The sequence below is a fragment of the Gossypium raimondii genome, chromosome 13 (assembly GCF_025698545.1).
Source record: "Gossypium raimondii isolate GPD5lz chromosome 13, ASM2569854v1, whole genome shotgun sequence".
NCBI classification, from domain to species: domain Eukaryota; kingdom Viridiplantae; phylum Streptophyta; class Magnoliopsida; order Malvales; family Malvaceae; genus Gossypium; species Gossypium raimondii.
In genome coordinates this window covers 50,715,708-50,859,886 of record NC_068577.1, presented here as the reverse complement: position 1 = coordinate 50,859,886, position 144,179 = coordinate 50,715,708, and the positions used below count along the sequence as shown (strand labels likewise).

General features: G+C 32.7%; 3 protein-coding genes, 3 long non-coding RNA genes, 1 other non-coding gene and 1 pseudogene across 9 annotated transcripts; 4 read left to right on the top strand and 4 right to left on the bottom strand.

The window, feature by feature from the left end:
• The first annotated feature begins 38,665 nt into the window (after positions 1 to 38,665).
• LOC105782513 (5-methyltetrahydropteroyltriglutamate--homocysteine methyltransferase) lies at positions 38,666 to 43,454 on the top strand. The gene is made up of 12 exons (XM_012607295.2): positions 38,666 to 38,797; positions 39,578 to 39,930; positions 40,028 to 40,115; positions 40,462 to 40,589; positions 40,676 to 41,067; positions 41,168 to 41,331; positions 41,489 to 41,569; positions 41,691 to 41,857; positions 41,943 to 42,048; positions 42,126 to 42,376; positions 42,490 to 42,691; positions 42,776 to 43,454. Exons 2-12 carry the CDS (start codon positions 39,581 to 39,583, stop codon positions 43,142 to 43,144), a joined length of 2,298 nt encoding a protein of 765 aa, XP_012462749.1. The 5' UTR covers positions 38,666 to 38,797; positions 39,578 to 39,580; the 3' UTR covers positions 43,145 to 43,454.
• A 3,599-nt stretch (positions 43,455 to 47,053) lies between these two features.
• On the top strand, positions 47,054 to 93,562 carry LOC105782479 (caffeic acid 3-O-methyltransferase). Of its 3 annotated transcripts, none has more exons than XM_052626284.1 (8): positions 47,054 to 47,523; positions 47,623 to 47,751; positions 51,375 to 51,406; positions 51,489 to 51,589; positions 74,982 to 75,409; positions 90,754 to 91,064; positions 91,555 to 91,619; positions 92,948 to 93,562. In XM_052626284.1, exons 4-8 carry the CDS (start codon positions 51,545 to 51,547, stop codon positions 93,263 to 93,265), a joined length of 1,167 nt encoding a protein of 388 aa, XP_052482244.1. In that variant the 5' UTR covers positions 47,054 to 47,523; positions 47,623 to 47,751; positions 51,375 to 51,406; positions 51,489 to 51,544; the 3' UTR covers positions 93,266 to 93,562. The 3 variants fall into 3 exon arrangements, with proteins under 3 accessions (XP_052482244.1, XP_052482245.1, XP_012462691.1); XM_052626285.1 differs by having other exon boundaries at positions 51,489 to 51,600; XM_012607237.2 differs by lacking the exons at positions 51,375 to 51,406; positions 51,489 to 51,589.
• On the top strand, positions 68,247 to 71,348 carry LOC128035986 (uncharacterized). Its single transcript, XR_008192703.1, has 3 exons — positions 68,247 to 69,704; positions 69,778 to 70,495; positions 70,593 to 71,348. It is a non-coding gene; the product is annotated as an uncharacterized LOC128035986 (long non-coding RNA).
• Positions 71,406 to 75,184, bottom strand: LOC105781198 (uncharacterized). The gene is made up of 4 exons (XR_008192702.1): positions 75,055 to 75,184; positions 72,681 to 73,393; positions 72,520 to 72,604; positions 71,406 to 72,419 (listed from the first exon to the last, which is right to left on the bottom strand). It is a non-coding gene; the product is annotated as an uncharacterized LOC105781198 (long non-coding RNA).
• Positions 78,775 to 88,923, bottom strand: LOC105782483 (uncharacterized). The gene is made up of 2 exons (XR_008192701.1): positions 84,549 to 88,923; positions 78,775 to 79,176 (listed from the first exon to the last, which is right to left on the bottom strand). It is a non-coding gene; the product is annotated as an uncharacterized LOC105782483 (long non-coding RNA).
• Positions 93,563 to 105,745: 12,183 nt separating the features above from the next.
• Positions 105,746 to 111,453, bottom strand: LOC105782478 (110 kDa U5 small nuclear ribonucleoprotein component CLO). The gene is given in 11 exon segments (XM_052626286.1): positions 105,746 to 106,138; positions 106,269 to 106,475; positions 106,695 to 106,805; positions 107,315 to 107,513; positions 107,595 to 107,680; positions 107,775 to 107,933; positions 108,035 to 108,133; positions 108,261 to 109,456; positions 109,560 to 109,626; positions 109,970 to 110,736; positions 111,327 to 111,453. Coding segments are annotated over 10 exon segments (2,973 nt in total). The 5' UTR covers positions 110,720 to 110,736; positions 111,327 to 111,453; the 3' UTR covers positions 105,746 to 106,039.
• A 1,001-nt stretch (positions 111,454 to 112,454) lies between these two features.
• LOC105782481 (uncharacterized) lies at positions 112,455 to 121,080 on the bottom strand (annotated as a pseudogene).
• A 6,797-nt stretch (positions 121,081 to 127,877) lies between these two features.
• On the top strand, positions 127,878 to 127,984 carry LOC128036278 (small nucleolar RNA R71). The gene has a single exon (XR_008193076.1). It is a non-coding gene; the product is annotated as a small nucleolar RNA R71 (small nucleolar RNA).
• The last annotated feature ends 16,195 nt before the right edge of the window (positions 127,985 to 144,179 follow it).

Here is a 144,179-nt window from a genome sequence, read left to right as displayed (position 1 = left end):
AACTCAAACCCTAAAGCCCAACACTTAACATTTCAAAAAAAGGAGGAAAACCCTAATCAGCCCCATGTGCGCCGCACCCCTCCCTCGAGCACACCGCTCGTGCCTCAGCCCGAGGTCTGCCCCTCTAGCACGTCCCTTGCACCAAAATAGCAAGGGTCATCTCTTCAACATCCGTTGACCTCGCCTGCAAAAAAGACAGAAGCAAAGAGAGCAAGAGAAATAGCAAACAGTAAACCAACAGTGTAATCGTGGCTATAAAAGCCACGAAATATAACCATGAATTTTTTACGGAGAGAATCGAATAGAAAGAGGAGAACAAAATTCAATCAAAAATCAAAGGTTGATAGTCTTTTTTATTTTCAAATTTCTGCTGTTGTTTTTTTTTTATGTTTATTTTTCTTTTTCGTATATTATTATAAATATATAAAAAGGAAAAGGGATTGAAACGTACCTGGGGTTGGGTCGTGCGCCGTCGTCGGAGGTCCTCTCCGTTCATCAAGGTCACAAAAACCCTTCAAGGGTTCGTATAGGTCGCAACCGGGGACTAAGGCCGAAAGGCCATTTTTTTTCTTTTTCCATTTTGGTTTTCAGAGTACCCAAATCGGGTCTATTACTTTTTTTCTAGAAAAGGGAGAAAATGGATCTAAAAAAGGGGAAATTTTTAGATTTTAGCCTTCCGGCACGGCGGCTCTATGCCGGAGTGTGGCGGAGCCACCGCACGAGCCCGCCGACGCCATAGGCCGGATAGAGAGAATGAGAGAATAGGGTTTTGAAATTTTTTTTTAAAAGGGTGTAAAAATGAATTTTTGGTAGAAAATTTTGGCTTAAATAAGGACACCGAACGACGCCGTTTTGCGAGTGAGGTGCAGGTGCCAAAATGACGTCGTTTTGGCCCTGACCCATGACCCGACCCGTCCTCCCTCAGGATCCGCGTGTTTCTGCAGTGAATGGTATATTTGTGCGATAGGCCCTTCTGTTTTCGCGCTGTTGAGCAATGTGGTCCCTTTTGCTTTTTTTAAATTTTACCATGTAATTTTCTCCGTATTCCATTTTGGTCCCTCGTCCTTCCAGTGCTTTATTTCAGTCCCGAAGCTTTACTTTTATTTATTTACGGGTTTAAACCTCGAATTTTGTCTTAAGGTTTAGTTTAGTCATTTTGTTATTTTGTTTGTTTTATTATTAATAAATATGGTATTATTTATTATTAGTTTTTATTTTCCCTTTTATTTATTTATTTATTCATTATTATTATTTTCTTGTGTAAATTAGTTTTGCACTACCTTTTAATTTTTATTTTATTTGTTTTTGTCATATATATGCATATTTATCATATCGTATCATTTTATTAATCGTTATTTATTTCTTGCTCTTCGTTTTTCAAATTATTATTATTATTACTATCGCTATTAGTATTTGCTCATTTTAACTCTTAGATTTAACTATACATGATTATGCACATTTTATATACGTATACTTTAGTATTTCATATACTTTATAATTTATATACATACGTTATATACATTTTTATAATATATATACATACAGATATATGTGTACATATATTTAAAATTCTACGACTTTGGAAATAATTTAATTGAGTTGATTTAATCGATTGAGAATTAAATTAGGTGGTCGTGAGAATTTGTTCAACTAGAGATTTGATTAAAGAATTTTTTGAAAAATTAATTTGGAAAATCCCAATGATAATTAGGAAAATTAATTTTATCAACTAAAAAGTAACTTAATCAAATTAATTAAAACAAATATGATATTTTTGGAAATTAATCTTTAAGTTAGACAATTAGCCTCAATAGGTAATTGAACTTGAAAATTGGACCCAAGATCAAAAATTAAACCCGAGAACCAAAACCCAAGATCAAAACTCAAAAATTGGTTGAACCAGGCCCTGTGTATGAAATTGATCGGACTGGTCGGGCTATCACTAGCCCAGACTGAACCGACAACAGTCGAGTTGAGTAGGCCCATTTGGGCAAAGTAGCGACGGTTTGGGGTGCCGGAGGAGTCGCGTCGGCGATGGCACCACCAGGTACGACAGCGGCAATCCGACGATCGATGGATGGTCGGCGGCGATTGTTATTCGGTGGTAGAGTAGTGGAAAAATTAGATTCCTAGTGGGACTCTACAGGGTAACTTGATTTCAAATTAATTTTTCAAAGATAATATTGTTTTAATGAATTTAATATTTAATTTAATTTAATATTTATCTGGATAATATTTTATTAATTTAATATAATTTCTCTAAAGAAATTATTCAAGAAAATTTCTAGAGATATTTTTTGAATTTACAACTTGATTCCAAAAGTTTAGAGAAATCGCAAAATTACCCTACTGGTAATTTTGTGAAAAAAAATTCTGATTCGAAATGAGCCCACACTCAGTAGAAGTGAGCTTGAGGATAGTAGAGAAGACCACTTGGTCGAAGCATTCATCCTAGACGAATCAAAAAATGTTAAAACTCTAGTTTTGGATAAAACAACCAAGTTCTCATTTTGGAAAAATTTTTAAAACTCTGGTTTTCCTTTAAACCTATTTTCCGCCTTACCATGTGAAAGTGCATACCAGATCTATTGGCTATCAATCTTTAAAACAATACCATAGACTTGCCAAGAACAAACCCATGAAAGCGCTTCACATACTGCAACGGCCTCAGCCATAAAAGGATCCAACGCTTCACGTAAGAAACTGGATAATTAGCAAATAAAAGCACTCGTATCATCCTTCACAATTGTTGCCTATCCGATTGTTGGAAAAAATCCAGTTTGAAAATGGTTTTCTTGCACAGCGAAAAATAAAAATTTTGAAAACCGACCCGGTTTGTGATATTTATAACAAGAAACCTTAGACCGAAATCGCACTTGTGTTTTTAGATAAGCGGATCCTTGATATTTTCCGGCTTTCAACCAAACGATCTTCTCCACTATTCTCGTACCACGAGCTACTTTGAGTGTGGGCTCGAACCAATTGAATTGAAACACATAACTAGAAAAAGGTTTCCTCTCATTTTGGGCTGAAAATGAAAATTCTCTCTTTTTAATAGAAATCGGTAAAATTGTAATTCCAGAAAAATATACGTAATAGTAGAGAATAAATTCTCTCTATTTATTGACAGAATGACAATCTTCAAAGTTGTGTTAATAGCTCTACCGGTGTCATCTATTTATAGGAATAGATGATAGAACCATTGTTGAGTTGTAGTGGTTTATTTCAAATAGAAAAATAACATCCTACTTAGGATAGGAGAGGGGTGGATGACACACCTTAGTATTCCTACTAGGGTTGTCACCCCTTTCATGTTACATGAGGGGTTTTGAGCCTCTCTCACATCGAGTCTAATTACGAGTACTTCTCGGGCTTCTTTGACCTAGTACTCTATAATGTGATCCAACTCGATTCAAATTTTCTATTTTCAAAACTAAACTTAATATTTATATATAAAACAATTGTCTTATCCCTATATTACCCCCAACAAAATTTTGACGATTTTACCCTGGTAAAATTTTGACAATTTTACCCTTGGTAAAATTTCGAGAAAATATGTTCAATATTTCACAACTCAACATGTTCACTATGACCAAATAATTTATTTTTATTTCTAGGTTTCAAAATAATTCAAGAACATAAATTCATTCTTCCGATCATTTTTTAAGTAATCCATATAGGATTGCAAATTTCCATCTCCATTTCCATTTCCATTTTTAGAAACCTATATTCATTTCCATTTTAAGTAATCATTCCTGAATGTTTCCCATTTCTCTTTTTCTATTCATTCTGTTCATTTATATTCAAACAAGCAATTCATTTCTGGTTTCAACGAGCTAGTGGAGGGACCGATTGGACATATGTAGTTGAGGCTCAAATGATTTACAATTAAGTTCCAACTTTTTGTCTATTAATTATAAACCCATTTAGTCACGAAGCCATTCCACTATAAAATTGTGACTGAGCTCTTCCCAACGACATACCATTACGAAAGCAACTACTCGGTGCTCGTCCAATGACCTTGTCATTAGTGTGTTACCCTAATACGATATGCTTTGTCTTTTTGGGATAATTTTCGTTCTCCCAATATGATTTTATTTTATCTCATGGTAACTATTACATCTTCCTTCATGGAAAGTCAATCATTATCAAATAGTGATCAAGTCATTCATCACAAAAACTGACGATTCGTGACCATATTTACTTTCCATCAACCATATAATGCCAATGAGATGATATCATTTACTCATATTTTGGGCTATGAATTCCACTGTTGTGAATGATGCTGCATACTACAGAATTCGTACATCCAATGCATTAGCTTTCGGTTTCTTATCTATTTAAACTCATGATTTTACTTACATCAAAGTGTACGAGTCACGCATACATAGTCCACCATCCACTCAGGATTTAGGTATATCACACTATGAACATCACAAGTGACTAAATCCATAAACAGATTCAAGATCTATTCTACTTGGGTCCAATCCGATTTACTATCAGTCCAATCAATCACATCCATGTCTTTATTTTGTAGGAGTCATTTGCTCCAATGCTCAAGATAAAGCATCTCCAATTGGACTTGATAGAATACCATAAAAACAAATAAATCTCCATTTAAAATCATCATCCCATTCAACAAGTGATTATGTGAAAACCCAGAAATAGATATATCATCAAAAGAGTTCCAAAACATAGCTAACCCACCACTAGGACTTAAGCGATCCACACAAAAACAAAAACAAAATTGCAAATGTCGAAACCATTTTTTTGATAAAAGGGGATTGACTTTTTAAAAATGAAAATAGGAGTCGTGTAACAGCCCGATTTTGGGGCTAGATGGAACAGTGGTTTCGGGACCACAAATCCGACAAGGAAAAATTTATTTTAAAATTATGACATGGGTTGCATTATGATAGGAAGGTTGCATGAAAATACTAATATGGTAAAATAAGGAAATAAAGTGATAAAAAGGGTAATTGAGTTATGTCAACATTGGAAAGTATATTATGACATATTAATCCAAGAAAGGATTAAATTGCAAAAGTGAGAAAAGTTTTGTTACCCAAGAGTAAATACTCAAAAATTGAGGGGTTAAAGTGTAAATATGAAAAAGTTGAAGGACCAATAGTGTAAATATTTTAAGGGTGGAATAATCTAGAAACTAAGAAAAATGGATGGATTAGGACCAAACTGAAAAAGGTGAAGAAGTTTGAGGGACTAAATCACAATTTTACCAAATTAAGTGATGACTCAATGATGGAATTTTAAAAGATCATGAAGGGCAAAATGGTCAATTAGAAGAGAGAGAAATCTAGAAGATAATGATGATGTTGGAGATATTTTAGATTAATAAATAAATAAATATTAGTTTATTAATATTTTAATTTGATTTTTTTTAATGATATTATTTTATTATTATTAATTTATTTAGTATATATATATGTGGAAAGAAGGATGAAAAGCATCCATCCCCACCATTTTTGCATGCATTAATGTAAGAAGAAGAGGGGAAGAAAGAAAGCTTTGCTTTCTTTACAATTTGGTCCTTTCATAAAAAAATCCACCATTTTCACTTAGAAATCAAAAGAATTTCCATATCCATCAAGAGAAAAAGATAACAAGGAGACTATGGGGAGCTAGAATATCAAGTTAGATTCAAGAAATAGAAGCTAGAGGAGGGAGAAAATCAAGTTAAAGATTGAAATCAATGGCATAAGGTAAGAACATCAAGATTTTTATATACTTTTGAGTTTGATATTATTGAAAAAGTAGGAAATTAATGTTAAGGTAAAGTTTCATTATATAAGGTTCTATATTCTTGTTATGTTAGTAAAGGAAATAAGAGAAAGTGATGGAAAATATTGAAGAGAAAGGAAAGGAAAGTGTTATAAATTTAGTTATCAACATTTTACGCTAAAATAGTTTTGAAACAGCAGCAGTAGTTTGACTTTGAAAATCTACCAAAAATAGTATAAATTGAATTATAGGATGGAAAAAATATTAAATTAAATCTTATTGAGTCTAGTTTCTCATAGAAGAAACGGTGTAAGCAATGGAATTGTAAATTATGAGATATAATAGGTTTTGTGAGATAAGGTCAGAATGATTTCGGGTTCCCCTGTATTGACTTTGGAAAATCATCAAAAATTGGAGAAAAATAATTAGAGGCTTAAATTTGTATGTTTAAATCCTTACTGAGTCTATTTTTAATAGAAATAAATGGTAACATCATTCGAATTCTGTACGAGGAGATAGTTAATTTTTAGTGAAGAAGGGTCGGAACTGTCATACAGCAGAACAGGGATGACTTTAAAGAATAAACTGTACTTATTGGCTAAAAAAAAATTCTGAAAATTTTATGGTAGGAAGATATGTGAGTCTAGTTTCAGATAAAATTAACGGATCTTAATTTTTAGTTCTGTAGCTCAAGATATAAATAATTTAGTGACTACGACTCAAGTGGACAGCTTTGAATGAATATATAAGTAAATGGTGAAATTATAGATAATGTTACCTATAAGCATGTTATATACATTAAGGATGTGGAATGGAGAGGAGGAGGAAGAAAATATATGATTAGTAAACTAGCATGAGTTTTCATTAAAATGACCAATTTACATGTTTTAGATTCAGGGACAAAATTGAACAAATGTGAAACTTTAAGGGTAAATTTGTAAAAATGTCAAAAAGTGACCAAATTGCATGAAATGAATTGTTTTATTATTTAAATTACTAAATTGAATGAAACATTAATTTAGATCAAGATTGAGTGGAAATTAGAGAAAATAGAACATTTCCAAAATTTCCACGAATTTTGGTATTTCGCAATTTAGTCCGTAAGTTTGTATGGACTATATTTTGTTTAATTTCAATTGAAGTGAATGCTATTTGGTAATGAATATGATATATGTGTGTGTTTATTATTGGAACTGAATTATTATTGGTAATATGTATAATTATTAGATGCTTTGAAATGATTATCGGAAGCTTGTTGGAGATATATCACATTATCCATTGGTTCTATCGGAAATTTTGGATGATTTGATTCTTGTTATAATGGCGTGTATAAGTTAAATTGGTTAACGTTAGCTCATTAATGTTTTGATTTTAATTGGTTATAAGTATGAATGTTAGATAAAAATGAAATGTCTAAAATTAATTAGTAAACTCCGGTAATGCCTCGTACCCTATTTCGGTGTCGAATACGGGTAAGGGGTGTTACAAGTCGTCACCGATCTTTTATTAAGGTGTGATCGAATCACCTTAAAAATAATTTTGGTCCACGGATTTCAGAAAAAGTGGGTTCGGGAGTCAGTTACGTACGAAGAAGGGTTAGCCCCCTCGTAACGCCCAAAATTGGTACCTAATTGACTATTTAATGTCTTAAGGTCGAATGTCAAAAAAAAATTGAAAAGTGATTCCCCTTTTTAAAAATATTTATTGACATTTATTATTTTGCAAACTAAAAAATCAGTCATTTTGCTTCGATGAGATGAGGAAATCGAAATCCTGTAAGTTAGGGTACGATCCTTTGAAGTTCCAAAGACTACACATGAATTTGCTTTTATTTAAAAACCACATCTCGAGATAACAAAATGTCATATCGAATGAGCTAGGACACCAAGTTTTGAATCGTCGAGATAAGCTTTGATTTGGAATTTTTATGCTTTAATTGAAAAAGAAATACTCGGTTATTTAAATTCAACGAGGAAAATTGAAGTCCAGTAAGTTAGGGCACAATCTTCTCGAGAATCTTGGATACCGAATATTTTGAAAACTTGTGGATAAAATGATTTCGATATTTTAATCAAATGCAACCTTCTAAACGAGATAAAATGTGAGTGAATGATAACGTACAACGTAAAGGATAATTTGTAATAATATACACTAATGAATAACAAATAATCAATAGATAAATACAAACAAGCATAGCAATAATTATCTCAATCATACATTATGCCAATATCAATATCAACATTCAAAAATTTAATGAATTAATAATCAAATTTAAAAAGCACTTAAAATTAATAGCAAGAGAAGAAATTATAATCAATAAATTATGCGTTAAAACAAATAGTATTTACATATCGTAAATTAAAATAAATCAGAAAAAAACTACATAAAATAAAATTATCTAAATGCATTTTAAAGTAAATATTGTAGAAAGAGAATCAAAATATATAACATAATATACATATATTAATTTTTTAAAATAATACATATGGAGTGGAAACTTAATATAAATTATAATATATATAATATTATATGTAAAAGTTAAAATTAGCGAAATATATAAAAGAAATAAATTAGATATTTATAAAGATAGATTTAAAGCAATATATATACAAATATGCTAAAGAAAGAACTTAAAATTAATGGCTTTAATAATATGAAATCCATAACATACAAAAAGAAAATAATTTAATATAAATTATGTTTTATAAAATAAAACCAGTAAAAAAATCTATTGGATTAACATAATAAAATAAAATAATGATAACAATATAAAACCCTTAAAATAAAAGTACATAATACAAAAAAAAAGTTAGGTAAATAAATATAAACAAAATTAAAATAATAAAACCAATAATAATAATAGTAATAGTACTCATAACAATAATAATACTAATACTAATACTAATAAATAAAATAATATTAAACTAAAAAAATAAAATAGCACAAATAACAAAAAGGATTAAATTAAGCTTAAAAACAAAAGTTTGAGGCAAATCTGAAAATAAATGGAAAGAAAGGGACCTCACTAAACGCGCGAATAGTAGGGAAGGACTAAAAGGGAAAATAATCCCTGACTTTCAAAACGCTGCGTCTTGCACGGACCAAATTGAAATAAAAATAAAATACGTGGCTAAATTTAAAGAAGGCAAAAGGATCAATCTAAACGCAATATAAAAATCAAGGGACCATTTGCGCAAACTTCCCACACGCTATAAAATATGCGGATCTGGGACCGAATCAGGTCGGTGCGCTGGTCAGCCTGAAAACGATGCCATTTTGGGTTATTGGAATCCTAGCTCAAAACGACGCCGTTTTGAAGCTTTATATAAGCCAAAATTTTTTACAAAAAAAACTCATTTTCTCTTCTCTTAAAAAAATAGAGAAAAACACTCTCAATTCTCTCTCAACTTCTCCTGACGCCGGCCATCCTCCGATGAGCTGCTGCCGCGTCGGCCACCGGTCGTCGGCGACGGCACCGCCGTCCACGACGGCCGGAAGGCCAAAAGTCGCCTTTTTTCCAGTGAAATCAATGGTAAGTTTTTCTCTTTCTTTTTTTTTTATATATTTTGCATGTAAAAAAAGTAAAATAAAAATAAAAAATTAAAATGAAAGTAGAAGTAAACCTTCAGAATTTTTTTCTGTTTTCGATTGATTTTTTTCTTCCCCCCATTTACAGCGTCACAATCGGCTTTATATAGCCGCATAAAATTACAGAAATTATATGTTTTTCTCTATTTTTTCTGCTATTTTCTCTATTTTTACATTGTGTTTTTGTTGCTATTGGACTCTTGCAGGTACAGTGACGTGGCGGCACACGTGGAGGTGTGGCTGCTGTTGAGGGCGGCAACTGCTGAGTTTTTCTGCTTAGGGTTTCTTTTGTTATTGTTTTTTATATGTTGTGGGTTTGTAATTTTGGGCTAAGTTTTTTTTTTTATTTTAGGATGGTATTTTGTTGTACATTATTTTTATTCTATTAGTATATGGGCCTTGGGCAAAATTAGGTATTACAGTAAAATTACACGTAAATATTGAATTTTATTGGAATGAACAAACGTCTCATACAAAAATAAAATATTGGGTTTATTCGAGCTAACAGGCTCCTTTAAGTGCACTACATGAGGATTACTCAAATCCTAACAACTCCAAACAATACAGATAATTAGGTTTTATGCATTTATCCATTTCTATATTCATACAAACATACAAATTAGTAAACAAGTGAAATTTTGTTTTTATACAAGAAAGCTAGTGATAATTGATGACCCACATTTCTAAACAAAATTGGATATATATCGACTTAAAGAAAGTAAAAACAATGGGTAGGTACTAGGTATTGATGACATAATAATTATTAGCTCGTTTAAGCTTAGAAATTATTATAACCAACTCAATTTTATATTAATATGATCCTACAAAATGTTTTTAAACATCTAATAATAATAATGTGACATTATATTTTTTAGTGTATGAATAATATAATAGAATAAGAAACATCAAATTAGCTCTTATTATCATTTTCACTCTAAAATTAATCTATTTTTATATAAAATTTAAGACCTTAAACCTTGAATTCTTAAATCCTAGACCCTTTAGACCCTAAATATTAATCTAACTCTTTTCCCTAAATTTATAAATCTTAAAATTTTAAAATCTAACCCACCATACCATAAATCATAAATCTAATTGAATAAAAACCACAAACCTTACATTACTATTACTATTTGTTAATTTTATTTAATTTTTAAAATTAATTGTATTTAATTAATCAACACTAATTAATATTAAAATACTATTAAATAAAATTAATCTAGTGTTAGAAAATGTATGATATTAATTACAAATTCTTTTTTTAATGAAGTAACACATTTTCATTGGATGCCTAAAAGTGACTTTTAGGATCATCCTAATATAATTTAAACTCATCATAAAATCCACTTTTTTCCTATACAAGTCTATTTATTTTCGTGGAAACTGATTTTTGAATAGTAATGTTATTTTATTCAAATATGTATTTTATATAGTTAAAATATCTTTCGTTGTAAGGTTATCTTCAATGTTTTCAGAAGCAGATGGTGGTCAAACCAATTAGATCATTGGTGTTTGATTCAATCGATCCGACCACTTCATTCAATTTAATTAAATAAATTATTAAAATTCATAAAAAAATTTAAATCGATTCAACCAATGATTTAACCGGTTTTTGTATTCTAGTTCAACCAATTCTGAGCAGTTCATGAGTCAATCGGTCTAATTCTTTTCTTTTAACCGATACTTTAATTGATTTCCAATCCAACTGGTCAACCCAACCCAATTTAAACAACATTGATTATTTCATGAGAAATTTGTATTGTTGTGAAAATAATAATATTTCTTTGGGAAGAGTCGAAATGAATTTATTTTCAATCAAGTGAGTAGTAGCAGTCCATGACGAAGGATCGGTGGCAATTTCCGAATCATGGATGGTGAAGGTGAACGTTGATGGTTCAGTGTCAACTTTTAAACCAAAAGCGACGATAGGTGGAGTGGTGAGAGGACTGAATGGTAGTTGGATAGGGGGCTTCGAAATGGTGGTAGGATTAGCAGATGTTTTTTAGATTGAAGCTCGAGCATTACTTGAAGGCTTAAAGTTTGCTTGGGCTAAAGGGTACCATACAGTGGAGATTGAGAGTGATAATTCAGTTTTGGTAGCCGTTATACAAAATGGGCTAGTAGGAAACAATAACTACGACGAAGTTAGGCTCATTCAAGACTAGTGTCTTAAGGATTGGGAAGTGAAATTTCAGCAGATACTGAGACAGAGTAATAGGGTGACAGATCGTATCGCGAGAGAGGCCCGAGGTGAAATGGAGCACTTAATTACTCATAAGGAACCACCGAAGAGAGTGTGAGGGGTTTATTAGATGATTATACCCATTGCGCTACATATCCATTGTTTGATGGCGACTAATTCTACTGTAATCCTAGCTTAAAGCTTTATTATTTTATTTACCAAAAATAATAATATTTCTCAAAACTATTAAAAATAAAAGTTGCTATATATCCAAAAATACGAAAATATTTCGCCAAAATTGTTTTTTACTCAACAAGTTGACATGGAATGAGATATTTAATTGTATTCAACAACTTTTCTTTTCTAGTCAATAATCTATTATGTGAAGCTATTTAGCATATATAAATTCTCATTGAATTTAGTAATACCAATGAAATAGAAACCTGACATAAAACTGATTTTCAATAAATTAATAGATAATATTATAAAATATCTTTAGTTTCTCTATATAATAATTATAAATAAAATAACTAAACATATCTATTAAAAATAACTTTAAAACCTCTATTAAAACATTCTTCAACTGAATGATAAAAAAATCTAATCATTAATATAAATTTTCCACTTAAACTTGACAACTAAATCAATTTTAGTGTTGTTTTTTATATTTTGATATTTAAACTTGTCAACTAAATCCACTTTAATATCTGAACTTAAATTTTCTAACACTTTAATAATGTATCGAATCATCATTTGAAAATTTTAAAATTTTAAAATTATATAAATTATAAATTTTAAATTTTCAGATAATGTTATAATTTTAGGGTGTCACATCATCATACAGAAGGAATCTAAATTTAATAAGCAAAATAAATTCAATTATCAAAGTGAACAGAGAAAATATATAAATATCGAAATAAATTTAATTGCAAAAATTACATCAACCCAAAATTTAATCTAATCTAATAGACTTGCTGAATTAATTGAATAAAAATTGATAGCTGTCTGATTATCATATATCCAAGAACTTAGAAACCAATAACTTGATTAAAAACAGTTTTACCAAAAAAAAGGAAAAATGTTTAAATATTTTTTAATTTTTAATTATATAGTAATCATCGTTTTGATTTATATATTATACTTAAATTTTAAGTTTGAAATTTAACATCAATACTTTAATTGCTGATATAATTTCATTCATCAACTTTTATAATATCATTACTTAGATTGATATTTTATTTTATGCCTGAATAAAAATATTTTAATTTCTTTTTTATTATATAAAAATAATCAAATTTTATTTTTGGTCCCTATCATAAGCTTAAATTTGAAATTTAATTTTTATATTTTGATTTTTTCTCAATTTTAATTTTATTAGTTAGATATACTTTATTTTAATTAAAAAGTTTATGTGAATTTTTATTAATTACTAAAACCATATTATTTGTTAACTTGGCTCCATTGCAATGTAACTTTTTGTTGCATGATTATCAAGTGAGTATTTAAAAAAATTTCAAATATGTTACACCAACGAACTTAGCAAAAGAATTTTAATGGTGTTCATAACAATATCTAAATTTTTAAAATAAAAAGTAAATGAACTAAATTCTTAAAAATAAATGCACAAGGATTAAATTTTAAATGTACAAAAAGTATACAGATTTGGTGCATATTTTGACATCCAATTTTTTTCTATTATTTGGTCCAAGAAAAGTTAACCTAACACGAAATGTAGGTCAAGAACCGTACTAATTAAAATAATAATAAAATTAATATTTATTGTCTAATTATTTGTTCATTAGTTTTTTCTAAGGATCTTATGAATACAAAATCACAAGTAATATATGTTAAATCAACTAAAACTAAGATAAATTCAATAGAAAACTTAATGGACTAAAAATTGGAATATTTTTTTAACATAAAACAAAATAAAATTAGACAAAACTTACCCATGATAGAGGTGTTATGAGTCGAGCTGAGCTTAAGCATGATATTAACACATTTTGTGCTTATGCAAGCTCGGCCAGACCCTAAATATAAGTCTAAAATCTTGCCCAAATCCGCCCATATTTGTTAAAGGCTAACCCAAGTCTATTCTAGGCCCGCCCAATTATTTTTTTCAAAATTTTAAAAATACATTTATATTTATTTTATTTTATTATTTATTTATTATAATTTTATATATAGTGATCTTAAAATTCTTTAATGTTCAAGTATAGTGATATTATATATTACTATATATTTCATTTTTATATGTTATATATCACATAATATATATAAAAAAAACATAAAATAAGACATTACAAACTAAAAAAATTGACAGGTTGGGATCGGGACTTAAATGTTTAAGCCTGAGCCCGACCCATATTTTAAACAGACCTAATTTTATAATCTATTTTTTAAGCATAATATTTTATCTAAATCCTCTCAAATTTTAAATAAGGGTCTGTTTGATTGACGGAATTGATTTTCCAGAAAATCGTTTCCAACTTTTCCAGCGTTTGATTGGCGGAAAACATTTTCCATTTGGAAAATGAACTCCAAAACAAGGCAAAATGGGTTACATTTTAGGGAAAATGTCTTACCCTTTCAATTTCCATAAGACATTTTCCGTGCTCTCCTCTCTATCACCTCCTTCATTCCTTCCTTCATTTCCGGTGAAAAGCGCTTACATTTATCGATTTTCCAAGAACTTGTTTTTTAATTATTCAATACTTATTTTTTAACACAATTACAAATAATTTATTTGATATTAGTTTTTTCAATTTATAACGATTAATATTGTAGCTTAATAATTGAGTATTATTATAAATAAATCATTGCAATATATGTAAAAATAATTTAATATATAAAATTTATTAATATATATTAATATATGTAAAAACAACTTTTTCAAAAATATTTTCAAAAATCTGCCAAGCGTGAGAAAATATTTTACATGATTCAATCAAACACCGAAAATATTTTCCAAGAAATCATTTTACAGAAAAGTAAAACATTTTCCAGAAATCATTTTACGGAAAATATTTTACTCAAACAGACCCTAAACCTTCAAGCCTGAGCAAATAATTGGTCTCATAAACAGATATAATTAAAGCTTAAACTCAAAAGTTTGTAAGAAAAAAATCCAGGCATAACATTTGCATACATTTATTCCTTAGTTTTTACAGTTTTATTATTAGGGAAAAAAAAGAAAATAAGAAGTGAAGTTATGGAAAGGAAATTTCCTTTTTGTCTACCGGGTTAGAAATGGATAGGAAAACCGAAAACGCAACACTTGGGGGATTGTTGGTGGTATGGGAAGAAAAGAAAGATTAGGGGTTGGTGGTGATTGGTGAATTACACCAATGACTTCAACAATGACGGGGTTGGTCATATTAGTCTAAACCAACTTCCTAATAATACTTTTATATTTGCAATGATTTTTTAATTTCTACTTTTGTATATTGTTTTCTTAATTTTTTATTCATATTAATTTCACAGTTTTTTTTTTCAATTAGTGGTATTTCAAAATTATGTCACCTATAGCTTAAAATTCTTTCAAGGCAAAATAATTTATCTGGCCTCTAATTTTATAAAAAAATTATGTTAGCCCTTCATTTAATTTTTCGCTTCTTTTAGTCTTTAAACCTGTATTATTTATCAAATCACTCAAAATATATGAAAAAGTTAATATTTGTTAACTTTATGATATGGTGTGTACATTAGCAATTAATTAATTTTTAAATTTTAAAAATTCAAAATAAACTAGTTTTATACCCATCCATCTTTATTATTTATGTTCTTAAATAGATCAAATGTTATTAATCCCTTAGTGGGATTTATAATTTCATAATAAAAGATAAAGATTAAACAAATTTAAATTTCGAATATAAGATTGAAGTCTCACAATATATTAAAGTGTTTTTAATAATACAAGAGTTAAATTGATTCATTTAATAATAGAGGGCTAAATTGATCACGTCCCTAAAATAGAGAGACCTCTTAAGTATATTCACCCAAATATAAATATCAACGCAAATAAGCAAATATAGCATCTAACATAAAATTTGATAAAAAATTTAATCAAATTAATTAAGTATACAATATGACAATAATAATTTAAAAAACATAAAAATTTTAAATTAAATTAAAAAATAAATTGAATTTGAAATAAGGACTAAATCAAATTAAAAGAAAAGTATGAATCAAAGACTTGCACATAAACTGCAAACTGCATAGGGATGAAACAGAATTATACAATTTGGTAGAAAATCACGCGAATCCTTTGGTTGAAAACAGTGGGTTGAACGTGATTTTAGTGATTTTAAATATAAGGTTTTTTCCCCTACATGGCATTTATTTTTAAAAGGATTAGTATCTAAATTAACCCCTAATTCTTTTTTTGAATTATATTGGTCCCTAAAGTTGGCATTTGTTATATAGATTGGTCCCTATACTAACACCGTCTGTTTTTTAAAGAATTTGTTGATATGGACTAGCATAGAGCTGACACGTGAAGAAATAAGGGGACGACACATGAATTCATCTTTAATTTTTTTTTAAAAATTTAAATTAAAAATTATTAAAAAAAAGAAATATATAAATTATAAAACTCCAATATATATATATATATATATATATATATATCACATCCTAAAATTGGGCCTAGGAGAAATAGGAATAAAATTTAGCTTTTAAATTTTTTAAGCATAATGTAAGAGAATTTAGAATGCCTTCAAAATTATTTTTGTTAATTAATTAATAAGAATGAATTTGTTAGTTTAGTGATAAAATTTTAGCTTATCCATAGCTTCCAAGTTCAAAACCTCGTGTGTGCATTTAGCTAAAATATTTTTAATTTTCTATTTTCACCTTATGGAAGTGTCGAATTTTCAAATTAACCCAGCCAATTTTTTTTCAATTTAGTCCTGATTTTAAAATAGTCCTAATTCTACCCGAATTCTTAAAACCTATTTCAATTAGGGAAAGAAATATTATAAATGGCCAATTTTATTCAAACCCTAGAATTCTCAGCTAGCAAATTTTCAAGAAAAGCACCCTCAAAGTTCTTCCCTTTTCAAATCAACTTTCAAGAAAAATGAGTCAAAGTTTTTAAAATTGTAACACCCCAAACCCAACCTAGACGTTATGATTGTATCTGGCAATGTCACACGATAGTGTTTTTGAAATCTCGTTGTTATGATGAAAACATTCCATGTTATTATCTTTAGTAAACATTTGTTAGAACTTAGGAACTCGTCTTTATTCGTTTAAAACATTTGTTTTGAAACATCCCTCGTTGCGGAAGCTTTAATAAAACAATCTAAGTGATCATGCGTTTAGAAAATATTTTAACTTTTTGAAAACCGAATTTCCTACGACTAGCAGGTATAAATCCATAAAGTAAAATAAATAAATAAATAAAAACCCAAATTTAAAACCAAAGTCCCAGAGGGTCCTTAAATTACAACCCAAATAATCAATAATAATCAAATCATAGATCATAAATTGAAAACCATGAAGTCCAAAAATTACTGTGGTCACCGCTGAGTCTTCCGTCGCACCGATCCTTCTAGATATAGGGATTACCTGTGCACATTTAAACAAAAGGGGCGAGTTTACGAAAACTCAGTGTGTAATCTCACAGAAAATAAACAATAGCAAATCACGATTACGATTAAAGTAGTCCCGGCCTAAGCCCTTTTCAAGATCGATATGATTTGGGCCTTAGCCCATCTCAATCTGATATCAAATATGCGAGTAGGGCCTTAGCCCATCACAAGATATCGATAGCGATGCAAGATTCAATAACAAAGTCCTACCCAACCAGCCTCTACACACCATCTCCGTCCAACCCTACACTCCATGTGGGGATCAAATCAACCCACCCATCCCTACACTCCAGGTAATACCAAATGCGGCACAAAATAATAATTTGCAGCTGAGCTGCCAGTATGTTAGGCTTAAGAGCCTTTCAGTACACTTCCTCCAAATATAATTAACCCAACCCCATGCAATGCAACATACAAGTCATGACATGCTATTGTAGGACATCAGTACATATAACCAGTTCAGTATACAAGCATACTATCATCATGCTCAACACATATATAAATCAAACAGTTAGTTCGTACAATTAGGGGTCTAAGTGATGCTTACCGACCTTACAATAGGTTCACTGTCGACTTGGGCGACCCGTTCAACCTTAGCAATCAATTTAGTGAAAATGGGCTCACACGCCCATGTGGTCTGCCCGTGTGGGCCCACACGCCCATGTGGCCCACTCGACCCAAACTGGCCTTGGCCGCATGGTCCATTTTTAATGTAACCCGTGCTAGCTAAATATTCAAATATGTTTTCACTATTTACTTATATGTTCCTTCAAAGATGTCTACTTGAGTCACTGCTACTAAATTATTTATATCTTGAGCTACAGAATTCCAAATTAAGGTCAGCTTGATGCCTTTGAAACTAGACTCAAATACCTTTCTACCATAAAATTTTCAGAATTTTTGGTTCAGCCAATAAGTACAGTAAAATCTTCAATCTTACCCCTGTTCTGCTGTCTGACAATTTTGAACTTTCTTTACTAAAAAGTAATTATCTCTTAGTACAAAATTTGGATGATGTTACCATTTATTTGTATTCAAAATAGACAAATTAATAATTTAGACATGTAAATTTTAACCCCTAATTATTTTTCTCCAATTTTTGATGATTTTCTAAAGTCAGAACAGGGGAACCCGAATTCATTCTGACCTTGTCTCACAAAACTTATTATATCTCACTATTTAAAATTCCATTACTTACATCGTTTCTTTTATAATAAACACTAGACTTAATAATATTTAATTCCATATTTTTTTCATCCTCTAATTCGATTTCCCCAATTTATGGTGATTTTTCAAAGTTAGCCTACTGCTGCTGTCCAAACAACAAGCAATTTCAGCTTTTCACCGAATCCCATTTTCTGCGTGGAGCGACACGAGGCAGAGTGGGAAAAGAAAAATCAAGAAGATGAAGGGTGAAAGAGAGCAGAAATTCGACAGCAATGAAGAGAAAAACGGCAAGAAGGTGGAGGGATTTTGGGGAAAGTAAAAAAAAGGAAAAAAATGAACAGAATATTTGATAACCACCCCAATCCCTTATTTCTCTCCATCAAACTCCCCACTAAATCCATTACTCAGATTTTTAGTCCATCTCAAACTCTCCTGAACACACGAGCAAAAATAATGCCCATACCAAGATTCAAACTCAGGACTTACTTCACACCAACACTCCACTTATCCACCAGATCAGCAGGCCCATTCTGTTAACTATTTGTCAACTTTTACTTAAAAGTCTACTTACCAAAGATAGGGTTTATTCATAAAAATATCAAATTTTGCCTAAGTCCTGGCTTGAACTTGGAACCTCCCAAACAAACCCAGAACACATAACCACTAAAGCAAACAGATATTTTGTGTCACACATTTACAATACCCAAAATTAAAATTTTAGGGCATTACAAAAATCATCCCTCTCCCTCAAGTAAATCATCAACCTCCTCCACCAACTAAGGTTTTTTTTGTGTTTTCCCAAATCAGGTGTGGGATCTAAACATAAATCTTTGTGTATAATTGAAATTATTAGGAAGTAAAGAACTTAGCATAGGTGAACCTAGGTAAAACCCTATGTGCGAAACCGTGTGTGAAACCCATGTGCGAGGTAGTATGAGAACCCCCTGTAGGTGCAAAGCCCACGTGTGAAACTAAGTGCATGAGTCCCTAACGTGTGTGAGCCTCTAAGTAAGCAAACCCCATGCATGTAAACCCTTTTGTATGCGAACCCCTTATTACAACCGCCCATGCATAAACATATAGGCTTACTTGCGCGAACCATGTGTATGATAATATGTGAGTCATGTTATGCGAACCCTATAGGTTTACTATGCAAACCCCCTACTATGACCCAAATGCATAAACATATAGAATTACTTATGCGAACCCCTAGTAAATCCATGTGAACCCTATATGAAAAACATGCGAACCCATGATTAATATGTGTGAACCCTGTATTACGGTACATGTAAATTAGAAAATTACATGCGAACCATTATCTACGCAGGTCATATTGTTATTACATGTTAGTCAATACATGCAAGTTAGAATCTTACATGCGAACCCTAATTGCTTATGACATGCGAACCCCCTATGATTTACATGCTAACCCTAGGTTATTACATGCAAATCTTATGTATCTAATTAGGCAAGCCTATATGTTGTAATATGCGAGCCATGTAATGCGAACCCTAAGAACTATGCGAGCCTATAGATATTGCGAACCTTGTGTATATTGTTGTGCGAGCCATGTCAGGCGAACCCTACAGGTTTACTATGCGAACCCTGTGATAATAGTATACAAACCCATAACATGAAAACCCCAAACTGTGAACCCTAGATGCGAACCCTTACTTGTAGGCCCTACACGCGAACCTGTATATGTGCTAGATAACTAGGCCTGTTAATTTATGTTAAAATCCTATACATGACACTGGTTTCTTTTACTTGCACAAATTATATGTTATTTTATTATTTTGCGTTTTATTATTCCGCGTCTTATTTTAGGTTAAAGGAAGGTTTAGCTTAGTTATTTTTAAAGAATGATATTTGATTAATACTCTGATATATTGCATGCCATTTCGATTTAGAAAACTACCAATTTTAATAAATGATTTTCGCTATTTTTTTTAATACATAAAAATTTAGATAAACTCTTTTCACAAATATAAAGAGAAGCTTATAGGATCATTTCAGTGATCAAATGTAATTCGCTTAGCTAAAACTCCTAGACCGGTCGGGGATTTACAATATATATTGAAAATAAGAATAAAAATAATATATAAATTGAAAAACGAAGAGTATATATATAAATTGAAAATAAAAATAACAAATTTACAAAAACAAAGAGTATATATATAAATTGAAAACAAAATTAACAAATTTAGTTAAATTTTCAAAAAATTCAAAAAAATAAATATGTTTAAAAATAAAATGGTTAAATTTTTATTAAATTACAAGAAATTACAAAAATATAAAATTAAAAAATTTTAAATATTAAAGAAACAAATTTAACCAGTTGACGTTGGTCATATCAATTTTACTAAGTTTTTTAGTAATTCCTTTTAGCTCTCGCCTTATTTTAGCCGGTCTTAATATCAGTATTTTTTTAATGGATTGCCATTTCAAGTATTGCTCCAATTGGACTTCTTATGTCAGGATACAGATCAAATAATAAATATTCCTTTTTAGGTGGTCTGCGAGCTGCTTCTCAATCGATTAGTTATGAAATACCATTAACTCTATGTGTTTTAGCAACATCTCTACGTGCGATTCGTTGAAATAGAAACTTTTATTTTACCTATTCCTTTCGTTCTAGAAAATAAGTTGAGTTGATAAACTAAATTAGATAGTTATATATGAGTGAAAGAAAGTAGCTTATAAATACGCAGTAAATTAAACAAAAAAATAGAACCTCATTTCCTATGTACAAGAGTTAAGTGGAAGAAAACGTAAGCGGAAGAAGTATTTACCCCAAGACGGGTTGATTAGTCAGTGTTGGTCAATGTTGGTTAAGCCCGGTTAACTTCGGTCAACGCCCGATCAAGTTTTAATTATTTTTTTTCATTTTTCTGTAAATTTCTAAAAAAAATTGACTATTTTTTAATTTTGTGTATATTTTTTTATATACTTTTAGATTTTTTTTAAAAAAATTGTTTTTTATTTTTTAAAACTTGAATATTTAAAGAGTAACTTTTGAATGTTAAATTTTAACTTAATTTTTTATTTTCTTATATATTCAATTTTTTGAATTTTTATAATTTATAATCTCTTAAAATGTTTTAAAATTTTGATTTTTTTCAATTTTTTTTTATTTTTTTAAGAATGATTAAAGATGAATTCACATGTCATCCCCTTATTTCTCTACATGCTGACCCCATACTTGTCCACATCAGCAAAATCTATAAAAACAAAATTGTGTTAGTGTAGGGACCAATCCGTGTAACACATGCCAACCTTAGGAACCAATATAATTCAAAAAAAAAGTTTAGTGGCCAATCTATATATTAAGCCTTAAAAAAACTAACGGTGTTAACCATAGGGACCATTTTGTATAATAGATGCCAACCTTAGAGACCAATGTGATCAAAAAATTTAGGGGCCAATCTATAAATTAAACATTTAAAAAAAATTCAAAATACTTCCATGGGATATACACATGGAAATTTAAATTAAAAAAATTAGATAAACATATATACACAATTGAATTTTAATAAATAAAATAGGAAGTATCAAATGGAATGAAAACACTATGAGATTGAATCGATTAAGGATTAACTGAAATGAATGGTGGACTAAATCAAATAACTTTCAAATTATGAAGGGTCTAAACCGAAATTTTGACCCATGACCTAAAAGTAGCTAATTTCAAGGTCAATCCCACTTTAATACTTTTAACAATGACTTAGCTTTAGCATAGATAGAATATTTAGCCTTTGGGTGAATGTTTTATTTGTGTTTTGAAGTGATTCTATACAGGCATAATCACTTATTTGGTCATTCAATTTTATAAAATAAATTTATTTTAGTCTTTCATTTACTATTTCACTTCTTTTAGCCCTTAAATTTACGTTGTTTGTCAAATCTCTCAAAATAGATGGGAAAATTAACATCTATTAATTTTGCTGACATGGCATCCACGTGTATGTGTCATGGGTTGCGCATGGGAACACGCAACCATAACGAACTTGTGCGATCCATCGTATTTGAAGGAGGTCATTTGGCCCAACCAAACTGGCCCGTTGCCTGAAGAGATTAAAAGCCCATCCCAAGAGTCTGATAAATAAGGGAAGAGACCCAAGAAGATATGATTATTTAATCTTAGAGTTCTAATTGTATACAGCTTCTAATTATGTCTTAGAGTTCTAATTGTATACAGCTTTTAATTATAGCCTTTGATGTACTTTGAGGCTCAACTATAAATAGAGACCTCTTTACTCATTGTAATTCACTCAGTTATTAATAAGAATTTTGAGAGTATTCCCTCAAACTTTTCTCTCAAGTGTTCTTGCTTTTGTTCATCTTTCAAGGCTCGTTCTTACTTCATTCTTCTCATTGTTTTAGCGAAAATCTTAAGGGAATTCTATTGAATCCTTTATTGTTGTGAGTTAAGTTGACTTGGGCGTTTTTACTGTTGAATCATTTTCCTTTGCAAGTTAGGCTGACTTAGGCGTTTTAAGCAGAGAATCTGCCTAAGGCCGCACGGATCGCGTGGAAAAGCTCTAAGTCCGTGACAGTTGGTATCCGAGCTAAGGTTCGAAGCCACCATTGAAAGATGTCAAAAGAAGTTGAGAGAATGGAGACCCGTGGGAGGGCTAGGAAAGCCAGTCGCTCAAGGGACATATTGTCAGCTTTAGAGGATCGCGTCGTCACTCTCGAGAGTTCCATGGGGGATATCAAGGAGAGGGTTGAAGATGTCGATGATAGGCTCCATGATGGATTGCAGTCCATGCAGGAGCAGCTCAAAGAGTATGTGACGGATAATATGAAACAGTTGACTGGCAGAGATGATGCCATTGAGGCTATGGTGGTGGCCTTGAAGGGAGAGATTGCGGAGCTCAAGGGTGAACTCACAATCTACAAGGTTGCCTTGGGCAATGGTGGGTTAGCGGCTGCCACACCTAAGCCCAATATTGATGTTCCCAAGCCCAAGGAGTTTAAGGGAATAAGGTCCGCAAGAGACGTGGACAACTTTTTATGGGGAATCGAGCAATACTTCTGTGCCAAAGGCATCACGGAGGATGTCACTAAGGTAACTACTGCTGCAATGTATTTATCTGACGTTGCTTTGTTGTGGTGGCGTCGTAGGTCCACTGATGTGAGACGTGGTGGGCCTGAAATCGAAACATGAGAGGAGTTTCGATGTGAGTTCAAAGCACAGTTTTACCCAGAGTATGCCGAGGATGAGGCTCGGGCAAAGTTACGTCGGCTTGCACAACAAGGCACTGTGAGGGAGTATGTGCAGGAGTTTAGCGAGCTTATGCTCCAAATCTCAGATATGGGGGAGAAAGAGGCATTCTTTTCCTTTATGGATGGATTAAAACCGTGGGCGAAGCAAGAGTTGCAACGCCGAGGAGTTCAAGAACTCACCAAGGCTATGTCAGTAGCAGAATCACTTGCTGAATTTGGTGGGAGGAAAGACAATTCCAATTCTTCTAAACCCAGATTAAAGGGTAATAGTGGGGGAGATAAAGAAAAGCCCACTAGGAATGGCGACGGTAAGAAGCCTTGGGATAAGAAAAAGAGTGGGCCTATAAGGTGCTTCCATTGTGAGGGTCCACATATGATCAAGGACTGTCCAAAGAAGGCCGCTCTCAAGGCGATGGAAGCGAAGGGGGAGTCCGATGAGGAGGATAACAATCTTGGATCGATACTAGGGGGTGTCGAAGATAGAATGAGCCATGGTTTGATGTTTGTAGACATCATTGTGGCCGGCAGAAAATTGAATGCGCTCGTTGACACAGGCGCTTCCGATTTATTCATGTCTGAGGAGGCTGCTTGTAAACTGGGCCTCAAGATAGATAATGATGGGGGTCGAATCAAAACAGTGAACTCGGAAAGTGTTCCAATCAAGGGGGTTGCAAAGGGAGTGGATCTTCAGCTCGGCAATTGGTCAGGGAATCCATTAAGGTAATACCACTTGACGACTATGATTTTGTGGTGGGACTAAGCTTCCTTGATCAGGTTAAAGCTCTTATTGCCCCTTCGAGCAATTACATGGTGATCTCGGATGCGAAACATCAATGCATGGTGAAAGTGACAAGGAAGAGAAGCTTTGAGGGAAAAACATTGTCCGCAATTCAGTTTGCTAAATGTGTACGAAGAAATGAAGTCTCATATTTAGCCACCTTGAAGATCGAAGAGACCGCTGAGTCTGTTAGTGAGACCCCGAAAGAAGTGGGACAATTGTTGCAATCATTCTGAGATGTAATGCCTGCTCAGTTGCCTAAACGTTTGCCACCCAAGAGGGAGGTGGACCACAAAATCGAGTTAGCGTCCAATGTGGTGCCGCCAGCAAGGGCCCTCTATCGTATGTCTCCGCCAGAATTAGAAGAGTTGCAGAAACAATTGAAGGAACTTTTGGATGCGGAATTCATTAGACCATCTAAATCCCCATATGGTGCGCCAGTGTTGTTCCAAAAGAAACACGATGGGTCTTTGAGAATGTGCATTGATTATCGAGCTCTAAACAAGATCACTGTGAAGAATAGGTACCTTATTCCTCTTATTGCCGATTTGTTCGATCAGCTTGGTAGTGCAAGATGGTTTACCAAGTTAGATTTGAGATCGGGGTATCATCAAGTTCGGATAGCCGAGGGGGATGAACCAAAGACAGCTTGTGTGACACGGTACGGTTCATATGAGTTCCTTGTGATGCCTTTCGGACTCACGAATGCTCCAGCTACATTCTGCACCCTAATGAATAAGGTACTTCAACCATTTCTTGATCGTTTTGTGGTTGTTTACCTTGACGATATTGTGGTGTATAGCAAGTCGCTCGAAGAGCACATAAAACACTTGAGGGAGGTGTTCCAGACTTTGAGGGAAAATGAGTCATTGTCAAGGAGGAGAAATGCTCATTTGCCCAACAAGAGGTGTCATTCCTAGGCCACATTGTAGGAAATGGTAAGATCCGAATGGACAAGAGCAAGGTTCGAGCCATTTCAGAGTGGGAGCCTCCAACCAAGGTAACGAAGCTGAGATCTTTCCTTGAGTTGGCAAATTACTATCGACGCTTCGTCGAAGGCTACTCCAGAATTGCCACTCCCTTGACAAACCCGTTGAAAAAGGGGAAGGTATGGGATTGGAATCCGGAATGTGAGAAGGCCTTCAATCAATTGAAGCAAGAAATGACGAGGGAACCTGTACTTGCCTTGCCAGATTTTGCAAAGCCTTATGAAGTACGCACAAATGCATCATATTATGCTATCGGGGGAGTACTGATGCAAGATGGGCACCCAATTGCTTTCGAGAGTCGAAAGCTTAATGAGACAGAGCGTAGATATACGGTCCAAAAGAAAGAGATGAATGCGGTAGTACACTGCTTGTGCATATGGAGACACTATCTATTGGGTTCCAGGTTTGTGGTCCTTACCGATAATGTTGCCAACAGTTATTTCCTAACCCAGAAAAAGTTGTCTCCCAAGCAGGCTCGTTGGCAGGTTTTACTAGCAGAGTTTAATTTTACAATGGAATATAAACCAGGAAGTGCCAACATTGTGGCTGATGCACTCAGTCGTAAGATGGAATTTGCAGCAATTAGTCAACCTGAGGGTTCTTTGCTGGAACGCATTCGAGAGGGATTGTCCCATGATCCTACGGCCAAAAATTTGAGTGAGCTTGCCAAGGAGGGAATAACGAGAAGATTTTGGCTTGATGGGGAGCTATTATACACTCATGGACACCGCCTCTATGTGCCCCATTATGGGAAACTCCGTAAGGAAGTAATGAAGGAGTGTCATGACTCGAAATGGGCAGGCCATCCAGGGATGCATCACACTTTGGCCCTTTTAGAGGATCGTTATTATTGGCCTCACATGGGTGCTGATGTAGAAACCTATGTGAAAACTTGTATAGTGTGCCAACAAGACAAGGTTGAGTTAAAGACTCCAGCCGGCTTGCTTCAACCCCTGCCAGTTCCAGAAAAGCCATGGGAGAGTTTATCCATGGATTTTATTGTTGGTTTGCCTAAGTCTGACGGGTTTGCTAGTATTCTTGTTGTGGTGGACAGGTTTTCAAAGTATGCAACTCTTATTCTGGCGACCAAAGAGTGCCCTGCTGAGGAGGCGGCTCGGTTGTTCCTTAGACACGTGGTGAAATATTGGGGAGTGCCACTGTCTATTATCAGCGATCGAGATGGGCGATTCACTGGCCGGTTCTGGACAGAGTTGTTCAAGTCAATGGGCTCAGATTTGAACTTCTCCACAAGCATGCATCCACAAACCGATGGGCAAACTGAACGAGTAAATGCACTGTTAGAGACGTATCTTCGACACTATGTGAGTGCCACACAAAGGGATTGGCCAAAGTTGCTGGATGTGGCCCAATTTTCATACAACTTGCAGCGAAGTGGGGCCACGAATCAAAGTCTATTTGAAATAGTGACGGGTCAACAGTCACTCACACCCAACGCTGTTGTGACCCATTATACAGGACCAAATCCGGCAGCCTATCGATTCGCAAAAGATTGGCAAGAGAAGAATGACTTGGCTAGAGCTTGTTTACATAAGGCAAATAAGCGTAGCAAGAAGTGGGCCGATCAGAACCGAAGGGATGTACAATTTCAAGTGGGTGACTCAGTCATTGCTAAACTACACTTGATTTTACGATATCTTGGCTTGCATAAGGGTCTTGTGCGAAGGTATGAAGGGTTTTAAAGTTGTGAAGAGAGGGGCGGTGGCCTACAAGTCGAGTTGCCACCAAAACTTAAAGTACACCCGTCTTCCATGTAAGCATGCTTAAGCCGTTTCATGGAGATCAAGAGGATCCAAATCGAGGCAAGTCTGAACGAGCACCGATGGGGGGTAAAGGTGTCGTACGATCGTAAAGTTGAAAACATTGAGGCGGATCGGATAATTAGACAAAAGTACCACCGACCACGGCATGAGTACTTAGTTCGATGGAAGGGACTTCCTGATAGTGAAGCAAGTTGGGAACCTGCCGAGGCATTATGGCAGTTCCAAGAGAAGATTGACCAGTTCCACAAAGAAGATGCGATGAGGGCGTCGCTAGAACAAGTGGGGGAGAATGTCATGGGTTGCACATGGGAACACGCAACCATGACGAACTTGTGCGATCCATCGTATTTGAAGGAGGTCATTTGGCCCAACCAAACTGGCCCGTTGCCTGAAGAGATTAAAAGCCCATCCCAAGAGTCTGATAAATAAGGAAGAGACCCAAGAAGATATGATTATTTAATCTTAGAGTTCTAATTGTATCTGACTTCTAATTATGTCTTAGAGTTCTAATTGTATCTGACTTTTAATTATAGCCTTTGATGTACTTTGAGGCTCAACTATAAATAGAGACATCTTTACTCATTGTAATTCACTCAGTTATTAATAAGAATTTTGAGAGTATTCCCTCAAACTTTTCTCTCAAGTGTTCTTGCTTTTGTTCATCTTTCAAGGCTCGTTCTTACTTCATTCTTCTGCTGTTCTTAGCGAAAATCTTAAGGGAATTCTATTGAATCCTTTATTGTTGTGAGTTAAGTTGACTTGGGCGTTTTTACTGTTGAATCCTTTTCCTTTGCAAGTTAGGCTAACTTAGGCGTTTTAAGCAGAGAATCTGCCTAAGGCCGCACGGATCGCGTGGGAAAGCTCTAAGTCCGTGACATATGCATGTTAACAATTAATTTTAAATATAAAAAATAATATTATTATAAATTTTTAATATTTTTTTGAATTTTTATATTTAAAAATTAATTAATTGCTGACATGGCATCTAAGTGGATTATGTCAAGTCAACAAAATTAACAAACGTTAAGTTTTCCATCCATTTTGGGATGATTTGACAAATAATGCCAGTTAAAGGCTAAAAGAGGCGAAAAATTAAATGGAGAGTTAAAATAATTTTTTTTTTGTAAAATTAGAGCCTAAATATGTTATAATGCCTCTTTCTATACAAAATTTATTAATATCTCCTTGTTACCCTTAAATCAATAAATAAAAAGAGGTATTTAATGCACTCAAATCCATATCCTTTTAATTATTACAATAGAAACAATGCGATTAGTGTAAAAACAACGACGACGGTGAAATTAGATACAGTAGCGATACTATAGCATGAGATAGAAGGAAAAAAAAACAAAACGCACCACACTAAAGGTAAACTTTCATCTAAAGTTGCACTAAATCTCGCTTAATTCCTATAAACTTGTATATTTGGATTAAAAGAAAAACTTGTATAAATTTATAAAAACTAGAGCAAGTAATGACCTCTTAATTTGTTTATGATTTTTTTTTTTGAGAAATTGGAGTTTAGGGTAAAATCTAGATTGAGACTATATTTACAACTAGACTGGCAGTTCGTTTATAAGGACTAAAAAGAATATAATGTCAAATTTAGTTATCAATGTTTATATCTTTTATTAATTTGGTCTTCATTTTTTTAATTAAATTTAACCTTTAACATTTCAAAAGAATTGAATTGTTGTTTTTAATTGAAATATTGATTAAAACATTAAAATTTTCAATATTTTCAACATGGCAACTCACATGATAATTCATATTATTTTATATATTTTTAATTTTATGAACTTTTTTTGAATTTTTATTTTATAAGATTTAAACTATTTGTTGGCACAACATATAAGATAAATATTGTTATATCAACATAGAAGTATCCATATCCCCTCCCCAACCTTAAATAGGAGGATAATACACTTTAACGCACTCAAACCCACGTCCTCCTGCATTGGCAACAATGTCTATGCTAATTGAGCTAAGACACAATTGGCTTAAATAATAGTTTTTAAATATATCTTTCATAAGTTTTTTTATTATTAATTTTATCAAATAATTTGGGCTTATTACATAAAAAACTCCCATAAAATAATTCAATAATCGAAAACAACACTCAATTGAGCCGTTAATTGAATATAAGCAATCAATTAAACTCTCAAAAAATAATTTTCCGTATAAGCTCCCAACGTCCATTAACTTTGTCATGTAACACCCCTAAAATTAATATATAATAAAAGTAGTAATAAATTGAATAATGTATAATTGATTTTCCGGTAAAATGAGAAAAGGATATAAAGATGATGAAAGAGAAGATTCAGTGTATTAAAAAATTTAATTAAGAAGTAGGTTTTAGTATATTGATTTAAAGTAAGGACTAAATCATAAATATGTGAATTTTTTGGCTCAAGTGTAAATATTCAAAATTTAAGGGATCAAAGTATTAAAAATGAAAAGTTGAAGGGCCAAAAGTAAAAATATCCCAATTTACTATGATATGGAATTGGCATTTAGGAACCAAATTGAATAAATGAAGAATTGTGATGGACTAAATCACAATTTTATCAAATTAAATGATGATGAAATTTTGAGAGATCATAAAGGGAAAAATGGTCAATTAGTAAGAGGAGAATTCTAGAATGTAATGATGATGTTAGTGATGTTTTGGTGATATTTTAATTAATTAATTAGTTAAGTATTGTTTTATTAATATTTTACGTAGATATTTATTATTATTTCATTTAAAAATAGTTATGAAAAGAAAGGAATGATGAAGAAAATGGATCATTCTTCCAACGTAAGTGAGAGGGTGAAGAAAGGAAGTTTTCTTTTCTTTACAATTTAGTCTTTTGCCATGAAAATCCATTTTCCTCCAAAATTTTGAAAATTTCCTTAGACATTAAAGAGAAAAGATGAAGTAGAGATTCTAGAGAATATATTCGTTAATTTAGAAGCAAGAAAATAGTAAATGAAAGTGGAGAAAATGAGAAGAAAATGGAAAGAAAGTTGTGAAGATGAGAAAGGAATGGAAATGAAGAAGAAATGAAGAAATTTTGACAAATGAGATAAGTTTCATACAACCCTACTCGTATTTCAATAAATTGAGTTAAATATGTTGTGAATGAGATATATGAAACATGTATTTAATCTAAATACTGTAAATAGAAAGTATTTGATGAAGAATAGAAACTTAAAACACTACATTTGGTAAGAAAGAATGTAATTTGTGTTGTGAAAAGTACTAGGATTAAGAAATGAATATGTAATCTACACATAAACATAAGTGATTAAATTGTATAGTAATCAAAAGTATGGTAATTATGTGTGATTGAATGAAAGATAATGCAAAGAATCATGGAAAAGAAAATATTTTCATTAAAAGCAGTTTGGACAATAATAATGACTTAACTTTAAAATTCACCAAAATTCATAGAAATTTAGTTAGAGGTTGAATTAAATATTGAATTAAAACATATTAGTCTAGTTTTGTGTGGAAGTAATTGTGAAAGAAGCAAAATTGTATATTTTGAGATATATTAGTTTTTGTGAAATAAGATCAGAGTAGATTTGGTTTCCCTGTTTTGACTTTAGAAAATCATAAAAAAAATTGTACAAAAATGATTAGGAGCTGAAATTTATATGTTTAAATTCTTAACGAGTCCATTTTCAAGAGAAATAAATGGAAACATCATACAAATCCAGTTATAATTATTTTTTAGTAAAGAAGGGCCAAAGCTGTCAAGCAGCAGAACAAGGGCAAATTTGAAGTCTTTACTGTACTGATTGGCTAAAGTAGAAATTCTAAATTTTTTATGGTAAAAATATATTTGAGTCTAGTTTCAAAAACAACAAGCAGGTCTTAATTTCAAATTTTGTAGCTCAAGATATAAATACTTTAGTGACTATGGCACAAGTGGACAACTTTGATATAAACACATAAGCATGTCATACTAAAAGCTAAAATTCTAATATATATATATATATATATATGGGGAGGAGGAAAAATAAAATAGTAGATGAATTTGAAATGTCACAAATGGTTATAAGTGATGGAATGATTAATACATGTGAGAATATTTAAGCGAATTGATAAAATAATAAGTGAATAATTGTTAATTGATGTGATTTTGGAACATTGGCTAAAAGTTTATGAAGAATTAAATTAATTGGCGAATTTAAAAATAAATAAGAACTATATATAAAGTGGGTAAACTACTTTAGAAAGTGCAAGTCCTCCAATAGACTTATTTTAAAACTTTAAAAATTATGTTAATTTATAAATTTTGTTATCTTTGATTGAATATCAAGTTTTAGTGAGTTCCTTTAACTCGTAAATAGTTCTGTTATAAATTCAATTACTACTAAAACAAGTATAATGGCCTTCAATAATCAAATAATAAGATAAATCAATCTGAAATTTCTATAGTTGTTTCGGCAATGAATGTGACATCTCGATACCTTGACCTAACGATCAGGTCAAGTATGGGAGTGTTACATGTCATATGGCATGCTAAGGTTGTGCCACATGGTAAAATTTGATAATTTCTCTTGAAAGTGTTTAAAAATCATAAAAAAAAAACTATAACAAATTCTAAAAAAGACTAAAAATATATGAAAAAATTTATAAATTTCGAAAGTTTAAAAACTAGAATTTTTAAAAATTATAAAAAATAAAAAATATTTAAACAAGGATAAACTACAAAATGGTCATTAAACTTTATTAAATTTCTTTTTTGTCACTAACTACAAAATTTATATTTTGGTCACTTGCTCATTAATGGTTGTTACAATCTTAACAAAAAGTGAGGTGTCACATTAATTCAAGAGTTAATATCCAATTTGATCCTGCACTATAGCTTAAACACTCAAATTTGTATTTTGACAACATTTTTAATAATAATTCTAAAAAATGTTTAAAATTCTGAAATTTTATTGTTAAAAATATTATAAAAGTGCATAAATGAATGTTTTAGCTATAGTTGAAGGATCAAATTAGATATTAACCCTTGAATTAATGTGTCACCTCATTATTCTGTTAAGGTTGTAACGATCATTAGCGGACAAGTGGCCAAAACGTTATAAGTCGATAAATTTAGTAATCAAAATGTAACTTTTTATAGTTTAATGACAAAAAAAAAGTCACCAAAATTTAGCGACTGTTTTTATAGTTTATCCAAATTTCTTTTACTCACAATTTAAACTAATTTTTTTATTTTAATTTCTTATATATCGTTAATTAATTTTAAATCTTGCATTTATTTTATAATGTAAATATATGGTTTGAACGTGGATTGCGCTGTGAGAGAGTTTGTAAATCACTTTATTTATCCTTATAATTAAATTGTGACGTGGCTGAGAAATAAAAAAGTTGATGATTCTGTTTTGAATAGAGAAAATGAAAACGTGAGGGAGTGGTCCAGCATCGGATTTTGCAGTAGTTTATTGACAATTGTAGGGTGGTACCACTGACACCCGGTTGGAGGACGTGCCACTCTGTCTCCACCGCAATTACCCAAAATTTAAACTCCTACTATATTCATTCAAACTTTTTTTAAGAAATTATTCTACGAGACATGTTTATAAAATGGGTTGGACTTTAATTTTAAAAATAAAATTATTATGAATTAATGCACAAATGCAATTATTTATAAAGTAAGTCTAGTAGAGGAGAAAGATAAATTGATAGTAACTATATCACTATAAAATTTTATAAAAAAATCAAAGATGCATCACATTGATCAATCTCTTAAAATTTGCATCTTAGCCTTACCATCATTAGACCAAATTGACGGTGAACTTCAATCAACCAAAATGCCATTGTCAAGACACCCACCATATATTGATATACAAAAAATTAAGTCTCAAATGGACTATTCTCCTCTCATCTTAGAGTCCAATTTTGCGAATATAATCACAATGATTTATCTTAACAAGGTCTTCTGAGAATGGTTTCTGATAGATCATACAACACTCTTGCTTTGGTAAATTTTATATATACGTTAGAACACAACTAAAAAACTAAAACTAAAAAACAACCATACTTTTCAGATAAAATAAAGTGGAAAAAAAACTAAAACCATCACTGCTTTTGGATAAAACATAGTAGACTGATACAAGAATCATCATAGTTTTCAGAAAAAACAAAACAGATTGAAACTAAAAATTTTAAAAAAAAAATCTAAGAATTTGTTGAAGAGGCCATGACTAGCAACCAACCCAAAGGCTTCGGTTCATTTTAATTGTTGAGGCAGTTTTTAAGCAATACCAAGGACCAATGTCAATTGTTTGGCATTGCCTACTCAAAAACTTGTTATGTTTAAGTTGGCAAAATTTTGACAATACAAATCTTGGGTTGTGATTCTAACTGATACTTTGGACGCCAGTAGACCCAATATTGACATCCAAACTACACATAACAACATATCTTGGGGATTGATCTAGATTTCGATTGAGGCAATCAAACTTCCCAAATTTGGTGGAGCAAATCAAAACCGACAAAACCTGAAAGTATATCATAAAGACTCAAAATTTATCCTGAGTTGATTGATGATATTCTTTATGCTTATTATCTTGTTAGTTTCATGGGAAAATTGATTGTAATTGATGTAGTATGTTAGCAAGTCTCAATTCTTTTATATTGAGGAGATTTGTATAGGTAATGTACTGAACTGAGAACTTTTATTCTTCTTCATTGATTAATGTTTCTTTTGAGTGCATTGAGTGAAAATCAAGTGTGTTACTTGGTTTATGTTTAGAGGAGAGTCGTGTAGATATTAGGCGCAAAAGTGAGTCTAATCTAGTGATTGTTAGATGTTGTAATCACTTGTTGTACGTGTTGCTAAGATAATGAATTGCATATTTGGCCTCTAGACATAGGGAAATGAAATGCGTAAACAAATCAAGTGTTCTTTATTTTTATAACTTATTAATACTCAATGCTTAAAGTAATTGACACTAGTCACCAGCACTACTTCTGACATTGTTATTGTTTTGCTTGCAAACATCAGTTTAGGACTTTCATTAACCAATATTAACTTGTATTGATATGTACCAACCCGTATTAGTTGGTACAAGAATTTAGTATTTTGAACTAATTTTTAATATTTATTATCTTAATTTTTTATTTTGTATTATTGCATGTAAAAATAAAATAAAATAATTTAATTAAAATTTAATTAAGTTGTTGAATATAGTTATTAATATTAAAATTTATCTCTTTTTTATTTTGAATCCATAACCTTTTTCCAACCCTTAAATAGGATGATAAACATGTTTCAACTGGTCGAAATCACATCCTCCCATATTGGCCACAATACCAATGGCAATCGAACTAAAATTTATCTTTTACTTATATTTATATGTATATAATTAAAATATATTTATTTAAATAATATGATTATGCTCAAAATGACACATCTAAATAATATATACTGGTATTGAAATAAAAATAACACCTCCACCAATAGTGATTACCTTAGTAATTTGAAATCATGCTTTTGTGGATACCATTGGCAACATGTGTAAGTATCATAAGGTGTTTAAAAATTATAATTGGACCCACTTAACAACTCTCCTAACAAGACCATGTTTGGCTTGAATCAATTTGTACAAATCAATATATAATATTTATTTTTACCTAATTATATAAAAATTTAAATATAATATCACAAATCAAAGACTATCACCGAAATAAATTCATAAAATTAATAAAAATAAGTATTAACTTTTATATTTTTCGTAGATAATAAAATTAGCTATCAATTAAATTTGTACTTATTTTTCTTAAAAATGTTGTTAGTATATAATTTATATTAAAAATCCTCATATTAAAAAAAAATGATCTCCCTAACCTCATTGCAAAAAATAGGCCCACCACCGGTACCCCAACAACTTTCAGCCACCAACCCCTCTCTAAATTTCTTTTTAAAAAAGCTAAAATAAAATAATAAAATACCAGCCAATAAAATTTCAAAAAAATTCAGCCAATAAAGAAATTACACTTCTTTACTACTCCCCAAAAACAGCGAGTTTTTTATGTTTTTACCAAGAATTTTGTTTATATGTTGTTTAGTTCTATTAGATTTATAAAAATAAGGTTAAAATATGTTTTTATATTTTTGTATTTTATATTTAAAATTTAGTTTCTTTGAAGAATTTAGTTATTTTAATTTTAAGATTTTGAAATTCATAATCAATTGTTAAAACCGTTAAAATTATATATTATTAAACTTGTTGATATGAGAGAAATATACTTAATAGCCATTCATGTAATAAAAGAATGATGTTATAATGAATTTGAATTTAATAAAAAATTAATGGTGATGATGATTAAACTTACATTTTAATTCAAAAAATAAAAATAGAATTAAACTTTAAAATGCACAAAATTAATTGTATATAAATTGTAAGTAAATTATTTAGATCTAGTACACAAGTAAAAGAAATGAAAATTAATATAATATTTTATATTATTTTGGATAATTTTGGATAAAATTAAATATAATAATTTGAATATTTCTTTTCATAAACAAAAGTAAAGAGATTAATTTTTTTATCTATAATAGGAGCGAACCAAAAAAATTTTAGGGAGTCAGAATTGAACTATAAATTTTTTATGAAGTTATAGTATAATATTATCTTGTATTGACTTATAATTTCATGATTTTTAAAGGGCTAAATAAAATATTTTTATTTTAACAAGCAAAGTATAATTTTACCAATTTTATCGATAATAAAGAGACTAAGAGGACAAATTTTCCATTGGGTCTATATATAATTAACGAGGACTTGATTCTTATTACTGATTAAAAATCTTATCCACATTTCATCAATCATTTAGTACACAGAAAGTAAAAGAAAAAAAAAAAAGGAAGTGGGAGCCCACGAGAATATGTGACTCCTATTTTTGTACTCTTTTAGAATAAAACCATTAAACAGAAAAAAATGATTTTTATGTGGTATGGATTTTACTTAATCTATCAATTTAATTGATTTAATTAAATATTAAAACATAACAAGTATTTGATAATAAATATTTTTAATTTAATGATACTGAGTTTACTATAAAATTAAGAATAAAATTCCTTAGACTTTATAATTTTTTATACAGAAAAGATTTAAAGATTAAACTCGAGATTCATATTAATAAAAGATTTAATAACACTTTTTTTAACTCATGGCGTAATTCAATATGGCATTTTGTTTTTGATAATTGGAGGTGAGGAGCGGGGTTGCTTAAGTTCAAACCTAAGCTTTTATGACTACAACATAATACTTTTGTTATTAGGTAAAGAGGTGAGCATAAGATCGGATCAAGCTAAATCAAATGAAAAATTTCAAGTTAGTCAAGTTGGTGAGTTTTATTTTATCATTTTAACTTGATTATAAACTTTTTTGAATCAAGTTAAATCGAATAAATTTGTTCAAGTTAAATTCAAAAAATTAAACCGGCCATAAATCTTACTGGCGATATTATTAAATTCCAAATTAAAGATCATATATACCATGTATATTTGAAAACTCTTTTAAAACAAATTAAGAGAAAAAAAAGATAATTAGTATGATAAGTTTGGTTTGACAATTTGCTTGTTTAAGGCCTCAACATTATCATTTTGGATTTAAAAAAATTAGCATTCTTACATATTTTTAAGGGTTTTTAGTAATTTTAATAATTTTATTTTTAATATATATTTATAAAATTTTGGAAAAAATTATAAATATTTTGAATTTTATTATTTTTGAGAGGGACTAATTTGCTCATTTTCGAACTATCAAGGTCACAAAGGGTATTTACATCAAATTTTAATTAAAATTTCAACATTAACTAAAAATAAAGATAAATTATTAAGTTATTTTTCAATAATGTTTGAATCAAATCAAATTGGTTGGATCGAGAATTGATAGAAATAAAATTGAAAAGAAATAAAAACTAATTGATCTATGAATGAGTACAAATTAATTGAATTAAACTTAAAATAAATTGAATTCACAATAAAATTAAAATTTATAATTTTTAATAATTTATTTGATTTTACCACTATACTCAACTAAAAACTAAGGCTGTTTTATCAAAATAGGCCAAAAATAAATTATATTTGTAAAAATAACCCAAGTTCAAAAACAATAACCAAAATAACCTAAAATGAACAGTACCCACTCTTTTTTTTGCACCAATGATTGCCTAATAATTGTGTCAGAATTAAAAAAATTAATTTTTTGGGTTTTGGCCTGTCAGTGGCCGGAACCCATGTATTTTTTTTAAAATTTGTATAATACTGATATACAAAAAAGGAGAAAGAAAAAAAAGAAAAAAAATTATTTTTTGGGTGGGTGCTGGCCTGTCAATGGCCGCCACCCTACAGTAAAATTTTTTTTGTCAGAATAAGATATAAATATACGAAAAAAGTAAAAAAAAATTTTTTGGGTGCTGGCCTGTCAATGGCCGGCACCCAGTACAATTAAAATTTTTTTTTCATTTTTTTCGTGTCAGAGTTAGATATAATTATATGAAAAAAATAAAAAAAAAATTTTTTTGGTCTTTGGCCTGTCAATGGCCGACACCAAGACAAATTTTTAAAAAATTTCTTTTTTTTAGTCGTCAGTCGATATAATTATATGAAAAAATTAAAAATTTTTTTGGGTCTTTGGCTTTGTCAATGGTCGGCACCAAGACAAATTTAAAAAATTTTTTTTTTTTAATGAAGTCGATATAATTATCTGAAAAAATTAAAAAATTTTTTGGGTGCAGGCATTGTCAATGGCGGCACCAGACAATTTAAAAAATTTTTTTCCTTTTTTTTAGTGTTAGAGTCGATATAAATATCTGAAAAAATAATTTTTTAAATTTGTCTTGGGTGCCTGCCATTGACAGTGCCAAGACCCAAAATTTTTTATAATTTTTTCAGATAATTATATCGACTCGACATGAAAAAAAAATTTTTTAATTTTGTCTTGGTGCCTTGACCATTGATGAAGCCAAAGACCCAAAATTTTTTTAAAATTTTATTCGTATAATTATATCGACTCGACATGAAAAAAAAAGAATTTTTTTAAATTAGATTGGTGCCGCCATTGACAAAGCCAAGACCCAAATTTTTTACTTTTTCAGATATTTATATATTATTCGACAAAAAAGGAATTTTTTATCTTGTAGGGTGCCGCCATTGACAAAAGCACCCAAAAATAATTTTTTCTTTTTTTCTTTCTCCTTTTTCAGATATCAAGATTATACAAATTTAAAAAAATACATGGGTTTCTATTATTGATGTGCCAAAACCTAAAAATTAATTTTTTTAATTCTGACACAATTATTAGGCAATCATTGGTGTAAAAAAAGAATAAATACTGCTTATTTTAGGTTTTTTAGATTATTGTTTTTAAACTTGGGTTATTTTTACAAATATAATTTATTTTTAGCCTATTTGGGTAAAACAGCCAAAAACTAAGCTGAAAAATGAAATAAAAAAATCCAAGTAAGACGAGAACACGTGTTTCGTTGAAAACAATCCCACGCGAAAATCAAGAAAGAGGCGCGCGTAGGCTTTAGTTTACTTTTTTCCATTTTCATGATAAAAAACTAAAAAAATAAAATAAAAATCTGGGATTTTTTTGGGACATTGAAATGGAGCGGCCACCATTTTTTGGCTATAAAAGGGCAGCACCTCCGCTCTCACAAATCGTGCCTCTTCTTCCTCTCTCTCTATATCTAAAGGGTTCTTTAGATTTTCTTACCAGTTCCTTTTATTAAGGTGCTGTTCGGCTCCTCTCTTAACTCATGGCTGCTCTGTTATTATTCAATTTAATTAATTATAATTAATCATTCAAACTTGCCAAAAATTTGAAGTTGAATCAATTTTTTTCCTTAAAAACATTTAAGATTTGTGTCTCCCTATGCCGAGATCTACTGTCAATTGTCAGCTTTCCTACTTTCCCTGATGTTTTTTTATTACTTGGATTTTGTACAAAACATTACTAAAATTGGACTTTTGATTGAGATCTGCTGATGTGTGCCAGCATTTGAACTATACCAGTCGGTTTTCATTCCGGGTTTCCCTTGGTATGGTTAAAAAATTCCATTTTCAAAAAAAAAAAAGGTCTTGCTTAAATCTACTAGAAAGTATAAGCCTTGATCAGCCTCTTTTTTGCTGTCTATCCAACTTGGATTTTTGGGAATCATTAAAGAATTTGTCTAATTTTTTTGGTCAGATCTATTGGTTAGTGTTAGTATTTGATCTGTTTCCTCAGCGTATCTTTCTGTTTTGTCTGTCTATGAAAGCAATTCAATTAGATCCAATCTTTTTGTCATGGAAGTTATAGATCTAGAGACTGTTACCATTAGTTTCTTTCTGTAGATCTAAAGCGAAGTAAGCTTTGGATCTATCAGTCCATGCTGCATTCATGGATTTGAGCTTTGATTCTATTGAATTTTCAATTCAGGGATATAGATAAGACATGTAAATTTATAATCTTTTTAGATTTGAATTCTATATAATAAAGCTGAATTTGTCTGTTTATTTTAAATGATTCAGAAAATGGCCTCCCACATTGTTGGATATCCCCGTATGGGACCAAAGAGAGAGCTTAAGTTTGCTTTGGAATCCTTTTGGGATAAGAAGAGCAGTGCCGAGGATTTGCAAAAGGTTGCTGCTGATCTCAGGTCATCCATCTGGAAACAGATGTCTGATGCTGGGATCAAGTACATCCCCAGCAATACTTTCTCTTACTATGACCAGGTGCTCGATGCCACATCGATGCTCGGAGCTGTTCCACCTAGATACGGCTGGAATGGTGGTGAGATCGGATTTGACACTTACTTCTCCATGGCCAGAGGAAATGCCTCTGTCCCTGCAATGGAAATGACCAAGTGGTTTGACACCAACTAGTAAGTTGCCATCATTTGTCTTACTTCATTACCTTATTGACTGATTGCTGAGTTTTATGATACTAAAACTTAAATTGTACTCTATTTGTTGTTTCAGCCACTTCATTGTTCCTGAATTGGGACCTGATGTTAACTTCTCTTATGCATCTCACAAGGCAGTGGATGAGTACAAGGAAGCTAAGGCGGTATGTTCCCCGAATCTATCTATCTATCTATATATGTATACTTGATAACAAAGTAGATTTTGTTTTTCATGTATTCTAATGCTAATAGCTTAGGAAATTAGAACAGTTAGCCTAGTAGGATTTATAAGTTCAAATGCAGTAAAAAAAAATGGTTGTCTGAATTTGGGATTAGATTCAAGTAATAGTTCATGGCTCTCTAAGAGTTAATTTTTGAGAATGCTCCAGTGAGATTCGGAGTAGTGATTACTTAGACCTGCTTGATTGTATGCTATGTTTTTCTAGTTCTTATTTGTTGATTTTAGTCTTATCATGAAACTTGGGTGCTGATTTTCTGTTCCACATGTAGCTTGGAGTTAACACAGTCCCGGTCCTTATCGGCCCTGTCTCATACTTGTTGCTCTCTAAACCTGCAAAGGGTGTTGAGAAGACCTTTTCTCTTCTCTCCCTCCTCCCCAAAATCCTCCCTATCTACAAGTAAGAGTTGTTTCTTTTTATGTCTTCAAGTTATTATTGATTTAACTGCTCTGATTTGCCATTATTAACATTGAATCTCTTTACAGGGAAGTTATATCTGACCTTAAGGCAGCTGGTGCTTCCTGGATTCAGTTCGATGAACCTACCCTTGTCTTGGATCTTGACTCTCACAAATTGCAAGCATTCACTGCTGCTTATGATGATTTGGAATCCACTCTCTCTGGCTTGAATGTATTGATCGAGACCTACTTTGCTGATCTTACTTCTGAGGCATACAAGACACTCATTGGGTTGAAGGGTGTCACTGCTTATGGTTTGGATTTGGTTCGTGGAGCCCAGACTCTAGATTTGGTCAAGAGCAATTTCCCTAAGGGCAAGTACCTCTTTGCTGGAGTTGTGGACGGAAGGAACATCTGGGCCAATGATCTTGCTGCTTCTTTCAGCACTTTGAAGGAGCTTGAGGCTGTTGTTGGCAAAGGTATGCTATTTTTTTTGCTTTTGATGGCTTATAATTTGCAAGTATGACAATTTTGTTATTTATTATATCTGATGTTTATGAATCACTTTCTGATGTACAGAAAACCTGGTGGTGTCCACATCATGCTCGCTTCTCCACACCGCTGTTGATCTAGTGAATGAGACTAAGCTAGACGATGAAATCAAATCGTGGCTCGCATTTGCTGCCCAGAAAGTTGTTGAAGTCAATGCACTTGCCAAGGCATTGGCTGGTCAAAAGGATGAGGTATCCCATTTAATCTTGCCACTTGTTTATTTCTGGTTTTCTATGAACTAGGATAGCATCTTGATATGGGTCTTATGCCTTTGGGGTTGGGCTTTTGGTGCTTTCTCCATATTTGGATGATACCAAGTCACTTTCTAATTATTTCATCTCTTTTTAGGCCTTCTTCTCTGCCAATGCTGCTGCTCAGGCTTCAAGGAAGTCCTCCCCAAGAGTGACTAACGAGGCTGTTCAAAAAGCTGTAAGTGTTTCGATAAACAAAATTTCTGATTTTCTTTCATGTGACTTCTCTGCAGTAATCTTTTTTTGTTGTGAAAATCTCTCTTTGCTTACCTTGTTATGTTCGGTGCTTGCATTTCCAGGCTGCTGCTTTGAAGGGCTCTGATCACCGTCGTGCAACTAATGTTAGTGCTAGACTCGATGCCCAGCAGAAAAAGCTTAACCTTCCAATCCTCCCCACCACAACCATTGGATCCTTCCCTCAAACCTTGGAGCTCAGGAGAGTTCGTCGTGAATTCAAGGCTAACAAGTGAGTTAATCAGGAAATTTTCAGTGATATCTTTATGTAAAATGACAATATTACCAGTCTTTTAACTAGTAGTCTCTCACTCCAGGATCTCTGAGGATGATTACATTAAAGCCATTAAGGAGGAAATTAAGAAGGTTGTTGACCTTCAGGAAGAGCTTGACATTGATGTCTTGGTTCATGGAGAGCCTGAGGTGAGTGTACCTTCACATTTTGGTCTTTTCATTTACTTCTTGGCTAGCATACTCAACTATTACCTATAACCATGCAGAGAAACGATATGGTTGAGTACTTTGGTGAGCAGTTGTCTGGTTTTGCATTCACTGTTAATGGATGGGTGCAATCTTACGGATCTCGATGTGTCAAGCCACCAATCATCTACGGTGATGTTAGCCGCCCCAAGCCAATGACTGTTTTCTGGTCATCTACTGCACAAAGCATGACTGCACGCCCAATGAAGGGAATGCTTACTGGGCCCGTTACCATCCTCAACTGGTCCTTTGTCAGAAATGATCAGCCCCGGTATGCATGAGAAGCTTATAGGGGAAAAAACTACAAAATTTGCATTTCTACGAGCAATTTTTGCTTTGCAATATGAATATCTTTTGACATTCAATGATTTGTGAATTTTCTAGGTTTGAGACTTGCTACCAGATTGCCTTGGCCATCAAGGACGAAGTGGAGGATCTTGAGAAGGCCGGTATCAATGTTATCCAAATTGACGAGGCTGCTTTGAGAGAGGGGTTGCCTCTTAGAAAGTCGGAGCACGCCTTCTACTTGAAATGGGCTGTCCACTCCTTCAGAATCACCAACTGCGGTGTCCAGGACACTACCCAGGTTTGTATATTGCTTCACTTTTTTCACGTCGTGAAAGCTTTCGTATCTGCACACCCTCTAATTGGTGTTGTGTTTATCCAACAGATCCACACTCATATGTGCTACTCCAACTTCAATGACATCATCCACTCAATTATCGACATGGATGCTGATGTGATAACCATCGAGAACTCACGTTCAGATGAAAAGCTCCTTTCAGTATTCCGTGAAGGAGTGAAGTATGGTGCTGGAATCGGCCCTGGTGTGTATGACATCCACTCTCCCAGAATACCATCAACCGAAGAGATTGCTGACCGAATTAACAAGATGCTTGCTGTGCTTGAGACCAACATCTTGTGGGTTAACCCAGACTGTGGTCTCAAGACTCGCAAGTATGCCGAGGTGAAGCCAGCCCTGAACAACATGGTTGCAGCGGCCAAGCTGCTCCGCACCCAACTTGCGAGTGCCAAGTGAGAGGCATATCTGAGGTCGGACATCATCCTTTATATCGAAGATGGTCCAGAGGAAATTTGTCTTAAATCATTTGAATAACTGTGTGTTGGAAGTATTTGTTAGGCGTATCATATGCCCCTCTTTTAGGCCAATTGTTTTCCTTTTTCTTTTTTGGTTATTTACCCTCTAAATTTTTGTATTTTCGGGAATATATGAATTGCCTTCAATTACTTTGAAAGGCACGAAATTTGGTAGTGTATCTTTTATGAGCCTAATGAAAATGTCAGTACTGGCTGTGGCTGTGGACTGACTATATTAGCTTCTTTCTCTATTTACACCCTTATGATATTAAATATAAATACATAAAGTAAGCAGTAAAGAGCGAAAAAAAGAAAAATCCAATTTAGCTCTTAGTGTAATTGAATTTTTAGTGAACCATTAAAATACTCTAATAGACCTTGAAAATATGGCCCAAGGAGTTTGCGGTTAATGAAATTGTCGTTTTAGTCCTCGGTTCTTTCTTTGAATTAGTCGAATTTTATTCTCATGCTTTTCAAATTTTAATGGAAAAGGCAATAATTAATTTGTTTTTTGTCATGTACTATAAGTAAAGTTATAGATTTAATCCCAAGTTTTTAATTTGATCATATTTTTAGTCGCTGTATTTTTCAAAATTTGAAGTTTGAAATTTTAGTATTGACACAAACAACCATCGTTTAATCAATTATTTAATTTTTTTGTGAGTAATGTATAAAAATATTAAATTGACATAGCGTTACAAATACGATAATATGTTTATTGCACAAAATTTTAGGAATAGTAGAATTTAACTTAATAAATTTAATAACTATTATTTGGCCAAGATCAAAATTTAAAAATTTAAAATATAAACTAAAAATAATTAAATTAAATCACCAAGATTAAATACATAACTTATGCATAATATATAAACTTATAACATAATTGGATAAATCAATTAGATGAGGTTTTAAATGTGAGTTTCAAAGGTCATACATGTTATCTGTCTAACCTTTGAAAATTACTTCAAATTACTTTATTTGAGGCGGTTGGAAATTTTCAGTTCAAGTTAACCTTTCAACTATTAACTTTTAAAAAATAATTGATTGAGTCTTAATTCAATTGACATGAATATTATTGTTAATACAGAATGATGTAGGTTCAAGTGCGTTGGATTAAGAAGGGATTATGAGCAAAACTTAATATGATAGCCGCCAAGACTAAAGGCCGCCTGACCCTTGGGAAAGATTTTACAAATTCAACCCGACCCGATTCGATTCGACTTGAATTTATTTATTTATTTATTTATTTATTAAAGGGTAAATTACATTTAAAATTATTAGTGAGTTTATGTTTTGATCACTCAACTTTAAAAAATTACAAAATGTCGCTGAACTATTCAAAAACTTTCATTAAGTCATTGAATTATTCGAAAATATTAATTCAAGTCATTCAGCTGTTAAGTTTTTTTTTTTAAGTCTAGGTAGTGAGCTCCAACTGATGATTTGATGATTGGTATGGTAGGTTAGTACCCATCAACGAGTAGAAGAATATACTTTAGATTTAAGAAGAAAATTATTTCGATTTTGGTTCGTAAATTTATGGGGTTTAACATTATTTTATGAAAATAAAACTAAATAGTAGAAGAGAATAAGAAGGTAAGCTTGCGATTTATGCACACTGTGCAAATAAAGAAAGCTATAAATAACGATTTTAACGGCTAATGACTTAAATAAAACTTTTAAATAACTTAATAACTATTTTATAAGCTTTTAACGTTTAGTGAATAAAATATAAATTTACTAATAATTTAACGGTGTTGTGATGTTTATGGTTTAATATATATATATATATTTCAGGTAGAAAATAAATCAGTAAAACACGATCTGCCTAACCCCAACTTGAATCTACGTCATGCCTACTCTGATTCAATATTGTTAATAATAGCTTGGGAAATACGGCGTTGACAAATAGAAAGTTAAAAACCTATTAAACTGTGATTGGTGAAAGAAGATTACATCTCAGACCAGCCTTCTCCGGAAATTGCCAGCTAAATATCATTTTTAATATATCCCACTAAATTTTGGTTTGACATGAATTTAAATTATATTATTCTTGTCTTTCACTTTTAATATTATATAAAATAACAAATCTAATTTTAATTCCACATATTCATATTTTTAATAGATTAAGTCCATTTATCTAATTATATCGTTTCCCATCAACTCGGTCGATTTTGATTTAAAGATTTTGAGCTATAGATTAACTTAAATTCCAATATCTTAATATTTTATTAAAATAATTTACGATTTTATTGAAACTTTTATTTAATATTAAAATTTTAATTCTAATGTTTTAGCATAAATTAAGATTAAACTTTTTCGAATAAGCTTAGTTATAAAGAAGTATTGGGTGTAATGATAAGGTATGTCGTATTCTCAAGGAGAGAATGTCAGTTTAAATCTTGGAGATGATATTACTAACAGGGACGATCATAAATCCCGAATATAAACCATAAAAAAATACGGACAATACAAAAAAAAAGCTTAAATAAGTTAAATTGAATTCCACTCTTAAAACAATAGCTCTTCATACTCAAGTTCAATTTTAAACTTAAAATTTCGAACCTTCAACCCCATGTATTAAATAATAATCACTTGATAGTATAAAAAGTTCTCGAAAATTTTTAAAAAAATTTAATTAAGTCTCTTTCAATTTTTGCAACAAAATGAGTTTTTAAATTGAAAATTTTGATCAGTGAAACTCTTTAATCGAATTGATCATTAGAAATTAACGGTAACGCTAGTGTGGCCATTAGCGGACGCCATGCCAACCAACAAATGCTAATGTGACAATCCTCATAAGTAAAATAAAAATTTGAAAGTGAGAAATTACTTTAGAAAACAATTTCAAATAGAACTAAAGAAATGATTGCCTAGGTTCATTCAAATCTCCAATTTATCACAAAAAAATTATAAAAAAAATTTATAAAAATTACAAAACAATCATAAAAATATTAGAGATTATAATTTTTAAAAATAATTTAAAAATTAAAATTATAGAAAATATAATAATTATTAAAATAATTAAATTTACAATTGAATATAGAAACCAAGATGTAGTCAATAATGACATTCAACTGAATATAAAAATCACGAAAAAAGTTTTGGAAAAAATCTCAACATTGTTAAAAAAACTATAGATACTTATAAATATATATATATGAATATCTTATTAAGTGGATGTCCATTATGATCAAGATAAAGTTTTGATGTACTTTAAATTCTAACAGTTATTAGAATTAGATCTTTACTTTTTTTTATACTTCTTATGCCTATAAATAGAGACTCGATGAAGAATTGTAAATCACCCTCTTGATCAATAAAGTACATTCTTTATTGTTTTCATATTTTCTTTATTCTTTATTCTTTCCATCTCTTAATTTTATAACAATATCTAATTTTTTTGTTTATTTTTCTATATATATATTTGAAATTTTTGCTGTTTTTGAATTTTCATTTTTTGTATTTTAAGTATTTTAAAAAAGTAATGTATAGTTTTAAATTTTGGAAATTTTCTATATTTTCTGATTTTTAAACTTTTTGAGATTTTCTAAACTCTTTGCTCTTTTTTAATTTTCACTTTTTGTATTTTATGTGTTTTAAAAAGAAAAGTATATTTTAATTTCTAGAAAATTTCTATATTTTTATGCTTTTTTATTTTTGGATATTTTATTTTACTTTTTAAAATTTTTGGAAATTATATATATATTTTATGATTTCCTAATTTTTTTAGATTTTTAAAGTTTTGCTTCCTTTTTTTGAAATAAATTTGGCCACTTTATTAATATAAGGAAAGCCAAGTAAAAATATAAAATCCTAAAAAGAAAACCCTAATCCACCTACCATTGCCATCTATCGTCTTATAATTGCAAATCTTAGGTGGTGCATTGGTTTTGCATTTCCTAAAACCTGAAACTAGACCCCTAACTTTTGCAATGAGAAAGTAAAACGTTTCTATATAATACTAAAAAACAAAAATTGAAAAAACCATAATCCTAACTTTCCCTTACCCTTCTATTCTGTCACTGTGTTACCGAATGTTTCCTCGTCGATGGACCTGGTAACCATAAACTTTCAATCTTCATAATTTTTCCCCAGATCCCACCATTTTTTGAGTTCCTCGGAGCTTCGATCACACCTTACCTTTCTCCAGACTCAGTTCACCACACCATCGATATTACTCCTTCTAAACACATCCCCCTTGTTCTCTTAAAACTATGGGCTCAACCTCCAACGGTGTTTTTCCTACCCAGTAAGCCGGACAGATGCTTCTTTTCCCCCAAGTAGCCACTGCATGCGCCGCCTCGTTAGCTTCCTATGGTACGTAACGAAACGCAAAATCCCTGAAGTTTCTTACTTTTTCTTGTATATCATTTATAAAACCTTGATTACTGATCTGTCATATTCTGGATTTTGTAGCTTTTTCATGATGATCCTTGAATCGCCTTCGATGATAACTTTGTCAAATACTATTTCTCCTACAAAAACCACTCCTTAGAGGCATGCATAAGCTTCAGCGGTTGTCGGGTTACAGATATTGTTTATCTAGTAAGTACTTAAACCCATAACTAACCCCATATGATTCCTGATAGTTATTCCTGAAATTGCTTTGTTGCTCTGTTGGTTAAACGCGGTATCAAAATTCAACTTTACATGACTTTCTATCGGGTGTGCCCACTGGGTTTTTTTAACAGCTCGTTTTCAGTGAAATCAAAATAGTAGTTTCACGACTACTTATCTGAGATCGAAAGATAATTTATTCTAATATTATTTTTTGGTCTACAGTATGATAGAAATATCGTATAAAAATTTCATTAAGAAATTTTACCGTTTGCATTCCTAACTTGATACAAAGGACAAAATTGCATAAAGTGCAAAAGTTGAATTCTAGTAGCTAAAGGTATTAAATAGCTATAGAATTTTAAATTAGAGGTCCTTATATGTAAAATAGACCATTTAGAGTAGTTAGTAGATAAGAATGATTATTCATAATTGGAAATTTAATAAATTAGTAAGGTTAATTTTGGAAAGTTAAATAAAATAATGATGATAAATAAATTAAATAACAATTATTATCATCTATTATCATCATCTTTCATAAAAAAAAACATGGAAACCCTAGCCATGGAAGCTTGAGTTTTAGCAAGCTTATTTTGCTTATTTGGGTAAGTATTATTGTCCCGTTTTTAATTATTTTTATGTTTCTGAGATCGTAATAGCTTAATCTAGGTATCTCAGGAATTAATTTGCAAAACTTTTAAAGTAATAGGGTTTTTCCATGGATGAGTATAGTTGAATTTTGAAGTTTTATGATAGAAAATGAAAGGTTGTTGTTAGATAAACAACTTTTGTAAGGAGAACTTTGATGAAATTGTCAAATAGGGGCTAAGTTGAAAAGATGAAAAATTTATAAAAATTCTGAATTTTGTGAAATACATAGGTGCTATTGATATGTATGAAAATCGACTAGGCTTGAATAATGATTAAATTGTATGAATTTCATTTTTGGATCCTAGGGACTAAATTATAATTAATTAAAATATAAGGGCAAAATAATATTTTTCCAAAGATGTGTGTTGGATTAAATTGAATATGAATCATATTAAATCGAGTTAAATTCATTCATATAGATCTGGATAGACCTAATACGGAGTTAGATCGAGGCAAAGAAAAAATATAGGATTAGTAGCCTTCGTATCTACGAAACTTATCGAGGTAAGTTCGTGTAACTAAATTGTATATTTAAATATTGTAAATTAAATATTGTTGTATGTGATTTGTACAAACTTCCATGTGTAATAATGATCACATATCTGATAATTATCAAGTCCCATTTGAACCTTAGAAATTTGAAAGATACAAATGACATGTCATTAGGGTTCCCGATATGGTTGTAATCCTGCATGTGTTGCGAATACACCACAACTCTCTTAAGCTTCCTGATGCTTGGCTCTCATGAGCTTCTCGATATTTGGCTCGCAAGAGCTTCTCGATATACAGCTCGGGCTTCCCATTATTTAGCTCACATAAGCTTCTCGTTATATGGCTCGAAAGAGTTTCCCGTTTATATGCTTATATAAGCATACAAGTACATGAATTGACGGATTATAGATTTGTACACTTCGTGTGTACTACCCGTGTATCCAACGATATTTTAAATGGTTCAACGGGCAAAGTTCTGATATGAAACAATATGAGTTCAAAATGAACAATTACGAGTATATACTTGCATTACATGGAAATGACATTACATGATATATTGAAATATGAGATGGATGATACATGTTTGTGAATCTTACCTAGTGATTATATACATCCATGTTTATTGGTTATGGAAAGTGTTACATGGCTAACATGTCGAGGATATGTGTTTAGGCTTTTGGCCAAATCGGTTTGGTTATATTAACATGCTTACCTTAAATGTGATTAAATGGTAAGTTAATTTCCTTGTTATATGAACTTACTAGGCTTAAATGCTTACATTGTGTTATTTTCCATGTTTTATAGTAATTCAGAAGCTTATTTTGGTTGGAAGCTGATTGGATTAACTTCACACTATCCATCGGTCTTTTCGATATAATTAGTAAATAAATTTTGGTTATAATGGCATTTATAGGTTAATTTGACCAATGATGGCATATAAATGTTTTGTTGGAACTAGCCATTTGAATGGTTATGATGGATAAATTTGATGTGTATGTAAGTGACCTTATCATGTTTGATGTGTGATTGATTGAAATGGTTAGGTTGAATAGGTATATTTGGTAAATTATGCATATATCTATTTGGTCATGTAGGTGAAATTGGTTATTTGATTGATATGAGTTATGTTGTCATTTAAAGAGCCTAAGGGCATATTGTTGGTATGTGATAGTATTACATGTTTAAGTATTGATTTTGGCTTGATTTGAATGCCTTGTTATGGCTTGTTGATGTCCAAAAATGTTGATTTAGGTTGATGGCAAATTGAGTGAGAAATGGTTAGGAAAATGACCTATTTTTTGTTCACATGGGCAGAAACATAGAAGTGTGTCTCAGCCGTGTGTGACATATGGCCAGGTGACATGACCGTGTATCTCTTGTAACTTAAATTTGCACAAAACAGAATGCTCACACGGCCTAGCACACGGGCGTGTGACCCAAGTCAGAGAGCTCATAAGTTTGGACACGGGCTGGGAAATGGCCGTGTGCCCCTATTTCGAATGCTAACACGGCCTGAGATACGAGTGTGTCTCTTAACCGTATGAGACACACGGCCTAGCCATACGAGCATCTGTCCCTTGCACCTTTGAAAAATTTTAATGTTTTTAGAAAAATTCTTTGAGTACCTGATTTAGTCCCGACTTGTTTCTAATGTGTATTTTAGGCCTCGAGGGCACACATAAGGGACATTATATTTGATTTCGATTGGATCCTAATATGAATGCTATATGATATGAAATATCTATTTATTTGATCTGTAAATTCTAGTAATGCTCCGTAACCCTATTCCAATAACAAATTCGGGTTAGGGGTGTTACAGTTGTCTCCATATTGAATTTGCATGTTGTTGCTTCCTCCAGCATGGCCAGTTCTATAATTTATGCTTTAGTAAAAGCCATAATCTCGCATGAACTTTGTTGAATACCTTCGTGATAGTATTTGTTTATGTTATACCATATTTCCCATAGTGAAACTGCCAGACATGTAAATTTGTATGCATTGTTGATATTGAAAGTCTTAGCTAACCATTATTTCCATGTTTGATTGACATGTGTTGGTGCCACTGTTACTACCAATTATTGGAGGCCTATTTTGCAAGGTTGCAATCTCTAAATAAATGGCTAACTAATTCATCTTCTTCTCTGTATAGTGGGCACAGGGCATCATACCTTAGTCTGCAAGCTTTTAAATTACTTAATGTAGGCAATAAGTTGTTTGTGATTCTCTATATATTAATCCGTACCTTGCCGGGGACTTTTAAGCTCCATATCTTTGTATAATAATTTCTAGTAATTTCCAAAAATATTTTAATTTCATTCCCCAGCAGGTTTAGTTTTTCTGTAACACATCATTTGTAACCGCTTTTTACCATATACTTCCCTGATCTATCCCCCTGCCAAATTCTGATATCTGGTTGCAAAGAGTCCATTAGATTCATGTTAACTAAATTATGTTACCTTGTTCTTCAGGGAAAAGCCTCCTCAAGGTTTCTTCCCTCCAGGTATTAGATTCATGGTCAATTAGATCTGCAACTAAAGTGCACCTATAATCTATATTTTGAAACTATAACTTTTCTTCTCCAGGGAGCCAAGCATCATTCCATATATTAATTGGCTTTCCATCTCCAGTTTTCCAACCCATGCCCGATTCCAGAACACTTCGAGTGCCCTATATACTCCTCCAGGTAAATGAAGGGTAAACACTTAATTCGACATTAAGAAAATCACTTATTGGGTAGTATTTAGACTTCATTACTTGCGTGAGTAAACTTGTGGGGTTGGTGATTAGCTTCCACCCTTGTTTTTCCAACAAGGCTTTATTAAAACTTGATAAATCTTTAAAACCAATCCCTTCTTGCGCCTTAGGGACGCATAATGACGCCCAACTACACCAATGAATACCCTTATTTGTTTTTAAATTTCACCACCAGAATTTGCACATAATGATCTCTAACTCTCGACATAATAAAACTGGTAATCTTTAAACTTGCATAGCATAGAGTGGAATGGCTTGCAAAAGAGATTTGATAAACACCTTTTTTACTCCAACGGATAAATTATGAATACTCCAATTTTTTACTTTCGTCAAGAATTTTTCTTTAATTTTAACGAAGGTGTTTCTCTTCCTGCTTCCCACCGTCGTTGGAAGTTCAAGGTATTTTTTTTGGGTTGTTAGCTATTCAAACCCACAAATCATTTCCTATCTACCTTTTGACCGTATCATTAACATTGTTACTGAAATAAATTAGTGACTTCTTGAAATTCATCATCTGACTTGATATCTTTTCGTATTCATTGACCACTGACCTTATGGCTAATGTCCCTCCACTGTTGCTTTTCCAACTAAGATGCTATCATTAGAGAAAAAGAAGTGGGTTATGGATAAACCACATCTTCCAATTCTTGCTTTTAATATTCTTCCTTCACTTCGTGCGTTATTTAGGAGTCTTGATAACCCCTCAACGCAAAGGATGAAAACATATGGGCTTAAGGGGTCTCATTGCCTTATTCCTCTAGAAGGGTTTAATCCAATCGCTTTCCCTCCATTAAACACAACAGAATATGAGACACTTTTAATGCAACACATGATTAAAGAAACCCACTTATCGTGGAAACTAGGCTTCCTCATCATATTTTCAACGAAAGTCCACTCTACCCTATCGTATGCTTTTCTCGTGTCTAGTTTTAGGGAAAAATTTCCAATTTCATATCGTTTCTTCTTAAAGGAATGCAACAATTTGTATGCCACTAATACGTTATCATTAACATTGTTACTGAAATAAATTAGTGACTACTTGAAATTCACCATCTGACTTGATATCTTTTCGTATTCATTGACCACTGACCTTATGGCTAATGCTCCCTCCACTGTTGTTTTTCCAACTAAGATGCTATCATTAGCGGAAAAGAAATGGGTTACTGATAAACCACCTCTCCCAATTCTCTCTTCTAATATTCTTCCTTCACTTCGTGCGTTATTTAGGAGTCTTGATAACCCCTTCATGCAAAGGATGAAAACATATGGGCTTAAGAGGTCTCAATGCCTTATTCCTCTAGAAGGGTTTAATCCAATCGCTTTCCCTCCATTAAACACAACAGAATATGAGACACTTTTAATGTAACGCATGATTAAAGAAACCCACTTATCTCGGAAACTAGGCTTCCTAATCATATTTTCAACGAAAGTCCACTCTACCCTATCATATGCTTTTTTCATGCCTAGTTTTAGGGAAAAATTTCCAATCCCATATCGTTTCTTCTTAAAGGAATGCAACAATTTGTATGCCACTAATACGTTATCAATAATTTGTCTGCCTGGGAAAAAAGTCTCAATGCAGTAACTAATAGCCTTTCTAAACTTATTGACGATAGCTTTCGAGATTATTTTATATGCTACATTGTAAAGGTTGATTGGCCTAAATTGGTTCATAAATTTTTGATTATTGACTTTAGGGATTAAAACTATGTTGGTACTATTAATAATGCCTAGCTCTTTCTAATTGTTCAAAATTTCTAAACAAAATCTAGCTACGTCCTTCCCTATAATATACCAATAGTTTTGAAAAAAGAGAGCAGTGAATCCATCTGTAACTGACTCTTTTAAAGGAGACATTGTTTTTAGGGCTTCCCACAACTTATCTTCTTTAAAGTTAGTTAAAAGCTCCTCATTAAGATGTTCAAGAATGAAAAGAATGCAAGGTTGATCTTCTGCCCATAATTTTTCACAATCTTGCACATGTTTTGTGGAAAAAAGATCCATGAAATATCTTGTTGCTAAATTTAGCAATTTGTTGTCCCTCTCAATCTATCTTCTATTCTCATCTTCAAGCTGTTTGACTGTGTTCCTCTTCTTGCAATAAGACACATGGTTGTGAAAAAACACTGTGCTACAATCACCTATTTTGAGCCAATTTTCCTTTGCTCGTTATTCTCAAAAAAATTCTTCTTTATCAGCTTCTATATTTAAAGCTAGTTTGGCTTCAGTGATCTCTACTAATCGCTCTTCATTGGGATCTTCATCATTCAACTCCTCAAGCTTTTGGGTTAATTCTTTTCTCATTTTGTGACGCAAGCTTTTATTGGTTCAGGCCCATTCTTTTAAGGAATTACCCAAAATTGAAAGTTTCCCTAGAAGTTCTTCATTAATTGAGCCCTAGATTCTTTTTACATGTTACTCAAATTTTTCTTCAAATACCCATTTGGTGTTCAAATGGAAGGGTAAGTTTCTTCTTCTTGTATCATTACGAACCCCCAACATATCTATAAGTAATGGGTAATGGTCCAAAAAGTTGTGTATTAAGTGACATAAAGAGTAACTAGGGAAACAACTTCACCATTCTGGATTTGCCACTCCTCTATTAATTTTTCTCGTATATTATTTACCACTACTCATCCTCTTTCCCATGTAAACCATTGCCTTGAAAAACCAAGATCAATTAATTCACGATCTTCAAAAACTTCCCTGAAAGCTACCATTTTTCTTTCTTCTCTCAACCTCTCCCTTTTTTTTCTTAAAAGAGTACATTATTTCATTAAAATCTCCCATGATTAGCCAAGGTAGTTGACAAACCTCGCGTAAACACTGTAGCTTATTCCATGACCCCCTCATTAGTTGCTCTGTTGAGGACCTATAAAAACCTTTAAACCTTCATTCGGCCTCTCCGCTTTCTTCTTTGAATTTCACATTAATATACGAGTTAGAAAGAATTTTCAGATCAATAATTAAAATTTCCTTCCATTCTAAGGAGAGGCCCCCTCTAGATCCCTCCACTTTTACATCAATATTGTTTCCACAACCACACTTTTGCCATATTCGTTCTATCTTTTTTTAGCTAAATTTTGTTTCTATAATAATCAAAAGCTGGACCAAATACTGTCTTAAAAGATTTTTGAGACGTCTTACTGTCCGTGGTTGCCCAAAACCGTGGACATTTCAGCTTAAGATTTTCATTGTAACCAATCGGCCTGCTTTTTAGCGACCACCGATAAATTATTGTCAAAATTGGTTTCCATACTTTTTGTGTATGTCTCCTAATGTTGATTCCTCCTTTGTCGTTTCTTCCCATCTATTATGCCAATAGGGTCCTCCTCTTGTTCTTCGTCCATTCCTATGATGGATTGCGCTCCATCATATCACTACTTCCATGTCCACTGACATCTTTTCGGTAGTTCTCCATAATTTCTTTCCCATTGGGCCTTATAATTAATTCCTTGCCCCTCAGTCTGGTTGGTTGAACTTCTGACTCCCAATCAATAATTCTCTACCCGTACATTCCTTAGACTCGTCTCACTTTTGACCATATTCCTTGGCTCCTCTTGCAACCATCGACTCTCAAACTATACGTTCCTTTTTGGAGGGGCCCGTAGAGAAAGATCCCATTCCATGTTTATCTTTTGTATCTCCATGTTCAATCATAAAGTACATAAACTTTCTCCACGCCCTAATCTTCCACATAAAAAAATAAAATAATGACAACTTTTCGTATTGGAAAGTCACATAGGTAGAATTATCCTTCCCATATATTATGCACTTCTTATTTTCAACGGACTACGGACATCTAAGCAGACTTTAATTCACAAATATTTCTTCACACCTTTTGTTATTATCATTGCATCATATTCTAAGAACCTTCCGATGAAGTTACCCAGTTGTTATGCCATTCCTTCTGACATGGAACCAATGGGCAAATTGTGAATTTGTACCCAAAAGTTACGAATAATTCAAGGATACTTGAGTTGGGTCTTCCCCTTTCTCCAATTAGTGGAAAAGAATTAAATGTTTATTGAAGAGCCATGGCATTCCTTCCATTACCCTCCTTAGGTCCAACTCATTATAAAACCGAAAGAGGACATTTTTGTCTTCGATTTCTGTTATAGAGACACGTTCTATTGGGTACCATAATTCAACAAGGACAAATCTCATAGATGGGAAGTGGATTGCACTATCTGTTAGGACCTTTCCTACCAAACACAAATTAAATTCATCCTTCTTTCCTTTTCTTCTTCTTGATCACGAATAGGTTTTTCTTCTTCATTGGCTATGCTTAAGTTAGCCAATTCTTCCTCCATTGCCTTGTATTTTTTTAAAATTTTGAATTGACTTTATTGTACCTCATGTTTGGAAACTTCAAGTATTAAATTGATATAAAAAAATCTTTAAATATTAAAATAATATTGTAACTTTGGGGGTAAATAATACATTAACCCTTTTCCAATTTTAGCCATGCGCCATTCTCTTTTTAACTTTGAAAAGTAACAGTGATGAGTACAAACTCACTTGAAATAATATTTTCCTTCAAAATAGCATGTATATATAATATGCATTATGTTGGAAAAATTCGATTTAGAAAATAATTTTTTATCATAACGAAAAATAAAATTTTGAAAACCAAGTTTGTTTGTGATATTTACATGAATAAGCTTTTTTCCTGAAAAATACTCATGCTTTGTGCGAGATAGATCCTAGATGTTCTTGACTTTCAACTGAACGATATTCTCCACTATTCTCGTACCACGAATTGCCTCGAGTGTTAGCTCGAACAATTACGAACTAAACACAAAACCAGAAAAAATTTATTGCTTTCAGTAGAAAAGTAATTCTCTCTCTCAATAGAAACCGGCAGAATTGTAATTTCCAGAAAATAAAATTTATTCGAAGGAAATAAATTCTCACTATTTTTTTAGAACAATATTCAAACATGAAACTTCTGTAAACAAATTTACCAGTGCTATCTATTTATAGGGAGAAATAAAAGAATTTGGTTGAATTAATAAAACACAAATAATATTTATTTAATAGAAAATACTATTCTACTTTAACTAGAATGGGGTAGGCAGCATACCCTTGTTAAACTATTGGGGTTGTCGCTCCTCTCATCTTGTATGAGAGGAATTTAGTCTCTCCTGTATTGAGTCTAATTATATGTGTTTCTTGGGTTTTATGATTTAATCTAATTCAATACATGTTTTTTATTTCTCAAAATAAATATTATTTACTTAATTAGTTCAATTAGATAAATTAATTTTCTAATTAAATATTTTCTCAACACAGTTCTAATTCCATTAAAGTCACGGCAACTTTACCGTTAAAAAATTATGAGGAAATATATTTAATTTCTATATTCAATGATTCAAAATGACTAATTAATTTAATTTCATTTTCAAACTTCAATTATATAATTAATTAAATAATAATTCAAAACCTTAAATTAATTCTCAAGTCATTTCAGACTTTCGGAGGAAACATATTCATTTGTGAATGTGACCCATTTCTCAAACTTCATCATTTTCATCCATTTATGTTCATTTGGTTCTATATGCAACTTATTTATGATTTTAATGAACTAACGGATTGACCGATTAGACATATGTAATTAGGGTTCAAATAATTTATAATTAAGTTTAAAATTTTCACTTATTAATTATATGTATTTAGTTAGGAAGTCATTCCACTATAGTATTGTGACTGAGTTCTCCCCAATTACATACAATTACGAAAGTTACTTTACCAATGCTCGTCCAATGAAATTGTTATCAGTGTGTTACCCTTATAGGACATTCTTAATCTCTTTGGGATAAATTTTTTCTCCCAATAATGTTCTATTTTATATCATGGAAACCATTACATCTTCCTTCATGAAAAGTCAATTACTATCAAATAATAATTAAGTCATTCATCACAAAGACAGATGACTCGTGGCTACACTTACCTTTTCATCTATTATGTAATGTTGATGAGAGGATATCATTTACCCTTTAATTGGACTATGAATTCCACTGTTGTTAATGATGCTACATACTGCAGAAGTCATATACCCAGCACACCAACATTTGGTTAATTATCTATTTAAACTCAGGCTTTTACTTATATTAATGTATGACACACTGTGAACGTCACAAGTGAATAAATCCATAAATGGATTTAGGGTCTATTCTACTTGGGTTATGTACGATATACTATCAATCTAGTTAATCACATCTATGTCTCGATCTTTTGGAAGTCATCTGCTCTAATGCCCAAGACAAAACATTTCCCCAATTGGACTTGATAGATGACATATTAGTCGTTCAATTGGTTTGCTCATTTCTGATTAGACTAAGGATATGTTTAGGTTCATCTACTAATACAAGCTAACTTTCCGTATTATGATCCAACCATGTGATACTACTTACTATTCGTTAAACATTAGATAACCAATGAGTCAAAATTTGCTTCCATTTTACTTTCCATACAAAAATATTGAAGAAATTATACAAAGGGTATTAATGTAATTAATGGATATTATTAAACAAATTTGTTCGAAAAATAAAAATATACAAAATAAATATACTACACTTAGTGCACCAAATCCAACAAATTATTCATGTTGTGTACGCAAATTTATCAAGAGGTGTTGTCTACAGGACTCTTTAATAGCTCTGTATTCATGAAAGGCCATGATTGAGGTTTTGTTTGAGATTCTAGATGCTAAGTTGGCATTGCGTTCCATTGTAGATCATAAGGAAAAATATTGGGAACAATGGACTCGATTTAATTGGCTACAACATGGCAACTCAAATATTTCTTTCTTTCTTAAGTTTGCTTCTGTCTAGAGACATGCTAATTGGATATCGGGTATTGAAGAATCCAAAAAGATTTGGCATGAAGATGTAGATTCTATTATTGAAGTGGAAATCCAGTTTTCAATGACCTTTTCTATTGTCACACTATAAACAACCTTGCACATCTGTTCTCCTCTGGTACTCATTGAGTTTTTTATGACCAAAATTGTTCACTTGTTCGGGACTTTTTTGCTGATTAGATTTGGGGTGCAGTAAAGAGTATGGAATTTTTAATGGCCTATAGGCCTAACGGCTTTCCCGCTTTGTTCTTTCAGTCTTATTGGTCTGTTATTAGGACTGACATTGTTGCTTAGCCATATTGATTGATCAGATGTCTATGGTGGTGGTTAAACATACTAATATTGTGTGTTGATCCTAAGGTTAAAACCTACATACTATTTTGCATTTTTGGCCAATCAATCTCTATAATATTTTGTATAAGATAGTTACAAAAGCCATGACAAACCATATGAAATTGGTTATGGATTCATGTATTGATCTCGCTCAAAGTGCTATTGTCTTGGACTATTTGATTTTGGCTAATGTTCTAATTGTGTATGAGCTCCTACACTCGCTCAAGCAAAAAATAGGTGGGTGGGGCAAGTAGGCTGATTTGCACTCAAATTAGATATGAGTAAGGCCTACGACTATGTTGAATGGAAATTTCTTGAGGGTATGCTTTCTATACTTGGATTTCATAGTTGATAGATTGTTCTTGTTATGGATTGTCTTACTTGTGTCCTACTTGAGTAGGCCAATTTTCGATCAATGGGAAATGTTCTTCTTCTTTTAAACTAGGGAGAGGGTTATAGTAGGGTTGCCTGCTCTCGCCATACTTTTTTTATTTGTAGTGAGGGTCTTTCTTCCCTCCTCAATACAACTCAAAATGATGGTGTGCTTAAAGGGACATCTTTTATTCGCTGATGACAATATTTTGTTTGGTAAAGCCATTTCAGTTGGTGTTTCTGTTATTTGGTCTATAGTGGGTGAATATGATGGCTACTCTGGTCAGATTGTGAATTATGATAAATTCATGGTGTTTTTTTTGTTCAAATACTACAGTTGCTTCCAAATTTGATGTATTGTAGGTTTTCCATGTCCTTTTGGTTATGAATCCAGAAAAGTATCTAGGGCTTCTGTCTATGATTGGGCGGAATAAGCGGTCATCTTTCTGCCATTTTATCGATAAAGTTTGTAACCTCCCAAACTTGGCCTAGACATTTTTACTAGATTGATAAGGCTACATTAGCCATCGAAATGGCTAAGCTAACTTACGTTGCTTTTTAAGACTTAAAAAAAAAAACTCATTTTAGAGAAAATCGTAGTTGTACTTTGAGTTAGCTTAAAAGCATTCATTCATTAGGTCATGTATGCTTAGGATTCATTTTATTGTTGACATTGTTGTTTTGGAAAAAAACCATTTGCTTGTCGCTCTTCTTTAAAAAAACCTCGAAGTTAAACTAATGCAACCAAAAAAACCATTTTTCAAGTCATTTTGGAAAATTAGTTGCCTTATGGTTTGTTTTTCAAAAATAGTTCCTTTTCAATGTAGTGGAAACTAGGGAATAGTATCAAATTTTACTTAAGCCCAATATCATGCATTATCCAGTTATTATGCTTGAGTAATTCATGCATGCAAAAATCCCTAAAAGAAAAGTTACCAAGCCACAGACTAGAAATAATTTAAAATTATAAACTAAAACCAATAAAGACTTAATAATACTTATTAAGAAAAAGAATCTGAGGTCCAAGGTGATTCTTTGAATGCTGAGTTCGGTCTTAATTTCGAGGTTTACCTAAAAAGTTAAACACTATTGGGGAGGTAAGCTTATGAAAAGCTTAGTGTGAGTCAAACAATTATTTAAACAGAGAAAAACATCAAATACAGTAAAACATATTAGTATTAAGAAAAGAATACAGAACCATCAATGGAACTTCATATTATTACATAACTATTATCAATATCGATGTCAAACGGTGTATAAGCATCAGTCATCATTCATTCGAGTAACAATCATTAATTCCGACACCATTCAATACAACAAAATACAATAGTAGCATAAATCAACAACATTCGAATATGTTGTGCACGTGATGCAATGCAAAAAGGTTCCTACCCATACCATCCGTTACACACCACGAGTTCCCCATAACCCGTCATCCGAACTCCAAAACATTATGGGCTTAAGCCCGTTGTGGTTAAAACCACCAATAACAATATGTAGAAAATTCTGCCAGTAAAAGTGCAGACAAGTTGCCAATAAAAATGCGATAAATCGCCATTCCCCTCGGTACTCTAAGTGCAGTGCATTGACTATGAATAATGCGGACTTAATATGCCACCGGTACTCCATGGAACTCCTTTGTCAACCAAAAAAACCCAACCCAATGCATATCTAAACGTCACACAATCTCATACATAATCATATCTCAATACTTTTCACATTTATTTGACATGCTTAGCATGTCCTCAAAAATCACATACCTTCAATAAATGGAAATAGTGTTCCAATCATTCAAATTACCATTGTGTTGGCATCAATCAATATCATTCAATTTCACATACTTTGCGAATTTTCTTTGTGCATAACTAGCACCCTTTTCAGTACACAATATAACAAATATCTCATACGTTTAAATCATACATAAGCTTAATATCTCAACACATATCATTCAGTCAAACATTCTCATATCTTATAACTCAAATATGCAATTACAAACTTAATAAAACATTCATACTATCAAACTAGCAATTTTGCCAACATGTTAATCTTTTAAGGCTCGAAACATACCTGGTTCGACCATTCACAAAAAAAAATATAATTTGGCTATTAAGCCAATCCAATCAGAAAGCTAATTTATCAAATGTAACATGATATTTAACATTTTCAAACAATTTTATGAGTTTAGGACCCACACCTTATTTTTCGCTTCCTCACAGCACACTAGCGAATCTTCCAATTTTCCTTAATAATTCCTTAAACGAACCTAAACCAAAATTCAGTATAAATTTGATAAATTTACCATTAAACCAGCCCCCAAAAACCCACTTATGATTTCAAACCAATTGTTGAAATTATGACTATTTTATGATTCGAAACTAGTTAGATTCCTTACATTGTATCGATGCAAACCGTACGTACAATCGTTCTTTGCCTTTACGGATGATTTGAGGCATTTGGGTCAACACCTAATTCAATAATATATTGGAAAATTAGTAACTAATTAATTATTAAATTCCTTCATTTAATCAATTCATAACTTTTACCCAACAACTTTGTCAAAATAACAAACTAGTTACCCTTAATAGCATTTACGCTTCACGATTTGTGGGATCCAAATGGCCAATTGATCAAGCACATTTTTTCATAATTGAAATGGGTCTAAAAGCTGATTAGGAAGGTTAAAGAGCTCAAATTAATGCTGGAAAAATATATGCAAGAACCAAGAAACAAAAAAAACCCCTTTCTTGCACATAGCCGCACGTACCACCACCCATGGTGGCCAAAATTGAGGATGAATATTAAAACGGTTTAAGATCTCATTAAATTCTAGAAAAATACCTTTGAAATCATTTAAAATCTCCCAAATTCCAGATCTGGAAATTTAGGTTTTTAATAGGCAAGATTAATTAAGAAATTCAAGAGAGAAGAGACATTCCTAAGCTAGTCGAGAGAAACGACAATGGTACTTTCTTGACAATGCTCAGGATCGATCTTGGAGTTCAAGATTTTAGATTTGGGGCTAATTTTAATGAGGAAAAATGACAGCAATATGGTGAAAAATATGTTAACAAATCTTGTGGCAAAAAGAAAAAGAAAAAAAAGAAAGAGATTATAAAACTAGGTGTAGGCGACGACAACAATGGAGGAAAGGGAAAAAATAAAATGAAAGAGAAGGAGAGGAACGACTAGGGCAATAAGGAGGAGGATTAAAGGTTGATTATTAGCGAAAAATTAGTATTTATACCTAGGTTAACTAGGCTTGGATGGCCCACACATTAAAACAAGGGGTTTTTGTCAAAAAATTAAATTATTTGTCAAAAAATTAAAATCTAGAATTACAAAATCAACCGGGATGATAAAGTTATGCACTTTAACCAACATATCTTCAAGTACTCCCTTAGGTTGTACTAAAGACCTGTTGGCTAATTGTAATGTGATATGCATATTTTTAAGTTCCCTAACCTGAGTTTCTTGTATAGAGATAAGGGCATCAAATTTATACTTGACCCTAGATCACATAAGGTCTTACTGAAGTGAATATCCCTTATCTCTACAAGAATTGTAAAACTCCTTGGGTCTTTCAATTTTGGGGGCATTTGTTTAGAAATTATCGCATTGTAAGATGCGTGATTTCTTTTAAATATTTAGTGCATTTAAGAAGTTTTTCAATTAATTCAATTAAGAGTAAGTTAACATTAAACGATTTGAATAAGCTTAGAAAACTTACAAATTCTGCTTCATCCAGTTTCCATTTATCCTCTAACCGTGAGGGGAATGATACCGTGGTTGGTGTGGGTTCTCTGTTCGGCTCATTTATTGGCTCAGTTGCTGGGTAGATTACCTTCTCTGGTTCAGGTTCAGCATCATTATTTCGAAGGGCTTCTTTTTGAAGATCATTGGCATCCTCTTCGTCCTCCTCTTGAGTTGGGTACTCTAAACTATTTAGTACTTTACCCGAGTAGAGCACGATTGCCTTCACATGTTCCTTCCATTCTCTCCGAGAATTATTCTTGGTATTAGTTGGGATCCCGGTGCCAATTTGATTTCTAACATCTCCCATCATGTTCATCAATTGGCTCATTCAGTCTTTAAGTTTAATCAACGTCTTAGTGTTTGGGTGAACTCAAACTGTTCCTGTTTTACTTTGATCCTCATTGACTGTATCTCTTCTTCGATTCGATCCATTCGTTGACCACATATAGTATGGTCGTTTGGGTTGGTCTTTTCTAGATGTTTCTGTAAATATAGAGTTTGGTAAGTAGTATTTTTAATAGGGTTAGAACTATTACCTCCTCCTTGATTTTCGCCCCATCTCAGGTTTGGGTGATCTCTCTAGTCAAGATTAAATGTATTTGAATAGAGATTTCCATCCCTATTCCCTATGTAATTCACATTCTTAGTTGGGTTATTAAAATATTAGAGAAAAGGTTTATAACTGCCAAATATTGAAGATGCGTTAGATGTGGACTCTATTCGGTTAAGTCTGTCCAGAATATGTTGATACTTGTCATACTCCTAGATAGATTTCACTATAGATTGAATTTGTTCAGAAGAAAACCTTTCGTTCGACCACTAGCAGTAATTCATCGCCATGTTCTCTATAAGATTATACACAACCTCGTATGTTTGGTTCATTGAGGCTCCTCTTACGGCTCCATCTAGTCTTGATCGCGCGTGTGCATCGAACCCATTATAAAACATCTATGAACATCTTTGTATTAACATCTTAAATCACTTCCAGGCTTCCTGAAAGCTTTCTCCTTCTAGTTGTTTAAATGTGGCAATCTTTCTCTTGAGTTGGACCATTTTGCTAATAGGAAGAACTTGTGTAGAAACTTCTTCGCAAGTTCGTTCCATGTTGTGATAGATCCTGGTGCTTGTAATTCTAACCAAGAAAAAACGTTATTGATTAAGGAGAAGGGGAACAACAGAAGACGAATAACATCATTAGTGACCCCGTTAGATTTAAATTTATTACAAAGTTGGAAAAATCGTTTTAAGTGTTGGTTTGGGTCATCCGTCATGGTTCCTCCAAACTGCAAATTGTTCTGGATCATTTGGATTATGGCCAGCTTGATCTCAAAATTATTTGTTGTAATAGCTAGCCTTGTAATGCTACCTTGTACCAAATCCAGATTTGGTAGCGCATATTCTTTTAAAGTTCATTCTTCTCCCCCATCGGTTTAACGATAGTTGTGGTGGTGGTGGTAGATCTTGCATGTTAGCTTTGTCAAGGTCATCGAACAGTGAGTTTTCTCATGGTGGGTTGCCCGCAGCAAGTGGGTTATTTTGCACCTGTTGCTGTTGTTGCCGTCGATGATTTTTATGAGTTATTGTTTCTGGATCAATGGGCGGCTTTATAGATGTGCCCCTACTTCAAGTCATACACTGAAACCACAAAGAAAAATAATGATGTTAGTTAATAAAAGAAAATAAAAATCGTATCTATATTTTAAAATGTTCCTAATTATTCTATTACATGCAAAAATTAAAATTAATTCAGTAGCATTGCCTCCTCGACAACGTCACCAACAACTTGACCGCCTCCCGACATACTAACGTCAATAGTATGAATATTGCTACAAAATATATGGAATTGAGGCGATGTTCGCAAATATACGGGTCAGGTTGGAATATAGTTTTTACAATGAAATATGTGAGTAATTCGGGGATCGTACCTAAGGAAGGCGAGTACTAAATTAATAATAACCTAAATGTTAATAGATCTAATTAGTAATTTAAATAAGTTATAGTACGATAAAACATAAAAGGAAAAGAATTGGATTTTATAAGAAAATAAATAAAATCACATAAAAGAATAAAATTCGAGAACTAATATGTTCACTCAATCAAATCTAAGCATGGGAGAGTAACTCGCTTCGGTGGTTATAACTAATTCCTATTTCGGGTTCTATTCAACCAACTAGTCACTAACCTAGCAGGACCTATTGATCTTCCACTAAACTAACTAGACCTCACAGTCCAGACCGGATTGGAGTTAATCTGCTACAACAAATTGCAGTTGATCAGTTGTCAAGCCTATACCATAAATAGGGTCCTTGTCCAAATGATTCATTTGGAACTTTGAAATAGGTACCAAATGATTCATTTTTACCATAAACAGGGTCATTGTCCTGAAAAGCATCTTTTCTCGTCGCAATGTCGACTGACAGTAAGTGCTGCCGCGATGTCGAGTGGCCTGACGCCATGATGTGACATACTATTTTGGCGATGTCATGACTTGGAGGAGATGACATCACGACATCAACCCTGAACTTTAAAACTTTGCTATTTGGTTCTATTTCAAGTTTGGGTTGACAAAGGAGCTTTCGTAAGCTCGATTAAGACACGAAATTGATTGTGTAACATGTTTTAGATGTGATTGACACTTAGTTTGCTTATGTAAATGATTATTTATTGCGTATTTGACTGTAGTTGCTTCGAAAACAAATGTGACATCTTGTAGCTCAAACCTGATGATTGGGTCAGGCGAGGGGTGTTACATAGAGTATCTATGCATATTTGACACATAATTTAATAAATAAAGCTCAATAAGTCTTAAGCATACTAGATCCCTTTCAGTTTGGGCTAACCTTTTATGATAGAAAATAATAAAAAGTTTCTTATTATATATATATATGTGATGTCGATATTATCCAACAATCTCCCACTTAGACCACATGTATATAAACTATTTACCTTATAATCACATATCACCATATAACTTTATCAACTCAAAATTTTACTATTATATCGGAAAGGTATTCCGAATAACATAATCCATTAATTTTGCAATGGCTTTCTTCAAGGTCATCATACACATGCGATTTGATCTCCCGCACATTTTCATCTCCTTCTTTTGATTAGAGGTACTCTTCTCTGTAAGTCCTGGAGGAGAATCAACCCTTAATGCAATGTTGAGATCTACGAGTATGAGAACTATCATAAGATTCTCTTGCCTTGACTTGAAGTTTGTGCCATTTAACATATAAAATATAATCAATCCATGTAATGATGTTGTTAGATATAAAAGTAGTTGAATCAAACAAAACAACCTCACATAAGACTTCAAATATAAACCAAAATAATAAATTCAAATAAAGGTAAATCTCATTTCAAGATACCGGACACTCCATTAACATTTCATTTTTGGAAAAAATATTAACTTGTAAGTAATATCTTGTTGTAGTAATTAAACAACGACAATAAAAACACGTCAAACAATAATTCTTCCTTTAGGTTGATTTATTACTCACATGTAAAATCGAATAATCATGACATGTTTATTATCATAGTTGTACATATAATTTTGTTAAATATTAACCTTCGTTTGGACCGATCAATATTAACATGACTTAAGTTACATGTACACAATTCTTAATATTTTAAACAAAATAATTTTAACAACAGAGGTCATCTTGGCAACTTATTATTTCAACTAAGTTATTTTAAAGAGTTAGTATTTGATACATTGGTGATTAGAGATGATCATGGGCCGGGCCGAGTTCGGGCCGAGCTCGGACAAAATTTTAGGCCCATTTTCTAAGTCTGGGCCCGACTTGGCCCGAAATATGGGCCTAAAAATTTGTCCAAGCCCGGCCCGAACCCGGCCCGACCCATATTAAATTTTTTTAGCTTATTTCATTAAATAAAAAATTTTAAAACAAATATTAAAACAAAAAACAAATAAAAATTTAGACTAAAACAATTCTTAAAACAATACACAAATTGAAAATATAATAAAAAGTGGTTATATTAAAATTGAAAAAAATTAGAACTAAAATAATAACCAAATTTATAATAAAACAAAAGTATATTTGATTAAAAATAAAAAATATATATTTAATATATAATTCAGGCCGGGCTGGGCCGAGCCCGGGCTAAAAAAGTTTTACCTGAGGCTCGACCCATTTTCTAAACGGGCCTTTTTTTGCCAAACCCATATTTTGGGCCTATATTTTTACCCCAACCCTCCCATTTTTCGGGTGGACCGTCGGGCCGGGCTGCCATGATCACCTCTACTGGTGGTGTACTATACCTTTATAGGATAATTATCAACCCTTAAACTTACTTGTAAAGTCTAAAAACTCCATCAATAATGTATTAATTATTATTCTTATTTAAAAAAAAGTATATACAAACATACCAAAGATGAAAATTAAAAATTTTGATTGTACTATAATTTACAAAATAACTCAAAACAATAAATTCTGCAACCTAATTTCGATTAGTGAAAGGACAGACTAATTTCGACCGGCAAAACACTTATTCCTAAAACAAACTTGCTTCAATAAAAAAAGAAAAACTTCAAAACTTTGACAGATTTTGGTCAACATTGGGCGATGAATTGGGATTCTTTTTTAATCACAAAAAGAAAACCATACTTAGGGCAAATTACTAATAAAAGCCCCTTTATTTTTAAAATTACCGAAATGAACCAGGTTCTAAATTAATTACCGGAATGGACTAATTTCCCCCAAAACGCTCCATGTCAGCGCGATGTCAGGGGATAAAGCAAGAAAACGCTTCCTCAAGGAAGCGCTTTGTCCACATGGACAGAAAACGCGTCCTTGAGGGCGCGCTTTGTGTCCACGTGGACAAAGCGCTTCCTTGAGGAAGTATTTTTTCCATTTTTTATGGTTAGGGTTTTCTACAATTAAGGTTACGGTTTTGGGGTTTTAAGGTTTTTAAATTTTAAGGTTTTAAGGAAAAAATTAAATAAGGGTTTAGGGTTTAGGTTAATTATAAATTTTAAAAAATTAGATTGGGGTTTAGTGTTTATGGTTTTAAGGAAAAATCAAATAAATTAGGGTTTGGGGTTACTTGAGTAAATTAATTATAAATTTTAAAAAAAATTAGATTAGGATTTAGTGTTTTGGGTTTTTAAAGAAAAATCAAATAAATTAGGGTTTGGGGTTTAGGGTTACTTAATTAAATTATTTGTTAATTTAAAAAATCTCCCATGTGGACGCTCTTTTGCTACAGTAGTTTTTGAAAAAATAATTTTGAGAAGACGTTTCTGAGCAAATAGTGTCAAAAACGCTTTAACTAGGATGCAGTGTTAGCAAAAGTACTGAAAGAAGCTCTCACGTAAACGCTCTTTTGCTACAGTAGTTTCTGAAAAAATAATTTTGAGAAGATGTTTCTGAGCAAATAGTGTCAAAAACGCTTCAAGCAGGATGCAATGTCAGCAAAAGTACTGAAAGAAGCTCTTTTACTACAGTAGTTTCTATTTGGCCTAAGGCTATAAATGAGGCAATTTTTTTCTCAGGTTGCATAAATTACAGCAAAAAAAATTAGAGAGGCTAAGAAGGATAGAAATTAAAGATGAGTGAATGTATTAGTGTTGTTATTTACTATGATGGTGAGGTTCGTCACACCGAGAACGGTGTTGTTTTTTTATCAGAGAATACAGTGCGACTGGTGTTTAACCAAAATATACATTTGACAGAACTTCGTAAAAGAATTAGGCATAAAATATTCGGAATGACGCCAATGAAAGTTTTGTCTATTAGGTATCGATTTTGTACTTCTGTTGATCTGGTGACATATGACTCGTTTGACATCAAAGGTGGTTGTAGCTTGAAGGCAATGGTGCAGACTCATCTCGCTAGTGGAGCACCATATATTGAGTTATATGTACAATTTGCATCGCCAAATGATGCATTTGCGACTGTTGTTCGAGAGGATTACACGATCCCTTCCCAACACTCCATTAGTGGGTTACAAAACACGGAACCACCCGTGTTTGGTAACGGTATAGAATACACAACCCTTGCACGACACTCCGTCAGTGGATGGGACATGAACCTCGGTGGGTCGATGTTTGATGCTGGAAATATGTACTACGGAACGACATCAACTTCTAGTGGTTGGCAATCTACATCCAATTAGGGATGTTATGAAATGCCAAGAAGAAGGGATGATGTATTCCCTACGACGTCCACCAGTGAGGGGACCTCGTACGTTGCAAATGATGGTGGGTTAGAAGATGAGTCCGATGTGGATCCACCTAGAGAGCCCGGCCCAGATGGTGCAGAAGTTACATTATTTTCTAAACTAGAGCCTATTCCAACCGAACCTGAAGATGTTGAGATGAAGAAGAAGATCCATGATTCAGGGCATACTCGCATCTAGCCCACATGCATAATGTCAATCTATCTGCAGATGATGCGTTGGAGTTTCCAGATCTACCACACAGAATACGTGATCATACAAGTTCATTATTAGATTTGGGTGAATTTGAAGTTGGTAAGGAGTATTCCAATAAGGATAGTTTTCTTGGTGTATTGAAATAACATAGCATCAATAACGGTGTTAACTACCATGTGGTTAAATCCAAATCTGATAAGTTTAAGGCGAAGTGTGCAGTGCAAGATGGTATATGTTCATGGAAAATCTATGCCTCATTGAGGAAAAGGACAGGGTTGTGGGAGATAAAAAAAGTATAAAGGTCCACATAAATGTACTACAGGTACAATATTTAGGGTTTTTGAATAATACTGTTATTATGTAATGTTGCATTATTTAACGTACTTCGTTGACAGGTATTTTACAAGATCATTCCAAGATGGATTCTGCTATGTTAGCTAGCTTAATACTGCCCACGGTGAAGGCAGATCCTAGGGTTTCAGTGCCGGCCTTAATTGCCAATATTCGTAGCCAAATGGAGTACACGCCCTCTTACCGCAAGGTTTGGATAGCTAAGCAGAAGGCATTGAAGAAGATGCATAGTGGGTGGGACGCTTCATATAATGAAATATGGCAGTTGTGTCAAGTTCTAGAGAGATACGTCCCAAGTTGCATAACAGCCCTTGAAACGGAACATGCGTACTAGAACAACCGATTGCTATGTGGATGCCAAGTGTTCAAATGTCTGTTCTGGACTTTTAAGCAATACCGAGACACATTTCTATACTGCAAGCCATTGGTACAAATTAACGGTACCTTTATGTTTGGTAGATATACCCATCGGCTATTGCTTGCAGTGACACAATATGGCAGTGGGAGAATTCTTCCAATACAATACACCTGGGGAGTCAGCTGATGATTGAGATTTTTTTCTATCTAGGTTAAGGAGGCATGTGTGCCCCCAACTTGATATTTGCGTTATTTCGGATCGGGGCATCGAAATACTAGCTGCAATTGAGCGACAGAGAAGCCTATGTCAGCGCACACACCATCGGTATTGCCTAAGGCACGTTGCTTCCAACGACTACAGGCAATATCCGTCTAAAAGTGAATGACGACAAGTGACCAATATGGGTATTTAGTCTCTATTAATATAATTTCGTTTTTCATTTTGAATTTATTATAAATGAAAGAGTGGTATGTAATATTTGCTATGAACTTATATTGGCAGGGTATGAAATAAGTAAAGACCATTTTCATGAGATGTTGGCAGTTTTGCGTTCAGTTAACGACGAATGCGCGGACTACCTCTGTAACATACCTTTCGAACAAGCGCACACAAGCATACGCACTATTTACCGATAACACCGGTTGTGCGAGAGACATATTTTCGTTTAGCGGTGCTATTTCCAAAGCTAGCAGCGAGTTATGCAGGTCAAATGCAGGGAGGCTATGTATGGTGTAGGAAGGTATTGCAAGAAATTAATAAGGCGAAGGCGCGGGCGAACACCATGCATACAGTGTGTCACGATTGAGACAACCTATGGTTTTGTTTGACGGAGTTTGACAGACCGCACCAAGGTATTACTGGCGGGTAATATCGTGTACACGTGAGAAATAGGACTTGCAACTGTGGGATGTTTGATGCACTTCGTTATCCATGCACTCATATAATTGCAGCTTGTCAGAATCTCCGTCTGGATCCCATGAGCTATGTCGACGAAGTGTACAAATTAGAATACATGTAGAACATCTGAAGACACGTATTCGCACTGGTCTCAGATGAACGTAAGTGGCCATCTGTATCGCTTGCTCCCTTTAAGCTGTTACTGGATAGAAAATTGCGTCGCAAACCAAATGGTCGACCTTGCTCGACTAGAATACATAACAATATGGATATCCGAGAAACAGCCAATCAACAGAAGTTGTGTGGATGGTGTAGGAACCTAGGCCATACAAGTAGATCATGTCCAAATCGCAATAGTTGATAGTTGTTGTAAAAAAACTATGTTGTATTATTTATATTTTATTAAATGAAATAATATAAAAATATTCAAAATATTTCCTTTTATTTTATTACATGAAATAATATAAAAATATTCAAAATGTTTGTACAAATATATTAAAATAAAAATTAATGTTCGTGGCCGCCAGATTCAGTGTCACATGGAGGTCGTCGACGGTTACGCGCTGGATTCCTCCTTTGTCCAGCTTTCGGCGGGGGTTGTGGTTGCTCCAGTAGGGATTCTGATTCCTCCGGTAGGGATCTGGTTGTCGGTGTTGGGAGGATAAAGGTGATGGGGATTGGTAAAAATAAGAGCTCCCCGATGGCCCCTCGTGCGATCCCTCGTGCGACGACGGCATATAGATCGATGGTCCACTCGGAGTAATCAAAAATGCAGATGAACCGGGCCATGCATTCTAACCTGCCATAGGACTAGAAAAAGGAAACATATAAGGGTTAGGATACATAAAAGGACTAGGAGACACACCTGACATTATTTGAAAAAGGCTGTGCTGTGGGTGTCGTCGGTTAAAGTGTTGGGCCCAATGACTGTGTAGGTGTTGTTGCTGGGCCGAGTGATTGTGATGGGCCTGCGTCGTCGTCCCTTCTTCTTGGATTGAAAGGGCCACGTCGTTCCTTTTGGACACGCAATTGCCGTCGCCTCTCCTTTTCCGACAATAAATATGGCTTGCCATGGATCTTAAACCATGGCATGTATTCCAGCACGCACGCTAACTCTAGAACAATGATCAATTCCCGAGTAGGTATATAATTATACCGATATTCTCACATTTAGATATAGTGTGACCAAAATCTCGACCAATCCGTATGCAATTGTTGTAAGTCGATTCTGTGATGATCATCCAACACCTTAGGTGCCACAGGAATCGGTTGTCGGAATCTAAATTACCATAATACTCTGTCTGACTGGTGTATCTCCACGATAGCATAGTTGACCAATGGGACCTTCACATGCCAAATGTTCGGATTTTGAAAGAATTCATCTTGAATTACTGCCCGAATTTCCAGATCCTCGTATGGTGTCCATTGAAACTATATGAACATGATGGAAATATTAGTTATATACATAATACTAAATACTAAATACGAATCGATTATCTCATTATGTATATCTATTTTATTTAATACTTACTTGTGCTTCCGACCGTTGGTCTAATAGAAGCCGTATATCTTCAAGAGAGGTAGGCAATCCAACATAACTTGCCGAATAGTTCCACCTAATTAAATAAATTTTTAGCATACGATTATATTTTAAATTTACGTAATAATTGTAAAATCTAATATAAAATTTACCTCATTATGAGTGGGAATGTATATGGGTGGTCCACTCGAGGACGTAAAAATGAAAAGCGAAATCGTGCCCATTATTGCAGTAATGATAGGCAACCTCCGATTTTTTCTTTATTCGGTCGTGTCGCCCCTCACATCTCCCGGTACAATGTTGCCAACACGGCAGACCCCCAACTAAATTCACCAGTTGCTCTAAAATCAACGAGTTTCAGCAGCCATCTCAGATGTACAAGGTTTCGTGGCAACTCCGGCATCAGATAACCTCTAATTATCTCAAGAATGTATGCCCGAGCATATCATATTCTTTCTAGTTCGGTAGAATCATCATCTAGCTCTGGGAATGTGTCTCGTAACCAGCCCATCTCGATTTGACCTCCGTTAATATTATCCGGAATAGCACCCAAAAGCTCGTAGCATACCGCTCCCCAATCACCAGATTGAACGGACCCAATGACTGCGTACCCGTCCACCGGCAATCCAAATTGCAAATTCATTTCTTCCAAAGTGATAGTACACTCTCAACATGGAAGATGGAACATATGTGTCTCGGGTCTCCACTTCTTCATCAACGGACTAATGAGTTTCGGGTCCAACTTGCACCCCCGGCCTATCGTCGCCACATGCCAAAAACCCGCTTCCCGCAGGTAATTCTCTATCAACGGTGATAGAGGACCAGGCATATTATGGATATAGCATTGCAATATCCGATCTACAGACTTTTATAAGAAATAATAAAATAAAAATCATTTAAAATTGCATAAATAAAAAAAAACTTAAAAAATATTTAAAAATTAAATTTAACACTTACCATTTTCATTTGTTCGACAGATATGTGTTTATCATCGAAACGAATTAATTCTCCGGCCATTGCTAACACGATCAAATTTTTTTTATTTAAAAAAATAAATTCAAAAAAATAAAATTAGAACTTTTTTGAAAAAAAATAAAGAGAGCTTTGGGAGAAATTTGAGAGAATATTGAAAGATTGAAGATGGAAAGGATTTAAGTGTGAAAAATGAAAGGGGGAGATTTTATAGTTTTTTTTTTTTGACCATTGGGGGGTTACCAACAGTCAAAAAAATAGCCGTTGGTACTGTTCATACACGGGGAAAATGCTTCCACAAGGAAGCGCTTTTTCCACGTGGACACAAAGCGCGCCCTCAAGGACGCGTTTTCTGTCCATGTGGATAAAGCGCTTCCTTGAGGAAGCGTTTTCCTGCTTTATCCCCTGATATCGCGCTGACGTGAACGCGTTTTGGGAAACCGGTAATTAATTTAGGACCTGGCCCATTTCGGTAATTTTAAAAATAAATGAGCTTTTATTGGTAATTTGCCCCATACTTAACCAAAAAATTTTCTTTTCCGTCACACTCTTGCCAAAATCACAATAACTTTTTTTTTCCTCTTAAAATCGTTATACTGATTTCTTCAACAGAATTTTATTCTTAAAAAACATTATTAATACATAAAAAATTCTAAAAACTGAATTCATTAATAATCAAAACCTAAAACTTAACATATATTAATTGAAACACCATATCGAAATCTTAAACTTAAGATCGAATAATTTCAAAAGTAAATAATTAAAAATTAATTTAGTTCTAATGAATCGACATGACTTTTATACCCTTGTTGAAACGGTAAAAATTAATATAAATTTTAATAAATTAGAATATGTCATGTCAAATTATTAATAACAAAACTAGGCGTGGAAGCATACTTGAATTTATTGATATCTTGAAATCTTGTGTCTTTGACTCTCTCTATTCGAATATAAGATGTAAAAAAGTTACGTATGTGTAATTTGAGATCATAACCCTACTATATATTTTTTGTATATTATTCTGAATTTTAATGAGTCAATTATTAAATAGAAATTAGTTACTAGAGCATCTACGTATAATTAACCTATAATTTATTTAATAATTTAATTTGGATTAACATCATAAATAATAATATGTAATTATATATATATGTGAGGTTGATGTTATTCAACATTTTGAGGTCAATGCATGCTGTAGCCCTGCATATTAAATAAGAATTGATCAAGGAAAAACAAGTTGTTCCACAAGAAAATATGAATAAAAATTGGATCCGTGAATTAAGAAGATGAAAGATAAGATTTTCTTCTTTCGTTTTAATAAATTATTCCAAATCCCAATCTTGGACTTTTATGATATGGGCTCCATATAAGTCAGAAAAAAATAAACGTTTGCCACTGTTATAAATGTCGTTTTAGAACTGCCTATTCATAAATTTCTGTGCATTTGATTAAACTTTCTGCAAATTCTTACCCAAACCCAGAATTACGGGAAACTAAAAGTCAGGATGATGAGTTCACAACAAAGTACAACAAAGGAAGAGGAAGATTGCTTACGGGCAATTCAATACGCTACTTCAACAGTGCTTCCTTTTGCTTTGAAAGCCGCCGTTGATCTTGATTTATTCGAGATTATAGCGAAATCGGGTCCAGGTTCCATGGTTTCTGCTGCTGAGATTGTCTCCAAACTTCCAGCTAAGAACTCTAAGGCTCCCGAAATCATCGATCGTATACTTCGATTTCTGACGGCCCATTCGGTCTTGGATTGCAAGCTTGTTACTGATGAAGACGGAAACACGACGAGAGTATATGGTATTGCTTCTATCGGCAGATACTTTGCTCAAAATGAAGATGGAATTTCCTTAGTTCCAATGCTGCATTTGACTATGGATAGACATATGATGGAGTGTTGGTTAGCCTTCTTTTCCTGTGACTCTTTATATCATATTTCTGGTCACCTCTTTCGTCCCTTTCAAAAATATTAAACTAACATAATCCTAGTCCATTTCAAAAAAATAACTAAAGATAATTAATCATTATAATTAATATTTTTCATTAATTATAAATAAATAATGATATAATAATAAATTTGTAAATATTGAAAGGTTAATTTGTTAATACTATACATATAAATATTGCTTGACCAAAACAAAGACATGTAAATGTAAATATTGAAGGCTAATAAATATTGCTATAGTAATACTGATTTCTTAATATTAGTAATGTAGATATTGCTGGACTAAAAAAATCATGTAAATATTGAGGTTTGATTTGTTATTGTATTAATTAAAATTATATACAATTGATGAAAAATAATAATAATGGTGACTAATTATCTTTAAGTACTCACTTTAAAAATTACAAGGATTAAATTACTCTGGATTTTTAAAGTGCCTAATTTTTCAAAACCAAAATTTAGAGGGCTAGGAATATATTTTTACCAATAATTTTCTGCCATTAAATATATATATTAATAAGAATATTATCTTTATTTAATATGATAAAATATTGGTCAATTCAATATTACGATTATAGTGATGTATTCAATTGTTAGATTGTTAGGACATTAATCATACAAAAAGTTTTAAAAGTGTATAATAATTATTTAGTTTTACACAGCTGATTCATTCAATTGTTATCTTTTATATTATTTGTCCTATTTTAAAATGTGATAATGAATATCTATACTATTTTAAAATCTCGATTAAGTTGATGTCACGAGCTAACCAAGTACTTAGTTGATTAGGAAATAATTAGTATACCTTTTTATTAAATGACTACTACAATTTTTTTATGGATTTTTTTTATTTTTTCATACTTTTATATAGTTTTTAAATAAAATAATTGTTACCACATAAAGTCGTTAATTGCTTGAACTATCATAGTTGAATGAAAGTGCTTGATGATAGTGACTACTACGGCTTGGGACTACGAAATTTGTGTAAAAAAAAACAAATAACACAAATGTTTGTTTAGGCAGTTCGGTTTCCCTATGTCTGCGAAGCCTAACTTAGTTAGTCACACTTTATCACTCCCAAGTATAGATATCTCACCTTTGTACCTAAAGTTTAGAACACTTACCTCTAAATTCTCCCATTGAGAATTTAGATTGTAAACTCTAATGGTTTTGCAATTCAATTGCACTCTCTCAAAATATCTCCACAATGAACAAAACAAAATGCTCTCAATAAAGCTCCCTACTAAACTTAGACAAGCCTCAAAAACATATAGGATTCAACTTACTAACATTGAAATTAAATTAATAAAAAGCAAACCCTTAAAAATAGCAATTACATAAGATACTAATAAAAGCATAATCTAATAAAGATGTGGTCTTTTAAAATCAGTAGCAAGATCTCAATCAATTCTCAACATAACACGGGTTGAATTGATTCACTCGAATCTAATCCAATCTTCAATAGCCACATATTGCTTTCCATAGATGGACCATAACATCTTCAACATATCAGCACATTCACTAATCTAAAGATTTTGCTTCATTAAATTGGCAACTCAATTATGGAAAGTAACTTCATTGCCTTAGTGGAAGTTTGCACTAGGCACTACCATGTGCTAGTCAGCTTATTTAGCACAACTTGTCACATCCATCTTCACAAGGTAAGCTTCAATCCAGCTTGATCTTCCTTAATATAAGCATACAAAAGATCATAAAGTCAACCTATATCTTCTTAGATAGCATATCTCAACATAAAAGGTAAATAGATTACATAAGAATCCTTGAAAAGTAATATTGCTTGCTTCAATCTCTTCTCTAGTAATAAACACAAGATTGGCTGCACAAAATCCTCAAAAAGAGATGAGCAAATCATTAAGATATTTTGGTCAAACATGCAACAAATAAGGCAAGTTTCATGTCTAGTGTAGTGATTCATCAAAGTGGAAACTTCAATCAGCCACTTCAAAAACTTGCCTCAACAAGAACTAAAATTAACATGTCTAGGGATTGAACTCATGTTTAACAAATTTATGAATTCATTACCACTACACCAATAATAATTCTTGAATAAACTTTAAAAATATTAAATTTTAACATAAAATGTTTTCGCTCACCAAATTTTTGTATATAGATAATGTCACCAATTGATTTTTTGTCACAAGCCAACTCGACACTAATTCGATTGATACAACATCATGATTATCAATTGTAGTGCATTTAAATTTGTAAATATGATGTATTTATGTATTTAAAATTTTTTTTTGCTCACAATTTAATCTAATCTTTTTTATTTTAATATGGTACATATTGTACCATCCCAAGCCTGACTCGATCGTCGAATACGAACCATAGGATACCACATTCGTTACCGAAGCAACTGTAATCACAAACATTCATATGAAAACATATTATGAATAAAAATTAGGCAAAAAACAAATTAAACATGACATTTGATAGTTACTGAGTCTCAAACGAGTTTATAAAATCTCGAAAACCAATCCGAGAACAAATAATGATCATACAAAAAGGTTTTCAAAATTTGAAGATAAGCATCAATACCCACATTAGGTACCAATACCGTTTTGGCATTCTGTTCATTTTACAAAATTTATCTAGAGTTTTCTAGTATCTATACTTAGAATTTGGTATCGATACTTTAATACAAATACTGATACTTATTATGGCATCAATACTAATTTAGCAATCTATGTAACACCCCTAATCCGTATCCGTTGCCGGAACAGGGTTATAGAGTATTATAAGAATAAACTGATTAAATACAGACATTTCATATTATTATTTAACATTCATGACAGATATTATTCATAAAGTCCCTTATGAGAGCCCTTGAGGCGCAAAACATACATTAGAAACAAATCGGGACTAAATCGGAAACTCAGAGAATTTTTCGTGAAATTTCAAAATTTTCTAAAGCGCAAGGGTCACACGCATGTGTGGTCAGGTCGTGTGGTTCAACGGTCAAGTGACACACCTGTGTCTTAGGCCGTGTGGTATTTGAAGTAGGGTACACGACCGTAGCCTGTGTAACTCTCTGACTTGTAATATTTTTAAGTGTAGGGGTCACATGACCAAGCCATACGTCCGTGTGCCAGGCCGTGTGATTAATTCTGAGCATTCTGTTTTAAAATTTTAAGATGTAGGGGACACACGACTAGAACACACGCCCATGTGCTAAGCCATGTGTCACATACGGCTGAGACACATGCCCGTGTCTCTGCTTGTGTGGACAAAATAAAGTCATTTCTAAGCCTTATTTCTCACCCAATCTTGTCTTCCACCTACACCAACACTTAAACACATTCTCAATCCAATACAAGACATTTAAATCAAGTCAAAACCAAGTCATATACATAATATTTTCATTACATGTATTCATAAACTCTATCTTGCCTAATTTATAAAATTCACATATATTCATATTTTACCAAATATGCTATCTTGATCCATTCATCCATATACTTACCATCATTTGACCATTTCAAACATAGATAAAGTATATTAAGACTATTTACACATCAAAACTACCAAACATAGCCATTTAAATGGTTATTTACAACCAAAATATGTATATGCCATCAATGGCCAAGTTAACCTCTACATGTCATTGCAACCAAAATTAGTTTCATACTTGTACCGAAAATGGGCCAGTGGATAGTGGGAGTGATCTCTGCTAAGCTTCCAACCCAATAAGCCTCCGAGAACTATAAAACAGAATAAATACAACTGAATAAGCACTTAGTGCTTAGTAAGTCCGTATAACGAAAAATTTACTTACCATTGATTTACATTTATAATACACATACAAGAATACATCCAAAGTAATTTGGCCACTAGCCTAACACACATAACCTCAACAAACATGTTAGTCATGTATTTCATGTAAATATCAATAACAAGGATGAGTTCATCAAATATCGAGTTTCCAAGTATTTCATGTATATACATATAATGATTTCATTTTGATTTCATATGTACTTATGTTAGAATTTCACTCGTTGCATCATTTGAAATCTCGATAGATACTTAGGTAGTACACACGAAGTGTACAATACTATAAATTCATCAATTCATATTCGGGACTTTTACAAGTACATAAACAGAAAGCTCTCTCTCAAACCTATATAACGGGATGCTCATGTGAGCATGTAATGGGAAGCTTATCCGAGCTTAATAACGGGAAGCTTATAAGAGTCATATTCAGAATGCTCATGCGAGCATATAACGGGTAGCTCCGAAGAGCACTTAATCAAGAAGCATCGGATAACCATATAACAGGAAGCTCAAGTGAGCAATAATGAGAAGCTCACAAAGAGCCTATAATCAGGAATCTCACAAAGAGTCATATACGGGACGCTCATAAGAGCTGTAGTGTGCCCACAACACATGTAGAGCCATGATCGATCGAGATGCTCCGAAGAGCATTTAACGGGAAGCTCACGAGAACTATTTAACGGGAAGCTTGAGATGGCTTGTAACGAAACGAGACGCTCTTTCAAGCTACAGTATGTCTGCAATATATGGAGGACCACTACAATTTCAAGAAACAGAACCCTATAGTCAATCGAATTTCATTCATTCAAACGAGATTTAACATTTATCGGGTATTTTCCAAATATGTAATCAGATTTCATATACATGGCCAATACACAATTCACATACAAGTCATTCAAATTAATTCAAACATATAATTGCACAATTAAGTTACACGAACTTACCTTGACAAATGTTCGTGAATCGTAATATACTAATTCGATACTTTTTCCTTTCCTCAATCCAATTTCGTATTTTATCTTTCCAGATCTATATGAGTAAATTTAACTTAATTTAATACAATTCATAATCAATTCAGTTCATTTCACATTTTAAGCAAAATTATCATTTTGCCTTTATACTTTAATTAATGATGATTTTGTCCCTAGGCTCGGAAAAATAAAATTCATTCAATTTAGTCTTTATTCCAAGCCTAGTCAATTTTTACTTATAACAATAACAGTCCATGAATTTCTTAAAAATAAAAAAATTTCATGAATTTTACAACTTATCAATTTAGTCCCTAAATCATGTTTTCATCAAAATTCCCTTAACAAAAGATGTTTATCTATCAACAACCTTTCATTTTATACCATAAAACTTCATAATTCAACTATATTCATCCATAAAAAAATCCTAGAACTTTGATAATTTTGCAAATTAATCCCCAAAATAGCTTATATTACGATCTCGAAAACATAAAAATTACTAACAACGAGACAAAAATTCATACCTAATTAAGCCAAGAAAGCTTGCTTGAGCTCTTTTCTCTTAGCTAGAGTTTCCATAAAAAAATTGAGAAAGATGATGATAAATGATGATATTTTTTATTATTTATCATCTTTTCATCTTTTTCTTTCCAATTTCATCCTTTTCTTTAATTAAATTTCCATGGATGAATCGTCATCCTCATCTACTAACTTCTGTTAATGGTCTATTTTCCATATAAGGACTTCAAACTTTGAATTCCATAGCTATTTGAGACATATAGCTTCTAGAATTCAACTTTTGCATTTCATGCAATTTGGTCCTTTCCATCTAATTAAGCATCAAATCTATAAAACTTTCTTAACGAAATTTTCATAAGATTTTCCTATCATAATTCAGACCATGAAATAATATTAAAATAATTTTTTTTTGGAATCAGATTTGTGATCGCGAAACTACTGTTCCGATTTAACTGAAAACGACTGTTACAATCTATTTGTTGGAAAAATTCAAGGAAATGGTCAAGTACCGATACCCTATCTTTAGGTATTGATACTTCCAAACGGAAGTGGTAAAATGAATTTTCAAAAAACATACCAACTCAAGTCATCTAACATATTTCAACATCCATAATCAACAACACAACCATAAGACATTAGCTATGCACTTAATCTATCCACACTTCAAGCATTAACTATTTCAACAAATCTTCATGCCAATTCAATCCATGAAATTTAACACTTTTCAACTAGCTTACAAAACTATTAGCATAGTTTCACCATTAATCTAATTAAATCATCAAACAAACATTATCCTCATAAAATCATGCCAAACCAATCCACTTATTATAACACATACATAGTTCTCACACAATCACATACAATTTCATTCAAAACTTTGCTAACCATTAATTTAGTTAATCATATCATCACTTATATAACTTATCATCAAGCACTTCCAATTATATATATATATATATATATATATATATATATATATATTCATATATACATATTCACAAGAACTTGAAAATCAAGTTCAACTAACATGTAAAATACCTATATACATTAATAGAGCATACACAAACTATTTAACTTCTATATTCGAGTATTCAAACATAACAAAACTCAAGTAACATTCTTAAGTACATGCCAAATTTAATTAACCACAAGGAGTTCACCGACATGTTGAGTCCGAGATATTTACTAGATGCAAAAGATGATAAACAAAATAAAAAACTTAGTCTAACTTGCAAACGAGAAACAACCAATTATTAAGTAATTAACTTAACAACATATTTATAATCATATTGTTGTGAATAAGTTATGAATTATACCAATACATAACATTATATTAAATGTATCTGTTATACTATTTTAATATACTAAATCTTTCAAACTTCGTACCCGTCTACCAAAATAATGTTTGCTTAGTGCTCGTCACCATGTATTTGGCACCCAGTGCCTCATCGGACTAGTCGAAGTATTTGCGCTCATCACTCATCTATGTATTTGGCCTCATCGGACTAGCTAAAGTATTTTTCTGCACGTTTTTTAGTAACAATTTCCATTGAATTTTAATTCAATTCACATCACATCAACCACCATTCTAAACTCAATTCATCCATTTATCTTAACTCAATCAAAAATCAATTTCATACTTTCATGAAAAAAATACTACTTTCTATTGTATTCAGTTTAGTCCATCTCGAAAATCAACATTTTATACCAATTTAATTAAGTTAATCAATCTCACTTTTTAATATTTAATAATACTAAATAATGAAGATATCTAGTAATTTAGATGTGTTATAGTGTGGGATTACAAATCATAAACTCTAAAATATTCAGTATACTAATCGTTTACTAAATTCTCATGGGCCAATTATCAATTCAGTATCAATTCAACCTTTGTAGCTGTATACATGTTTTCATATTTCAAATAGCAATTCATATACATTTTAACCATGTAATATCAACATATACATATCAATTTCATAATCAATCATAACATCCACTAATTTCCATTCAACTACACTAATGTACCTCAAAATGGTACCTAAATCATACCAATTCAATTTATACAAATCTAACCCATATCATATAACATGCAACCATTTATAATCCATTCAATTTCAACCTTTGTAGCTGTATACACTTTTCATATTTCAAATAGCAATTCATATACATTTTAACCATGTAATATCAATATATACATATCAATTTCATAATCAATCATAACATCCACTAATTTCCATTCAACTAAACTAATGTACCTCAAAATGGTACCTAAATCATACCAGTTCAATTTATACAAATCTAACCTATATCATATAACATTCAACCATTTATAATCCATTCAATTCCATAGTATTTACTTCATACCATTAGTCAATTGCTACTTAGACTATCTATTTCACATATATATATTTCACAACATCAAACATTACCACATTAAAGGCTACAAGTATAACTTATACTGATACTATCTCACAACATAACCATTTGATACCACATATATGTTCATATCTATTATATATTTCATATTTTTCGATTTAATCCTTTTGATGCCAAAACATTATATAATAATTCAACTATAAAGTAAAACAATATAATACAATTATATCATTAATTAATAAAGTAAGTCCCATATGAATTTACTTGACAAAAATAATAACAAGCAAGGCGTCGAGGACTAATCCATAATTTGTCTTTTCTCAATTATTCTTTAATTAATTCAATTCTCAATCTATAATAATTCATTTTAATTTATCAATTCTAAACATCTTATAACAGCATATTATAACCATGTATCAATTCAATTTCATTTTCAGATATCTCTTAAAATTTTTTATTTTATTCAATTTAGTCCCTAAAACTAATTGCTATAACTTTCAAATTTGAGCTTCAATTCTGAAACCGATCTATATTACATCCTTCTACAACCTTCTATTATAAAAATACAAAACATAATATCAATTTCAAAATTCATACACCTTAGTCCCTATGTTAAAAATTAGCAATTAAATTTTATAAACTAATCATTTTCACTTATAAGCTTAAAATCTACCAATTTAATACCAAACACTTCAAATATTCATCAATGACAATTTTAAAAACTTTAAATGTTTTAAAAAATAATGCTCAAATTAACTAAATCAAGCTTCTACGATCTTAAAAAAAATTGACTTAAAATAACTTACCAATCAAACTAACAAAGTTGAAAAAGCTTGAAATCCCTGTTTCTTTCTTTGTTTCGTGAAGAAGAAAAGATGAACATAGTGGTCTTATTTTATTTTCTTTTAGTTTAATATATATACCGTTATTAATATTAATTAATTTAATATAATTAAAACAAATCATGTTTCAATATACTAATATAATAAATTTATAATAAAATAAAAATTAGTGGAGTACAACTTACCTCCACCACCGTTTGGCCACATAAAATGAGTAAAATCACTCCTTTGGTCCCTTGATTATTTAAAATCCATAGTGGTAAATTTTTGTGATTTTTATAATTTAGTCATTGTTCCTTAATTAACTATCTAAATGACAAAATTAATGGACCAAACTTTAAATAATCTTTATACTAATCTTGTAAATATTATTATTTAATATTAATAGGCTTAAAAGTAAAAAATGGAGTCTCAGAACCACCATTTCTGACAACATTGAAAAACGAACTGTTAAACATATTCCATGTGTTATTATGGTCAATTAGTTTTAAACCATGCGTTTTACTATTTATTGTAAGTTATTCTTAAACACACATTTATATATATTTTTTGGTAGATAAGGAAGCTAAATACATATAACCATAACAAGAATTATACCTGACACCAATACTGTCTTGTAGAATCTCTATCTCGATCATCTTGGGGGGAACATCATAAATTCTCAAACCAAGAGGAACATTTCTTCCTAATGCTGCCATAGAATCTCCAACCATATTCGTTGTGCGTGGAGTAAACATTACCTTTAGATGTCAATCCCTTGCTAACAGCTCTCTGACGATTCGTGCTAGACTCCCTTTGTCTCCTCTGTCTGACCATTAAGCATATTGATCGCAATCAAACAATCACTTTCCACCAATAATTGCTTTACGCCTCTTTTCCAAGCTATATCCAATCTGTCCATGATTGTCCATAATTCTGCATCAAGTACAGAACAAACGCCTATATTCCGACTATAACCAGTAACCCATCTACCTTGAGGATCCCAAAAAAAACCCTCAGTTGAGGCTCGACCAGTAGTCAAGTGTCTTGAGCCATCTGTATTCAACTTGCACCAGTCTCTAGGTGGTGGTGGCTAACTAGTAAAAGACATTGTTGGATCATTCTGTTGATTTCTCCTACTGTCCGCCAACGTGATTGATTTCGCAAAGGCCATACTTCCAGCAACCTTAATTGAAGCCTCACCAAATTCTCCATTGAAGAGCGAGTGTTTTGTTGTTTCCATATTTTCCAAGTTATAATCCCAAATAAAATATTCCAACAGACACCTTGGACAATAGCCTCATTAAAATCTAAAAGATTTTTTATCAACCATTCTTCCAAATTTAATGAAAGGAAAATATCCAACTTGTCTGATGGTACAAATTTTACCCAGACATTTCAAGCTACCAAGCAATCTCTCACCGCATGCAAAGGTGTTTCAACCCCACTCCCACATAAATCGTAAAAATGGCTATCAACCATTCCCCTCCTACACCGTTCTGAATTGGATAGGAGTCGATTGTGTAATAGAAGCCAAAGGAACTGTCAAACCCTCCGAGAAACATGTAATTTCCATATTAACTTCCATTTTCGATCTCGTAAGAACCAATCACCATGTGCGAATTTACTGTATCCACTAGCTACTGTGCATGTCATTATTCGTTAACCTCCATGCTGTTTGGTCTTCCCCTGTATCGTCTTTTGGGGGATGAATACCTACAATATACAAGAGAACTTCCCTTAGGAGATCCCTTTCAAAATACTCCTAGTTCCATTCTCCTTCTAATATTACCATTGCATATACTGTGGCATCCTGAAAAATAGGTCTTGCATTAGTGCAATACTTAGATAAAGGTCCCAACTCTTTAATCCAGTGATCAGTCCAAAACCTTACTCTCTTACCGTTTCCTATATGCCAAAAGAGGCTACTTCAAAGTTTAGCCCAAACACTCGAAATAGATTTCCAAGTAAAACTGCAACATCATCTTTCAATGTTTTGTGGACAATCCTCATCAATTTTATATTTTGACTTGAGTATCCTGACCCACAAGGCATCTTTCTATAATAGGAAATTGAAACCAAGTTTAAGAAGAAATGCCTTATTTTGATATTGAGTATCCCCCTCGGTCTAGTGGTAATATTTTTCCCGACCAACCAGTGCTATTTTCTGAGAAATATTATTCGATCCCCAAATAAATTGAAGAATAAACTTTTCAACCTCCTGGCAAACACCCAATGGGATAAGAACCGACTGCATAAAATAATTGGGAATTGATTGCAATACTGATTTTGCTAAGGTAACCCTACCTGCTAATGACAGAAGTTTCCATTCCTATCCAGAAAGCCGCTTCTTCAATTTCTCAATGAAAAATGCATAAGTGCCTTTCGTAACTCATGAGTGTAGTAAAGGAACAGCCAAATACTTACTGAGATCATCCGTTCTTGTCACTCCTAAGTATTCGCTTATCTCATTTGTTACTGAATTATCCACCATGGCTGAGAAATAAATTTGAGACTTCTGATTATTGACTTTATGCCCTGAGAAATAACTAAATTGCATTAGCATTTCCTTGACAATTCTAGCCTGTTCAAGCTCTGCTTTACAAAAGAGCACAAGATCATCCGACAAAAATAGATAAGATAACCTAGGTCCATCTACAGAAAACTGCATAGATTTTCATAACCCTTCTTCAATTGCTTGTTGAATATAGTGACCCAGTCTTTCCATGCACGAAACAAACAAGTACGAAGATATTGGATCACCTTGCTGCACCCCTCGAGTTGGTATGAATTCAAGATTAACCTCTCCATTCCACAATACTTGCATTGAAGATGTTACACAATTCGTAACTAAATTACAAATTGTTGATGGTAACCCAGCAGTCTTAAGAGTATCCTTCAAGAAATCTGATCAGATTCGGTCATAGGCTTTCTTTAAGTCTATTTTGATCACCATCCAACCAATCCTATCTTTTGAAGTGCACATCGTATGTATAGCCTCCTGAGCAATTATAATGTTGTCCATAATTGAGCGACCCGACACAAAACTAACTTGTTTTGGAGACGTAAGCTTCATCATGATTATTTTTAGCTAGTTGACTAAAGTCTAGGTAATGATCTTATATAACACTGAACAGAGGCTGATTGGTCTGAATTGAGAAAAAGCCTCCGGGTTATTCACCTTTGGAAGTAACACTAGCAGGGTAGTATTCAGACTTGGATTCAAAGGTCGACCCGCAAACACATCTTTTACTACACGACATACCATCCAAAGTTGCCTTTACTTCCAAATCTGTCACCTCCATACAAAGGTTATGTATTTCACCATCATTTAGCTGGGGAAAGTAATTCACACGCATCAATCTCCCGCTAATTGTTCCTTCTATAGTATAGAGATTTTTGAAAAAATTAATAGCTTCTTCTTTCAAAACATCATTGTCAAAACTCCACGACCCATTGCTTAATTTTAGAGCCTAAATCCTATTATTTCTCCTCTTATTCAGCTTCTGTCTATGGAAATATTTAGTATTCCTATCCCCACTAATTAGCCAATCACAACGTGACTTCGGCTTCCATAACAGTTCCTCCAAATCTAGAATCAATTCCATATCCTGCCTTAGACAAAAATCCAACTTCCTCAAATTCCTCATTAGTTTATCTTCTAATATACGTTCCACCCCTTTAGTCCTAGCCATTACTTCTTTCTTTTGAAAAGACTACCAAAAGTGTTAAGATTCCATTCCTTTGCTACACCTACAAAATTATTGACAGTCTCCATAATATCCCCATTAAAATTCCAGTTTCCTTTAACCAATTCAAGAAATATTTTATGAGATAACCAACTATAAAAAAATGAAATGGACGCAAACCTTTTTTCTTCTCTTTCCCATCAAACGTAATAAGTAAAAGTCGATGGTCTGATTTTAATCCATGGAGATGTCGAATTGCATAATTTGGAAATTCATTAACCTATTCCATATTTCCAATTCCACGATCTAGCCTTTCAAAAGTTGTACCCCTGTTCCAAGTGAATTTGGGGCCAGAGAAACCTAAATCAATCAAATTGTGATCAGACAAAAAAGCTTTGAATCTCCTGCACCCGTCTCCTCATCAAATTTGGACATTGATAATCAACTGTGTCCAAAATAGCATCCAAGGTTCCCTTGTAACCCCCACTATCTTACTTAGAGCATTCCATAAAATTTCACGTTTCCTCACATCTGGACTCCCATATACAACTATCCAATGAAATGCTTTGGCCTTTTGAACCATAAAGAGTGACATATGAATGAATTGGAAATGGCTTACCTGGATATCTATCGAAACGGATTCATTCCATAGCACCCAAATACCACCAGCAAAACCTCGCGCCTCCACTCTATGAGAGAATTTAAAACTCGAATTCAAGATAATTGAATCTGCTCGAACCCCACTTATCCTGGTTTCTAACAATACAACCACATCCACAGCAAAGTCACAAATATATTCTTTCAGAATATGATTAAATCGAGGGTGTGCGCATCCTTGACAATTTCAACTAAGAAATTCGGAAGCATAAACATATAAATTAGAAAGAAAAGAAAATCCAACCCCGAATTTAACATTTAGCCTGGAAGTTCCCCTCATCGCTTTCCGCTTCTAATAGCTCTATCCATCTTCTCTTAGCACTTCAATATTCCTTATTGCAGAATCAATCTGCTCAGAGATGTTCTCCACTAGATCCACCACCGGCATCATAGCATCAACCTTCTTCTTGTTTCGCAACCCATGATGGTTTTGGTTTCTGAACTTACCCCATTTCACAGTATAAGGTTATGGTGGGACGGAGGAAGATGGCCCACCTTCCAAAAACTTCAACCCCAACGTATTCGACATGTTCTTACCCTTAACCAACATAATATTCGGGTCCCAATTCTCCTCCACCACAACCACCTTGTGATTCCCCTTTTCTTCTATAATTTTTTTTTGTTTTCGCCTAACGTATGAAAAGCCACCATCGTCCCAATTTTGTGAAGACTAGTTTCCTCATGTGGCTCTTTAACTTGACCACTTTTTTGTTGTGGCCCACTAGATCTAAACTTAACCCCATTCAATCCTTTCTTCCTAAGCCCAGATCCTTGCAATGCTTTTCCTTTGTTTTTGGACCCACTCAAAGATGACCCACTAGCTTCACCCAAGGAAAAGCCTAACCTGGGCATAATAACATTTATTGTACTCGATGAATTCCCATCCATATTTCCAGTTGTACCATCCCCTAATTCCTCATTCAAATCAATAATCAAGGAAAATCTTCATCCATTATTCATTTTTTGTTGATTAGTCTACATTTTAGCATTCCTCCTTAACGCGAAACAACCATCCAAGACCCAAATTCCTCTGTTTCCTCCCTACGATTTAGTTCCGTCATCGTTGACGATTTGACAACAGTAGCCTCCTACTCCTGATCCATCGGTGGGTTTTCCTTCTGTAGTTTAGGACACACCTCCTTCTGGTGGTCGTAGTAGCCACAACCAAAACAATCATTTGGTAAGCCTTCGTACTCTATCCTTTGTAATCTCCCTTCCACTCAGATTTTAGAAATTAATGGTCTATTTAGATTAACACTCACCGCCACTCTAGCAAATTGGCATCGCATTCTATTTTTAGTTTGATTCTCCACCTTGATCACTTGACCTATCGAGCTTTCCACCGCCCCCAAGAGACATTTTCTGTAATAAGAACCCGAGAAAACCAAGAGCCGAATCCAAACCATTAAGTGTTTTGGATAACTCACAGAAGTATTGAAGGACGATGACCATGGTTGTATTGTTAAATACTGCCCATAGATCGTCCAAGGACCATCAATCAACGCTTTGTCATAATCCTCCATTGCTTGAAATTTAACGAAGTAGTAATCGTTCTCTAAGTCCATCAGTTGAAATGAGTGATTTGGCTTCCACATACTATTAAGCTTGGAAACCAAATTGTTGAATCCAATTTTCTGCCCAAGAAGTTTTATAATCACCGTTTTGGCCATACTCCTCTGAATCCACGTGTGCACTCTCTCAGAGAATTTGATATATGGAATTCCATTAGCAAGCCCAGTTGTCACATCCCCTTCTATCAGTTCAAACTTGTCCTCATCAAAGTCCTCCTCCTGATTATCATTCGATACCCAACCAAGTAATTTATCTTTAAAAGAAACGACTTTTGCTCTCCCTTCATCTACCTCCATATCACCCACGTTCGGAGGATCATCCTCCCGCCGGCATTCTTTCTTTGTAGCCCTTGCCACTCCGGACTCTCCTCCCAAAGTTTCACCTGATTGCATTTTTTTTTTCAGTTTTGTTGATTAGACGGAAATACACTTTTCTACTAATGGAATCACACCCATTTATATTTTTAATTCATAATTTTTACACGTATACATGTGTAATAAAATTTTTAATATTTATAATAGAAATATGTTTATGATAATGTAACGCTGTAAATATTACTTAGATCCATGTTTACTCTCAAAACCTTTGTCATGATGTCTTGCTGTGATTGTTAAATTTGCCTTAACTATTTTCAACATCACTTTCTATGTCTTTGAAAATATATATATATGGAATTTGTTACTTGTCTTTAATAGCTTCACTTTAAATTTATTTTAAATTAACTTGAGTTTTGATAAATATTTAATTTAAAGCCGATTAAGGCATTAATCTTATGAATTTATGCGAGGCATTACATATCTATATTAACTATCAAGATTTTAGAATTACAAATTACAAACAAATTTTTAATCACCGTATTTTTCATTATCTTTTGGGTTTATTAAACCATGTAAAATTTTGTGTAGGAACTTCTTGAAAGAAGCAACATTGGAAGGTGGGTTGTCATTTGTGAGGGGATTTGGAGTGGACATTTTCGAGATGGCTGCAAAAGATAGAAATTTAGCCAATACTTTCAACCACTCAATGTCCAACCACACTGCCATAGTCATGAATAAAGTCCTACAAATCTACAAGGGTTTTGAAGGATTAACCCAAGTGGTTGATGTGGGAGGAGGATGGGGCACAAATCTTAAGCTCATTATTTCAAAGTACCCTCGAATTAAGGGCATTAACTTTGACTTGCCCTTTGTTGTTAAAGATGCACCCAATATTCCAGGTAACCCTACAATTGATTCAATTTTATTCATGATTTTTCCTTGAAATTTAAACTAGGAAGAACAGTGGGAATGCTCCATCTTTTATTTTATTAAAAAAAATAGAATGAAATTGAGTTGAGTAATAAATTGTAAAATATTTCGGCTTGAATCAAAATTTAGTGCTCAAAGTTTGATTGAAGCTTAATTGAGTTTTACTCTTCAAATTTTCACTAAATTTTATATAAAAGAAAATAAATTACTTTTACCGAACTTATTTACATAATAGAAAATAAATTTGATGTCCAAAATAGAACTTCTGATTCAAATATTTGTGTTTTCAAGTTCTATTTTGAATAAAATGTTTACAAAATTATGGTGTAATCACTTTTTTTTAAACTAAACTCAAGTAATTTATAAACATAAATGTTTCCACAAAACCATGAATAAATTTTTGTTTAAAGTTTCCTCAATGAACTTTGATAACTTTTAATGGTATTTTGTTGATGTTAGGTGTGGAGCATGTAGGAGGAGATATGTTCAACAAAGTTCCTAATGCAGAAGTTATTTTTATGAAGGTTAGCGATTAAGATCAAGTTTTTATTTTATATAACAACTTTATTTGTTTGCTAAATTTTCTAATTTTATAAAGACATGATTATTATATATCTATTACAACATTTGAAATTCACATCATATTTAAATTTTAAAAAAATTAAATTAAAAATATAATATATTAATAAAATATTAATTAGTGAGATTTAACTAATGCATTTAATAAAATTTATATATATAATGTCATTTATGAAAAATTATTTTATTTAATAAAATCTCGTCAATTACAATAGACATATTTCTCTCTCTATATATATGTAATTGTATTTTTTCTACTTCAATAAAATTGATGATTAACAAAAAATGATATTTATATAGTATACTATATTCGGAAAAATGAGTTAAATCAATTTAGTTAATCCGAATCTATTTTTCACCAGTGATTCAAACTAATACTTTCGTTTTCTATCTCTAAAAGTTTGATTTCTTTATTAAAATTAATGTTGCTAATTTTCTTATACTTATCTCATTTGGTTTGTTTGTTAAAATATAAAATTATAATAATAGTCATTATGGCTTAGCACTACAAAAACTGTGCAAACGAAATAATGAACATCAAAAGTTTGTTTATGCAGTTCGATTTTCTTACATCTGCAAAGCTTAACTCAGTGAGTAATTTCACTATCTTTAATCACGAATACAACAAGTGTTTCAAACTTTATCAATCCCCAAGTATAGGAATATCACCTTTGCAGCTCCAAATTCTTCCCTGAGAACTTGAGTAGTAAATATTCAACAATGCTTACAATAACAGTTTGCACTCTCTCACAAAAATAGTTCCTTAATGAATAAATTAGAATGCACTCAATAAACTCTAATACAAAACCTAGACAAATGTTAATGCATATATCAATTTCGGCTTGCTAACATAGAATCTAAGTGAATATAAAGTAACTCTTTGATACGTCATTAATAATCAAAGCACAACCAATCGTGGATTTGCTCTTCAAAATCAGTAACACAATCTTGATCAAATCTCCACGTTCCATTGACTTAATTGATTCACCCGAATACTATCCAATCTTTAAAAGTCAAGTATTGATTTCCATAGATAAATTATAATATCTTTAATATAACAATACATTAATAAGTTCAAATATTTTTTTATTAAATTATCAAACCAAATAAAACAAGTAATAAACCACTTCCGTAGTAATCTGTAATTGGCACTGTACCACTCAACTCAAATCTTCGCATCTTACCTCAACATTTTGTTTAAAATACTGTATCTTGTTTCAATGAATTGACCCAGATTATTTAAAGTAATAAATATATATTGTGGTTGGTTTAGTGGATACTTCACGATTGGGGAGACAAAGAATGCTTGAAATTGCTAAGAAATTGTTATGAAGCAATATCAGAGTGTGGAAAAGTGATAGTAGTGGAATCAGTATTGCCAGAACTGCCCACGCCTAATATTGTCACAGCCACAACACTCAGTTTTGATGTGGGAATGCTTCATTTGCTCCCTGGTGGAAAGGAAAGAACATTCAAAGAGTTTGAGACATTGTTTGTTCAAGCTGGTTTCGCTGCTTTCAAACCTATTTGTCGTGTTTACAATTATTGGGTCATTGAATTGTTGAAAAATGTGAACAATTCACCACAATAGTTATTATCATTTCATCTGCCAATAACAGAGGTAAGCACCGTATATCATCCCAGAATCGAAGTTGAAGAGGAAGAAGAGAGACGAAGATACGAAATAGAAAGAAGGTATGAAGCCAGTAAAAAAGAAGATAGAGCAAGATTCCAATAAATTCAATTACAAAATCAAGTGCGTCAACTGTAGGTACTTTGTGTTATTATTTTGTTTAATATTGGTATATTTGAATTGTTTACAAAGCATTTGTAATGAATACATTTCTAAATTTAAATATTATATATTTGAGTTTTATTTTAGTATAAATTTCTATTATTATTGACTGTAAAATATAAAAAATCAAATTGAAAATGCAAAAATAAGGAAAAGAAAATATATCATGCATATTTATTGGTGTTTTTAATAAAGAAGCGTTTCAAAGTTATTGCGATGTTTAGTTGATAAAACCCTGCTAAAGTACATATGTAAGTGAATGCAATAAATTCCACCACTTATTATCTTTCTCCTTTTGGCAGCATTTCTTTGATGCAAACACTGCGAATTTTTTACCATGGATTTTCCCACAGCGATTTTGTGCCCACTGCTATATAGTTAGTGGTGTTCCTATAACATCGCTATACATGGGGAAAAAAGCATCATGAAGTATTGGTTCTGTTGAGCACACTTACCTCTATGAGATTTTTAAAATTAGTTTATTTAATTATAATTTAATGATTACAATATATTATATAATTAATTAAATTCATAACTATCAAACCTATATAATTGTGAAAAGTTAATTTTTTTTAATAAAAATTATGTTCTTAAAATTGAATTATGCTTATAATTATAATTATTATATTTGAGAAATGATTCACTTACTCTAATATAAAATTACACTTTTATAATTCTTTTATGAAATAATTTCATAACTTTATCTTTTGTATCATCCTATCTAGTTGTTGTTGTTTGTAGTAGTAATAATAATAATAATAATAAGGCTTAAAGGTGTAAAAAGCCCTCAAACTTTTTCAAAAAAATCAATTAAGCTCTTGCTCTTTTTTTTTTGTATTCAATTGGGTACTTGTACTTTCAAAATGCATCAAAAAGGCCTTCAATTTTTTTCAAAAAAAAACAATTAAGCCCTTGCCTTTTAATTTTTTGCACTCAATGGGTACTTGAACTACTAAAATGCACAAAAAAGGTCTTCAAACTTTTTCAAAAAAAACAATTATTGTTATATGAAATTTAAATTTATTATTATATTTTTGAAAATATTTATGTATTTTATATATTTTAAATTTATTTATATATATTTAAAACATTTATGTGTTTTATATATTTCTTTGATTTTTTTAGAATTAGGATCAAATTGAGAATATTTGTAAGTTTTGAGAGTTATTTTTAAAAATTATGACTAAATCAATATAATATGTAAAAGTTTAGGGCTAAATTTTTAACTATCACATTAGCTTGACGTTTGTGATTTTAACGAGAGTTACTAAAATGATCAAATTATATAATACGAGTATTTAAATTGTAAACTTTTTCTTTTAAATACCTAAAATAAAAAAATGATAATTAAGTAATTATATGTGCAATTTACCTTAAAATAAAACTCCAATTTAGACTACCACCTTTATTTTCAATCTCAGCAAGACAATCTGATTGATAATCCAAAGGAGGCTATAAAGTCTTCCATACTGAGGTGACCCAGCCCGACTTAACTGACAAACTAATCTACTCTAATTAATTAAATGGTTATTAATTAATTTAAGTGGGAGTATTACTTTAAACCTCGTTAGAGATAATCTGATTGATAATCGGACCCAACCCCACTTAACTACCAAACTAATCTACTTCAAGTCTACTCTAATTAATTAAATGGTTATTTAGGGTTGTTAATAATTCCCTAGGAAATAAGGCATTCACAAATAGAAGTCTATGTAGATTAAAAATCAATTAAGTATTCCATTTTCAGTAAGAATCCACATACTAGGTACAATCGTTAGGGTAGTATAGGGAATTATGATATTTTTTTAATACACTACTTAGAACTACTCATAGTTCTTCTTCAACATTTAAATAGGAGATAAGCGCGATTCAACGCACTTAAACTCGCGTCTTCCTAACAAAAATTAGAAATTATGGATATAACTAAAAAAATTATAATTTTTTTTCCTAAAAAATTTCTGGGTTTGATTATATGTCACGGCATATTTCGATTTAAATTCTTTGGGAGAAAATCAAATTTTTAAAAAGAAAACCAAAATAATCTTAGCCATTGAACTTTAAATCCACATTGCCATCACTAACCTCGAAATCAAACTTTGAACTCCAAAATCATTAAACCTTCAACTCCCTCCATCATCACATTTCATCAAGACACAACCGAAAATTGCAGCATCAATCATATTAATACCCCACATTATCCGTTCTTTCTTCCTTTCCCTCTTCATATCTTTGATGGATGAAATGCGATGATAAAAAGAGTTTAGGATTCAATGATTTTGAGGTGTAAGGTTATCGAGCTTAGAGGTAATAACGAGAGGTTTAGAGTTCAAAGATTTTAGGATTTAAGGGTTGATTTTGAGGTTCAATTATTTTCGAATTTATTGTTTGATTCCAAAGTTAGAAATGATAATAAGAGTTTATAATTGATTTTTGAATTACTTAGTTACATGCACAATTAGCAAAACAGTCAACAATACTTTGGTATTTTAGTTGTTTTTCCGTTTGAACTTTAATAGAACAATGATCAAAACAAAATACTTACTAACGAAAGTGCTATATTTAACCAAAGAAAATTAGAGTGACAAAAACAAGAATGAAATAATTTTAGAATAATTGTCTGAATAATTTATCTAAATATAATATATATATATATATATATTTTTAGTGAAATAAAATTGCATTTAAAATTTTGAAGAAAACCATAGGCGTATCGTACGGCTGATTTGGAAGAATACTTCTTTATTTAATACTTAATTTTTTAACTAAATGCCAAAATGTCAAATCTTTACAAACTCATCATAGTACCTTGCCATTTGCCAAGTAGCTATCATAACGTGATATAATTTAATAATTAATCCCCAATATTTATTTTTTAAATATAGTTTAAATAAATATAAAGTAATTTTAAATTTCAAAACATTTGATCATGTGACGTATTTTCCAATTAACATTTAATATTTAAATTAGTAGTTATAGACTTAATCGATATAATATTAATACTTTAAAGACTCAATTAAAATGATTATTAAAATTTAAAATTAATTTAAAATTAAAGTGATAATTTAAAAAAATTTATGTGATGCTTGTGATAAAATATCTTTTAAAAAAGTTAAGAGTTATAATTATAATTAGAGTAAATTACATGTTTGGATGCTTATGCATGTTTCAAAGCCATCAAACTTTAAAAATTTATTATAGGATCATTAATTTTATTGATTTGTTACGTTATAATCACTGAATTATTATATATCATTAATACTATAATGATAATCTCACACAAAAATAAAATTATCATTTAATTGCATTTGAAATTCACGTAGTTTACTAGACTTTAATTAAAAATATAAAGTTAAATTTAACATTATAATTTTTTAGCTAAATTTGGCTTTAATCTTTTAAAAAATGTGATTTTTTTAAACTGTATCTTGATTAAAACGTAAAATTTTAAATATAACAATTAGTATAGCAATCTGTGTAGCTAATTTTTAAATTTTGTATGAATATTTTTATAATTTTGGTTTTTTAATTTTTACAATTTTTATATTAATGTGAATTATTATAATTAAAAATTAATATTTTAGTAAAAAAATGTAATTTCTTTTAAATATATCAGTCCAAAAGAGAAAATTTTTTTGGGGTTGATCTAAAAGTCTAAATTGCACTGCAATAATGCAAGCGGTGTGGAATCTTTGAACCTCGAAATGAAAGAAGTGTACGAAATTTTATATATTCATTGAAATCAGAGAATTTTAATTTCATATAACTTGTTTGTGATTGTGTTTGCCGTGTTGTGAATTTGTGGATGACAATTTGTAATTTATTTTATTGGATTCTTAAAATTTAATAAGGATATAAATAGGGAGGAAAAAAAGAATTGTGATCGTCGTCATCATCACTGTCACTGTGTCACTGTTTAGTGCTTATTTAGGGTTTAAAGGCTTTTAAAGCTTAGATCTCTTGTTTTCTCCGCTTCCCAAATTCCTTCTGTAAGCTCTCTCTCTTTTCCTCTAGCTCTAGTTTGGTTTTTTTTTCTTGTTCATCATTTCTTTTTTAGTTTTGATTTTGCGTTACATTTATGTATAATTTTGTGGATTTTGTGTTTATGATCTGTTGTTTTCAGCTTTTGTTCCTTGTTTTCGGTGTTGGGTTTTTGTCTTTTTTGCTTGTTTTGGCCTTTTTCGAAGTGACTTTTGGTTAAATTCTATGTTTTGCTTGTTTTTTTGGTATGGTTGAGCTGTTATTTTTCAGGTTTCTTATTTGGAAACCAAGAGAAAATTAAACAAACAAAAAAATGGAATAGCTTTAGCTTTTTGTATGAACGATAAACTTGTCCCCCAAAGTTTAGATATTTTTATTTATTTGGACCAATCGTGGAGTCATCATTGTTGGAAGAGTTTTACTTGAATACTACGTTGCAAGATGCCTTTGATTATATCAAGAAATAGTTAACTTGTTTGAGGCAATGCCTCATTTATGGCAATTTGATTTAGCTTTATAAATAAGATCATTTGTTGCATGTGGATGGTTTATATGTAAATGGCCTAACGTTTTAGCAATTTCACGATGGAAAAAATATGAAAGATGGCATTTCAACTTTTGCATTACAGCAACTTCATGGCCATTTGTTGATAGGAACAAGAGATGAGTTCAAATACACATTTTTTCTTGTAGTTTAGTCATTTATGCATCTTGGGAACCTTCCACGTGTATTTTGTCATGCATGTTGATTCTTTGTGCCTTTTCTGCCAAGTGTTAGAATGTGGTTCTTTGATATTTGCTTCTGGTCCTGCACAAAATGGGATAAATGAATTTGGCAATAAATAAGATCAATAAGCTTGTAAGAACATACCATGCATGCTTGTTTCTATGTTGTTTTTGGTATAATCAAGTTGTCTATGTCTGTTTTACGATCCATGGAGACTAATTCTTTTGGTAGCTGTCCCTCTTGATAAGGGGCAGAGGGGGGCAAAGAAAATTTGTTTATATAGTCCCTTTAGTTTTTAGAAAATCACAAGTTAGTATAATGGTAAAGTTGCATTTTGGCTCTTCCTAAAAAGGTCTATATAGTTTTGGCCCTCCTAAAACAATTTCCGGCTTTACTCCCGCTCTTGATAATGCTATCTTGAGATTCAATCTACTTAATGTCTAGCCCACCGTACCCTCTTTCGAACACAAGGAAAAATATTAAGCTGAGTTCAGGAATTCGTTTTTTCTTAGCCTATATGGTTTAGGGTTGCTTGCTTGATTTGTCTGGTTTTAGTTGCCGTCTTTCATCTTTTGTCATTCGATTCCCAATGTACGTTTTTCGTTAAATGCTTGTATGGTGCAAACTGCAAAGCCCTTATATCATTTTCCATTCTTTATCTAGGAGTCAAACCACAACGAAGGAAGAAAACAAAGATGACAACCGTCAGGAGCCTCACTTCCCCATCTATTGTTAAAGCTGTATTAAGCAGTTAGTATTAAGCAGTTAGAAAGTTGTTAAGTTTGTTGAAGGCAGCTATATTGTTGAGAGCAAATATTAAGAAATAAGGATGCCTATATATACGGTATCTGGTGAGTTGAGAGGTTAAGAATTTTTGAATAAAAAAAGAATATTTCTCACTATTTCTCTCTTCTGTTTATCATATTCTTTCATGGTATCATTCGCCATTTGATTCTGGATTGTTGTATCATGGCTTCCGCTGACTCCGCGTTCGATGAACCGAGCTCTGGTCCATTCGCCAGCGATTGTGTCACGAGTCTGTTTCCTCGGCATGAGGTGGTTAAACTCGATGGCGGCACATATCTCCAATGGTGTAAACAGGTAAAACTAATCGTTGATGGCTATGGCCTTACAGGTTTCCTAAATGGTACAGTTGTTCCGACGTCACGGTTTCTTTCTTTGCCCGATGGATCTCGTGCTCCAAATCCGGCCGAGCAGGTGTTTACGCAACAAGACCGGCTGCTGACTTCATGGCTTTTGTCCACCATCAGTTCATCGCATCAGTCTTCGTTTGATGATACGTGCACGACGTGTGACATATGGACAATGGCGAGTAATGTATTTGCCGCTGATACTGGTGCTAAGCAGTCACGGATCCGGCATGAACTTCATTCTTTGAAGAAAGGTACTCTTTCTGTTAAAGCTTATGTTGCTAGAATTAAAGAGTTGTGTGCTATGTTAGCTGCATCTGGATCTCGTATATCTGATGAAGAGAAAATTGAGATAACTCTAGCGGGATTGCCGTCGGAGTTTGAGGCGGTTATATCTTCCGCTAGACTGTCGACTAGTATTCTTTCTTTACAATGTTTGGTTGATGCGTTGGTTGATTGTGAGAGCCGTCAAGCTCAAGTGTTGTAGGAAGTTCATTTGAATGCCAACCTCGTTGAAGATGCACCGTCGGTTGAAGGAGCCAATCGTGGGGGTCGTCCGCCGGTGCGTGGACGTGGCAGAACGTTCAGATCTCGTGTTCAATGCCAGATCTGTAGTCGCTTCGGTCATGTGGCTCAGAAATGCTACTATCGTTATCATCGCGACTCGAATACCTCATCCGTGGAGCATCAAGGGGGTTCGTCTGGTGTTGAGCGGTCTAGTTCTGGTGTGTTTGCGCAACATGATGAAGAACAGTATGGGGTTCCTCATCCGAAAAGTCAAAGGACTTTTTATGGCCAAGGGAATTATGCTAGTCAAAATAGGCATGTTGATGGTCAAAATTGGTGTGCTGGCATGCAAAATGATAATTTGGTGCGTGTGCCACATGTGCGTTCTGAGCAGAATGAATCTGGCCGCTTCTATGGCAATGTTTAGAGGCCTAATGTGCGTCAATTTGGTAGTAATGATGGGCCTGGTTTTAATGGTTCTAAGTCAAGAGAATTTGTTGATGGGAATAGTCGACCTATGTTTGCATACTCATCACTTGGGCCGCATATTGAATCAAACGTTGAGCCGCATGGTGTTCCATCCTCGAATTTTGTTCAGGTTGATCAAGCTGATCCCAGTTTGCCTGAACCGATTGAGATTGATCGGGTTGTACGATTGACCAAACCGCGTGCTCGGGTGTATACTGGGTCAGATATGTGTATTGGGCTTCCTCGACTAGGGGATCTAAATGCGTCTGATTATACTGATTCTTCAGTCTCGGAATCTCATGTTAATACTGCTCAACTCGGATCTCGTACTAGTGATGATGGTTCGTGTCTTCCAATGCACGGTGGCACCACAACCTGGTACCCTGACTCGGGAGCAAGTCATCATGTTTGTCGTGATGTGTCAGCATTACGTGATGTCATGCCATATGCAGGTAAGTCGTCTCTTTTAATGGGTGATGGTACTCCTGCGGTAATTTCGTCAATTGGTACTGCTATTTTACCTACTCAGTATAAATCATTACGATTATCAAATGTCTTAGTTGTGCCGAGTATACGGAAAAACCTCTTATCCGTCTCACAGTTTGCTCGTGATAATGGTGTGTTTTTTGAGTTTCATCCTAACCGTTGTGTTATTAAGGATATGGTGACTCGGGAGACATTACTGACGGGCCGCATTCATGATAGACTATATCAGTTTTCTGTGCCAGTGGGTTCTACTACGTCTACGGTTACTCCATTTGTTGCTCATTCACAAGTTCCACATACAGTTTCAAATAATAATGTTTTTGCATTATGGCATAATCGTTTAGGCCACCCATCAAATTCTGTGGTCAAAACAGTTTTAAATAAATGTATTGTTGCTTCAAGTAAAAATAGTTTGGATGGTATATGTACTGCATATCAAAAATGTAGGTCACATAAATTGCCTTTCTCCTCTTCGACTACTACATATTGTCCTTTTGAGTTGGTCGTGTCTGATCTTTGGGGTCCTGCACCTATTGCATATGGTGATAAAAGATATTATGTTTCATTTATTGATATGTGTACTCAATTTACTTGGGTTTATCTTTTACGTCAAAAAGCTCAAGCACTAGAATGCTTCACTCAGTTTCAACAATTAATTAAGACACAGTTTGACAAGTCTATTAAGCAGTTCCAGAGTGATTGGGGAGGCGAATACCGTGGGTTTACGTCGGTCTAGAATATCAAGGAATTATACATCGACTGACATGTCCGTATACTTCAGAACAAAATGGAGTAGCTGAGCGTAAACATCGGCACATTGTTGAAGTGGGTATTGCATTGTTGGCTCACGCAAATGTGCCTATGGAATACTGGGGGTATGCGTTTTGCTGTGCAGTACATCTTATAAATCGACTTCCTACTGTTGTCCTTCAGGAAAGTTCTCCGTTTAAGGCACTATATGGATATGATCTGACCTATGATCATCTTAGAGTGTTTGGCTGCTGTTGTTATCCTTACTTACGTTCGTTTGTAAGTCATAAGTTGGAATTTCGGTCTCAGCCGTCTACATTTTTGGGATACAGTCCTCGTTACAATGGGTATCAATGTCTTTTACCAGATGGTAAGGTTATAATTTCAAGACATGTAGTATTTGATGAGCAGAGGTTTCTGTTTGCTGAGACTAGTCCAGACAAGTCTGTATCGACGACCAGTCAGACTAGTTTGACTGTTGTTCCTCTCGTGTGGCCGTCTTATTACTCAACTCTTGAACCTTACATGATGACACCGTCTTTACAAGGGTTGCATTCTCAGTCTACTGATCCTGTATTAGATGTTAATTTGGAGCAGTCTCAGTCTCATGATTCTTCAGCTGATATTGGGACTAGGTCGGGTAATCCTCCAGCTCATGATTCGTCAGCTGATGATGGGATTGAGTTGAGTGATCTTCCAGCAGTGCGTGGCTCAGGATCATCAAGTAATAATAATACTCACTCTCATTCTACTATGAGAATATCTGCAGATGTTTCATCGGCATCTGATAGTCAAATTAGTAGGCCACCTATGGGTAATACTCACCCAATGGTCACTCGAGCTAAAGCAGGGGTTTACAAGCCTAAGGTTTTAAATGTTGAAGCTGTTGAACCAACTACGATTGAAGAAGCTCTGGCTACTGTTGAGTGGCGTGATGCTGCGCAAGCTGAGTATGATGCTCTTATGCGTAATTCTACATGGGAGCTAGTTCCTACTTCGTCTAATCGTAAAATTATTGGGTGCAGATGGTTGTTCAGAATCAAGAGGAATTCTGATGGTACTATTGCTCAACATAAGGCTCGCTTAGTTGTAAAAGGCTGTTCGCAGGTTCCAGGGTGTGATTTTAAGGAAACTTTTAGTCCGGTGGTAAAACCGACTACTATCAGAGTTATTTTGTCTATTGTTGTGTCTCGAGGATGGTCCATTCAGCAAGTGGATGTGAATAATGCATTTCTGAATGGCGATCTTGACATTGAGGTGTTCATGCATCAACCTCCTGGTTATGTTCAGCTCGATTCTCATGGTAGACCTTTGGTGTGTCGTCTGAAGAAAACGCTTTATGGTCTTCGTCAGGCTCCTCGTGCCTGGTTTGAGAAGCTTAAAGGGTTTTTAATATCGGTAGGGTTTATTATATCGAAGTCTGATGCTTCTTTGTTTGTCAGGGTTCAATCAGGTTCAACACTCTATGTTCTTGTGTATGTTGATGATATTATTGTTACAGGGGATGTGTCCACTGTTATAGACTGGTTTGTTCAGTTGTTGAATAATGAGTTTTCGCTTAAGGATATGGGCGAACTTCATTACTTTCTTGGAATAGAGGTTACTCGTTCTTCCTCAGGATACCTTCATCTTTGTCAGAAGAAGTATATCCGAGATATTCTTGTTCGATGCTCGATGGAGAATGCGAAGAGTGTTAATACACTGATGATAAGTTCTAATATTATGACTCGAGATGAGGGTCAACGTTTAGCGGACCCAACCGAATCTGAGAGTCTTCTTTGGGGCACTACAGTATGTGACACTCACGAGACCTGATGTGGCATATGCGGTTAATCGCATATGTCAGTTTTTGCATTGTCCCACCTCTATTCATATGACTTCTTTAAAGCGCATATTTCGGTATCTAGGTGGTACGCTTGAATTTGGGATTGTATTTCGTCCAAATACTAGTCTATCCTTAGTTGGTTATGCTGATGCAAACTGGGGGTTAGATTTTGATGACCGGAGATCCACTACTGGATATTGTGTGTATTTCGGTTATACTCCTGTGTCTTGGTGTTCTAAGAAACAGCAAGTTGTTGCTCGATCTACTGCTGAGGCGGAATACAGGAGCATTGTCGCTGTAACTAGTGAGGTTACATGGTTGCTATCATTGCTTCAGGAATTACATGTTAAATGCTCCGATGTACCAAATGTTTGGTCTGATAGTTCCGGTGCAGTTGCGGTTGCTGCTAACCCTGTTCTACATTCCAAGTTTAAGCACGTTGAGTTAGATTTGTTTTTCGTTCGTGAAAAGGTTGCAAGTGGTTCAGTAGTAGTGGGAGAAGTTCCTGCGTGTGATCAAGTCGCTGATGTTCTCACTAAACCACTTTCACTATCAAATTTTGCTCATTTTAGGAGTTGTCTAAGGGTTTTGCCTAGGGAGAAGATGGATGAATATTAAGCAGTTAGTATTAAGCAGTTAGAAAGTTGTTAAGTTTGTTGAAGGCAGCTATATTGTTGAAAGCAAATATTAAGAAATAAGGATGCCTATATATATGGTATCTGGTGAGTTGAGAGGTTAAGAATTTTTGAATAACAAAAGAATATTTCTCACTATTTCTCTCTTCTGTTTATCATATTCTTTCAAGCTGCAACCCCAAACCGATTTACAAGTCCCATCGCCAAGGGCCCAACATCTCTTGGATCTGTTAAAACCATCTCTAGATCTTTCGGCTTGAAATGTTCCTCAAATCACCGAACATCGATGGCAATGTACAAGATTAAGCTCGTGGGACCGAAGGGTGAAGTGAATGAATTGAAGTCCCCGATAACCAAGACATCTTAGAGGCGTAGAGGCGGCGAGAGTAGAGCGCCTTATTGTTGCAGAGTGGAGCTTGCTCTATATGTACCGCGAAGGTCGTTTGGTGCGGTACATCAACCGAAGCCATCTACCTCGAGGACGATCAAATTAAGGATGGGTATATGTTGACTTGTGTTTCAAAGCCAACCTCAGATTATGAGATTCACACTCACAAAGAACTTGATCTTTATTCTCCATCAAAATAAAAAGTTAAATATTGTTATTAGTATTTTGGGGTTCCAAAAAAATTGAAATTAGGGTCTGGGGAGTTGTGTGAAACTTCTTTTTTTGTCCGAGTTTAGGGTTTGGAAAGTTGAGGGTATTGTAAGGGCTCTCATGAGCAATAAGTTTGGCTAGTGTTTGTTTGTAATGTTCTGTTTATGAATGCCATTTTATCAGCAGTTTTAATGTTCCTTGTTGATTGACTGATTGGTTCGAAAAAGGACATTCAGTTAAATTGAGAATCGTTTGTTGAGTTAGATTTTTTTTTTATTTTTCATGAATTTTTTAATTGATTTTTTTCATGAATTTTTAAATTGATTTATTTAATTGAATTGAATAGATCACACCAATATATTTGCATTTGTAAGAAAAAAGAAAGTGTATCAGTGAAAGGTTAAATGAGCCCAAGAATTTAGTGCAAAAATATTCATAAATAAAAGAAATAACATTGGGAGTGTAAAATGAGAGTTAGATTTTTTTAAAAGTTAATATTAAATTGGTACAATATAAATATTAAAATATTAATTTTAAAATTGTCATATAAAATAAAATAATTGAACGATAGAAATTTTTTTATTAATAATCGAATAATACTTTGTAATTTTTATAATTAACCGTTTACTGATGTAAAACTTCAATTTCTTCGCCCCAGAAAATAGGTACCACAATATTTTTTTATTCAAACAAGATGCAATAAATTCTAGTGTTTTGAAGGAACCACAATTTACATGAGACCAATGGTTTCGGTTTTGGATTAATTTTTTTTATGGCTTTTAAGGTTAAAATTATTTCAATCCAATGAGGTTTCTAACTTGACTTCTACCTGAATTTAGTTTTTTTTTTAATCTAAATTAGTACTAGTTATTTGAACCACTTTGAACAAAAAAAAACCCAAGTTTATATACCAAGTTGAACCTTGAGACCAAGTTTAAGTGCCTAATTAGACCAAAAAGCAACCCTTTAAGTAGTAATTTGAACCTTGGAACCCAAGTTCAAGTAGTAATTTGAACCTTGGAACCCAAGTTCAATACCAAAATGTATATTTACCCTTTTTTCTTCCACATTCTCTACGGTTAGGTCTGGTCTAGACTTTAGAGAATGAATAACACGTTGATTAATTAAGCAATTAATAATCATTTGAATGATTATTTTGATTTAACTTCAAATATATTAATAACTCAGCTCAGTCCCTTCACAACTTACAACAACACCTATGACATGAACAAAAATGGAACAAATACAATCCTAAACCAAATAACTCTATGGTCACTGGAAATTAACATCAACACCGTTACCTTGTCCAAGTTTGAGCCCAATGAAAGGGGTGAGGAAAGTTGGCAGTAAAACATTGAACTCTCCTAAAAACTACAAACCAAGTATATCAGGAAGTACGTTGAAGTCCTCGAAACATGACAAACTTGTATATACCGTGTTTCGGTTTATATCATCTGCTGATGAAGATCGGCAGCCTGCAGAGCTAGCTCCACCACCATAGCCTCGTCGAAGAACTTGTTGATGCTCACATCTTCACTCATTCCCTAAAAGTTGACAGAAAATTAACACTCATTAATTTTTTTTAAAGGATCTTTGTCCATTATACAGATGGAATGCCTGCATGGCTGTGTGTGTGCATATGTAGCATGCATAGGTAGAGAGAAGTAGCAATACCTTTCTACGCCTTGTCTTTACCATGAACTCCCGAGCAAGGTGCTGTATTGGTGCGGGTTCAAGAGGTCGCAAAATAATGCTCTTGTCCAAAGGGTCTCCAGGAACTATGGCCCAGTGGTTGAATACTGAGAGACAAAAGGCTTGACCTTGTGTGTGGTACCTCAGGTCTGTCTCAAATCCGAATGACTCTATCACAGGTAAAAATGCCTATATGGAAAAAGCAATAAGTTGAACTTGTAAGCATATAAATGGGATCAGTAGTAAGCTATTAAGCAACTTCATGAATGATAGAACTTGCCAGAAAATATCGCCTTACTAGTCAATGAAATTACGAAAGTAATGCATGTATAATTCATGTTTTGCCACTAACTTTGATCCCTCAGTCATGCAAATATTTCTAAAGGATATCAAGCTTAGCTTCCAAACCTTCACAATATAGGCCGGGGTTCCTGGCTGTGGCACATCAGCTGTAACATGACCACGCCTACAAGACAACACCGTGTAGATAGCAGAGACACAGTCGATTGGTGTTTGTATCTGAACATAATGTCAAGAGAAACAAGTTTGTCAACTGAGGCAGTTGCATATGATTAAAAAGATGCCAGAATAATGAAACTTTCTTTAACTTTCCAGTTTCCCTTTATTGGGCCAAATTAAGCTTGCTTCCAGGTAGTATTGGAACCTCTGCATAGCCTTTATCTCATCCTAGCAGGGAGAGGATACCATTTGCTGAAGACCATAGCAACCAGAGCAAGATTTTACTTAAAATTTTAGAATTATTTTCAGTTTGTCATATGCCAAGGCAAATTAAATTATGGTTTTTATTCTTTTGTCATTAGAAGAACCACTGCATCCAGTCTACCTTGCTTTGCAACATTATTACTGTTGGTCTCTCTTGCATGTTTAATGGGGACAAGCCCCTATGTAATCACTGAAGTGAGGGATTGATCCCTAGTTCTGGAGGATAACCCCCCCCCCCCTTTTTCCTCTTCCATTCTCTTAAAACAAAAAAAATTTATGTGAGGGAAATGATTGAAGGAACATACCTCCACATAATATACAGGTTCCATAAGCCGTGGGGTCGCCATAAGGAAAGCTGAATAGGCCACACGTCGAGCTGTGGGGATGATCTGTCCAGATCCTCGATGCAATGGTTCAGATGCAATCCTTGCATCAACTATTTTGAACTTCACATTTCTAATAGGTTCATCACAGAGAGGTCCTTCTCGAGCACCCCACTGAAATCTGGCCAACAAAATATGAAATCCTTAATCACAGGCAGTAGATTAACTGCTTAGAAGACGAGTAAAGAAGATATAATCTTACCCTTGGACAATAGAATCCCTGACAGATCCCAACAATCCCTTGTCAACCTCAGTAGGGAGTGTATCATCTAATAAAATGTTAGGTCCCTGCAAAACAATATTTGAATCAGCAGAGCTTCACCAGAGAAGCAAGGAGCCAGATATTATCAACAGATATTTAAACAAAATTACACTTTGGTGCCTGCTTATCAGGGCCAAATGCCCAGATGGAACGTGCAGCAAGCAAATCCCAGTCATATTTTGTCTTGAAGAAGTCACCAAGTTGCTTCCGACTCCAGTCAACACTTACAACACCATTCTCAATGTCCTCTGCAAGACCTCTCTCCAATGGCTCTGCAATCTTTAAAATCATAGAAAGGTATATGATACATCCTGAGAGCAAGTATACTTGTATTTATTCCTAAACGCATCTAGGTTGGAAAAAATGATGGTTGTCTTTACCATGGTTATTTTATTCTTCTTGTTGGGTGTTTCAGCAAAGCATTTCATGGATGAAGACTCCACCACTGTTTCACAGAATGAAACAACAGGATCTGCCACCTATATTTAGGAGAAGCATAAGCGAAAACACACAAAAATGAAGTCGACCAAAGCAAATATAAAAGAAAAATGATTTTCAGAAAGGAATAAAACTAGGACAGAACAAAGGGTATCACAAACTAGATACCTTAACTTCCACCTCTGAAGAAAGCTCCCTAAGGTCCTTCATAATTGAGTCCAAGTACAACTCTCCAGTACCTAATATAGTGTGCTCACCAGATTCCTCAAGTTTAGTAATTGCTAGAGGATAGCTTTTGCTGATCTTCCGAAGCCCCTCCACCATTTTGGGCAACTCACTAGGATTTAAAGGCTCAGTAGCTGTTTTTACAACAGGAAGAGTATTAAACTGTAACGGCCGGAAAATGTATACATCTTCATCAAGATCCATATTACAGAGGGTGGGAGTTTTCATAATTGAAGCATCAACACCTTCAATAAGAACCCAAGAACCAGGAGGAGCACTGCTTATAGGTATTCTGTATCGAGCTTGGTAGATCCATAATTTGGTTACTTCTTTTAATGTCATGTCCTCCTCGTCATCTGGTGAATAGCCTTCTCCCAGTACTCTCAAAGACTGCCCAGTTTGAATTCTACCACTGTAAACCCTACCAAAAGCATCGAAAACACTACAATCGGACTTGGGATATAGTTTGGTCACATTGACCATAAGGGGACCAGATGGATCACATTCTACCATGGCCTTGTAAATCATAGAATGTTTAGGTCCTGTGTAAGTGTGATCGACCTTCTTAGCTGCAGCATCCTTTGGAGATGGTATGTGTTGAACCAGCAAATCAGTGAAGCCTGAGGCTGAACCAAAAACTGTGCTGCAAGCCATCCTTAGCAAAGGCCTAACATTTAACTTGTAAGCAGCATTGCTAAGAGTGACACCCAACTCTGCGAGAGTCGACTCTACACTCTTCCTATGTTCACCAATCACTTGGCTATATATCTTATAAAGGGGTTCAAGCACAAATTCAACAAATGATCGTTCTCCTCCGCCAGCAGGGGGTTTCCTTTTAAAAGCCCTGGTATCAGGATGATAATAAATATCACCCCAAAGACAAGATGCAAACTTCTCAGCATCAAATGGAATTCCATGTAGTTTGACATATAATTTTGCAAATGACTGCAAAGTGAAGGACCATCCTGCACTTGCACTAGCAAAACAAACATTTCCAGCAGCAGGATCAATAACTGGAACATTACCAGCGGTTGTAGAGGCTGCAGATATATGGTTATTAATTACTTCCAGGGTATGCCTTAGTTTATGATAAGCATCCTTGGGGGGCAACTTAAGTTCTGTTATCAGCCGGTCAACTTACAAAAATGAATAACATATGAACACAAGCAAGATGCGGAAGTATGGAACATTTTCATCAAAGGCTTACAATATACAATATAACTTGATGAAAAGTGTTTACCTTGTTTATAACAACTACAATAGGTATGCGGTCCTGTATTGCATGGCGTATAGCCCTCTCAGTATTTACCTGTTTACAACATGAAAGCATAAGAATCATTCTCAACAACCTTACATAGTTCATAAATTCTACAAAGAGCAGCAATCACTATACTCAAATTCAAAGATCGGTAAAGCAGTGAATTTGGAGAAGATTTGACTAGCACAATAAATTTAACTGCAACAGATATCAGAATACTCATTTTCTTAGGAGTTCATATTTTACTATTACACTTACCTGTAAAGTTTGATAAAACGTTTCTACTTCCAACTATAACTCAGGCTGCTCTCAAGCATAGGTATAACCAGAAGGCTAAAATAAAGGGGGCGTTAATGTATAAGCTACTGTAATATGCATAAAAAGATATGCTTACCATCACTCCTTCAGCTGCATCAACAATCAACACGGCACCGTCAGCAAGCCTAAGAGCAGCAGTCATTTCATCAGAAAAATTCACATGACCAGGAGTGTCCATGATATTACAGAGATAGGATTTCCCATTACTGTCCTTAAGAACAAGTGACATCGGGATTGCCTTAATAGATATCCTTCTTTCTTGCTCATCAATTCTTGTATAAGTGTATCTCATGTGCTTCTCACTATTTTGATCAAACGTGTTGATATGGTGGGTTTGCTCAACCAACATGTCCATAAACACCGTCTTCCCATGCTACAAGTGTCCAATGAGGGCAACATTGCGGATCAAACCCGGGTTTGACATCAAACCAATAAGAAACTGGGTCGACACATAAGTCGAAGAATCCTTAACTCCGACCTCAAACTTGATATTCTTAACAGGCTTGATAATAGGTTGCTCAAGAGGCTGCTCATCTTCATCCATAACCAAGGTCTCAACATCCTCACCATAAACCTCTTCCGCAGTTGGGTAATACTTCTTGTCCTCAGCAAGAACAATCTGATTATCCATATCAACATCATTAGCAGCTGTAATCCATCCATTAGACACCCCATCTGGAGCCTCCCCATCAGATTGTTGTCCCTCCTCTTGGACATGCCTGTCAGGAAGGTCTTCATCTTCTTCTTCCTCACCTTCACTCCCTTGGTCTGACTCGATATCAGGTCCAATATAGTTACCAAATTCATCATACAAGTTATCATCCATTGCTTAAAATCCAAAGTCTGCACCCAAACATATCAATTAAATCATTTAACAATTTAAACCCAAAACCAATCTTTAGTCTACTAAGATTTGGATACAAATGGACCCAAAAGGAACTTATAGTCTAAGCTGTTCGCATGCTTCAACATCAAAATCTATTAACATATATGAAATGCACAGATTCTTAAGCTTATTGGCCAAATTCAATAACAGTGAAGTCCAACATTGAAGCCTATATTCAACATATCTACATAAAATGCTCATGTAATCCAAACCCAAAATTTTTATCCAGCTAAAGATCTCGTAAGCTCATAATTATGTTATTCCATTTTCTGAATTTAATTAACAAAGTTTCAGTTTTTTTTTCTTATAAGGCAAGAAAGAAACGCAAAATCAATCTTTTTTCAGCAGAGACAAGTCGCGAATGACAAAAATGAAAGGGAAAAAATTACACTAATTACAAAGAGTTAAGTGACAAAAAAATTAAACAAATCAATGCAGGTGAAAAGAAAAATAGAGAGAGAAAAAGGTACATCGAAGCACTGAAGAAACAAGAAGAAAGTAGTACAAAGAAGTAGAAAACGTATGCAAAAGCAAAGCAAGGGTTTACAGTGATAGATTCTCGATACTTCAACTCAGTGAAGGCGAAAGGCGGGCGAGGGAGGGAACCACGATTTTGTGTAGTAATTGTAATGTAATTTAATTGGATGTGGGCTTCTTTTTCTTCACAATTTGGGTACTCTTAGTTCATTATGGATTTGGGTTTCAAAATTTATATTTATGGGTTATAACAATACGGGATAATGCAACAATTAGTCCCTAAACTTGATAACTTTTCTTAACTTGATCCCTAAATTTGGTATTTTTTCTCAATTTTGATCCATGTGATGATGCGACACTTTGATATTGAGCGCCAACATCATCTGAATTTTGTTAGGTAATGAAATAGCACAATACCAGAGTGCCGCATTATCATATGGATCAAAATTAAAAACTTTTTTTTGTCAAATTCAATAACTATTATAGACCAAAAATAAGTTGAATGACTAAATTGAGAACAATTTTCAAATTTAGGAGTTAACTGTTGCTTTATGTCAAAGTATTTATTTTCAATGCTTAGAGCTCTTGACTAGTCACTCATATATTTTAATTTTAAAAATTGTTTAATTTTGAAAAAATTAAATTATTTAAAGACATAAACACTCTTATAATAAAAAAATAAGTTGGTGTTAAATTTTTTAGTTTTTTCAATTGAATCGATTTCTAATTAAACCAAGTCTCATTATTTATAGATTCAAATATTAAATTTATTATTTGCAAAAAAAAATATATATTGACTTTAGTCCGTATCTTATATCCATTTATCTATTTAAAATTATTTTCTTTTGTATCTTATTTGATTATAAATACATTCAAATATTAAATCATTTTATTTATTACATGCATGTAATGAAAATGTTAGAAAGTAAGTTAAATTTTGTTATTAATCTTTCCACTTTATGAAAATTTAAAATTTAGTTTGATCATTTTCAATCTTTATATTTTTAAAATTTAAAATTTTAATCCTCATCAAATGATAATTATTAAATTTATTGAACTAAATTCTTTTATTTTCAAAATCTAATGCGACAAACATATTATTATGTGTAATATCATGACAACTTTAGCTTGTCATTTTCACAAATAATTGAATTAACCAATGGATTTAATTGTTTGGATCGAAACTGAAATTTCAAAATTCAAAGAATGAAGTACTAAACTGATCAAATAAACGTATAGGGACTAAATCCATGGAAAATGTTATCAATGTGAAGGGCTAGTCAAGGACTAAACAATGCTCAATGATGTCAATTGTGTTATACACAAATTCTTCCATAATGCCAAAACATGAACATAGACTAGTGAATGACATTCTCATGAAAGAACAACTTCTCATTAAGTTCTTTCAGGCACTTATATGACTCAGATTTAGTCGTCGTAATCTGATTCATCTTCATCATCGTATTCTATATAAGAATTGAGGACCCTTCGGTACTTGTCGGGGCTATCGTACCATGTCGGGGTAGTGATGATTGCTTTTTCTAACCAAAACTTATCATATTCCTTCTTCTCTGTCAGCTTCTCAAAGAACTAGCTCCATTTGTACATGGTGTGCTTCAATCGAACACTTTTGCTTCCTCCGAAGAGATATTTGATATAGTCCTTTGCCAACCGAGCAAGTTCCTTACCGGTAATGATATATACATACCGTAGCAAGTATCGTCATGTTACAAGCTTTAGAAAGATAAAGGATTAGTTGAAAACAAGAACTGAAAATTTTATCATGTCGAGTTCAGAACATCACAGTTGCAAGATAGTAAATCGATTATTTCAAAACTTATTAATGCATGCACAGAAGCGAAGAACTTTTTACCAGGAATATGAAGCCAAGGGTTGCTACAATCACTTGCACGGTCTCGTCTAAGATCCCAGAGAGGCCTTCATCCTCTGATTCTCCAAATCCATCGCCACCACTGCTGCTGCCGCCACCTCCACCACGCGGCGGATTTTGCCCACTGCCTTCATCATAGTAATCTTGCTTCTCAATCTGCTGCCTTAACACATCTTCGATTGATTGTTTCTTCCCAAAGTTTCCAATAGCTTTCTCGATAGATTTCCACGGTGAACCCTGTAAACAATAATACAATATTCGATCATATTCTTTTAGGTTTCCATATCAAAGTACTAAAACCGTATTACACACCTCAAAAATTGCAACAATCTAGTTTTCTATCAACCATTTCCCTCTACTTTTAAACAAAAATTCTAGAACTACATGCACCCATCATATTATCACCACTACTTAAGATCTGTTCTTCGAGTTGACGAACGAATTGCAAAGACACCATGAAATCAAAGGGAAGAAACTACGAGTGCATCATAAAAGGCATCATAAAAGGCAGTTTCAGACAGCCATAATAACGGGATAAAAAATACTTACCAAGATATCATCAATCACTAAACCAAAAGAAAATCTAAAGCTTTAAAAGAGAAAGGAAGCTAAAATATAAGGTGTGTGGGGCACATGTATAAGGTTATTTAGTACAATCCAAGGAGTGCAAGCAAATAAACCTGTAAAGGGATTGTCGACTCTTTGGAGAAAAGTCTGCAAAGTACTGGTAAAAGTATCATAGTGGCCCTTTTACTAAAAGTCGGATTATATTTTGCCCTTTCTACTAAAAAAATAGGTAAATTAATCCTTGTACATTAAATCAAAGAGCAAAATGACTCTTTTATTGAAAATTACATCTATTTCTTCAGTTAAAAACTGATCCCTATACATTAGAATGAGGTACACATACACATAATATGCCACGTGTAACTTTATAATTATTTTATCAATCACGCCAAAAGGAAAAAATAAATGAAATTTTTGACAGAAAAGACCGCTCTTTGATCTAACCTACAGGAACTAGGTGGCAAAATGCAATCTGACTCGAGCCTCCATGATACTCTCGCCGCAAAGTTCTGTCCACCTGAAACCAACAATCGGCCCCTTAGTACATTCGGGATTGTCCCTGATAGGGTTTTATCCCTCTACTTCATTCAGAACCCGAATAACAATGGCGGGTTCACAAACCTGGAGCTTCTCAGGAACTACCACATTGATTTGAACCCATGCCCCATGGTGCGGGTGAGTCACTCCACTTTGTGAACCCGTACAATCTCTTTAGTAACTCGAGCTTTTGTACTAAAACCAATACCTAATGTATTGGAGGATCCGTTTAAGAACCCTAAACAAAACCTATAGCTCAACTTGTCAATAACTCAAAAACACAAAAGGAATCATTCTCAAAGTTCAAATGAAAACTCAAGTAACAATTCAATATAAGTTCTTAAAAACCTAAACCCACTTAAATTAATGCTCAACAAGCAACACATTTAAACCCCAAAAACAAAACAGAACAAGAAAACACAAAATTACAGCTTACATACATAAACAAAACATATTTGAAGCACCAAACGCTTACCTCATTGTCACCAGCAGGCTTATCTTGGCCTCCAAATTTGCAAACAGTAGTCCCTTACCGGCATTTCGAAACCGAAACACATCTCTTGTGCTTCAATAAAGGAGCAAACTGTTGAGAACGTAGTGATGAACCCGCAATCAATTTCTTGGTAACCAGAACCTTAGCGTTGAAGCAGACAAGATAAGGATACGAAGGGAATAAGAGCTCCGATTTTCTTGGGTTGGAGCTATTGATACAAGGTAAGAAGAATGTATTATTAGCTTGAATCGACTTCATTTTTCTTTTACTTTTGGGGTCGCTCACGAGGAATTTGATGAAATGATCGGAGAAATGGTGGGTTTAAAAGCGGAGGAGGAAATGGTCGTGAGTCACGAGAATAAGGCGGCTGGTGACGATGGGTCTCGAAGGCGCCGTATAAACAAATGAAATTTGGTAGGCTAGTGGGCGGCCTCCATTTTAAAGATGGGGCACAAATCTTAAGCTCATTATTTCAAAGTACCCTCGAATTAAGGGCATTAACTTTGATTTGCCCTTTGTTGTTAAAGATGCACCCAGTATTCCAGGTAACCATACCATTGATTCAATTTTATTTTATTAAAAAAATAGGATGGAATTGAGTCAAGTTACAAATTGTGAAATAGTTGGGCTTAATGAAAATTAAGTGTTCAAAGTTTGATTGAAGCTTAATTGAGTTTTACATTTTAAGTTTGCGCTCAATTTTATACAAAAGAAAATAAATTACTTGAGCCTTTAGATGAAACTTACTTACATGATAGAGAATAAGCTTGATTTTAAAATAGAACTTTTGACTTAATTATTTGTGTTTGAGTTCAAATTTTATTTTGAATGAAATATTTATGAATTTATGGTGTAGTCAATGAGACTTGTGAAGTAATAGACTATATAAATTCAGCTAGCTACAATGATTGAGTAGAATAATTTTTTCTTTTTGGTTTTGGTCTTGAATCTCAAGCAGTTTACAAGCATAAATGTTTTGTTTATAAATTATATAAAACTATGAACAAGTTTTTGTTTAAAGTTTCCTGGATGAACTTTGATAATTTATTTTGTTGATGTTAGGAGTGGAGCATGTTGGAGGAGATATGTTCAACAAAGTTCCTAATGGAGAAGTTATTTTTATGAAGGCTAGTTATCAATTTAACTGAAACTCATTAAAATTAAACTCTTAACTTTTGTATAGTAAAATTTATTTGTTTGTTAAAATTTTAGATTTCATAGAGAGATGACTGCTATATATTTATTATAACATTTGATATTCAGAACATATTTCAATTTTTTTAAATATTTTAAATTAAAAGCTATAATATATTAGTAAAATATTAATTAGTGATTTAACTAATATATTGAAAAAAATTATAGATATAATTTCATCATTAAAAATTATTTTATTTAGTAAAATATTTTTAAATAATATCTTAATTAAATTTTATTATTTTATTTCATTTAAGAATAAAACTAATTTTATTAAAATTTGAGATTGTTATAGAGAAATAATTTAGTAAAAAGAGTGTACTCCATATTTTATGGCTGTTGTTGTGATAGAGGATAACGATAAAACATAAAAAATTATTTATATAACAAACTTGATTGTTATAATAAAAAGTGATTGTTATAAAGAAAGCTAATTGTAGTCAAATTCTATTATGGTTATATATATTCAAAGTAAAGGTTAAAAAGGAAATAGGTTTATATCAAATTGATAAGATTTTTATTTTCAATTCAATTGAATTGATGGATTTATTAAAACAAATTTGAAAAAAATTAAAATAGTTTTAATTTTAAATTAATATATATATTAATTAAAAATACAGTTGACTTGATATTATGATCTTTAATTTAACATTAAAAGATTAAATGTTCAAATCTCGTCAATTACAAGAGGCATCTCTCTCTATATATAATTGTATTTTTTTCTAGTTCAATAAGATTGATGATTAACCAAAAATAAATAAAATAAAATTAGATTTTTATATATTATACTGTAGACTGAACAATGAGTAAAATGAATATACTTAATCCGAATCTATTTTTCAGCAGTGATTCAAATCAATACTTTCATTTTCTATTTGTTAAAGTATGATTTCTTTATTAGAAAACTAATGTTGTTATTTGAAGTTACTTGTTTGCTAAAATATAAATTTATAAATAAATGTACTTGATTGTAGTGTCATTATGGTTTATCACTTTGAAAATTGTACAAACAAAATAAAGAACACCAAAGGTTTATTTGTGTAATTCGATTTTTTTTTATGTTTGTGGAGCTTAGTTCAACTAGTAATTTCACTATTTTTAATTAAAAATACAACAACCTTTCAAACTCTATTACTCCCCAACTATAGAGATCTAACATTTGTACTTAAAAGACTAGAACACTCACCACTCTCCTCCAACTCATCCCCTGAGAACTTGAGCAGTAAACACTCAACAATGTTTACAATAACAGTTTGCACTCTCTTACAAAAATAGTTTATTAATTAAAAAATTAGAATAAATTCAATAAGCTCTCATACAAAACCTAGACAAGTCTCAAAGTATATATCAATTTCAACTTGCTAACATAGAATTTAAGTGAATACAAAGTAACTCCTTGAAAATAGTTTTAATGTCATTAACAATCAAAGCACAATCTATCAAAGATATGCTCTTCAAAATTAGCAACACAATCTTGATCTAATCTTCACATTCCAAGGAATTAATAGACTCACCCGAATTTTATCCAATCTTCAAAGCTAAAGATTGGTTTCCATAGATGGATCATAATATCTTCAATATAACAACACATTAATAAGTTTAAAGATTTTCTTCATTAAATTGTTAAACCAAATAAAACAAGAAATAAATTGTTTTAGTGACAACTTGCAATGGGCACTACCGAGAGCCACACAACTCCAATATTCATGTAACACCTTAAATTCGGCCTAGTTGTTATGGCCGAATTCGGTAATGTTACGATAAAGGGTTTTGAAAACGGAGTCGTTACAGTAAATCATTCCAGCTTATAACTCATGTTTGCTTATGTCTGTTGTCAAAAACGTTATGAATTATTTCTTTTGCCAAAACACAATTTACAGCAGAAGTCTAATAAAACCATTATATTTTGGAAATCCAATTCGTAATTTTCATAAAAGCATTTTCTTTGAGTAAAACCGTCATTTCCATAAATGTTTTGTTAAACCATGCGAATAAACAAGCAAACAAAACCAAAACCAAAAGTTTAAAAATCGTCCAGTCCAGAGAGTCCCAGAAATTACAAACTCTCAATTAAGTCCGAAATTTAAATAAAAATCATAATTACTAAGTATAATCAGTTCCCGGATGACTGGTCACAGCTGAGTCTCTATTGCACCAATCTGCTTAAGTCTGAGGATTACTTGAACAAAACAGATAAACATATGTGAGTTTTCGTAAACTCACTGTGTAACCCAACAAACATAGACATGCTATACATACAGAAATCACATGCACAGTCAGATTCAGATTCAAATTCGGACTCATGTCCATTTCAGATACAAATAATAGTTACAGATATGCAGATCAGATATACAGAATCTTACCATCATCCTCTACACACCAACTCTGACCATCCCATCACACCATGTAGGGTTAAAAACACCTACCCATCCCTACACAGTATATCGTGCCATTACGACACATCAAATAAAGTGCAGCCAAGCTGCTAGAATATAGGCGAATGTTGCCTTTCAGAACACTTCCTCTATATATACAATCCCACCCAAAAACAGATATAGATACAAATATAACATGCTTATCATGCATGTGTATAGAAATCAAATATACATATAACAGAATAGTCAAACATGCATAAAAGTGTCCTACTCAAAGCATAATATCAAAATATCAGATCACATAATCTAGGGTTTGGTTAGTCCTTATCAACCCTACGGTCGACCCACAACCGATTAGAGCAATCTGTGCGACCTTAGGGAAAATTTCAGAAATATGGGACCACACGCCCAATTTGGCCTAGCCTGTGTGCCCCATACGGCCACACCCACATCACCACACGGTCGTGTCTTGCGCACGGCCATGCCCTCATCAAACACATGACCGTGTCTCGCACACGACCACCCACACGGCCTAACACACGCCCATATAGCTTCGACAGTAGGCAATTTCGACTTTCGTCGAAGCCTCATTTTTCACGATTTAGGAACACACCTATTACGATTTTGTTGCGAAACCAGCCCCAAGACCACCAACACCTAAAAACAGAATCCCAAAGTACTATTAACATCTAGTTTACAAAAACAACCAAAACTAAATCAAACAACATTCCACACTTACCACCGTAAAATGACTACACACAAAAGTTAAACCATCGGAGCGCAGACTATAGATTCATCGCCTTCACCTACACAACTCATCGCAGAGTTCAGATTTCCTACAACAACCGTACGCTACTACAACAAAGAGAATTGATAGGCTTATCAAAACCATGCGAAGAACAATAATAGTGAACAAGAAAATTGAAAAGAACGAAGGAACATGGATTACGCCAGAAAGAGGAAGAACAAAAATAAAATTAACAGAAAGGTAGAGAGGGAACAGGAACTGACGTTAATTTTGGAAGAAGGGAGAAACTAATTAAAATTTGAAAAAAAGAAAATAAGAAGATATGCCGACATAATCCCTTAATTATCTCCCACTACTCATAACTCCCTCAGAATTTTAACTCTGAAACTCTATTAGATTACCAAGCAAAAATATTAACCACACTTGCGCTAAGATTTAAACACAATACCCCTAACACACGAATTACCTTACCACTCCATTCTGATATAAAATAGCATGCAACCTTATATAAGGCCACTCAACAAGGGTAAGGCTAGAATTAGAAAAATAACAAAATTTGATAAAGGTGAGACTTAAACCCAAGACTTCACACACACACACACCCAGAATACTTAACCACTAAAGCAAATATCCATTTGTATTAGATATTTACAGAAACACAAATAAATTAAACGAGGCGTTACACTTCATGATTCAATGAATTGACTCAGGTCGATTTCTTTTAATCATTATTTAAACTAATAAATATATATTGTGGTTGGTTTAGTGGATACTTCACGATTGGAGAGATGAAGAATGCTTGAAATTGCTAAGAAATTGTTATGAAGCAATATCAGAGTGTGGAAAAGTGATAGTATTGGAATCAATATTGCCAGAACTGCCCACGCCTGACATTGTCACAGCTACAACACTCATTTGTGATGCGATATTGCTTCATTTGCTCCCTGGTGCAAAAGAAAGAACATTCAAAGAGTTTGAGACATTGGTTGTTCAAACTGGTTTTGCAGCTTTCAAACCTGTTTGTCGTGTTTACAATTATTGGGTCATTGAATTATTGAAAAATATGAACAATTCACCACAATAGTTATTATCATTTCATCTACCAATAACAGAGATAAGCAGCATATTTCATCCCAAAATCGAAGTTGAACAAGAAGAAGATATGAAGATATGAAAAGGAAAGAAGGTATGTAGCCAATTAAAAAGAAGATAGAACAAGATTCCAATAAATTTAGTTAGCTTTTATGGAACCATCTTAGGTACTTTATGTTATTATTTTGGTTAATGTTGTTATATTTGGATTGTTTACTAATGAATACTATACCTTTTAAATTTAAATGTTATATATATGAGTTTTATTTTAATCTCAATTCCCAATATTATTGATGGTAAATTATTATTAAAATATTAAAATCATATTGAAAATGCAAAGAAAATATATCATAGATATTAATTGGTGTTTTTAATAAAGAAGCGTCCATGAATATTAACATTTTCTGCTGTAAAAGATATTATTGTGCTGTTTAGTTGATAAAACCCCGCCAGAAGTCCATATGTTACAGATTTTGTAAATGAATGCCTCTAAATGTCCCAATAAATTCCACTACTTATTATCTTTCTTCTTTTTACGGCATTTCTTTGATGTCACGATGATAGTTCTTGCAAACACTGCGAATTTTTTACCATGGATTTTCCCACAGCGATTTTGTGCCTACTTTTATATTATTAGTGGTGCTCATAAACATCACTATAATGGAAAAAAAAGCATCCTGAAATATTGGTTCTTTTGTAGTGACCTTTTAATTTAGATTATGTTTCAGATTAATTTTTAGGCTTGTTATACCTCCCACCAATGGGATACATGACAGCACAGAAACACTGTTTGAGGAACATACTGTACTCACTGCAGATTGAGAAATCACTAGAAGGCTCACTTCCTAGCTCAACCACTTGTCTAGGTAGGAGATAGCTATTCAAGGAAGCCAACCACCTTCCCTCTAAAATGTAGCTACCATTCATTCCTCTAGGCATCCAGCTTTTTTTTAAGAATGTGATCCTTTTAATTACCAAACCTCATGTGGGTTCAACTATTTCATACCTTAAATTAGAAGGAATCACAAAATAAGTCTCATCATAGACATTCTCATCCCATCAACGACATCCACCCTACGTGTCCCACAATAATGGCCTAATAACGGGTCTGTCATGTTAACGCCACCCAACACAGGACCTCGCCTATAAATAATCCCCAAGATGACAAAAAAGGATAAACTCTTCAGCACACTTACCTACACTCTACTAATTTTCTCTCAGCTTCTACATCTACCATCTTCATTATTTCTACTCTCCGGCTCTCCGCCTAGACAGGGTGAACCAACCTTCGTCAATGCCACCATTTCCTCCTTCTTGTCTCCTTTTTGATGCTATACATCAACAATTGGTTAGTTGAGCATAGACAACATGTCCTCTCAATCTCATCAGACCAATACCCCTATCGATCCAACCAATCCTAACAACCCTACCAACTCTTCCACCCCAGCCAACTCCACCATTCCAGTTAACCGTAGGTCTTCTTCATGTTTGAATAACACTTAGAACCCTCCTTCTTAGTCGACAGGGTAACCTTTGCAGTATGCATCCACCTTTTTATGTATAAGAGAGAATAAATTGCGTATAACAATTTATTATTATGTATAATTTTTGTTATTAATTATAACAATATTATATTATGGGTTAATATTTATTACACGTAGTGCATAAGTCTCATACACCATCAATTAACTATAATAAGTCACCTCATCATTTAGTAAAATATTTAACTATTAAATAATTTGTAAATAAATAATGAAAATTTTAGTTAACATAATTAAAAATGTTGTAAATACATTAAATGGATGTCTATGACCTTTAAACATTTATGAAAGTAATGAGATAAACCCCACATTCATTATGAAACATGCTTAATGTACGTGTTAATGAAGCGATTAAATAAGCTTCATTTATTTGTATTGCATTGAATGTCAATGGTTTATAAATAACACTCTTTTGTAAATGAAAAGAAGATACGAGAAAATTTTTATTTACTTTAAGTGTTCTTTTATTTGGTTATTTTATAACACGTTATCAGCACGAGCTTCTACAAGTTCATAGTGAAGTTCACGTCATTTCGACTTTATATAATTTGCCCATATAACTCCCGTTAAATTATATACGGTATATGTATTTTATAATTCTTTTATTTTATTGTCTAGATGAAATATTTTCTTTGGGTAACATTTGCACACTTATCTTTACAACTCAAATCGAATAATGATAATTATATATACATGTTTTTTTTACTAAAAGAAATTTCAATTAATGTAATTTGTTTTAAGTTATTATTATAATTATTCCTCTCTATGCCAATATTTGACATACATATTATTATTTAGCAATTTTGATATATATAATTGAATTATTTTACTATTGAGAATGCTTATTATTTTACTAATATTTTTTTATATTTTGATTCAAGTGATTATAATGTCAAATCTTACCAAACTTAAATTTGTGGCCTTAGACATCTCAGGCAAGAATTATTTGTCATGGGTGTTAGATGCTGAAATTCACCTAGATGCTAAAGGTTTAGGAAATATTATATTAGTAGATAAAGAAACATCTAATCAAGACAAGGCAAAAGCAATGATTTTCATCCGTCATCATCTACATAAAGGATTAAAAGTGGAATATCTCACTGTGAAAGACCCTATTGAGTTGTAGAAAAATATGAAAGAATGATTTGACCATCAGAAAATGGTGATACCCCCTAAAGCTCGTTATAATTGGATGCACTTAAGGTTGCAAGATTTTAAAACTGTAAGTGAATACAATTTAGAACTTTTCAAAATTAGTTCTCAACTAAAATTATGTGGAGAAAACAATAACTGATGAGGACTTGTTAGAGAAAACATTTTCAACTTTTCATGCTGCTAATGTGCTCCTGCAGCAGAAATATCGTGAAAAAGACTTTAAAAGGTATTTTGAATTGATTTCATGCCTTTTGGTGGCTAAACAAAATAATGAGCTGTTGATGAAAAATTATGGAATTCGTCCCACTGGTTCCGCATCACTCCCTGAAGTGAACGTAACAGTACACAATAATTATGAAAATGGAAAATATAGAGGTCGCGGCCGTGGTCGTGGACGTAGTGGGAGATGTGATCGAGGACGTACTGATGGTCACTAAACTAACTATAAATACGACTAATGCAAACGCACCTATCGAACAATAGTATAGTTATGGTGAGTAGGGAATAGCGTATCCACGAGGACTAAAAGTGCTAGTAATTATCGTTTTTCTGTTATTTAGCCGACAAATTGGAGTGATTATTTTTAAACTAAAATTACAAAATTAATTTAACTAAGAATGCAATAAATAATGAAATAGGAAAATAATCGAAGATAGCCAAAGAGATAGACAATACTTAGGAAAGAATCCACCTAGACTTCACCTATTATTATGAATTTGAATTAAACGATTTATTCACTTGTTACTTGATCCGTAGAAATCCCTAAATTATGGTAATATCTCTTTCGAGAGTAAGAACAATTGACTCTAGGTTGATTAATTAAAATCTCTTTCTAATTAAAACCCCTATCGTCGCATTAACTCGATCTATGGATTCCCTTATTAGATTTTACTCTAATCTGATAGATTTATATCATCCTATTTCTAGGATTGCATGAAACTCCACTCAATTATGCTAGATCTACTCTTAAACAAGGCCTTTTGCTCCACTGAATTAAGCACATTAAACATGAATTATTATCACTAAAAATATTAAAACAAGAAATAAGCATACATAATTGAAAACAAGAATCAAGTATTTATCGTGCAAATCAGAAATCAAATAATAAGATTCATCATAGGTTTCATCTTCCCTAGGTATCTAGGGAATTTAGCTCATAATCCTGAATATAAACATCTCAAAATCAAGATAACCACAAGACATAAAAAAAATCAATAAAACTTTAAAAGAAATTAAACAGAGATCTTCGATCTTGAGGGAGATCCGCTTTTGAGTTGATTCTGATGGCGTTCTTCGAATGTTTTCTTCGATCTTCTCTGATTGCCCCTTTAGGTCTTCTTCTAATTAGTATTTATAGACTTTCGAATGCTCAGAAAGCCTAAGATTGGGTTTTTCTGTGTATTTGGGAAGCAGTGTGTGAAATTGACACGGGCTGGTACATGGGCGTGTAGCCAGCCTGTGTGGCTCACACGGGCGTATGGCCAGCCCGTGTAGAGTTGCCCAAGCCGTGTAGATCATGAAAACATCTCTATTTGTCCAATTTTGGCTCATTTTTCGCTCCTTTCGCTCCCAAATGCTCTCTTAAGTATTGAAACAGGAATATAAGGATTAAAAGCATCAACTTCACTAATTTTCATAATTAATCATCCAAAAACGCATTAAGAATGAGATTAAAATATGTTACTTTTATAGCTTATCAAATATCCCCACACTTAAGCGTTTGCTTGTCCTCAAGCAAAATTCAAAACTCACATTAAAATTAATATTTCTCAACTTGTAATTCCTATCTATAATGTCTCAAAATAATTCACAAATAATCATGCATTGACAATTCAACCAAAAGAGCACTAAAGTCTCAAACAATCCAAGCTAACATTTTTAAACATGAAAACATAGGTGTCTCCCCTTATTTAAGTAGTTATCTTTATTTCAAAATCTACAAGAATCAACATCCTCACTAAAGATTCACTCATCACTCAAGGTGTTTAAGGTTCATGAATAAGCATTCAATAGTCAAACAAGAAAGTTTATTACCATAGGCTTACATGAAAATCAAATATCTACCACTATAAAATGATATGATACACAAATCAAAAGGTCTTTAAGAGGTTGTAATGGGGCTTAGGTTAAGGGTGTGGAGAAATGCCAGAAATTTTGGTTATAATCGAAATTTAATTGATAAATTACCAAACTAGAAAAAAATACACAAATGCTGAATTAAAACAATTACATCAATTGAGAACCATTCAAGAATAAAAACTAGTTTCTTCTCAAAATATGAATTTAACTGTTCAAGCTCAATCAACATATAACTAAATAATAATCAATATTTTTTTTCTTTTTTTATTTAAACAATCAAAAATAGTTCAGCAAATCAAGCAGAAGAGCATAGCCAGACAATTAACCAAATCAAATCTCGACAAAAAAAGTCAATAAAGCGGGAAAAAGTTTCAACGAAAAGATGAGTTATGGTTAACATTAATGTGTAAATCAAGAAACGGTGTGTTAGGTTCAACAGGGTTTACTAAGGGTTAATCATGTAGGTAGGCTTTTTATAGGATAAGTGGGTTAAAACCTAAGTTTCTTTAGCATATTAGTATATCAAATCAAAGGTGTAGTCTTGACATGTATAATCGAAGCAAGTTCTAGAATAACAAATCAAATTGACACTCACAACAAATCAAATGTGTCGCACGGCCGTGTCTCTATCAAATTTTTTTGAAAAATAAAGTCCCAGGATCCACATGGCCAAAGACACGCCCATGTGTCCATGCCGTGTGGATCACATGGCCACATCGCCAGGCCGTCTAACTCACTGTTGAACCTCTTATAGTGCACACGGCCTGGCACACGCCTGTGTGTCTAGGCTGTGTGGGTCAAAAACATTTTTTTATTTTAAAAATTAATTAGTTTAAAAATAATATGAAATAGAATTAAGAGAATTAACAATGTTAACACTCGGGTTGCCTCCTGAGAAGCACTTATTTAAAGTTTAAGCTTGAGTTACCTCATATTCGCACGGTCACAGTGGTTTACGGAGTTGAAATTTCTCTTTCTCGTTATCAATTCTATTATCAAAATAAGGTTTAAGTCGAGTACTATTTGCCTTAAATGTGCCAAATTCAGAATGAGTTACCTCGACTATACCGTATGGGAAGACATTCAGTACCGTAAAGGGATTTGATCCGTTTGCATCAAGCTCCGAAGTGGCAATTCGAGGATCTTTTTTTTATCTAGCAGTACCTTGTCTCCAACCTTAAATTGGTTCGTTCCATCCACATGCTCATCATGGCGTCCCTTTGACTCTTTATCTTGCTTTTTCGGTTTCTCCTTGACATGTGTCCGTCATTCATCCAGTTCATTGATTTGTAACATTCGTTCTTCATGAGTCGTTATGTTTCTTTCGCATGGACTAAAACATGGCTCCATTACATTTTTCTGAGAGGTTTCCTGCAAAGAAGGTTGAGCCACATGGTTACTCATATTAACAGAACTTGTAAAATCATCTCGATCACTAGATATCTTAACAGAATCACGAGCTTGGAGAGAAATCGTTTCGTCACCTACATAAAGTACTAATTCACCCATACCAACATCAATTATAGTTCTAGTAGTTGCTAAAAAAGGCCGACCTAGGATCAAAGGTACGTCACTATCCTCATCTATGTCTAAAACAACAAAATCAACTAGGAATATGAATTTATCAATTTTTACAAAAACATCTTCAATAATACCCTTAGAAAACTAATGGTTCATTCTGCTAATTGAGTACTCATCCTAGTTTGTTTTGGTTTCCCAAGACCTAATTGCTTAAACATTTTATAGGGCATGGCATTAATACTAGCTCCTAAATTTGCCAAAGTATTATTAATATTCAAACTATCAATTAAACACGGAATAGTAAAACTCCTTGGATCTTTTAATTTATTAGGTAGCTTATTTTGTAGTATGGCTGAGCAAACTACATTTAGCTCCACAGTCGATGAATCATCTAACTTCCTTTTGTTTTCCAAAAGTTCCTTTAAAAATTTAACTGAATTGGGCATCTGCAAAAGAGCTTTAACAAATGGTAAGTTAATATGTAATTTTTTTAGGATTTTAAGAAATTTACCAAATTGCTTATTCGTGTGGTCTCTTTTTGTTGCATTAGGATATGACACTCGAGGTTTATATTCCTTACCAACTGACTTTTGCTCATTCTAGCTTACCTCAACCTTAATGTTACTTACCTCACTTTCTTGCCTTGGTTTTGGTTCAGATTCAACAAACCCTTTTTCATCTTGAACAATAATTGTATGAAGTTGCTCCATTGAGTTAGTTTTGGTATTGCTAGGCAAACTACCTTGTGGTCATTTTGAAAATAACTTAGCAAGTTGGTCGATTTGGTTATCGACCCCTTGAATCGATGCTTGTTGATTTTTAAGTACTGCTTCAGTGTTTTGAAAGCGGGTTTCTGACATCGGGATAAACTTCGTCAACATCTCCTCAAGGTCCGACTTCTTCTCTTGCTGGTAAGGTTGTTGTTGGAAGCTTGGAGGGGGTTGTGCCCTTTGATTTCCTTAAACACCCCAAGAAAAATTGGGATGGTTCCTCCAACCTACATTATATGTATTACTATAAGGGTTATTTTGACGCCTAGAATTATTACCTATATAATTGATTTGTTCATTTTCCGTGCTGGGACCATAGGGTAAACATTTTAGATTGTTCATTCCTCATTCATTTGTATCGCATTGTATCACCAGATGTGCCTGCGTAGAAATATATAAACCATCAATTTTCTTATTTAATTGTTCTACCTGATTTGATAACATGGTGACTGCATCTAAGTTGAAAACTCTGGTTGCTTTCATTAGCTTCGTCTTCATGACTTGCCACTGATAATTATTCAGTGTCATCTCTTCTATAAACTCATAAGCTGCTTCGGGTGTTTTATTGTTAAGTGTACCACCGGCTGCTACATTGATTAACTGTCTAGTTGAGGGATTTAAACAGTTTTAAAAAGTTTGAACTTGTAACCATAAAGGTAACCCATGATGAGGGCACCTTCTCAATAAGTCATTATACCTCTCCCATGCATCATATAGGGTCTCTAAATAAATCTGAATAAAGGAAGAGATATCATTCCTCAACTTAGTTGTCTTAGCCAGTGGGAAGTACTTCAGTAGGAATTTCTTGGTCATTTGATCCCATGTAGTGATGGAACCTCGTGGTAAAGAATTCAACCACTATTTAGCATTGTTCCTCAATGAAAATGGGAATAACCGTAGGCGAATGGTGTCGTTAGAAATGCCATTTATCTTGAAAGTATCACAGACTTCTGGAAAGTTAGCTAAATGAGTAGTTGAATCTTCGTCTTGCAAACCATCGAACTGAACAAATTGTTGTATCATCTAAATAGTGTTCAGCTTCAGTTTGAAATTATTTGCAGCAATGGTAGGTCTCACAGTACTCAATTCAGACCCAGTTAGAGTGGGCTTAGCATAATCGTACATAGTACGAGGAACAGGATCTAGATTTGTAGGATTTGCAGCAACTGTAAGAGCTAGTTGATTATTGTGATTACCACCCATCGCCTCAGTAATAATAATGTCTTGTTCGTTTACTATATTCTGTCGACTTTGCCTTGCTTCTCTATGGTTTCTGCGACCTGTACTTTCAATTTTTCTGTCAAATAATAATAGTCCCGACAGGTTTCTTCTAGTCATAAACTAAAGGAACCTTCCAGAAGAAAATAAAATAAAAAAATTAGAATGTAAAAATTAAACTAAAAATAAAAATGCAATAAAATAAAAATGGCTAAATTATTAAAAATAAAGTGTTCCTAATATTTTAGTCCCCGACAACGGCGCCAAAAACTTGATGGTCACTAAACTAACTATAAATACGACTAAGGCAAGCACACCTATCGAAGAATAGTATAGTTATGGTGAGTAGGGAATATTGTATCCACGAGGACTAAAAGTACTAGTAATTACTATTTTTTATTATTTATCCGAAAAATTGGAGTGATTGTTTTTAATCTAAAATTACTAAGCTATCAATACTTACTAGTAACCGTTATCATGGTGGTCATAACAATGATACTTCTAACCACCAAAAAAAGAATAACAATGAAGACAAGAAAGAAGTGGTCAAAATAATCCTTCAAAGATTGTTGAGAATATATGCTACCGATGTGGTATGAAGAGGCATTGGTCACGTACTAGTCGTACGTCTGAGCATTTAGTGAAACTTTATCAAGCATCCATTAAAAAGAAGAGAAAGCATATGGAGACAAATTTTATATCCCAAAATGATGAAATGGAGGCAAATAATGAATATATTCACTATAATACTAAAACTGACCATGCCTACAAGGGTGATAAATTTAATGACCTTAATAATATATTAGAAAAATTGATGTTATTTTGACATTTTTATGTTGTTTTAAGTATGTTTTATTTTCTTGCATAAAGAATCATTTATATATTTAATAAATATTTGCAATGTTTCTCATATTATATTTTGTTTGTTTTATGAAGAAAATGAATATTCAACTAAATTTCGATTGACCCAAAATCAATGGAGACATGTGTCTTGTAGATAGTGCTACAACACATACAATACTCAAAGATAAAAATATTTTTCTCATGTGACAATAAGTAATGCCCATGTTAATACAATATCGGGTAGTTCAAAACTTATTTAAGGCTCAAAGAGCTATTATATTATTACCTAAAGGTACAAAATTTGTCATTGATGATGCTTTATATTCCACTAAGTCTCAAAGAAATTTATTGAGTTTTAAAAATATTCGTCTTAATGAATACCATATTGAGACTATGAATGAGAAAAATATTGAATATCTATATATTACAAATGTTGAATGTGGAAAGAAATATGTTTTGAAAAGACTACCTGCTTTTTCATCAGGTTTATATTATACATATATTAGTGCAATTGAGCCACATGTTATACAAACTAGAAGTTTGTAGAACCACATACTGTTACTATTTGGCATGACCGATTACGCCATCCCAGATCTATTATGATACGAAGAATTATTGAGAATTCAATTGGAAACCTATTAAATAACCAAAAGATTCTTGAATTCAAGGATTTAGCTTATGTTGCTTATTCTCAAGGAAAATTGATTATTAGGCCATCACTAGCTAAAGTTGGGATTGAATCTCCCACATTTCTAGAACGTGTTCAAGGTGATATATGTGGGTTCATTCATCCACCATGTGGATCATTCAGATATTTTATGGTATTGATAGATGCATCTAGTAGGTGGTCACATGTGTTTTTATTATCGACTCGCAACCTAGCATTTGCGAGACTACTTGCTCAAATAATTTGATTAAAAGCATAAATTTCCAGATTATGCAATCAAAACTATTCGTCTTGATAATGCTAGTGAGTTTACATCCCAAGCTTTTAATGATTATTGCTTGCCAATTGAGATAAAAGTTGAACCTCCTGTAGCTCATGTTCACACACAAAACGGTTTAGCTGAATCATTTATCAAATGCCTCCAACTAATAGCTCGATCATTGCTTATGAGAACAAAACACCCTGTTACAACTTGGGGATATGTTATTTTGCATACAACAGAACTTGTGTGCTTAAGGCCTACAAGTTATAATAAGTACTTCCCATTACAATTGGCTTTTGGTCAGGAGCCAAATATTTCCCATCTTAAAATTTTTGGATGTGTAGTATATGTTCCAATTGCTCCACCACAACGCACAAAGATGGGTCTTCAAAGGAGGTTGGGAATATATGTTGGTTATAAATCTCTTTCTATAATTAAATATGTTGAACCATTAACTGGAAATGTATTTATTGCATGATTTATTGATTGTCATTTTGATGAAACAACATTCCCAACATTAAGGGGAGAGAAAATACAACTAGTAAAAAGAATTACATGGAGTGAATCATCATTATCTCAATTAGATCCTCTCACAAGTCAGTATGAACAGGAAGTTCAAAGGATCATACATTTGCAAAACATCACCAATCAACTGCCAGACTCATTTACTAACCTAAAGAGAATTACAAAATCTCACATACCAGCTGAAAATGCTCCAATACGAATTGATATCCCAATAGGGCAAATTGCTAGTGCAACAGAAAGCAATCCAAGCTTGAAACGTGGAAGGCCAATCGGTTTCAAAGATAAAAATCATTGTAAAAGGAAATGAGCAATTATTCAATATGGTAATATTGTGGAGTTAAGTGCCCAAGAAAAGGCCAAAGATATTGCTAATAAAAAAAACCCAGAAGAGGTTCAGGTACTTGAAAATGGTGATAACAAAGAGATCTCAATAATTTATCTTATTTCAGGAAAAAAATGAAACCGAAAAAATATAGTTGTTGACAACAATTTTGCTTATAATGTTGCTATTGAAATAGAAAAAAAAAGAGGATCCTGAGCCTAAATTTATTGAGGAATGCAGAAATAGAAAAGATTGGTCAAAATAGAAAGACGCAATTCAAGCAAAATTAAATTCACTTTCTAAACGTAAGGTTTTTGGACCTATAGTCTAAACACCTAAATATGTAAAGCCGGTAGGATATAAATGGATATTTCTGTGAAAACAAAATGAGAAAAATGAAGTCGTAACATATAAAGCACAACTTGTAGCACAAGGATTTTCGTAAAAGCCCAACATTGATTATGAAGAGACATATTCTCTTGTGGTGGATACAATCACGTTTAGATACCTTATTAGTCTGGCAGTACGTGAAAACTTGACATGCATCAAATGGATGTTGTTATAGTCTATTTGTATGGTACACTTGACAGTGAAATCTATATGAAAATCCCAGAACGATTTAAAATCCCTGAAGGATATAGAGTTTCCCGGGAAAATTGCTCAATCAAATTAAAGAAAAGTTTATATGGATTAAAACAATCTGGACGTATGTGGTACAATCGTCTTAGTGAATATTAGTTAAAATAATGTTATAAAAACAATCCAATCTGCACGTGTTTTTATAAAAAGGTCTGGATCAAACTTTGTGATAATTGCTATTTATGTTGATGATCTAAATATTATTGGAACTCCTGAAGAGTTTAAAAATGTAATAAATTATTTAAAGAAAGAATTTGAGATGAAAGATCTTGGAAAAACAAAGTTTTTTCTTAGCTTGCAAATCGAGCATTTAAAAGATAGAATTCATGTCCATCAGTCAACTTATACGAAAAAGATCTTAAAGAAATTTTATATGGATAAAGCACATCCATTGAGTACCCTGATGGTTGTACGATCGTTAGCTGTGAATAAAGATCAATATTGTCCTTACGAGAATGATGAAGAGTTTCTTATTCTTGAATTACCATCTCTATGTGCCATAAGAGCATTGATGTATCTTGCAAACAACACATGTAACAACCCTAACCAATATCTATCGCCGGAACAGGGTTACGGAGCATTACCAAAATTTACAAATCAAATATAGACAGTTCATAACATTTAACATTCATATCAGAAATCAATCATAATCAATCATATTGTCCCTTATATGAGCCATCGAGACCCAAAATATGCATTATAAACAAGTCAGGACTAAATTGGGTGCTCAAAAATTTTTTCAGAAAACATAAAAAATTTTCCATGGTGCAGGGGACACACGCCCGTGTCTCTTTCCGTGTGGACGAAAAAAATGTCATTTTCCAAACCACATGTCTCACCCATTTTGATTTCAACCTAAACACATCAATTTGCACACTTATAAGCCATAACAAGACTTTCAATCCAAGCCAAAATTAAGCTTAATACATAACATATCATTACATATGTTCAATAATCCAAACTTACCAAAATAACCATACACACATATATGCATATTTTACTAATTATACTATCTCAAACCACTCAATAATATATCTATGTGATTTCCATCATTCATACATTTCAAACACACATCAAACATGTTAAGGCCTTATATATATACATATCAAAATGTACCAATCACAAGTCATACCAATGGCTAATTTCAACCAAACACATACATGCCATCATTGGCCAAATTTAGCTTATACATGCCATTATAACCAAAACTTAGTTTATTATATATATACCGAAATGAGCTGATGGATAGTGTGAGATATCTCTGCCAAGCTTCAAACCCAACGAGCTTTTGAATTACTATAAAACAGGGAAAATAAAACAAAGTAAGCATTTAATTCTTAGTAAGTTCGTATAACATGGAATTTAACTTACCATTATTTTACATATAAGGTAAGCATACAAAACATATTCCAAACAACTTGGCCAAAAGCCTAAACACATATCCTCAACAATCATGTTAGTCATGTATTTCATATGAATATCAAAAACATGTATGAGCTCACAATAATCAAATTTCTATATTCATACATTTTCCTTATCATGTGTCATTGTAATAAGTACAACCATATCCATGTATTTCAATTATATTTTCTTAATAATTCGTCTCGAATCCAGATTGTCTCATATCAAAACTTTGCCTGTTGAACCATTTAAAATATCATTGGATACACGGGTAGTACACATGAAGTGTACAAATCTGTAATCCGTCAATTCATCTACAGGTATGCTCATGCGATCATATAAATGGGAAGCTCTTTCGAGCCAGGGAATAGAAAGCTCATATGAGCCATGTAACGGGAAGCTCATAAGAGCTATAATCAGAAAGCTCATGTGAGCCATTATCGGGAAGCTTCGGAGAGCCATTAATCATGAAGCTCATGAGAGCCAATTATCGGGAAGCTCTGGAGAGCCAATTATCAAGAAGCTCATACGAGCCATAAACGGGAAGCTCAAGAGACCCAATTATCGAGAAGCTCATGAGAGCCATATAACGAGATGCTCATAAGAGCTAAATAATGGGACGCTCTTATGAGCTGTGGTGTGTCCACAACACATGCAGGACCATAACCAATCGGGAACCCTTAATGACATTGTCATTTGTATCCATCGAATTTCTTAGGTTCAACGGGGCTTAGTACTTATTAGATATATTCAAATATGTGATCCATAAATACACATGGTAATTTATACAAATTTCATACAATAATATTCACTTAAAAACACATAAATATACAATTTAGTTACATAAACTTACATCGATAAGTGTTTGTGTACGCAAAAGCTGCTAATCTAGCACTTTCTTTTTTCCTCGATCTAACACCGTATCAGGTTTATCCGGATCTATACGAATAAATTTAGCTCAATTTAATACAATTCAAATTAAATTCAGTCCAATACACATTTTTTGGAAAAATTACTATTTTGCCCTTATACTTTTAATTTGATATGATTTTGCCCCTATGCTTGGAAAATGAAATTTATACAATTTAATACTTATTTCAAGCCTAGCCAAATTTCATATATAACAATAGCAGCCCATGAATTTCATGAAATTCAATTCTATGAATTTTCAATCTTTACAATTTAGTCCCTAAATCACAATTTCATCAAAATTCACTTTACAAAATACTTTTAAATATCCATCAACATCTCAAATTCATCATTTAATAACTAAAATCATATAAAATCATCAATGGAAACTTCCAAAATTTTCAATAAAATCAAAACTAAGGTAAGATGTAGTTGGACCTAATTGTAACAATCTCAAAATATAAAAATTATAAGAAACGGTAAGAATTGAACTCACATGAAACCAAAATATGAAATACCAGCTTACACCCTTTCTTTTATGTTGTTCTTGGCTGAAATTTTATGAAGAAATGTCTAGAAAATCTATTAATTCCAATTTGTTTGTTTTAACTTCAATTTATTTACTATTTTGCCATTAATGGCTTTATTTTATTATTTTTTTCTTACTTATGGTGCATCATCCATCAATTTAGGCATAACTATTCCTTAATTCGTCCCTCATAATCCTATCATACTATGTACTATAAAATAATATTAAAATTATTTTTTTCTTTCAGACTCGGATTTGTGGTCCCGAAACCATTGTTTCGATTTCACTGAAAACAGGTTATTACAACACAAGACCTGATATAGTTTTCTTCTCCAACATGTAGACATTGGAATGGAATTAAACATGTATTTAGACATCTCATAGGGACCATTGATATGGGGTTATTTTATTCAAATGATTCAAAATCCCTATTAGTTGGCTATGTTGATGCTGGATATTTATCGGATCCATATAAAGGTTGATCTCAAATGGGATATTTATTTACATGTGGAGGTATTTCCATATCATGGCATTCAAAAAAGAAGACATTAGTTGTTGCTGTTGGATTGCCGGCACCGCTATGGCGCAGCGAAAAAAATAAAATCCGGCGATCCTAACCAATGATCCATGTGTGAGGAACAAATCGAGGTGATAAAGGTTACGAAATTGCCGAATGTTTATTCTGAGTAGATAGCAATGTCTCAACAACGTGTAGTCAAATCTACAATCGAACCAAGCCGCAATCGATTGAGACCCCGACCTCTACGTAATCCACCCAGTTGACTACGAACGGAAAAAATCAGAAATCCCCAAAACAGTTTTGAGAGTGATTTTTCTTTGATGGCTGCTAGACCCAAAACAAAAAAAAACGGGATTCTTATATATCTTTTTATTTTAGGGTTTTTAGAAATTAAATAAATATAATAATATTTTAAACCAAAAATTATAATTACATTAATTATAATATAATTTCGGTAAACCATATATTTATTTGAATTCATATGCTAACCAAATTCATGTCCTCATTATGCGTACAACAACCGTGTACATAATGTGCTGGAAATTTGATTACCGAATTAAATTAATTCTATAATTAATTTAATTCAAGCGACCCCCAAAAACAATACCAACTATGATTTATTCCGTTCATTTCAACTATAGGGTGTGACCTCAGAGGTTCCTCGTAACGTTAGCGTAATACTAGAACGCTCCAATGTTACAAACAATGAGTGGCATCTAGCAATGCATCATTGCTACCTAAGTCACAAGAGATCATGATTCGACATAACCTTTTTATGATTAACCTTTTATGCAATAATCCTTAAGTCCTTTATCTCTAGATTGGACACAAGTCATGGAATAGTCACACTTGCATAGTCCATTCCATGTTCCTTAATATCTTAAGCAGACTACGATATACAAATAAGTATGACATCTCATATCAACTTATTTGAGCATGGCCATGCATTTCTAGTCTCACTTAATCAAGTGGCCTAAGATATTACTCCCATTATGTACGAGGGACTTATTCTATATTTACCAACGATATCCCTTTACATCGATTATGGTATATCCAACATCAGCCTTTATAGAACAACCAGTTACGGTGTACGTTTGACTATATCAAAATATACTACTCACAATGTTGGGATTATGATGATCTCAAGTCTGAGAATCATATACATATTAATCACTATGAGTAATGTCGTGACAATTACATAATAATCCAAGAAACATACTCATAATGGGTCAGTCCAATATGTTGTTCTCTAACACACATATTCATGCATCGATTCTGACATTCCGTATCAATGACAACTCTTTATCGTCAATCAACTACATGTTAGTCTTAATGCATTATCGTTGTCCTATCCAACAATAATACTTGACTAAGGATCTTTTAAGAATAATCATATTATTCTTAGGACATTATTATAAAACATTTTATTTATACACACAGAAAAGAAACTGAAATAATAATGGTAACGCCTTATATTAATAAACATGATAAATCAAGTATGTTATTACAACCATCTCATGATTGATCTTTGGGCATACTCTAACAGTTGCCTCTTCAAATCATGCTGAAATAATTTAAATGCATGAGGTAAGCTGAGAATGTGTTTGGCTAAGGTTATTAACCCAACATATCCAAAAGATATGTAATTTGCGTTTATAGGGAAAGATGCCAACTATCTTATATGAACATAATGCAGCATGTATAGTTCAATTAAAGGGTAGTTATATCAAAGGTGACAGAACGAAACATATTTCACCAAAATTATTTTTCACTCATGATCTTCAGAAGAAAGGTGACATAGAAGTTCAACAAATTCGTTCTAATGATAATTTAGCAGATCTTTTTACTAAGGCATTATCAACTTCAACGTTTGAAAGAATACTACACAAGATTGGAATGCACCAACTGAATGATGTAATGTGATATTACCATTAGAGTGAGTCAAAAACATGTTGCACTCTTTTCCTTTAACCAAGGTTTTGTCCCACTAGGGTTTCCTGGTAAAGGTTTTTAATGAGGCAACTTGTAATAAGAGATTGTGTACTCGTTTTCCTTCATTAGGTTTTTACCCCACAGGGTTTTTCCTAATAAATGTTTTAATGAAATACATTTTTATTTAAAAGACATCCAATGGGGAGCGTTGTAAATATATTAAATGGATGTCCATAACCTTTAAATATTTATGAAAGTAATGAGATAAAAACCCCTCATTCATTATGAAATATGCTTAATGCACGTGTTAATGAAGTAGTTAAACAAGCTTCATTTATTTATGTTGCATTGAATGCCAATGGCTTATAAATAGAACTTTTTGTAAACGAAAAGAAGATACGAGAAAATTCTTTACTTATTTTAAATGTTCTTTTATTTAATTCTTTTATAACAAAAATGAATTATACTTATTATTTTTCCATCTTTTTGTATACGGACAACATATTAGATTTTGTTTAATGTAACGAAGGAACCCTAATGCATCTGATATCATCAATCGTATCCTTCGATTTTTTACGATTCATTCATTCTTGGATTACAAGCTTGCTACCAATGAAGACAAGAACATATCGAGATTATATAGAATTGCTTCAATCAACAGATACTTTGTTCAAAATGAAGAAGGAATTTTCGTAGTTCCACTATTGCATTTGACCATGGATGGACGTATAGTCGAGTGTTGGTAAGTCTTCTTTTTCTTTGACGCTTTATTATATGATACTTTTCCTAAGATTAGTGTTTTAACTACTTTTTTATTATTATTAAAACACATTTTCAATCCCTCTCAATTTCGATGAAAAAACTGATCCTTTTAAAAATTAGAATAATTTAATCTCTGTCAATTTTGAAATTAATAAAGAATTAATGTTCTTTTTATTTTTGTTTTCTATTCGTAAAAGTTGGTATCTTCATTGAATTGATTTAACCGGTTGATTCAATGTTGTTATTTTTATTTAAAATATTAAATATCGATTGAACCAGTTCAATCTAGATTGATTTTCTTTTATTATTATTATTATTATTATTATTATTATTATTCAAACTAATAAATATATATATTGATTGATTTAGTGGGTACTTCACGATTGGGGAGATGAAGAATGCTTGAAATTATTGAGAAATTGTTATGAAGCAATATCAGATACCGGAAAAGTGATATTATTGGAATCAATAATATGCCAGAACTGCCCACGGCTGACGTTGTCGTAGCTACAAAACTCAATCTCGATGTGGGATTGCTTCATGTGCTCCCCGGTGCAAAAGGAAGCACATTCAAAGAGTTTAAGACATTGGCCGTTCAAGCTGATTTCGCTGCCTTCAAACCTATTTGTCGTGCTTACAATTATTGGGCCATGGAATTGTTCCAAAACGTCAACAATTCACCACAATAACTATTATCATTTCACATTTTAGTGGACTAATTACGATCCTAATTTCACAAGTTGTTGTATTCGCAATTATGGTTTTGGGCTTGATACCGATGTTGGGCCTTCAATTTAACTACTAGACCTGTTTTAGCTTTAATAGCTCTTGGACCTCTTCTTTTGGCATTGCATGCAAATGGAACATCATGGGTGATTTACTTTGTCTATTTCCATGATGTACTTGCTTTGGGTTTTTGAATATTTTCATTTTAATGAAAGAAATTCCAAATATGAGAAGCTTTGTATTTCGATTTTCAAAGGCATTAGACGTTATCACTTTAACCTTTCAAAGTGGTTGCCTCTTCTATGCTTTGTCAAAGCCTGCTTTGTTAGGTTTGAACCGAGTCATAAGCCTAAACCATTGTTAGAGGCGCTCACCCTACTTCAAGTAGCGGTTAGAATCCCTCTTGCGGTATATAGATAAAGAATAGAGGCACATGTTGGAAAAGGGGTAAATATTATCAAAATTAAATTTTAATTGTGTATGATGATATATTTGAAGTGGCTGGAATGTGTCAATGAAAGTATCCATTTTCATTATCACTGCGACAAAATAACTTGCCTTATTTGAAATATTGACAATTTATTGAAACAAAACTTTGAGTTGTACCGATATTATGGAATAAATCAAACCCATTAATGTAAATTAATTCATTTGGAGAAACTTATCTTAAGGATCGGATCAGGTCGTTTATATAAAATCCCTAGGACCAAGGAAGTTGGATCGAACCAAAGCTTGAAGTCTTATATGCCAACAATCTATTTTACTTTGGTTATTATTGTTATGAATATCTTATTAAGTGGATATTTATCATGATCAAAATAAAGTTTTGGTGTACTTTAAATTCTAATAGTTATTAGAATTAAATCTCTACTTCTATTATACTTCTTATGCCTATAAATAGATATTCTAATGAAGCATTATCATCCCTTTTGATCAATAAAGTACATTCTTTATTGCTTTCATATTTTCTTTGTTCTTTATTCTCTCCATCTCTTTTATTTTATAACACGTTATCAGTACGATCTTGCTCAAAGTGATAGTTCCTTTTATCGACGATCAAATTTATCCTTCATAATGTTCAATATCTTTGACGGCAAGATGTAAAGTTTTTTATTACGGAAGTTTCTTTTATTTAATATTTCATATATGATTATTATTTTCATTCTTCTTTCATTATAATGCTACCATTGTTTTGATTAACTTATTTTACTTTTTGTTCTTCAAAATGGATTATGTCAAGGCGATGGCGATGCTATTAAAGATCTTCAGGTATATTTTACTAAATTTTATTTATTATATCATGTTTATTATAATTGGAGTCTAATCATGACAACATTAATAGATAGATTTTGATTTAAAATCCACGCATGTTTGCGATGGTGATTATGAAATAAAGATTCTATTGGGACATTTATAAGTTCGTCCTAGTAAATCTATTGCATTCCCCGAAGTGAACACAAACATAAAGAAAATTAAAGATACAATCATGGACCACTAAAAGTGGGAATATAGTAATAAATAAGAGAACAATGAGAGTTTTCAATATAACTCTTCAAAGGGTAAAGATAACTTATGTTATCAATGTGATATGACAGATTATTGGCCACATATGTGGCATATGCTCAAATATTTTGTTTTTGTTAATATTCTTTGAGGAAGGATATGAGAATGTAGTAATGAGTTCTATCATTATAGATAGAAAATATTTATCTTATTTGGTACTAAAACAAACAAATATTATTTTAATATTTGATAGTACAAAATTAGTTGAAAGCTCCATAAGAGCTAATATATTAATATTTAAAAGCACAAAATTTGTTATTCCTAAAGCGAATATTGCATATAATTATTTGAAAATTATATTTATTGACTTAGTGGCATTATGGACTTCACATTGATTTAGACATTTCCGAAGTAAATGTCACAATATTGCTTATGTGTGAATACAAAATAAAAGAATGACAATAAAGTTATTAATTGTCAAAATTTATATGTACATTATTAGTACAACTGAAAAACATGATTAAGTAAACCGAAGTTTATTGATACAAATACATTTACTATTTGGCGTGACTAGTTAGACCATCCTGGATTATATATGATGCGAAAATTAATTGAGAATTCATATAAACATTTATTAAAGAACTAGAGGATTCTTTAATTTAAAGAATTCTCATGTGTTACTTGTTCTCAATGATAATTGAGTATTACAAACTCACTGGCTAAAGTTGAGATTTAATGTGTTGCATTTCTTAAATGAATATGGGCCTATTCATCCACCATGTGGATGATTTTGACATTATATGATTTTGATAGATGCATCTACAAAATAATCACATGCTTTATCAACTCGTAACTTGTCGTTTGCGAGATTGCTTATTTAAATGATCAATTTTAGATTATGCAATTAAAACAATTCATCTTGCTTATGTTGGTGAGTTTAATGTCCCAAGCTTTCAATAATTATTGTATGTCAATTGAGATAAAAGTTGAACATCCTGTAGCTTATGTTCACACACACAATGATTTAGCTGAATTGTTTATTAAAAGCTTCCAACTAATAGCTAAATCATTACTTATGAGAACGAAACTTTCTTTTTTAGCATGAGATTGTATTGATTTACATGTTGTATGCATCAAGCCAATAAATTATAAATACTCCTCATTACAATTGATTTTTGGTCAAGAGCCAAATATTTCCCATCTTTAAATTTTTGTATGTGCGTATATGTTCTAATTGCTTCACCAAAACATACAAAGATAAGTGAATCCTCAAAGAAAGTTGGGAATATATATTAATTACAAGTTTCTTTATATTATTAAATGTTTTGAATGTATTCAAGATTCAATTATGAAATGATTTGTGATTACAATTTTGATTCGATAGTTTTCCGATAATAGGGGAGAGAAATAATAATTTATAATGAGCTAGGGGAGAATAATTTGAACCGTAAGTTTAATAAAGATAACTCATTACAAGTTAACTATTAGATGTATTTACAAACTTAATGAGAATAACCAAGTGTTATATACTATCTAATATTTTAATTTGAATCAAAGTCCTAGTAGGACAATTAGTTGGAATAAATAATAGATTGATTAGTTCCACATATGAAAATTCTTCTAGATGATCATATAGTGGAGGCGGGTGCTCCAGAAGAGGCCCAAGACATGACTAATAAGTAAAACTTCAGAAGAGATTCAGGTACCTGAAACTAAATTTTAAAATAAGGAAAATAAGAGATCTCGATAAATTATGTCAATTCGAGAAAATGTGGAACCGAATAATAAAAGTGGTCGACAATGAATTTGCATGTAAGATTATTATTGAATAATGAAATAACAGGAAGATCTTGAATAAATCTATTGAGAAATATAGATATGGAATAAATTGACCAAAATAGAAAGACACAAATCAAGTACAATTAAATTTGTGGAGTTTTTGAACTAGTAGTCCAAATATCTAAAAGTATAAAGCCAGTGAGGATGCAATTGAAGTATGTTGACACCATTTTTTTTGTGAAAACGGGGTCGACTTGGATTTTGAAAAAGAAAATGAATACGGGAGTCGCCACCAATCTTTTTTAATGAGGTGTGATCGGGTCACCTCAAAAAGTGGTTGTTTTTAATAAATGATTTGGTTTTACTAAAACAACGATTTTGGTCCACGAAATTCAAAAAAATGGTTCGGGATTCAGTTACGTACGAGGAAGGATTAGCACCCTCGTAACGCCCAAAATTGGTACCTAGTTGATTATTTAGTGTCTTTAGTGTCGAAGATTGAAAACTTTGAAGAATTTTAAAAATACAATCCTAAAAATTTTCGAACAAAATGGGTTGGAATTTAGGATTCTATTGTTTCGAAAGAACATCACATCCAGCACATTAGGATACGATACTTTAAACTCTCGAAACCAATATCACCTTATGGTTTCCAAAACCCATACTTTGAAACTTTAAAAGGGCATTTGGCTATTTGGCTAAATGAGAAATCGAAACCCAGCACATTAGGACACGCTTTCTCGAATTTCCAAATGTAAAATATTGCCTTTATTATTTTGTAGAAAAAATCCTCATCTCGAGAAAACACCGTGTCATATCCAATGCATTAGGACACGACATATTGAATTCTCGATAATGAGCTTTTATTTATGTTTTTTGATTAAAGAGCATTCTCGATTATTTAGATTCAACGAAGAAAATTGGAACCCAATACGTTAGGGATCAATCCTCTCAAAGATTCCAAATACCGAGTATTGTCTTTGTTTTCAAAATTTCCTCTTTTTTACGAATCTGGGTGAAAATGGATGTAATAGAATAACAATGATGATAATGTAAGTAAAAATAATACGAGCAAAAACAAAAGATAAATAAGAAGACAAATATATATATATATATAATGTATACACAATAACAAGTAATAAACAAATAAAACCTAAGCATAAAAAAATAAAATAATAATGGACATGAAAATAAATAAATAAATGAACATCAAGCGAAGCAATTATAATAACAAAGAATACGATAAAAATTATAAAATATATATGTACATATAGGAAAAATATATATGTATGTGAATTAAAACATAAAAAATATAAAATATACGTATTTTAAAATATTAAATATATATAAGTATGTATATAAAATTATGAAACATAGAAAATATATAAAAGTATGTGTATACATATATGTTTATAAAATAAAAAAAAGCGTAATGATATATGTATATATTACAAAATGCATGCATGTATATATATATATATTGAAATTTAAAAGGTAGATAGGAGTAAATAATAATAATAATAATAATAATAATAATAATTAAATTTATTAATTTCAATGAGAAAAAACCAAAATAACAAAGAAAATGACTAAATTGAAATAAAAAAATTAAAATTCGGGGTCGAAACGGAAATAAATTAAAGTGGAGGACTAAACTGAACGTGCGAATAACATAGAGGGACTGGAAGGGCAATTTTCCCTTCTCCTCTAAAATGGCGCCGTTCGAATAGGACTAAATTGAAATCGAAAATAAACTCAAGGGGCAATTTAAAAATATAAAAAAAACCTGATTGAGGAAACATTTAAAAGCGGAAAGGCTGAAAGTGCAATTTACCCCTCTGTAAAAAAACATGTGGATCCCCTGGGCAAATGGGTCGGGTCTCGCGTCAGGAGCCCAACGACTTCGTTTTGGGGCTACTGAAGCCAACCCTAAACGATGTCGTTTAAAGGGGGTATAAAGGTCAAAGTTTTTTAAAAAAAAATCATTCTCTTCCATTTCTAAAGAAAAAAGACAGAAATACACTCTCTACCCGCCCCTTTTCCTCCAAGTGTCGGTCAAAGGTCTGGTCATTGGCCACCGTGACGGCCATCGGCCGCCGATGACGGTGCCGCAGTCCACGGTGGCCGGGAAACTTAAAAGAACCCCCTTTGTCCTCTTTTTCACTAAGAACCCTGTTTTGGGGTTAAAAATACCAAGATTTCAGCAAAACTAGGCTAAAAATGAGAAAACCCCTCGGTTTTCTCCTCCTTTCGGCAACCAAGGTAAGTACCGAACCCTTTTTTTTTATTTTATGCCTTCTTTTGTATGTATAAGTCTAAATGATTCGCAGAAGAGGAAAAATAAACATAAAAATGACATCTTTGAGATTTCAGACGCTAGTATTTAGAAATTTAAATTTTTTGTATTTCTTTTTTTTTGCTCT

What these genes read in the sequence shown, in the direction of transcription:
- LOC105782513 (XM_012607295.2), top strand. Translation starts at nt 39,581, where the DNA reads ATGGCCTCCCACATTGTTGGATATCCCCGTATGGGACCAAAGAGAGAG. An exon ending in AAAATCCTCCCTATCTACAA is followed by an intron (nt 40,590 to 40,675) that starts GTAAGAGTTGTT and finishes ATCTCTTTACAG; the next exon opens with GGAAGTTATATCTGACCTTA. An exon ending in GTCAGAAATGATCAGCCCCG is followed by an intron (nt 42,377 to 42,489) that starts GTATGCATGAGA and finishes TGAATTTTCTAG; the next exon opens with GTTTGAGACTTGCTACCAGA.
- LOC105782479 (XM_052626284.1), top strand. Translation starts at nt 51,545, where the DNA reads ATGCCCGATTCCAGAACACTTCGAGTGCCCTATATACTCCTCCAG. An exon ending in AGACATATGATGGAGTGTTG is followed by an intron (nt 75,410 to 90,753) that starts GTTAGCCTTCTT and finishes AATTTTGTGTAG; the next exon opens with GAACTTCTTGAAAGAAGCAA. An exon ending in AGATGCACCCAATATTCCAG is followed by an intron (nt 91,065 to 91,554) that starts GTAACCCTACAA and finishes TGTTGATGTTAG; the next exon opens with GTGTGGAGCATGTAGGAGGA.